Raw genomic sequence first — 126,151 nt, 5'->3', positions numbered from 1 at the left:
ATTAATCAACCAAAGATTCACCACCATGATCATCACCCCACCAATTACTCTTCTCAGGTGAAAACCAGCTTAATATCAGCTACTGTGGTAATCAGAAACATAAAACTACTGCAGCTGCTAGAAGCAGTCAGATGAATCTCAGTCTTCATGCTCTGAAGAAAAAGAGTTTGGTGGGGGGAATGACATTCACAACGCAAACAACATGAGCCTTCCATTTATTTCTATAAGCCCTTGGATTGTGGTTATTCACAGAGCAAAAGATTATCAAGGAATGACAGGACATAAATCCACCCAAGCTAATTTTGTGCTTGTCAGCTTGGTAAAAAAAGGAATGTAGAAAAACAGAAGAAAGTATTTGAATTTTGGATAAGAAAAATCCGTGTGTGTGTGTGTGTGTGTGTGTGTGTGTAAATCTTTAGCACAAATCTCAAGTTACAACATCAAATATTTCCTCTTTTCCCCTTAATATCTACTATCTCATATTGAGCTAATATAGTTCTTATTGTTATCAACTAAGTAAAACCATCTTTGTTACATTTATCAATAGTTTTTAGCTTATACATATCTTAATTGTGCTTGCATTCAATCCTTATATACAATCAATGTCCTGTTATTGCTTTTTTCCCAGGCTTTAATTTCCCTTCAATATTCAAGTTAACATTTGGTATATTATAATAAAAAGGGACGCGGTGGCTCAGTGGGTTAGGACGCTGAGCTTGTCGATCGGAAGGTCGGCAGTTTGGCGGGTCGAATCCCGAGTGCCGTGTAGCAGAGTGAGCGCCTGTTACTCGTCCCAGCTTCTGCCAACCTAGCAGTTCGAAAGCACGTAAAAATGCAAGTAGAAAAATAGGGACCACTACGGTGGGAAGGTAACAGTGTTCCGTGCGCCTTTGGCGTCTAGTCATGCCGGCCACATGACCACGGAGACGTTCTCGGACAAGCGCTGGCTCTTCGGCTTTGAAACGGAGATGAGCACCGGCCCCTAGAGTCGGAAACGACTAGCATGCATGTGCGGGGGAACCTTTACCTTTACCTTTACCTTTATATTACAATATCTAAGCTTTAGGCGACCAGAATTTCCCTTATCTTAACTTCTACATTTTTCCCTTTTTATAAAAAAAATGTAAAATTCTAAATAGACATCTTGTCTATTTGCATATAATCTTATTCCATTTTCTAAAAGTTATCCATTTTTCACCATATTAAACCAAAAGTCTATTAATTTTGTTACACATCTTACCTATTCAATTATAATGTTACTTTATTTTTTAAAAATTATCTATTTTCCACCACATTCGACCCACTAATCAATAGTATAAAATCCCCTCTACTAGATCAAAACCCTAGTTTCTTTCAGTCTTACTCTGCCTTTTTTCCTTTGCCAACTAATCTTCCATGTCAATACTTTTCAATCCTCAAACAGTTCTCCCTCTATTATTATGTGTATTATTTGAAATAAGAAAGACCATTTAATTACAGCTTTTTTGGAAGGACTATCCCAATTATATTCATTTAATCTTCTCCCTATTACTCCAATTTCCCACAATTGTCCTGATAAATTTATCTTCCATTCAATCTGTTCTTCTTCCTTTTCCTCAAATTTCTTCTGATTTATGTAAAAAGTCTTTTCCATTTTCAACTTATATTGTACTTTTGCGGGGGGGGGGGAATATTATTTGTATTTATGGAGAAATGGAACATGGTTTCTTTTTATTTGCAGACATTTCTGATAATATGACTATAGGGTGGGTACAGAGTTAAAGCTCATGCCTAGAGATTTAGGAAATGATATATTAGGTTTATGGTAAACTTTGCTTGGCTTTCCACTAGTCTCAGTATTGATAAAATACATTGTTGTAGGAATCCTAGTGGACTTTAAAGTCTTTGAAGAAATTACAAAGAACATAGAATTTCTCTGCTACCTGTTATAGCACCATAATTGCAGCAACTGAAAAAATATACATTTGTTTTATGAATTCACTTACTAAACTTAATGCAACTCTTAAAGTAGTGGTATCTTCTTTTTTCAGTCTTGTAACAAACATTTTCAAACTTTTCAAAAATAAATGAAAAGAGATGTGTACTTGCAACAAGTTCAAAGTACATATGCTGAATTATTTTCCAAATGTGTGAATCCCCATGTTTACCACTGTGATGTAGAACTGATGGTTCATTCATTCCTCTACTGAATAACAAATATGGAAACACAGAGGTTTGCCAACTCTGAAATTGAGTTACCATTTGCTAACATACAGTATAATACTGTTGCTCCATGTCTTAATTAAAAGCAATTGACTACAAATATGGCAAATGATCTGAAATAATGATCTGAGACCAATTTCCCAAATTGGAATCTTAGCCAAGTAGCTAATGCTCTGTGCTCTGTAAGACAAAATGCAAATATATTTGAATCCTCATGATAAGTGCTCTCTGAGCTTCGTTATTTGCTTCAAATCCTTATTTGAGGAAGCTTAAATTTGCCCTAAACTATTCCAGTGTTTAGGTAGTGTCTCCACTTTAAGCAGATGTTAAACTAATAGTTTTGTTTTGGATACAGACTTTCTAGTTCTGGGAAACTGCTGAGGATCACTTATTGGTTAGTTTAGGCTTTTGGAGACATGTCACCACTGATATGCTTTCTTTGAACTCTTTCTAGCAAGTCCATTTGACTTTGGGCAGTGGAAGAGTCTGATTTTTCTCCAAACAGGTCTTTCCTCCTATACCTGCCAGATCCCTGATGCACCATAACATAAGAGACCTAGATTAACTTATTATCACTGACTAACGGTGGCAACAAGGGAGAACTGTTTGGGAATTGCAGAAAAACACTGTCTTCCTTCATAGCAGAACTCCCCTCTACCTGTTAATTGTTGTTCAGGATGCTTGTTTAAACAGCTTCCAAAATAGTACTAAACCATATCCAAACAGAGACCAGGTATTGATTACTGACAAAAATACAAGTTCACAGCTAGTTTCTACCTACAAAATGCAATGCAACCCCCAACTAGCATCTGTCAGTTGATGATAGAAGAGAGAACTGACTCTTTAACCACAGGTTTAAGATTCCCTCCTAGCCTGTAGTATTCCGCCTCCTCCCCCAGCCTCGAGATCAGCTGGTGGTGGTATATGCAAAGCCTAGAGGAAGTTTTGACAGACAGCTGTATCTACCCATTTTATGATCTCTCAGTACACACCTCCTCTCCAGCCCTAGCCTGAATTAAGAGAAGTTCTCCTGATAGCTGGTGATGTTTAGTGCAGGGCTTTTCAACCTTTTCACCCATTGTACCACTTTTAGGATATGGCAACATCCAAGTACCACCAGTCGCCTAGCAAGGTGTCAAAAACATAATGACCAAAAAAAGGGTTGGGGGAAGTGATGAAGTACAAGTAGTCCTTGACTTTCAACAGTTCGCTTAGTGACTGGAAGTTACAGTGGCACTGAAAAAAGTGCCCCCCAAGCCACAGCCGAGCAAGACACTTGCCTGCCCACCTGGCGGCACTCTTCCTCCTATCCAAGGTTTTCATTGTTGTGAGCATTTCTGTTGAGGATTGGCAGCGGGGGTGGGGTGGGAGTGTTTGGTTTTTAATCCCCCCCCCATCTGCTGGATGGTTGCAGCAGGTTTTGGTCACTTCACATGACCCTGGGACACTGTGACTGTCATAAATATGAATCAGTTGCCAAGCATCTGAATGTAAATCACAAGACCCTGGAGAAGCTGCAACATTCCAGCTGATCGGTGCTTCTTCTAGGCTCAGCAGAAGTGCCAGGATCAGTGCTGCTTTCCAGCTGGAGCCTGGCACTGATCCTGGTGCTTCCGCTGAGCCCTGACAGCCCTGCAGCTCCAGCCATCTCTCACTCAGGCTTGTGCGGTGCTGCCACCGGTTCAGCTCATTCCCCTTCCCCGCTACCACTTTTCTAGGATGGTCATGTACCACCTGCCAGGTGCCAATGTACCACAGGTGGTACCCGTACCACTGGTTGAAAAGCCCTGGTTTAGTGGAAGAGAAGGAAAACAAAGTCAGGAGAATCCAGCAACTCCTATATTTAATATCCTTTGTCCATCATAAATAAGGACATTTCCTAGCAATGTGCCTTGGCAAGATAAAGGCAGAAACTCTTATGCTCAAGGATTGGTGGATCACACTTTAACTCAGCCTTGAGGAAGAGCCCATCATTTCAAGCCACATAAGCACAACTTTGTGAAATATCAGGAACCAAGAGGTCAAAACCACCTCTCCCAGGCCCTTAACGTGATTTATAAAAGTAAAATTATTTTGAGGGGAAAGCAAAGACACATATAAATTACTGTCATACAATAGAATTAGCAATAATTTATATATCATAATGAGTTCTTTGCCCTCATTAATTATAGTCAAAGAAAATGTGAAAACAAAACCTTCCCCCCCCCCTTTAATTAAAGCCCCAAATATAGTGAAAACTGGGGGGAGCGATGGGTGCTACTGAGACCGGCAAAAATTAAAACTCTGGTTCATCAACCAGAAAGGGAGAAAATTCTTTTCAGGTCTAAAGTAGCAAACAGATCTGTTTTTTCCATTGTATAAGTATCTATGCTTCTGGTTGCGGTCCCAAAGGTGTATTTTTTTTCCCTCCATTTCAAGCTGGGCTGAGAGACATTTTCGCACTTTATTAAGCAGCAAGATGTACTGCGGAACAGGTTTACAGCTGAACTGTGGTGGTGTTATAGTCAGCATTTCTCACAGAATGGAATGCAAGCAGCTGCCCAACCATGCTTGCTACTAATAAATAGCAAAATCAGCCCAGCCTTCTGCTGCTCAGTTTCCTGCTAGTATTTAAGAATTATAGGCATGATATTGGAGAAGGTGGCTTTTAAACTGGGTGCATTTTCTGCCTGCAAGAGATGAATCATCATACTTGCTCTCCATTTTCTATAGCTGCTCCGGTTAGGCCGAATAAACAGTGGAATTGCCTAAATGTTATCTTGGAAAATAGTTTTCTGGCATTTTCAAAACTCTGTAACCTTAAATATATATTAGAATTCAAAATATTTTCATCCTTCCTTCTAGGTTTCAGTTTCCCCCATTTGCTCTGGCTGTGAACAGGAAAGATTTATGACATCAATGGAAAATTGTAGATACCTATAAAATACAACTGTTCCCTGGCCAGGGCTGATAAGCCACTATTCTACATTATTTTATTTGATTATTTTTAAAATTATTTTATTAAATTTCCTATTTTTAATTGTATATACATTACAAATATAATAGAAAATAAATAAGTTAATCCTGTGCTTAGTTTAAGTTAAAATTGAAATGTTTCAAAGGAAGCTATAAGGTAATAATAATAAATAAAATTAAAAATACATAAATTAATTTTAATTTCAAACAGTGAAAATAAAATTAATTTATGTATTTTTAATTTTATTTATTATGACATCATTTGAAACACCATGTTTTAATTTTTATTTAAACTAAGCACAGGGTTGACTTGTAGCATTACTCAATGGCTAAGTTAATTGCTTTTTATTAGACCAAGTTCTTGAAAGAAAAATAGAGACCCACTGTAGGAATGTGGAGGGCAGTGATATTTTCCATGACAGTTCTTGTTTCTTATCACTATATGGGAGTGCTTTCCCAGCCCCCTCCCCAGCCCCCCCCCATTTCTAAATGGTGTATTTAATATTAGTTATCCCAAATACGATACATGGATATTTTGTGTGCCGCCTGAATAGATGAGTGATACACAAATGTAATAAATAAAATAAACATATACCAATCAGTCAAGAATAATAAGCCTCAAACCTGCAGATGTTACCAGTTGTATGCAGGTACCGGTAATCATTAATCAGAATAGAACTGGAATGGACCTTAGAGGTCTTCTAATCCAGCCCCCTACTCAAGCAGGAAACCCTATATCATTTCAGACAGGTGGCTCTCTAGTCTTTTCTTAAAAACCTCCAGTGATGAAACGCCTACAATTTCTGAAGGCCAGCTGTTCCACTGGTTAATTGTCCTCACTGTTAGGAAGTTTCTCCTTAATTCCAGGGGGCTTCTCTCCTTGTTTGCTTTCCATCCGTTGTTTCTTGTCTTGCCTTCTGGCGCATTGAAAAATAAGTTGATCCCCCTGTTCTTTGTGGCAGCCCCTCAAATGCTAGAATACTGCTATCATGTCACCCCTAGTCCTTCTTTTCTCTAGGCTGGCCATACCCAATTCCTGCAACCATACTTCATATGTTTTTGTCAGGCATTGGCCTGGCTTGTTTTCTCAACAGGTGAGCCTCTTTGTGACTCGTTTTGCTATAGAATCTCTACCTAATTGTGATTCTATTTACTTTCTGCAATCATAGCAAAAGCATTTAAAAGCTCCTGGCTTTCCTTCGTTGGTTCCAGGAGACAGTGGAATATTTTGCATGGTCACATCCTGAGTACATAATATTAAGAAAAAATGAAGGGAAACATGAGAACCTAAGATGAATGAGCTAGATGCTTGCATCATGTAATGAGCAAGCAGCATGAAATAATGGGATGGATGCGGCCGCGCGAGTTGTGATGGGGGCTCCCCGATACTCCCATGTAACACCTCTGCTCTGCGAGCTGCATTGGCTTCCGGTTGCCCTCCAGGTGAGATTCAAGGTGCTGGTGATGACCTATAAAGCCCTAAATGGCTTGGGTCTGGGATATCTGAGGGAGCATCTGCTGCCGGCATCAAGTTCCCTTCGTCCTGTGCGCTCCCACAGGGAGGGCCTTCTCAGGGTGCCACCGGCAAAGGATTGCCGGAGGGCAACACCCAGGGGGAGGGCCTTCTCTGTGGGCATGCCTGCCCTTTGGAACCAGTTACCCGTAGAGCTCAGGACTGCCCCAGATTTTCGTTCATTCTGCCGGGACCTGAAGACCTGGCTCTTTGAGCTTTCCGGCCAGGACTGAGAACTTTTAATTTTTAACCTATTGTAATTGGCTTTTTTAATTGGAGTTAAGGGTTTTAGATTTTAATCAAGGATAATTTAATTTATTTTAATTTGTTATTAACTTTTGTATTGTTATATTGTTTTAATTGCCTTGTGAACTGCCCTGGGTCCTACGGGAGAAGGGCGGTATATAAGTTTAAATAAATAAATAAATAAATAAATAAATAAATAAATAAATAAATAAATAAATAAATAAAAAGTAAACATACATCAACTCACAAAAATGCTATTAATATTTGGGCAAAAAAACCCCATCACAGCAGTCCTGTTTTTGGAAAGGCTCCATTGATTTCAACACCTGCATGAGGATTAGCATTTCAGCAAATCTAGTAAAATCTCAGCTGTCAGAATATAGCAAGACAGGAATAAATTATTACAAAACAATTGTCATTGGTTTTTTTTTTTACGATTTTGTGACGCTTTTTTGCACTTTACAGGAGAGAAATCATGCTTGGCTTTACTGCATCGCCAGTGATCACACTATAGCAACAAACCTATCTTTGAGCCAAATAGATACAGTTAACTGCACATGAGGTTATGAATACCCTGTTAGAGAAAGATGTAGTAGAATGTTAAACTAAGAATGAAAATACCTGTATGGAAAGTAGAGCCATGGAAAGAGTGAGGTCTTCAAGATTATTCCAGTCTCATTCCAAATTTGTTAAATTTAGCATGTTATGTGAACAAAAAAAACCTAATTATTATTACTATTTTTGGAAGAGAGGCAGTAATAATGATTCAGCTTCTGATTCAACAGTTTGAGGGGTTTCCAAAACTTTGTTTTTTAAAAAAATAGGCAAACAGTATGTTATGTACTGGGCTTTTGGTACCACACCACGTGCGTTGCTGGAGACTTAACGGCTCTCCAGCAACCCAGACAGGACATCTCCAGTCCTGCAATTGGTCAACCTCAGGTGGCAAGCACAGGTTTAATCTGATTGGTTGCTACCATAGGGTTTGGCTATATATTGTGGCAGGGAGCGCCCCAAGTACAGTACAGTTCCAGCTTGAATAAAAGAATGAGTTTCTCTGTACTCAGCTGTGTGTCTTCATTCCTGCTCACCAGAGCCCACAGCTTAACACAGTACACCAAAACAAAATTACAAAAAAAAAACACCAACATGTAGCAAGATCCCATCTGGGTCTGTCACCAGGACCAGAGGTTTAATCTTCCGAGCTTTCGGATTCAAGCTGGAGAGAAGCTCTTTGAAGATGGGCTCCAGCATGAGTCCAAAAGCTCAGAAGACTAAACCACTAGTCCCAGTGACCAACCCAGATTGGATCTTGCTACATTATCCTGGGACACATATATTCACCTTCATTCATGAAAAAAACATATCCAAAATATTTTTTAAAAAATATCCAGAACATTTAAAAGAAAGTTTGTAATCTTTTGCAGAGGTTTTCAAATATCTTCACATTCTTTGAAGTGATCATATTAATCCGTGTTCAAAACAAGGGGCTGATTAAGAAATGGGAGGAACCAAGAAGAATCAAGAAGTTAGAATTCCCCCATGCTGGCTGGGAAATTCTGGAAGTTGAAGTCCACAAGTCTCAAGGTTGCCATGGTCAGATATTTCTGCCCTAAAGCAAATTCTGCATTTGGATTTGTGGTAATACTGATGCCTTAGTATTAGCAAGAGAGTATCCAAAGTCCATTAGAAGTTTTCCAAATAATAACAATGAATTGTTTTAACTGTGAAAAACAACAAAACAGTATTTCAGGCTTGCTACCTATAAAGCTCAGTCACTTTTATATTGTGTGGTTTGCCTGATGCTGTGTTTTTTTTCTGAAGTTTATGATAATGTATTTGTCAAGCCCTTCGGGCTCGACATCACAGAGGGGACCAGGGGAGCACAACCGGCAGCACCCGCCCTGCACTGGAGGCCCAGCCACGCCCGCACCCACCAGCTTTCCGGCGGGCGAACGCCAGACCCGTGGCCACGCCAACAGCTGAGAGGCGGCCGGAGACAACTACAGGCAGCTGCAGGGAGCCCGCGCCGGCACGAACAGCTGGGAGGCGGCCGGAGATGACTGTCGGCGGTCGCGCGGCTCGATCAGCTGGGAGGCGGCCAGGAACAACTGCGGCTAGGAACAACTGCCGGAGGGCGCACGGCCCTTGCGGGACTTCACAGCGATCAGCTGTGAGGCGGCTGGGATCGACCGTCGGCGGCCGCGCGGGACTTACGGAGCCTCAGCCGCCTCAACTGGCGGCAGCGCAGGGCGCTCTACAGCTGCGCTCGGACGATGGGGGCTGCCAAGGGGCTGCGGGAATGGCACGGGACGCTGAGATGGTGGAGGGGAGCACAATGGGGACTTTGGGTTACGGGGGAGGGGGGTGCTGGGCTTACACCTTCCTTCGAGTTGTATGGTCCTCGACAGCAGGGGAAAAGGCAGGGCGTGGGGCGACGGGATAGGGGCGGGGTATTTACGCAGCTCAGGCGGATGCTGGTCTGCGCGGGGAAAGGGTGGGGTTAATGGGTGGGGCTGTTGCCCAATTACCGGCAAAGTGTAAAAGGCGCGTTGGGGGTGAGTAACTCCCAACGCTGACTTTGTATTTGCATGGATCGCTGATTAGTAAAGGTGTCTTGCAGTCAACCGTGCCACGTCATCGTTCTTCGGGTTTGCGTTCTCCGGCGTGGACGGCAGTTTTGACAGTATTCATCCTAATCAGCCTAAAAACAGTAGGATGATACTGTTGTTATGAGACCCAAGCAGCAGAAGTTACAACTCGGTATGGTGCTTTAATTCCCTTTCAGTTCAGCATGTTTGAGGCCATGATCTACCAAAAATTATGTTAACCTTTTTTAGGCATTTCCAAAATGCCTAAAATGATCAAAATTGAACAAAATGTTCGAAAATTGAAACAAGTGATCCCAAGGTGAAAATCAAAATGGCGCACCCTTTCCATGTTATCATACCAAAAGTAGTAAATAGTTTATGGCATGCCCTCAGGCTATTCAACTCTGCCCTCCAACAGGAAGGGCAGTTTGTCACCTGGGTCATTTGTCTCAGGCTTTCTAACAACAGGGCTGATCTTGCTCTTCCAGTAAACACTTCAGAAGTGTATCTTCTAAATCAGGGGTAGGCAGTGCTTTTTTTGTAAAAGAAAAAGGTGCCGGAACTCACACGTCATACAACCCGCCTTGCCTACCCTACAAGGTTCCATCCAAAAAAGGTGCCGGAACTCCGTTCTGAGCGTTCTATGACAAAAAAAGCCCTGGTTACAGTACCCACAATTAGAGGAGCTAATTTCTTATTACCTACTAATGTTAAAGGATGGAGTTCCTCTTGTTGTTTATCCTTTTTTAGGAGCAGAAAGGATTTGTGTTTGGCACCAAACTAAAGGGCAAGACAAAGCTCTCCTGGCTGGCTGGCAAAGGGGTAATGATTGCTGGAAAATATTCTGTGCTCATGCTGGAAATGGAAAGAAAGCTTTAATTGATTGTCATTCTCTCTGGGGACTGCAGATTCACAAGGTTTCCATAGCCATTCCAATGTCATCCTCAACAGAACAGTCATACAAGCCTTGCTTCACTGAAATATTGCAAGAAGATGACATGAACTAAGATTCTATGTGAGCTTGATTGACAGGTTCTACCTTTTTCTATTTTTGCTCTCCTTTCATGCCATGGGTAATTGTGTAACAGATGTTTTGTAGGAAACAAGAATAATATACTCTTCATTCTCTGTTCTTTTGCCTCTTAAAGGCAAAGCCTCCTTTTAATGACACTCAGTGGCTATATGAACACATCCATCTATCGTAGTAACAATACAGTTATTGCTTTTGTCTTGGATTGTTCTTTCCAACATATTAGTCCTGTCAACATTCCTAGTTTTTTGGTGGTCTCAAGCATTAGCCAGGATGAATCCCAATGCTGGTATTTGCTGTGACTGTGCAATCAATGCCCCTCTTTCATTTAGTACTTAGATGGAGATGTCTTAGTACTGCCAACAAAGTTCAGCTGTGCAATCTTTTGTTGCATTTTTTTAATGGTACTGAAGCAGCAGTACATGAGAGTGCTACAGATGAAAAACATCTGGATCTTCCATACAATCCCTTACAAACAAGGCAGGACATTTCTGTTCAACAAAGCCTAAAATGAAGTCGCTTCAATCTCTCCTAGTTCAGAAATCATGCAAGATTTGTGTTACACCTAACATAACTGCATTGTCTTCAATATTATTGTATCCCTGACTGAAAGACACAATTGTCAGTTATCTCTTCCAAATAGAAATAGTTCATTGCTTCAACAAGCCTTAACCATGGGTATCTGTTTCTTATCATTCTCTTTTCAGTCTTTGCAGTTGGGGAGGGGGGGAGTGTCCCTGCTCCATTCACAGAAAACCAGCTTAAGGGAAATCAAGAATCAATGAGGAAAGTAGGAGGGGAGAATATCAAGTCAGGGCAGGCCAAGATAAGCAAATTGTTTAAAAACTCAAAGGATAAGAAATTTCAAGGCTAAAGGACTGCCATGTGGGAAAGTCCAACCGCTAAAAGTTCCAGGGGAAACTTGGAAAATGATTAAAACAAAGCAGAATATTTGCTTATGCTTGGTGTTTGTTGTTTGAGGACTGCATACATTCCAGTCAAGGACTTCCTTGTTTGTGGAATATTCATAACATTCTGATTGCTCATCTAGCCCACCAGTATGAATGTCATCCACAACAAAGGCAACCCAAATGGTGTGAGTAATTGAAGCCAGCATGAGGACAGAAGAAGGAACTAAAGTGAGAGAATATTATTTACTAACAACATCTGTTGAACATATTGTAGCCTTGGTTTACTTTAGGACAATCCTAAATGTTTCAAATAGGAGAGAGGCTGAAAGAAAATGTTGACTATGTTAGGCCCAGCAGTTGACTTTGTTACAGAGTGCTGTTATTCTCTCCTCTCAGCTCCCCTGAGAGATTCATTTTTCAGAGGACAATCTGTAGCTTCATGAGCTAGAAGACAGCAAGAAGTAAACTAATTTTAGAAACACTAGACAGATTAAGGAGCTAATCTTTCAAGGAAAGCATGAGTTTACCCACCTTCAGGATATAAGGAGTTCCTTTTTAATTCTGCATGTAAAATGGAGTCCCTGTCCCCCATTTCAACCAATGAGCAGACAAAACAATTCTTATATAAGAAGCCAAAGTCTAAGAAAATATGAACTTCTGAAGTCCTGTACAGGTAGTCCTCGACTTATGACCATGACTGAACCCATAATTTATGTTACTAAGTGAAACATTTGTTAAGCGAGTTTTGTCCCATTTTACAACTTTCCTTGCCACAGCTGATAGCAGTGTTCCAATATCTCAGGGGCTGCCACAGAGAAGAGGGAGTCAAGCTATTCTCCAAAGCACCTGAAGGCAGGACAAGAAGCAACAGATGGAAACTAACCAAAGAGAGAAGCAACCTAAAACTAAGGAGAAATTTCCTGACAATTAGAACAATTAATCAGTGGAACAATCTGCCTCCAGAAGCTGTGAATGCTCCAACACTGAAAGTTTTTAAGAAGAGACTGGACAGCCATTTGTCTGAAATGGTATAAGATTTCCTGCCTGAACAGGGGGTTGGACTAGATGACCTCCAAGGTCTCTTCCATCATCATCATCATCATCATCATCATCATCATCATCATCATCATCATTATTATTATTATTATTATTATTATTATTATTATTATTATTATTATTATTATTATGAGTCACTGCAGTTATTAAGTTAGCAACATGGTTGTTAAATGAATCTGGCTTCCCCATTGACTTTGCTTGTCAGAAAGTCACAAAAGGTGATCACATGACCTGGAACAATGCAACCGTCATAAATACAAACCAGTTGCCAAGCATCTGAATTTTGATCACATGACCATGGGGATGCTGCAATGGTCATAAGTGTGAAAAATTGGCCTAAGTCACTTTTTCCAGTGCAATTGTAACTTTGAACAGTCACTAAATGAACTGTTGTAGGTCAAGGTCTACCTACAATTGAACTCAGATGGGTTCAAAAACTCATTTCTAAAACCATTCAATATCAAGGAGGCAGTTGATGGAACAGTAATGATCACCATGTGACAATGAATGAAAAGCACTCATTGTAGGCAGCAAAATGTTCTGATTGTTCTTCAGTTGCTGAAAAACCAATCAGAGGAGGAAAAATTTGGAGTAAAATTGCAGCAAAACCAATAGAAGCAAAACATACAGTGATATATTTCCCCCATAACCTGCAATTCCAAGGGAGAGGTAGACTTCTTAATATGTTGTCTTCTGTGGAAAGTGATTTATAAGATGCTTTTGGTAAGATCTATGCAAGCTATGCTTCCTGCCTATTGGCCTATGGAGGGTACGGCTGGACTTGGTTCACTGCCTCAATATAATTTGCTGTTTGTTTTATATTTAATTTTAATTAATTTAATTATGGGACTTGTATGCCGCCCTATCTCCCGAAGGACTCAGGGCGGCTAACAACAATAAAACAACAATAAAAACAATGAATACAAATATTAAAAGAGATTAAATTTTACAAAGCCCCACTAAAAACCAATAAAAATTAAAACAAAATTAAAAACCCCGTCGTCAGTCCAGGTCGGCCAGTTGGAAAAGGTATGTCTTCGGTCTCTTAGACTCCATATGGACCTTGTACATGTCTAATGGGATACCCTAGGTGTTTACCTGGTGCTGACTTTGTGCTCTGATTCAGTTTGTTGAACCTAAACATCCAGCTATATCCAGTAAAGTATAACTCTGCCCAAGAAAGATCACTCTTCTTGAAACATTAAGTACAGTACTAAGAAATGTTGGTATTATTTTGACTTACATTTTGGCTAATAATTTAGGAACTATTTTCTAGGAATTTATTTATTTATTTATTTATTTATTATATTTTTATACCGCCCTTCTCCCGAAGGACTCAGGGCGGTGTACAGGGCGATAAATATAAAAACAAAATACAAAAGTTAAAAAACGATTAAATATTATGCCCAAGTTTAAAACAATAATTAATTAAAACATATTAAAACCCCAACCCTAACCCATCAGACCAGGTCAGATTGCTCAAATAAATAAGTTTTTAGATCGCGCCGGAAGGAGCGAAGGTCGGGGGCCATCCGGAGCTCAACCGGCAAGCGGTTCCACAGGTCTGGCACGCCCACAGAGAACGCTCTCCCCCTGGGGGCCACCAATCGACATTCTTTGATCGGAGGCACCCTGAGGAGGCCCTCTCTGTGGGAGCGAACTGGACGGAGGGAAGTTGATGCCGGCCGCAGGTGTTGCCGTAGGTAATCCGGACCCATGCCATGTAGGGCTTTGTAAGTCATTACCAACACATTGAATCTCACCCGGAGGACAACCGGCAGCCAATGCAGCTCGTGGAGCAAAGGTGAAACATGGGAGTATCGGGAGACTCCCAGCACAACTCGCGCGGCTGCATTCTGCACCAGTTGGAGCCTCCGAGTGGACTTCAATTTGAAGTTAGAAGGGAACAAATCAGTGGTGGGATTCAAATATGTGAACAACCAGTGTTGTTCTGTGTGGATGCTGCTTCCAGAAAGTCCATTCTGGGCTGGGCAACAAAAAATTAACTACCAGTTCTGCTGAAGTGGTGCGAACTGGCTGTATCCCACACTGGAACAAATCAGACATCAATATGAGGTTACTAGATTCATGAGAGAGTACAAACTATGTTACAGCAATCAGCTTCTCAACTGTGATAAATCCCATGTTCAAACCACAAAATATTTCGATATATCTGAATATATTACAATAGTTGCTTGGGGAGAAGACCATTATTTCGATATCTGCTTGTGGATAGCCACAACTACAAACAAAACCTGAACTAAATGAACTATTGCCATTTTTTCATATAGTACTTTTTAAATATCCAAATGCAAATTAAATGGAGACAGTAGTCACTTCAGAAAATTAACTGTTTCCAGAAGTAGACAATATGGAACATTACTCAAAAAATGCCAGTGGTGTCCACAGCAAATGACAAAATACTGATACCAAATAATGACAAAAGCATATTAACAATCATGCAAATACTGTAATTACACATTACAGTTTACCATATTACAAATATTACATATTTGGGTCAGGATATCTCTTACAACTATGTAAACCATGGTATTTGCATGAGGACATCGTCATGTATGTGTCATTATTTGTCTCCGCACTCTCAATGGATAATATTCTGATACGTTGCAAAGTGTTAGCCATTACCCATACATAGAATTGAGACCTTTGAACTATGGTGCTGGAGAAGACTCCTGCGAGTCCCTTGGACTGCAAGGCGATCAAACCGGTCAGTCCTAGAGGAGATCAATCCTGACTGCTCTTTAGAAGGCCAGATCCTGAAGCTAAAACTCAAATACTTTGGCCACCTAATGAGAAGGAAGGACTCACTGGAGAAGAGCCTAATGCTGGGAAAGATTGAGGGCAATAGAAGAAGGGAACGACAGAGAATGAGGTGGCTGGATGGAGTCACTGAAGCAGTAGGCATGAGCTTAAATAGACTCCAGAAGATGGTAGAGGACAGGAAGGCCTGGGGTCGTGGTGGGTCGTACAAAACTTCGCAGCTAACAACAACATACATAGAACCAATGCAATATGATGAAAATTGATATGGTTTTCTGATTCTATAAGTTAAGTAAAATTGAAGTAACCTGGTCATATCTATGGAAGACTGACTATGCATAGAATTATAATCTGCTACATTTACCTGAACTATCAGTCTGAAAATGCACCCTTTTACCTGATGTAGAGACATTGTTAAATAACCTTGGTTCATCACACGAGTCATCAATGAAGTTCCAGATCAAGTTTTATTATATATTTATTATTTTTCTCTCTTGTTTTTTTCACATTATTCTAGATTCAACAAATCTAATGCAACTTTCCTTCTTTGGGAAACAAAAAGGAGTTGGAAGAATCTTCTGACTTGGTTGAAGACTTGGTTTTGATTTGGTAGAAAAGAGCAGCATCTGGAACCAATTCCCCATTCTCATAACCTGAATTTTCTGAATTCTTTCTCACAATATTATTCGGAGGTTCTAATTATTTAACTGGGCAGTGGAAGCCTGACAGATGCTGCTCCAGGCACAGTTTTCAACAAGATTCCTTAGCCTTGCAAACCTTCTTTTCTCTATCCTAGATATGGCCAGTCCATTGACTGACATTGCATTCTTTTATTCTCAGGTTGGAACTTGACTGCTTTAAAACAAGGTTGCAGATGCATAGCTGTTCCAGCAAAGATCCTTCAAAAATAATCTTGGGAGCAATTTCCTAAGCTGCTATTATTTCTGTTTGTAAATCTTCTTCCGATATTGTTGAGACAGTTTTCTTTTTTCCTAAATATGGCACTCCCTTATTGTTACATTTTTTTTCCCTCCTGAAATAGATCTTGCTTACTGAAAGCAATATTCAGTGAAGGGTTTAGTGTGCATGTGTTTTATGGCTGCAATAGAAACTTACTTGCCTCTGAGCTGATCATCATTTTTTTTGAGACATTTGCCACAATCAAGAAAGCCAGGAAGAAGAAAAAATGCGATCGCAAAGCGGGGAGCTTCCTAAAGCGGAAGTTTTCTTCAAATTGCCATAGAGGAAAAAAGGAATTCTGGGAATCTTGGAATGTTTGATATTATTTCTTTCATAGTGCTGTTGTAAGATAACTAATAAAAGCAATCAGGGAAATGGGAAGAGGGGAGTGTAAAATCTCTTTGTGCATTTGTACAGATATTTCCACACCTTCTCCAAAGTAGAGTTATTGTTGCAATATCATATTGCACCATATAGGTTTTAAATGAATTTCTTGTACATAAATAACCTTTAAAGTCAATAGGACAATGCAAACAATGGAGAGGAAATTATAGAAACAGTGGCAACGGGAACATCTTGAAGGTCTTTAATGATTGGGAAATTGAGCTATTAGCAGCAATTAAGGACAATACTCCAACTAGGTCCTTATTGAGTTACAGACCTTTAACACGCCTTGAAAAGTGTAAATAGGAAGAAATTCAAGCAATGTGTACTCCTAGTCAGATAAAGCCAATCTCAATTGAGTTCCATCTGAAAGACTTAATTTCTAAACTATCTCCTAAGTGGCAAGGAAGGATCCAGCAATGTTGAGGATGTGTTAAAGTAACCATGGAAAAGGAAGGAGGACAATTCAAAGGTAGAGGAGCAAGGCAGAAGAAAAATAAATAAATATAGCAATGCAAGTAGCACAGCAATGAAAAGAAAAGGGAAAACAAGGGGAAATGTGGCTTTCCTTCTTAAAGCTACAATAGCAAGAAAGAAATCTAAATGTTAACTGCTTTAAAAAAAACAGAAATATACATTTTCTACAGTAACTGCCTCATTTATAGAATAGAAGGTATGTTTCAAATACTTCTCCAGATTTTTTTTCCCTTCCCTTTTCCCTGGTTTGGACAATTTTATGTTTCTGTGTGCTACTGAGCACAATCAAATAGATAATCCTATCCATTCTGATTGTGGGATGCCAACAGACAAAGCCAAGGAATATTCTAATATAAACTATAAGATATAAAGGAATTCTAGATAGGGTGTTCCCATAAGATGATAGGGACTAGGGAATGAACCAAAGCCTAAGAAGAGGCCAGGCCACACATGAGCAGGAAAAGGATTTTCTTTCTTCATCAAGTGCACAGAGATTACGGTTTGAGCCTAAAGTGAAAAATGAAGCAGAGAAAAGACTGCTGATTTATCTATTGCAAGAAATGCATAGCCTTTATCATTCTTGTCATTTGTGTCTTATACTTGCTCTTTTGAAACAGCAAATATTGTCCTGCACTGGTTGCCTGTGACCATTATTACAACTGCTGAACTTTGGAAGACTTCTGGCATTGCAATACAAGTGGGTTGATTCCTATATTACTTCCCTTTGGGTGGATGTAATCATGAAGGTAACCATAAAATAATGGATATTCACTATGTCTCATTCCTAATTCTTCCTTCTAGCACTAGCAATAGCACAGACCTATATACCACTTCACAGTGCTTTATAGCCCTCTCTAAGAGGTTTACAGAATCAGCATATTGCTCCCCCAACAATCTGGATCCTCACTTTACCAACATGAGAAGATGGAAGGCTGAGTCAACCTTGAGCCAGTGAGACTCGAACTGCCGAACTGCTGGCAGTCAGCAGTCAGCAGAATTAGCCCGCAATGCTGCATTCTAAGCACTGTGCCATCAGCAGTCCATTCAAGTCCTACAATTCCTGCTGGTGATTTTCTCCTTCATGTTTTTCTTGTTCAAAACAATGACTTCTGGTCTGCCATCTAACCCAGACATAAAATAACCAAGGTGGAGGCAAGTCTAAGTCTCAAGAAAAGGATTGGAAGGATACAACGTCCAGTGACTGTGGACTGTGGTCTTCTGTTGTTTGTTTTATTTTATTTTTTATTTTTATTTTAATTCCATTTATATCCCGCCCTTCTCCGAAGACTCAGGGCGGCTTACAAGCTTAGCAGTAGCCTTCATTCTATGTATATGCCTGCTTATTAGGGCTTGCACACACACACCCAAGCGGCATTATTACAAAGTCAGCTTAATTGCCCCCAACAATCTGGGTCCTCATTTTACCTACCTCGGAAGGATGGAAGGCTGAGTCAACCTTGAGCCTGGTTGATTTGATCTATTGATCAAATTTTGAAACTGCCCATGCCCCTCACCGAGGGACTCTTGATTACATACAGATAAAATATTAAAAGAAAAGTGTTATATGAAGGTAACAACCTTTGTTGGTTTTCTAATTCTTGAAAGATAATGAGAGCTAAATGTGGCAATGGAAATGGACACCCAAGGCTCTCATGAGTTTATCCTCTATAGCTGTAAATAATAATAATAATAATAATAATAATAATAATAATAATAATAATAATAACAATAACAACAATAACAATAACAACAATAATAATAAAGTTGGAAGGGACCTTGGAGGTCATCTAGTCCAACCCCCTGCTCAGGCAGGATAAATATGCTATTCACTTCTGCCATATTGGGGAGCTTATTCCATTTAATTTAGGTAACAATAATCTTTCAATCCAGTTAACAATATGGTGTTCATAAATGCATCCTAGATACTCCCATGTAACACCTCTTCTCCGCGAGCTGCATTGGCTTCCGGTTGCCCTCCGGGTGAGATTCAAGGTGCTGGTGATGACCTATAAAGCCCTAAATGGCATGGGCCCGGATTATCTAAGGGAACACCTGCTGCCAGCGTCAATTTCCCATCGTCCTGTGCGCTCCCACAGGGAGGGCCTCCTCAGGGTACCGCCGGTCAAGGATTGCTGACGGGCGATACACAGGGGGAGGGCATTCTCTGTGGGCGCGCCTGCCCTATGGAATCAACTGCCAACGGAACTCCGGACTGCCCCCGACCTTCGTTCATTTCGCCGGGACCTAAAAACCTGGCTCTTTTAGCTATCTGGTCTGGACTGAGAGGTTTAATGTTTTTAAATTGTGATTTAATTTTTGCGGCTAGACTTAATTTAATTTAATTTTAATTTTATATTGGATTGTTTTTAAATTTTGCCTTGTAAACCGCCCTGAGTCCTTTGGGAATAGGGCGGTATATAAACCGAATAAATAAATAAATAAATAAATTCTTATGATGGAACCTATCTTGTTACCAGCATCATCCAATTTTATTTATAACACATGGGAGGGTACCTTTCTTCAAAGTAAAGAATCAAACCAAAACAAATTGGCACCCCCTTCACCCACATCGGAGGAATTCATGTAAATATTAGATAGAAGGGGGTGGGCGGGTGGGAGAGAGAGAGGTAATGGGAAAGACCTCACCAGTGTCTTCCAGTAAATAGATATTGGATCTATCTATCCACGACAGCCATGGAGTAACAAGTTTTCACTTTCTGCCTACTTTCTTCTAACATTTGGGGAGTGGAGAGTGGCATAATATCTGCAATTTGGTACACAAATATTCAACACTTTAATTATTTATATATAAGTATGTATATTGCATTCATATTGCACTAAAATGAGTGGTTGTATATCTTGCTCTGGGGAGGGGAGGAGTGAGAAAAAAAGGGAGTGCATTGTTTTTTCTCCATTGTATTTTTTTACTGGATCTGAAGTTCTCTCTTACCTGTCTTTCTAGGGACATGTAGAAACTCTGCAAGGGAGACCATCAGACTGACAGATGGGTATGGCTATATCCGATGTTATTCACTTGGAATGTAGCTATCTGTCCCCAATTCCTGCCTCAGTGCAGTGTACTGAACTAGTTAAGTCTGGGTGTTAGCAGAGCATGGAATACAGATTATTATGATCAAATCATTTGTATTCCATGATTTTGAACTTTCCTAGATGCATCTGATTGGCCATTATTAGGAAAGGAATGCTGAACTGAATAGGACTAGCAGGCCTGCTCTAATGGTCTTAAGAGAGCGGCCAAAGAAATTGAATGGATGCTTGGACTTATTTTTTTTTCTGATTGTGTCTTCTCCCAAGCGTACTCTCAAGTATGGTAGCAAGTTTTGTTTTTCTGTAAACATCATTTTTCTTCAATACTTCATCAGAGTCTCGATTCGCAGAGCTAATTGCTTGGATACAAGGAGAAAGACTTGAGGGGTGGCAGGCACCAAGGCAGAGACCATTCTAGGTAAATACTGCCATTTTTAATGGAAATGTCACCAGTCTGTTAAGAGCCTTAGAAACTATAGAATGCTTTAAAATGATGTCATGATCTAAGGAGTTTAGTCTAGAAATAGAGAGGCCGTGCCTAGTCAATTACTTGGCAGAATTTTATTCACTACCAGCCTTGTTTCAGCCACTTCACAAAGCATCTCTTGAGAAGGAAAACAAGTTGGTCTTTGTAAATAAAAGTTCATGCAATTGCATAATGAAACCATTTTCTAAATCGGTACTGAATGATTTTTTTTTCAGCGATCAGATTTGATGAGAAGAAATGGGGAAAAGGAGAATCTAATAAAGAGTGTTAAGATGCCCGTTTTCTAGCAAAGATCCTGGATCTAAGACTTCTTGGGTACTTGATTTCATCTTGAAGTTTTCAAATGACAAAAAGAACATCATATCTCCGTATCCTCCTTCTGACTGTGGGTCTACCCATCTCAAATTTTCCATGTCTGTGATACTTTGAAATATATCCTGTAAGCTAGCCATCATCAGCAAGGTCTTATTAAGTTTTGAGCAGGGGATGTGAGAGGAAGCGTGGGGAGGTCTGACTTGAATGCTGCGTGGGTGGCTCTCAAGCTGGAAGGGGAAAGGGGAATGACGATCCTGAAAAAGTTGGCGGAAGCCAGAGCTTTGAATCCAGACTCAGCCTGTATCCTGACTGAGGGGAGATAAGGTGGCAGCGCAGCTCGGGCTGCTTTCCTGGAATACAATCTGCATTTTGACACTCTCTGTTAAGCACTGCCCATCTGTATGTTATTCAGCCAGAGCCTCCAGGGAGAAAGAGGAACTCCAGACTCTGAAAGCCAGTGAGAAAGAAAGCAAAGGCACTCTTCTGAGAAAGAACTGTTGCAAATTGACTTAGCAGTCCCACATCTGGAAGCTGATACTTAAAATAACTGAGGCGCCACTCAAGCAAGTGGGCCAGGAAGGCAATTAAAGCAGAAGCAAGAAGCAAGAAACTGGAAGATCCCTGCTGAATGTAAAGGGAGGAGATGGCTTTGATCTTGGCCTGGACCCTGATTTTTCCTATATTCTCCTTCCTGGGATGTTTCTCCTTAAGCTCAGCTTCGGCGGAGGACAACGCTTTTCATTTTGACACTGAAGAGAGCTCAGCCCACGGTAGCCAAGACAATAGCCTTCTCACAGGGCAGCAGCAAGCTATAGCTTTTGCGAGCTGGTCACATTTTGCTGAGGTACAGTCACTCTCCTGTCTGTTGACCTTTCTCCTCCTTTGTATGCTTTCTCTCATATTTGTTTAAGACTTCAAACGGGTAATACAAATGTCCTCCATTTGAAAGCAGAAGTGTGGGGCTAGGAAGATTGTAAGGCTTTTTAAATGCTGCTAGAAAAGATTCCCTTTCAAATTCCAAAGTGCATCTCCTGGTGCAGTACTGTACTACAAATTCAGGTTAACTCACTTGGCTTTTCATGAAAAAAACAATAACTTGGCCTACCAAACAGTTTCAAGTAAACTATCTTACAGTACCACCTTCCCTTTGAAAGAGAAGTTTGTACTTGTGTTGAGATTGAGATTGAGGCCTCTGGAATTGCAGGAAGATTTGAGGAAAGAGTTATTGGTTTGTCGGGAGAGAGAAAAATAAGTTAAATAACAAAATCTGGTGATTTCACTGTCTTTGACAGTAAGGATTTGTTTAGTTGCATGAATATACAGTTCAACCCATTCATTTCAGTGTGAACACACAGTCCCATGATCCTACACTGATCTGTGTGAGTCAATTGACCTCTAAAAGTTATTATACTGTTTAACTGCAAAATATGTATTCTTATGAGAAAAGAACTATTTTCTTTGTTTTAACTTCAGTATTTCTTGATTGTTATAATATTGCTATTTTTCTCAGCCAAAACCTTTATTAGGGTTGGTATCACCGTGTGATTAACCTTCAAAAATTCCCTTAGAAACAAGGGAATATACCATATCCACTATGGTATAAAAGGATTTTGCACATGAAAAGGATGTGTGTACAGGACTGTATGCTCCTTAAATACAAATTAGGAACACCAATGAAAATAAGGCTTTGTATTAAGGTTCTATGATTATATCACATGGGTCTATTCTATTCTCCCAATTTGGAAGTATAATATTAGAAGTAGTTATACATCCTAGTGAGTAGAATTCAAAACTGTAGTATGGTACAGAACCTTAGCCTATAGACTTTGTGTTACACCTAGAGGAATGTTTGTGTGCAACCTCATCAATACTTCATTTGCTTGTTTGGAAGTTATTGCCACAGAGTTCAGGACTTTTGTCATAACAATTGTTTGCTAAGTGTAAGTTCATAACACTCACATTTTAGAAAATAAATGGCTGAAGACCATCTGCAGCAAAATGTTCTTCTACCTTTATGAAAATAAAGAGTGTACTTTAATGACACAAAATTATAAGTATTTACTCAAGAAGATGTAAAATGTATGAGATAATGATAATGAGTGGGTTTTATTTCCATCTTGGATACTTGTCATTAATTGATTTTGGTTTAAGTGTAATTCACAGCTGAGGTGGGAGGGGAAAACACAACTTGACTTGGGAGGGAGAAACTATATCCTGTAACAATGATATTGTGTAGGAGGCAAATTAAGACAGAGAGGTCATGGGAAAGAAGAGAATTTGGACAATAACCTAGAAAGTCTGCAGAGCTTGGCCCAAAATGAATTCCCAGGATTGAAGCATTGGTTCATTACTATCATACTAAATTTAATAGATACTTGTATAGCAGATTTTTAATTGAACATCTTGGTTTGCAGCTAAGCTTTCTTTGAATCAGTATTTAGCAAAAGAAGAATTTATAAAAAATACTGTATATTATTATTGTCATTGTAGTATTCTTCCACAGTTTGAATTTCTTATTTTCATGAATAAGAAATTATTGTGAAATCCTCAATACTCATATTCAGGGGGGAAAAGACCTCTAAAATCTGACAAGTAGTTGAACAGGAACTCCAACTTAAGATTGTATTAAATAGATGTATTGCTTTAAGTATACACCACCACCACCCTGCCACCAATGCTGGATGCAAATTGCATACATTTGTTAGTATTTGCCAATAGCCATTAAAAATGGAATACCTTGATTTTTATTGAGTAAAATATCTGCTTTGGATATGAGATATTCACAGTATGTAATAGCTCAAATTTATTAGTATGCCTTATCAGAAAAAAATACATTTATTTATTCATTTTTATCTTGCCTTTTTGCTCTAGCAAGCATTCATAAAAGAATGCTCATAAGAAAATATATGGGACAGTGATTCAATCAAAAATCAAAGACCAAAACCTATGCTTAACTTCTTTCCCCCAGGATCAATACATTTACTGCTTGACTGGCTGGGTGAGGTAGATATAGAAAGACCTGAACATCTTAGCTCACAAAAATCCCCTACATGGATGAATAAGATTAATTTGGGTTTCCTATCCCTACACATTTTTACATTGGGTTAGGCTTCACCACAAATGTTTACTTTTAAGGAATTGCAGCCAAGCAAATATTTTTCTGCCAGCACCAGGCACTATTTTAGCTGGAAATTAAATCTGGGTCAAGTTAATATCCACATCTCTGTACAGATAGGCAAGCCCTTATTACTATAGGCAAGGAAGAATAAAGATGCAGTCTAAGCAGAAGGAATTATTATTTCCATAGGAAATTTTAACCATACATGTTTCTCTAGGAAATCCTGTGGAAATTTGCTTCTAATTTGTGCTTTTAATTATTATTAACTAAATACATGCATCCTATTAATGTTTAACATATATATTAATGTCTTCAAAAACCATACTGTGCACAGAAACTTTTCTCCAGTTAATTGGGTTTTTAGATTTATTTATTTTTTACTTATTTAGGTATCTTTAAGTCAGTTTTGACTCTTGGCAATTACACGAAGAAGTCTTTACAGTTTTCTCGGCTACATTTTTGGAAATGTCTTGCCATTGCCTTCTTCCTAAGGCTGAGAGGGACTGATTGGCCCTGCTGGCTTTGTACCTAAGGGAGAACTAGAACTCAAAGTCTTTTGGTTTCAAGTCCAATGCTCTCAATTTAAATGTATTTTTTTATTTTAATTCCATTTATATCCCACCCTTCTCCAAAGACTCAGGGCGGCTTACAAGCTTAGCAGTAGCCTTCATTCTATGTATATATGCCTGCTTATTAGGGCTTTCACACACACCCCAAGCGGCATTATTACAAAGTCAGCTTAATTGCCCCCAACAATCTGGGTCCTCATTTTACCTACCTCGGAAGGATGGAAGGCTGAGTCAACCTTGAGCCTGGTGGGATGCGAACCTGCACTAATTGCAGGCAGCTGGTGTTACTTAAGGAGGCATTAGCCCACTGCTCCACCAAGGCTCTTTATAATACAAATTTTAATATAAATTTTTATAATACAAATTTATAATACAAATTTTATTAGTGACTTTGATTGAATGACTTAGAAAGCATTATGATGCACAATTGTATCCTCAAAGATTACTAGCCCCAATGCAAGGTAATTGTCATTGCTGAATAACAGGTGAGCTCCATCTGAGCATCTGGGGGAGTCCTCCTGAACTGATAACTCCTGCTCAAAAGGAAGGTGGCAACTTTGACCAAGGGGGAGATTGGCATAGCTCCATTTGGTGCACCAGTGCACAGATTGTGTGGCTTCGTAGATCAAGAGGCTGTAGTTACTTTGATACTTGACTACTGCAATGTCCTTTACATGGAACTGCCCTTGAAAACTACTCTGAAGCTTCAGCTGGTCTAGAAAATAGTGCTCAGGGAAGATGCCCCATTATGCCCACATAACATTTCTGCTCAGCAAGCTGCACCAGTTGCTAGTGGGTGCAAAGTTCTAGTTATTACCTATAAAGCCCTACATGGCATGAGCCAGGTTACTTGAGGGACTATTTCCCAAGGTTTCTGCCTGTCATAGAGCTTGCTCTTTAGAATCTAAAATCCATGTGGCTCTCACCCCGATAGCATTCAGTAAGGCCTTGAAGACCTGACTGTTCTTACAGGCCTTGGATTGAGATGGGGTCCTTGTTGGATTCATCTTTCTTATTTTTCTTTGTCTATATATAGTGATGGGATCCCATCTTGTTTTGATTTGTATTGGATTGTTTCTGGATCCTGTCCTCTGGATTATCCTTTGACCCTGATTTGTTCTCTTTCATCCTACTTGTTCTTCACCCCTAATAACCTGGCAAAACTCTTGGATGATCTAGCATCAATGGGTAAATAAAGCTCATTCTACACATTCATGAACTCCATATGATTAGTTTACCAGTAGATTACATCATGATGATGATGATGATGATGATGATGATGATGATGATGATGATGATGATGTTATCCATTCAGTCATGTCCAATTCTTGGCAATTCTATGGGCCAGGTCTTTTCACATCTTCCAATTTTGCACTACTTCTTTGAGTTTTTGAGTGTGCTTTGGCTGGTAAATTATCATTTAGTAGTAAGAATTAATCCTACTATATTAGTTAATAATAGTATTGAACTGGAAACATTAAAGTTGCATCCAAAGCTAACCTTATCAGTCCTGGCTTGTATTAGAGGTGACATTGCTGGACAAATTGCTTAGCATATAAGCATACGCAGAGGAACATGGATATATATACAAAAGAGATACCATTGTAATACCATAATGTACTTTGCATTATTTTGGTGTCATTGGATTCCTATCTCACCAAGGCTCACATCCTAGCAAAGTGGAATTAGAATTTTGTTCACTCTGCATTTTCTTTTTCTTGCTGTCAGTTTTACTTCTCTATCTAGCTGTGATGAACAACTGTTATAGCACCTTCTGTCTATTTTATTTTATTATTTAATTTTATTGATTTATATGGTCACCCATCATGTGGTATACAACTCTGGTGACTAATAATGATGATAAAACCATAGACAGTAAAACAAAAGATCATATATATCTATTCATCTATCCAATCCCAATATTCCAACCTTACTATCCCAACAGCCAGGGAAAAAATAGTTCTTTTTAGCTATCCAAAAAGTTAAGAGAGTGGGGGGAAAGCCAAAAAGCACCTTGGGACAACCATCACCTGGCTGATTGAGAATCTCCATAGACACTTAGCTGTGCACTTTGGGTTGAACACCCTTCGAATGGTGAAGAGTATGAACAGATTTCCAGACAACATTGCAGACTACAGGAACCATTTGCACTTCAATTCGAGATGCAGACATCACAGACTCATTCCCTACAGCCTGTGCCTGTCTTCAACAGTGAAGGGACTCAGGGCAGAAAAAAACATCCCGCAGCCAAGAAGGCTCCACACACATTCACACTACTCAGGTGACCCTGAGGACACAGGGAAACCTCCAAATGGCATCAGTGACACTCTCAAAGAACGCAAATGACCAGCTGTCTGAAGGAATATGAATCCTTCCATCCCACACTATCTAGTTAGAGCTGAAGAAGCTTCTTGGATGAGAAGTGAAATGTCTTCAAAGAAAAACAAGAAAGTCCAGTTGCCTCCTGAAAAAAGTGCCTTTGGGACAACCATGACCTGGATGACTGAGAATCTCCATAGACATGGACCTGATCTCAAGAAGAAGGTGATCCACTGGGGAGGGGCTGCTACAGAAAAGGCATGCTTTCTATGTCCCACTAAAGGCAACATTTAAATCCAATCTGGTGGATTGGGCAGAAATTCTCAGGGAGAGCCAGTCCCAAAATAACCTGGCTCTGTGCCATGTAGACTTTAAAGGGGATAACCGGTACCTTGAATTACATCCCAAAAGAAACTGGAAACCAGTGCAGCCTGCCCAACAATGGTTTTACATTGACAAACTGAGAGATATCCAGTATTGCAGCAAGCTGGTGTGTTCTGGATCAGTGGTGTTCAAAGTCAGTCCCATGTAGAGCAATAATCCAGCCAAGAAATAACCAAGGGATTAGTGACTATAAACAAAGCCTCCTGGTTCACCAGTTAGCACCTAAGATCTATTTGTGCAAAACACACACACACACACACACACACACATCAGCCACAGCTGCTATCTGCTCCTTGAACAAGTGCCACAAATTTCCTCTTGTGCACCAGCTCTGTCCTCTTGTGCTGGTGAATTGGATGGACTGGGATCGAAGGGAAGAGTAGGGAAATGTATGGTAGCAGCAGCAGGGAGAACTCTGACTTGTAGACTGTTTTGTACAAATATTTATCCCCCTGAATTCAGGGGAGTTCAGATGTGGATGGGGTGAGGTTCTCAAAGGGTAGGCATGAGGATAAGTATAAAGTGGCAAGGCTTTGTACAATTGCACCCACCATCTGCTTGTGAAGGCAAAATAGAAATGAAGGCAAAATAGAAATGAGTGTGAATATCTGTCTCCACACTCATTTCTATTTTGCCTTCACTTGGTCCAATCTACTAGAAATTTTATAAATTTAACCCTGGCCTATCTTCAAACTGTCATGCTTTTTTGATGGAAAAGCTGGTTGCTAGAAATAGGGAGAGGGCAAGCTTCTAAGGGTAAATGAAAGGTAAACTAAATCCAGTAAAACAGAAGGGAAACCAAACAAAATCAGCTAAACAGGATGGTAAAGCTATATGAATGGGTTTAATTATAAATCAAAATTCATTTGGGTGTATATTAATTCCAAACAGGTACATTGTTTTTCTTATTTAAAAAAAATTCCATGTGAATCGAGTCTTTTTTTTTTCAGGTCCTGAAATAAGAATAAGCCTCCCAATTATGTTCTTGATTTTTTTCCTAGTTCAAACACTGTTCCTCTCCTAAATAGATATTGACCATTAGTCAGGCTCAGTGGTACCAGATCTTAGAAAAAAGTGGTTTATGAGAGTCACATAATCAGTTCACAGAATGTTCCAAGCTGGAATGTAGCATCTGAAAAAAAGGGGGAAAACCCCACTAGAATAATGAAACATGGTGGAGTGAAGAAAGCATGCTGAAACACATATACTGGCTGTTATGACATTTAATTCTGCCACACAAATACTCTGCAGAATTCTTCCTACATATTCTTTGGATGTAGACAACCTACAGTGGAAATGTAATTAGACATGACATGCTAGAAGTAATGTTCAAAGTATTTCCCTTAGCTCGGTTTTATTGGTTTTTTTATAGTGCTGAAACAGCAGCCTTGTCCTGTATGACAAAAGGCCTGCAAAAAAGTTAAAGATTAAGAAACTTGCCTTTTAATATTCATCAGTTTTATATGTTCCCACCCTTTGTGTCTTTTCAGTGTGGGAATTGTTAATTAAAGGTAAATAGTGAAGGAAAACACTTTAAATGTGCTTTATTGGGGGTGGGGCTACAAAATTGAGCAAATCTGAAAGATAATGAAATAACATCAGTATATGGGAAGGGCAAAACTTCTAGAAGTAAGTAGATGAGCTGCTCTGATACTACTGATTTACTATATATGATTCAACCAAAAGTACCCATGATATTTTTGTACCTCCTCTACATCTCACTTGAGTGAGGTCCAGGGCTTGATAGAAGCTATTATTGATAGACAGCCTATTATTGATAGACAGGCTTGATAGACAGCCTATTATTGATCACTTCAGAGGGGCTACTTTGAGTATACTACCTATAGGTTGCTCACAGGACTCAAGAGTGTCACTGCAAGTCTTAAGTTGCAAAACTGATCATAGCAGGACTTTGGATATGAGCCAAGACATGGGAACTAAGATTTGCTCCAGGAGCACAGGATTAAATAGATTAAGGAAAGCAAGAATTGAAGAGCAAGGAAAAGCGGTGTCCAGATTGAATCAAAAGAAATTAAAGGACATAAAATTCAGGAAGACCAGGTTGCTCAGCTACAGGTGAAACTCAAAAAATTAGAATATCGTGCAAAAGTTCATTTATTTCAGTAATGCAACTTAAAAGGGGAAACTAATATAAGAGATAGACTCATTACATGCAAAGCAAGATAGTTCAAGCCGTGATTTTTCATAATTGTGATGATTATGGCATACAGCTCATGAAAACCCCAAATCCACAATTTCAGAAAATTAGAATATTGTGAAAAGGTGTAATATTCTAGGCTCAAAGTGTCCCACTCTAATCAGATAATTAAGCCATAACACCTGCAAAGTGTTCCTGAGCCTTTAAATGGTCTCTCAGTCTGGTTCAGTAGGAATCACAATCATGGGGAAGACTGCTGACCTGACAGTTGTGCAGAAAACCATCATTGACACCCTCCATAAGGAGGGAAAGCCTCAAAAGGTAATTGTAAAAGAAGTTGGATGTTCCCAAAGTGCTGTATCAAAGCACATTAATAGAAAGTTATGTGGAAGGGAAAAGTGTGGAAGAAAAAGGTGCACAAGCAGCAGGGATGACCACAGCCTGGAGAGCATTGTCAGGAAAAGGCCATTCAAAAGTGTTGGGGACTTTCACAAGGAGTGGACTGAGGCTGGAATCAGTGCGTCAAGAGCCACCACACACAGACGGATCCTGGACATGGGCTTCAAATATCGTATTCCTCTTGTCAAGCCGCTCCTGAACAACAGACAACGTCAGAAGCGTCTTACCTGGGCTAAAGAAAAACAGACCTGGTCTGTTGCTCAGTGGTCTAAAGTCCTCTTTTCTGATGAGAGCAACTTTTGCATCTCATTTGGAAAACAAGGACCCAGAGTCTGGAGGAAGAATAGAGAGGCACACACTGCAAGATGCTTGAAATCCAGTGTGAAGTTTCCACAGTCTGTATTGATTTGGGGAGCCATGTCATCTGCTGGTGTTGGTCCACTGTGCTTCATTAAGTCCAGGGTCAACACAGCCATCTACCAGGAGATTTTGGAGCACTTCATGCTTCCTTCCACAGACGAGCTTTATGGGGATGCTGACTTCATTTTCGAGCAGGACTTGGCACCTGCCCACACTGCCAAAAGCACCAAAACCTGGTTCAATGACCATGGGATTACTGTGTTTGATTGGCCAGCAAACTCGCCTGACCTGTACCCCATAGAGAATCTATGGGGCATTGCCAAGAGAAAGATGAGAGACATGAAACCGAACAATGCAGAAGAGCTGAAGGCCGCTATTGAAGCATCCTGGGCTTCTATAACACCTCAGCGGTGCCACAGGCTGATAGCTTCCATGCCACGCCGCATTAAGGCAGTAATTGCTGCAAAAGGGGCCCAAACCAAGTACTGAGTACATATACATGCTTATACTTTTCAGAGGTCCGATATTGTTCTATGTACACTCCTTGTTTTATTGATTGCATGTAATATTCTATTTTACTGAGATTGTGGATTTGGGGTTTTCATGAGCTGTACGCCATAATCATCACAATTATGACAAATCACAGCTTGAACTATCTTGCTTTGCATGTAATGAGTCTATCTCATATATTAGTTTCCCCTTTTAAGTTGCATTACTGAAATAAATGAACTTTTGCACGATATTCTACTTTTTCGAGTTTCACCTGTACAACAAGAAATCCCATTATTTTTCTTCCTCTCTAGATGAAATTGATTCTGATTTTGGATTTCAAAGGGAGAGAAAGCTTTTTAATATAGGTGGATATAATATAAGGGATATTATTAATTAAGGGATCATCACAGATAAGAATTAATTGGTGGATGAAGCATAATATAACAAACATTTAGTGGAACAAATATAACATTATATTAACACAAAACTACACTCATGCTTAACTCTCTGGAAGGACTCATTTATGTTCTATTGTAGCTAGTATACAAAACATGGCTATGCTATCTGTGATCATTAATTCTAGATCAATTAATATGAGATTGTGATGATTATCCTTAGTCCCACTTAAATATCACATTCTGATTGTATATAGCCTGAATATCTCTATAAAAGAGGCAGTTTAGCAGGACATCACCCACAGTTTCAATGGGGTAATCCCATTCCACTGAACTCTTTAATCAACTTTTCTTCTATCTTTTATAACTATAAGTTTTCTCAGAGGCACTGCTCTAGGGTAACAAAAAGGCATATATGACTAGAATATATTGATTACTCTTTTTCGGTACTATTGACAGAACTAGTAGTGCTGCTCAAATGACAACTGGTTTTGCAGCAGCCCTGCATGAAAACCATGAGTTGTATGTCACCAATGCATGTCAGTGGTATACTTGTAGATCACTTGACATCTGTACAGAACATCTACCATGACTTTGGCACTAGAGTGAAACCAATTTTTTGGTGGCACTTTAAAGACTAGTCCATTTATTTGCATATAAACTTTCATGGATTACAATGTATAGAATGTATTGAGTGAGACCTTCTGAAATTATTTCAATACAAAAATAATTCAAGTTGCCATGAATTACTGGCATTAGTTTTCTAAGTCACTCTTAGTCATTTTCTAAGAAATGACTTTGTATGGATTGGAAATTACAGATGTTTGAGATTGTAGTTTGTCAAAGTTTTAAGTGGAAATCAACTTCTAAAATTCAAGCTGCCATCCTTAAACTTCTTAAATTATGGGAAACTGAGAAGAAAAGGAAATTAGCAAGCCCATCTGCATGACCTAAACAGCTTTATCCCATAATTATAATTGCATTTTTATTGGGCTCTTTCATACAAATATGTGCAATGCTAATGTTACTTATCTGACTGACATGTAAATAGCAAACACTGGTAACATTAATCCTTAATATTATTTATACATTCTCAAATAGCTGAATTGCATTAAATATCTGTATTAGAAATAATTTTGAATCAAATATTCCTCTGATTTTGTTTTGGCAATAAAAATATTTAAAATGTTGCCCTGAGAATGACTGCTACTGAAATCTTCTATTGCTATTCTATTGTTTCCCAAATTTGTGTTGTTTTGTAATAATTATCTGTCTCAATCCAATTATCCCCCTTATAAACTATCAAAGATTACAAAATGAATATGATGACTTTGCAGTGTTACAGTATGTGTTTAATCACATTCATCATATGGGAAGCACAAGAATGCTAATTTACAAAGCTATACTAGCCAATTATGAAGTTAAAAATAAATTATTTAAGTCAATTCTTTATTCTGCATTATATATCTGATACCATACAGCAGATATGTCAAACACAAGGCCCGGGGGCCAGATCCGGCCCGCAAAGTGGTTTCATGCGGCCCGGGAAGCCATCTTGGAAACAGTGAGGGAACGGCGCCCACTGTCTTGGCCCTGGCTCAGAGACCCTCCTTCTGCCAGAGACCCTCAGATCTGTCCCACTCCTGCCCAGGCCCCCATAGGCACCCTTGATGCGAACGATGTAGAGCTGGCCACACCCACCCAGTAGACCTTACGCACTCTAGCCATGCCCACCCAGTAGGCCACGCCCACCCAGGCCATACCCACCCGGCCCCCTGAGGGCAACCACAATGCTGATGCGGCCCTCAATGAAATTGAGTTTGACACCCCTGCCATACAGTAATGATCAGAAGGCTTCTGAGTCCCAAAGATGCTTTTCAAAAAGCAACTGGATTTTCTTGCTCCAGTTATTACCAAGTTACCAAGAAAGTCCCGTTGCTTTTTGAAAAGCACCTCTGGGACAACCATGACCTGGATGATTGAGAAGCTCCATAAATGCTTCTGAGGTTTCTCAGTGCTTTTATTAATAGTTTTTAAAAGTGGTCTTTTTCAACCATGCTGATAGCAGCCCATCAAGAGGACTACACTGCATATTGCCCAATAACTATGCACAAATACATGTGGACAAATATTTGATTTGTTTATATGAGATATTAATACAAATACTTTTTACTTCAATTTTAATAACAGATGGTAAAAAGATAATTGATTGGTATTCTCTCAGTTGAAATATTGAATAGGGACACTTATCCACTTGCATTTAACTACAGTACATATATGCCCCAACTTCTTTCTTACATTATATCTTCGTGGTACTGACTATATCTCATCGCCAGTTCATATTTCATGCAATCTTAAGTTGCCTTTAGCTGTTTAAAGTTGTGTTTTTGGGGGAGGGGGGAAAGATATTACAATGGTAGCTTGCCAAACTTCAGTTTCTCTGTGCTTGTTATTTTGCTCTGCTGATTATGATGCTTTCAAATTATCTTTGAAGATGAAGACTCACTGCATTTATTAAAGACATTCAAAATTAACAAAAATCAAGAACATACATAAAGTGCATATACAGTACTGTATAGAGACATATTTAGACTCAACAAAACAATCAAATTTTGTCAGACTGACAAAGTGCATGAAATAATTGGCTGAAGTGTCCTTTGAGCTTGAGGCTCACAAGGAGTGGTATGATTCAGCCGGTTTGCACCAGTCTGGCGGAACTGGTAGCTAATTTTTTGTTGCCCAGGCCCAGAATGGACTTCCAGAAGCGGCATCCACACAGACAACTGGTTGTTCACATATTTGAATCCCACCACTGCTCACAAGCATATGTACAATGGAGAGCATCTGAAGGCTACAGATTGGGACAATAATAATAATAATAATAATAATAATAATAATAATAATAATAATAATAATAATAATAATAATAATAATAATAATAATAATAATAATAATAATAATAATAATTTTATTTGTATACCGCCCTTCTCCCGAAAGACTCAGGGCGGTGAACAGGGCAGACATATAAAAAATACAAAAATACAAAAGTTAAAAAGAATTAAACATATGCCCAGGCTAAAAACAGTAAATACATATATTAAAATAACAATAAAACCCAACCCATCCCCCATCAGGCCAAGCCAGCTTGTTCAAATAAATGTGTCTTCAGATCGCGACGGAAGGAGCGAAGATCGGGCGCCATCCGGAGCTCAACCGGCAACCGATTCCATAGCTCCGGGGTGCCCACAGAGAAGGACCTACCCCTGGGGGCCACCAACCGACATTCTCTGATCGGTGGCACCCTGAGGAGGCCCTCTCTGTGGGAGCGCACAGGGCAGAGGGAAGTCAATGCCGGCAGCAGGTGCTCCATAAGGTACTCCGGACCCATGCCATGTAGGGCCTTAAACACCATTACCAGTACCTTGAATCTCACCCGGAAGACAACTGGTAACCAATGCAGCTCACGGAGCAGAGGTGTAACATGGGAGTATCAGGAGACTCCCAACACAACTCTCACGGCTGCATTCTTTACCAGTTGGAGCCTCCGAGTGGTCCTCAAGGGCAGCCCCATGTAGAGAGCGTTGCAGTAGTCCAGGCGAGAGGTCACGAGCGCATGAGTGACCGTACATAGGGCATCCCGGTCTAGATAGGGCCGCAACTGGTGGACCAGGCGAACCTGGGCGAAGGCCCCCCTAGTCACGGCCACCATGTGATCTTCCAAAGTAAGCCGTGAATCTAGGAGGACTCCCAAGTTGCGAGCCCTATCTACGGGGGGTAATAGTTCACCCCCCATGGAAAGAGATGGAATATTCTGAATATCCCAGGATGCCGATATGCACAGCCACTCAGTCTTGTTGGGGTTGAGCTGAAGTCTGTTCCTCCCCATCCAGACCCGAACCGCCTCCAGGCAATGGGACATAACATCGAGGGCATCACTGGGGTGGTTTGGGGTCGAAATAAAAAGCTGGGTATCATCGGCATACTGATGATACCCAACTCCAAAACCACGAATGATCTCACCCAGCAGTTTCATGTAGATGTTAAACAGGAGAGGCGAGAGGACCGACCCCTGAGGAACTCCACAAACGAGAGACCTCGAGGTCGACCTCTGCCCCCCTGCCAACACCGACTGCGAACGTCCCAGGAGATAGGAGGAGAACCACTGCAAAACTGTGCCTCCCACTCCCAATCCCCTGAGACACCGCAGCAGGATACCATGGTCGATGGTATCGAACGCCGCTGAGAGGTCTAATAGGACTAGGACAGAGGAATGTCCCCTGTCCCGAGCCCTCCAGAGATCATTCACCAGAGCGACCAATGCCGTCTCCGTGCTGTACCCGGGCCTGAAACCCGATTGGTACGGGTCTAGATAATCCGCTTCATCCAGGACCAGAGGGAGCTGATGTACCACCACACTCTCAACAACTTTCGCAAGAAAGCGAAGGTTGGAGACGGGACGAAAGTTATTCAACACAGCTGGGTCCAAGGCAGGCTTCTTGAGGAGAGGTCTCACCACCGCCTCTTTCAAGACGGCGGGGAAACTACCCTCACTCAAAGAGGCAGATATAACCGCCTGGAAGCAGCCCCATGTCCCCTCCCGAGCCGCATAAACCAGCCAGGAAGGGCACGGGTCCAATAAACATGTGGTGGAGCTCAGCCTCCCCATAATCCTGTCCACTTCCTCCGGAGTCACAAAATCAAACTCCTCCAAGGTAATATCGACAAGACCGCCCGTGTCCTGATCGTCAGACTCTGCCCAGTCAGAGTCCAGACTGGTCCGAATCCGAGCAATTTTGTCCGACAGATGTTGGCTAAACTCCTCGGCACGACCCTGCAAGGGTTCCTCCCTCACCTCCTGATTAAGGAGGGAGCGGGTCACCCTAAACAGGGCGGCCGGGCGATTATCTGCGGACGCGATAAGGGTAGCGAAGTGATTAGACCTCGCCGCCCTTATCGCAGCGAGATAAGACCTAATGTAGGTTCTTAGTCGCAATCGGTCGTATTCGGATCGGCTGGATCTCCAACAGCTCTCTAGGCCCCGTCTCCGACGCTTCATCTCCCGAAGCTCCGCGGAAAACCATGGAGCTCGATGGGATCTGCACCGGGTCACTGGAGACTTTGTGAGTATTTTGAAAAATTCTCTGTTGGAAAGGCTGCTAGTGTAGAGACCTCATCAAGTAAACTAAACCAAATAGACTACAGCATGGCTTAGCACAATGTATGAATCTAGATTTATACAGTGACAGAAAATAATGGGGGATTAAAAACAGGCTGGGGAACATGGAATAGAATAGGAAGCAAAACAATAGAACTGAAAGAGAAGGAGCTAAAAATTCAGGAGACAAATAAACTATGTAGGCACAATTCAGTTGGCATTTATCTATGAGAATTGAAAAAGAAGCTAAGGTAGCATCCAGTCGCCCTTAGATCTCAAAATGCTAAACCTGGGAGATCACCAGGAAATCCTATAAATGTAGGTTAGATGGGAAATTAAAAAAGGACCATCTTGGGTAAAAATAATGGAAAATCACGTCCATATTATTGCAAGATTGTGACCATGAAGTCATCAGAGTCAAATTTAGCTCAAACTAGACTCTCCTTTTTACAGACTAATGACTAGAGAATTTAGTGGTGCATGGAAGGCAAGGAAATACTGGAGATTTGTTTAATGAAAAAGATACCAATCAGTCCAAACATAATCCAGGAGTTATTGCTGGATTATTGATTTCAATTGAAAATAAAAGGGCAGAGCAAATACCAAGGTACTCAGATGAATATTCTGCCATCAGACTACTCATCATTTTAAAAAAGAAAAGCTTTCCTAGGTTGTATATATTCATTTAAACCCATTTTTTTCTGATTATGGTTTATATACAGGTTTATAGTAGTTTTAACTATGCACATTTCTGTAAGGAGGACCTATCTGTTTATTTCACTTCACATCACAGCTAGTTTAGCTTAGTCAAACTGCCCTGCTACCATGTTTTTTAATCTTGTAAATTGTGAGAAAACAATTCTGAGAACAGATACAACTGCTTTAAAGACATGCTTGTGTTAATTCCAAATCCAAAATGCTGCACAGCCGTAATGAATAACAGATGTCACAAAGATTATCACTATGGTACACTAGATAGTACAGTACTGTTTTTATACACTTTTAAGCTCTAGAATTGTTTTAGGGCAGCAGTGATTTCTCTGCTAGGTTGCTTACAGAAAGCAATTGTGTCTTTTTTTACTTTGTGAGAGAGAACGCCTTCAAGTAAAAAATTTGTTAGTCCTGCTGTAAATGGAAAATGGGAGTGTGCAGTTTTATAGAGAATGCCAAACTGAAATGTTTATACTGGAATCAACCCCATCTCTAATTTCAACTTCGTTGTTGAATAGTATTGTGCTTTCCATCTGTATCAGGAAAGAGGTAACCATGTGGAAAAATCTTCATCCGTACAAATTAGGTTTAGCCGCACTAGTAAATTAAATATTTTATTTACTTTAAAACACATTATCATTCTCTCCATTCCTCCTCCCCCCTCTCAATTTAATAGTTGTTTAATTTCATTTAATGTTGGGGTGTAATTGGTGGTGAAAACACAGGCAGCAATCAAAGATCTGTAATTAATTAGTCTGAATAAATCAGGCAGCATAGAAGAACTCCAGAGAAAGGCCCAGAGTCAGCATTTGGGTGAAATAAACACCTCACTGATTACATGATGTCATAAATATGGTGTTGGCATTTTGATAGAACTTTGTGTTGGGGAGGTTTGCTAGAGCTTAGCAAATAGCCCTACAGCAGAGGTCTCAAACTGCCAGCCCGCAGGCTGGTTGCAGCATACGAAGGCTGCACCCATCCCAGCTCTGGCAATGCAAAAAAAAGTCGCAATACATTGCGACACATCACATGACCCGGCGAGTTTGACACCCATGCCCTACAGCTTTGCCTTACAAAGGGGCAATTTGCCTCAACTGCAGGGAATCCTCCACTGGTTTTCCCTTCACTCCTGGGCTCCTTAAACATATCAAAGTCTTTGCCTCCCTTCCAACCCTACACCTCCTAAACCAGGGGGGGGACATAACTAGCAATGCATTCACAGGGAGCATAAGAGGAAGAGGACTTACGTGTCTTTGGAATGCCAAGAACTAGGTGCTAAATCCAATAAACGGTTGGCAACTTGTTCTTGTGTTCCAAATATGCATAGGTCCTATTCCTTCTACATTCCTTATGAATACATTGCTATTCATCTAGCATATAGCTCTGGAAGGTTTGAAAAAGATCTTTGAACCCAGAGTTGCTGGGAGGCCAGCATTACAAGTTACAGGACCGAACTGTTCTATAGAGCAGCTTTAAAGCTTGCAAAATCAGGCATAAGAAATTCCAGCCCAGATTTCAATTCATTCATTAGCGATGGTAAAAATGCTGGCCAAGTATTTTATCTGGATGGTGATTGGCTTGGGCTTTGGTTGGTGGGTACCCCGCCCTCTTATGCTGAGAAAGCGGGCCCTAATCACGTTCTTCTAAGGGCAGTTCCCTTTCCTTGACTGATCCTCTCAGCCTTTTAGCTCATTTTCCCCACTTTCCCCCTCTAAGGTTTCACCATCTGTCAAGCATAAATAAGACCCAAGGAGAGTAGACTGCCATTGCTTCTAAGAAAAATTATATGTTCTGTGCACTTAATACAATTTGATCAACACTGGACTCTAAAACTGAACAGCATTGATATGTATGATATATTACTTGCATAGACTGGCTCTCTAATAGGTGAATATTTCAAATTAAAACAAAAAGGAGATAGCTGTGAGGCTTAAATGCACACATTAAATGTGCATGGGACTTGGCATTATTTTCTGAAGAAAGGGGGAGTCATGTTCTATATATGCTCAAATAAACCATTTCCTGTTCCATGCATGGAGGGAAATCTGCTGGCTTCTCTTTCACAGGAAATGAAGTCTCTTGGCTGCTCCCACCACCTGCACTCTGGATATACATATGGATGCAAATCTTTTTCAGGCACAAAACCTCTTTTTTTCCCCTTCACTTTTCTTTTGCATTTACATCAGTGGAATGATGAGGCAAGAGCTATACAAGGTTGAAAAGTAGGCAACTGAGGACACAGTGAAAGGATTGCCATGGCAACAGGTAACAGCCCAGAACAGCTGTGGGGTTGCTGTTAAACATACCAATAAGAAAACAACAGGAAAACAAAACAGATAGAATGACTAGCTTAATAAAAGCTGGGCTGGCTGCCCTTGCAGAATGCAGACAGCCCAGTAGAGTGGAATAAAATGGCTATGATCAGGGGCAATGATCAGAGAGGAGCAGTGGTGGGATTCAGCCAGTTCATACCAGTTCAGCAGAACCGGTAGCTAATTTTTTATTGCCCAGGCCCAGAACGGACTTCCAGAAGCGGCATCCACACAGAGAACCGGTTGTTCACATATTTGAACCCCACCACTGGAGAGGAGGGGCCTTCCACCATGGTACACAGAAGCCAATTGAAACTGAGTAGTTTATGTACAGGGAAGTGAAGTGCTAGCGACAATCCAGACAGCACTGCTTGAGCAGATACAAACTGGAAAACACCATTTTTGACATGGAACAGATAAACATGGGTAAAATTTGTCTTATGGTGGGTTAGAGACAAGTTGAGGAGGACATTAATAGCTGAAGATTTTTTTTTTGGATACTTGGATACCTTTGTAACAGTATTAGTCATTTTAACATCTCCGTTTTGTGTGGAAGAGCACTATGGTTTCCTAAAGCAAAACCAACTAAAAGTATTGTGGCGCATTCAAGAATAGCAGATTTATTACAGCATAAGCACAGCCACATCTTCAGATGGATGGGATGCAGTCTTGAGAAAGGGATCCTTGTGAAGTCGATGGCATATACATAATATAAATGAAATTTAAAATTTGAAGGTTCTTAGGATGAGACACTAAAAGAAAAAAGGAGTGAGAGTTAACAGTTATAGATAGTATCCACTAATAAATTTGTGATGTAGACACTTGTTTTAAATAGCTAATAGTAGAATACATTAAGAAAACTTGACCTCTGTTTAATCCATAAGAAACTATTCATCGTCCTGATAAATTCAGCCTCAATTATTTTTCAATTAAATCAGACTTCATAATATCTTAGAGCTGGCCATCATGAGATCTGGGAGAGAGTACCAAAATGTTCCTCTGCTGAAAAATGTCTGCCAATATCAAATTTCTGACCATTTCTTATTTGGTGTAGAAGCTGACCAATGCAATACAATGCATGCCAGTCAATGCAAAATATAGCAGGTTGTAGCTGAGATATGATTGTCATGTATGTTTCTCTGAAGTTATAAGTGATTCTGGATTTTGTAAAGGATTGGCCTTTAGATTAATCACATCAGCCTATGGATATCTCCATGGAAGATAAATTTTGCATGCCAGCCTATGAATATCTCCATGGAAAGCAAATCTGCATAAGAATAAAGCTTCATTTATATAAATCCAATGAAATCTGTTTAACACTGAGTATGGGGGGAGCTTTCTAAACAAAGATTATGGGTCCTAGCAGTCTTTGGTGATAATAATGATATGAAGAGTTCTATAAAGAAATTATTACTTTTCCTGTGGCGATAAACTTCTATTCTTACAATTTTACTTTGTCTGAAGACCGAAGTTCAAAATGTTAAATATATTTCATCAAGCATGAAAACATCCAATTTAGACTAAATAGTAACCTGTAAATCATAAATGTCTATAGCGATTCTCAGTCAACCAAGTCATAGTTGCTCCAAAAGTGCTTTTTCACAAGGCAACTGGACTTTCTTTTTTGTCTTTGAAGATGTTTCACTTCTCATCCAAGAAGCTTCTTCAGCTCTTCAGCAAGAAGCTGAAGAAGCTTCTTGGATAAGAAGCAAAACATCTTCTAAGACAAAAAAGAAAGCCCAGTTGCCTCATGAAAAAGCAGCTTTGGGACTGTAAATCAAAAGTAAACAGAACTGTGAGGGGAAAAAGTGTTAATACTTCATTATGCACAATTTTGGTCTTTCTTGTGTCTAATATTCCCAACGATGCACAAGCTACATTGGCTAGTTGAAAAACATGGCCTCCGTTAATTTATAGTTCAATCTTGAGTGACTGTTCTTTTATAAATGTTCTTATTCTCTCTTTTCTTGGGTGTTGTGAGGAACTCTTTTCACTCTACACCTGTAGAATATATATGTACAAATATTTATACTTTTATATTTATTTTACAAATATTATTTATAGTTGTATATCTGAGCAGGGAGCTGGACTAGAAGACCTCCAAGGTCCCTTCCAGATCTATTCTATTCTATTCTATTCTATTCTATTCTATTCTATTCTATTCTATTCTACCCTACCCTACCCTACCCTACCCTACCCTACCCTACCCTACCCTACCCTACCCTACCCTACTCTATTCTATTCTATTCTATTCTATTCTATTCTATTCTATTTACACCTGTATATTGCACAGGTCAGAAAGAAGGCTGAGAAAATATCTACAAACCCCTCATATCCTGGACATAAACTATTTCATCTCCTCCCCTCAGGACACCATTAGAGAACATTGTATGCCAAAGCAACTGGACGCAGGAACAGTTTTTTCTCCCCCATGCCATCACTCTGATAAATACCTAATTACCACAGTACTGTCTTATATCGAAGGATATTTCCCCATGTAGTATGGCTGTATTACCATTATCCTTCTCATCTTTGTTGTACTACCTTCTCTTATTGGTATCATTATTGTGATTATATTACTTTGTTTTATGTACACTGAAGGCTTATGCACTGGAGACAAGTTCTTTGTATGTTCAATCACACTTGGGCAATAAAGAATATTATGTTCTGTTCTGTTCTATTCTGTTCCCTTCCATTGCGTTCCATTCCGTTCCGTTCTGTCCCGTCCTGTCCCGTCCCATCCTCTCCAGTCCCATCCGTCCCATCCCATCCCATTCCATTCTCTAGATCATTATGAGTTTGTCTTAGAAAAAAATGCAGCAATAGTTATGTTAGTTGGAAGACATATCTGTGATGAGATTTGATTTTAAGAAAACCTAGTAATAAACAGCCGATGAATTAAATAGCAGGACAGTCTTTTTGAAACAGTAAGAACATAATACCATATAAGCACCGAACTCAGCTATTAGTAGATTTGTTTATGATTCGTTCTGGCATAGCTTGAAATACAATTTTACATCTCCAGCATTTCTTATGCCTGTGAGGCTTACTGTTTCCCTGTTTAAATGGATTATTAGACTAGGTTAAACTAATACAATTATATAGCTTTTACTTTAATATCCAGATCACATTACAAAGGAACTGTCCAATAAATGATTAAGGAATGCAACCATTTCTATATAAATATAAGAAATTCTGCATTCAAATTCTGCATTTTCGTTCCATCAATTTCGGTTTTCAGCATCTCCTTAATATAGCATACAGTACCTACATTGTTTTACCTTTATTGGATTCACATAATTAAGCCATGATACAGTAGATTTGGTGTTATTAATGTGATGTGTGAACCCAGCAGATTGTGTCTTTCTTATTTAACTAACACATTGTGGTTAAAAAAAAACTTGATCCAGTCTTGCCTCTCAATGATATACAAAGCACAGGGCTTTCTAAAGTAATGAGCATTAGTTTGGAAACCAGAAGAATATAAAAAGATTTTGCTTCAGAATATCATATTAAAATTAAATTAAAATTTATCTGTAACTTAACTCCTTATCTTGGAGGTCAAAATTGTAATACCATTACTCTCCTGCTTTTTCCTCAAGCACAGTAGAAAACAAACTTCAGACTTACAGTGTTTGCTGTATTTTGTTTTTATGAAACCATTAAGTCTACTAATCAGAAACTAACTGCAGAAAGTAACAGTCCAAAGTGCAGACACAACTTTGGAATTAAATGACAAGGTACCTCAGAATGTTTAATCAACCCAAACATTCCTTTGAATACTGGAGCTGAGATCATAGCTTTAATATAAAAAAAATCACAGCTAGTTTCCTCTTAAACTCTTTTAATTTCTGCCAGCTGACCTTAAAAAAAATCAAATCCTATAGTTCTTATTATTGTTAAATGAAAATAATAAACTTTTGCTAACTCAATTTACATTCCAAAGTACAGTACTATACTTCCCTCCACTGATATAGTATGAATGGCAGTGTACAAAGTGCCTATCCAAAGAGAAAATAGAATACATGATGAAAGAGAGTCCCTTGATTGCTTTGGGTTAAACCTATTTCAGAAGACCATACCTGCTTCCATTTGAGTGGTTATAATTTGTCGGCAAGTTATGCATGTTTAGTATCCTCAAATCCAGTACTAGGAGAATAACACTTTTAATGTTGACTGAGTGCCAGATGTTTTGAACAGGATCCTCAGTCCAGCAGCCTATCTGCCTTCTACAGAAACCAAGATCTTATCCACTGGCAATGCTTCGACTGGGCCCACCCATTTTAATTCTTAAGTAAAGTCTCAACAATGTTGGGTTGGGGGGGGATTAACATACCTTGGTTGTTAACACAGTTAATAGTTAAAATAGCTAGTTAAAAGTAGCCAACAAGACTGGCTTTTTAAACAATGCTGGCAGGAATTCTTTTTTAAAAAAATGTGGAAGGAGTTTGCTCAGATCCATTTGTGACCTTCCCTACAGCCTCTCTCCAGGAATATTCTTAGTGCCAGTGCAAAAAAAATAAAATACCCTTGGTTCTGCTTTATGACACCTTATGGAAGTCTCTCCACCATTTGTTGTTAGTTGCGAAGTCATGTCCGACCCATTGCGAGCCCATGGACAACGTTCTTCCAGGCTTTCCTGTCCTCTACCATCTTCTGGAGTCCATTTAGGCTCACACCTACTGCTTCAGTGACTCCATCCAGCCACCTCATTCTTTGTCATCCCCTTCTTCTATTGCCCTCAATCTTTCCCAGCATTAGGCTCTTCTCCAGTGAGTCCTTCCTTCTCATTAGATGGCCAAAGAATTTGAGTTTCAACTTCAGGATCTGACCTTCTAAAGAGCAGCCAGGGTTGATCTCCTCTAGGACTAACCAGTTTAATCGCCTTGCAGTCCAAGGGACTCGCGGGAGTCTTCTCCAGCACCATAGATCAAAGGTTTCAATTCTTTGGCGCTCAGCCTTTCTTATGGTCCAACTTTCACAGCCATACATTGCAACTGGGAAGACCATAGCCTTGACTATACAGGCTTTTGTTGGCAGGGTGATGTCTCTGCTTTTTAGTGTGCTTTCTAGATTTGCCATGGCTTTCCTCCCCAGGAGCAAGCATCTTTTAATTTCTTGGCTGCAGTCCCCATCTGCAGTGATCTTGGAGCCCAGGAAAATAAAATCTGCCACTACCTCCATTTCTTCCCCATCTATCTATCTATTTGCCAGGACATAAAAGAGCTCTCCACCATACACATAAGAAATTCTTCTGGTCCTGAAAGATCTTCCAAAGCTATGGACTGGCACAAAAGACCAAAAAAAACACATTACATTAAAAGCAGGGTCAATTGGTAGTAGTCTGATCTTCCTTCCTCCAAAGTTGCAAAAGGCTCTCTTTGATTCTTTTTAATTATTCCACATTGCTGCTGTGGTATGCCACCACTCTTCCCTCAAAGGAGTTTGGAGAAATGCATGCAATCATAATGCACAAAGAATCTTAGCTTGCAACTAGAAAAAAAATAATTAACATCCCATCCCCTTCTATGGCATCACTGCCTTCCAGCAATGGAAACTGATCTTTTAAAAGCTGCCTGCTTGCTGTACATAAATTTACACCGTGAGAAAGCAAATCATACTATGGCTGTATATTCCTCATCACTACTTTTGCACTTACAACATATCATCCATCCACAGTCTATTAGTATTACTAATCATCAAATCCATATATCATAATTTCCGTTTTGTCTGTTTCATGCAAAAAGCCTATTGAACTTGCCTCCAGAAAGTGAACTGGCTTACATGCACTGAAGGCCTGTCCTGTTTTCCGCTAACTGGGAAGGTATTACAAGTAATTCTCATTTAGTGACCACAGTTGGGACCAGCAACGTAGTTAAGTGAACCAGTTGCTAAAATGAAACCACAACAGTGTTCATGATTGTACTTCAACTTTCTTTTGCTTAACGGATCTGTCAGATCATAAATGCAAGGATTGGCCACAAAATTACTTTTTCATCACCATCATAAGAGCAAACAATAATTGAACAGGGGAGTCGCTAAATAAAGACTAGCTGTATTCAGGTTGTAGGGAAACCCCAGAAGATATCTGCCCTGCCTTGATGTTTAAAATCTGCAACATATAAAGAATTATTAGCACCATTCAAGGGATGAGCTTGCTTAAACTAATTATCTCCAAAGTTTGGCAATAAGTAGTAATTGCGTACAAACTGGAACATTCCCAAAGCCTTTCGTTTTACCTGAGGGAGTTGTGGGCTCTTTTGGTTTGGAGTAGTTTGGATTGGGTTTTCTTTTTCTTTTCTTTTTTATAGGCTATGCCAGGGGTAGGCAACCTTGGCTCTTTCATGACTCGTGGACTTCAACTCCCAGACTTCCTGAGCCAGCATGGCTCAGCTTGGAAAACTCTCCCTTTCCCCTCAGCATACCTGGCTCAGGAATTCTGGGAGTTGAAGTCCACGAGTCATAAAAGAGCCAAGGTTGCCTACCCCTGAGCTATGCTAAAAAGACTAAGAGAGGAGTAGCGGGGGGAGGCAAAACAAATAGCTATGGTTGTTCATATTCAACTCCTGGAGAGTGTTGGACTGTGTTGGATGTGGCAACTGACAGATCTGAATGGAAATCAGAGTGAGTTTTGCAGTTAGACCACAAGTACAGTAGATCTCTACTGATCACTCCCATGTCAACAGCTGGATGAGGGGAAGTCTTCACTGAGGCCGTTTGCCTTCTAATTCCTCATCATATTAGCCCCTTCACCTGAAAAAGACCAGAGACTTCATGCTCTGTGCTTTCACCATAACATTTAACAATCAGCTCAATCTTATTTAGGGATGGGTACAGGTAGTCCTCAGCTCATGACCACAAACGAGTGCAACATTTATGTTGCTAAGCAAGCCATTTGTTAAGTGAGTTTTGTCCCATTTTACAACTATTCTTGCCACAGTTGTTAAGTGAATCACTGCAGTTGTTAGGTTAATAACAGAGTTGTTAAGGAATCTGGGTTTCCCATTGACTTTGCTTGTCAGAAGGTTGCAAAAGGTGATCACATCACTTCAAGATACTGCAAATGTCATAAATATGAACCAATTGCCAAGCATCTGAATTTTAATCACATGACCATGGAGATGCTGCAATGATCATAGGTGTGAAAAATGGTCCTAAGTCACTTTATTCAGTGCCATTGTAACTCTGAAAGGTCACTAAATGGACTGTTGTAAGTCGAGTATTTGAAATTTCCTTTCCTTTGTACAAATCCTTTAATATCATTCTGAAATGGGTCAAGGATATTTGCCACAAAACAAATTATTACTCTTGCAAATTACAGGTCATTCTGTCACCAAAGGAAAAACAAAGTTAATGTTCATTTTAAAAAAACCTCATGATCTTAAAAGCTTCTTGCTATTATTTGAAACTCTCTGACATTTGGTATTTTTGCTTCTGCAGCTACAGTTCAAATCCCAAACATGGATCAGATGATATCTGCATGCTTCTAATAATGAATATATTTTTAACAAAAGCTCCTTGCAATATGAAAGCACAACCTTCTTCCATTTGAGCTCCAGATTAACAGATTTTTGATCTGCTAATTGATCTGTTAATGGCACTGAAGTCACCCCAATGATTTTTATCTATCTGCTGTTTTACTGTGAGGCAGAAATAACGTGAGGAAAACTTTAAATAGAAACAATTAACACATAATAAACTACACATTTTTCCTCTCTTACTGTATTGGAGAATGCAGTGTGTAACTAAACTAAAGTTCAAAGGATTTGTGTGTGTTTTTTTACAGAACGATAAGGAATTTTTGAACTGCCTTTAAGGAGGAAACGCTCTTAAGTTTTTGATTTTGTTTGATAGGACCAAAGAAAGAGCATGTAAGAAGTCAGGACTATTACCATAAAAGTAGATATGCAGCGTGAGGATTTTCTTTTCATAACCATCCACTTCCAACTTTATAGAAAGCAGATGTTCGCTGTCTTTTTCTGAACATGCTCCATTATTAACAATTCTAAACCCAGTGCAAGAAAATGGTGGCAAATAAAGTATCAGCACAGAAAAACATTTAGACCAGGTTTGCATTTTGTTATTTACAGTATCTGGGTTCCTATAATCCATTAAAAACTACAAACTGTGATTTGTTTATTTGATTTATAGTCCTTTGCCTTCAAGAATTCAAAAAGACTTGAGTGATTATATCTTTTCATTTTATGTGAACAACTATGTAAGTTTGGCTGGCAAAAGTGGGTCCAACATTACCTGTTGAGTTTGCATCACACAAGATGGATTTTAATTTGGCTCTCCAATGCTGTAACTTTTTATAAATCAACAAATTCATTTCCACAATAGTACATTTTCAGCCTACACAATAAATAAATCCAGGCCTAGGTTGGGTTTGCCAATAACAGCATGTCATAAACTAGGCAGCAACCTTATCAAGTTGATACCCAAAAGACAGGTTACGGTTTTAATTTGCAGAATTCCCAAATAACAGGGCAAGATATTGCATTTCTCAAAATGAAAGATTTTCTGGAGCTTCGTGAGAAAAGTTGAAATACATTTAATTTTGTAATGGAATATAAAAGAATTTTAATAGTTTAAAGGCATTTCTCATTTACCAGAGACAACTTTCCTTTACAATGCATTCAAGAATATAGAGGCATTTTGAATGGTTTCTTTAAAAAAAAACTAGCACAGTAAATATGCTACTATCAGAGAAATGATAAATCTTCAGCAATACTCAAGTTGTTTTCCTTTGAATCTCAGCATGGAAACCCTTCTTGAATTTCTAGTGTAACATAGCTTATTTTATTATCAGATATCCATTGTAACCATTAAAAAGTGCAAGTTTCCATTTGTGTGTCCCAAAGCTACTTTTTCCAAAAGGCAACTGGATTTCTTGGTTTATTCCAGGGGTGTCAAACTTGCAATGTCACGTGATGTGTCGCGACGTGTTGTGACTTTTTTTCAATTGCCAGCAATGGGTTGGGCGCGGTTTCACCATGACGCATCGGCCCACGGGCCAGCAGTTTGACGGGGTGTCTTTGAAAACATTTCGCTTCTCTTTCAAGAAGCTTCTTCAGCTCCATTTGTGTTTTTATTGGAAAAGCAGGGAATTAAAAAATGAGTTATTCATGCAGTGGTGATGTCTTCTTCATGAAATCATCACTAGCAGGTACAGTACAGTAGGAAGATGTTCATAGCTAATAACATATGCAGTGGCATCTTTTAAAAAATTGCAACCTTACATATTTTTCCACAAAAGTAATTTCCACTATTTTCAGTACTACCTGTAAATTGCATATACAATGATTATCCAAAACTACTTTGAAATAGTAGGTAAAAAAATCCAGATCAAAGGATATAAGTTGCTTTACAAAAATTGCATCCTGCCAATCAGCCTTGTTTTTAGGTTTTCTCAAGCTTCAATTGCACTCTTCTCAATTGGACCGAAATAAGAATATTCATAAACATGAGAAGTCAGCAAGTTGGTTCAATTAACATAACTCCATTCATAGGAATTCCCAGTGCTTTTTTTGTAAAAGAAAAAGGTGCCGGAACTCACACATGTCATACAACCTGCCTTGCCTACCCTACAAGGTTCCATCCAAAAAAGGTGCTAGAACTCTGTTCTGGGTGTTCTATGAGGAAAAAAGCCCTGGGAATTCCTAAATGGCTTCATAAATGTTCTCCTCTTAATAATTCAAAATTCTAGGCTATACATGTTTGCTTGTGCAACATTGTACAAAATTTTAAGTACAATACCATTTAATATATAAAGTACTTGCCAATTCAGACATTCCCAGCTTCATTTGAAGTCATTTTATTTCTGTTTTGACTATGACATTTCCTTTCATTTTATAGACTGGGTGCTTATCTTTTATTTCTCAGCTCCACAAAATATAACAATACCTGATGTAAGATAAGCTAAAAAGGAAGAGGAAGTAATTGTACTTATTGTCTGAATAAGGCACTTCATTATTTATAAAGGAAGACAACATTCATAACTTAGCTATTCTGGAGCTACAGATGCCTTTGCCTAAAAAAAACACACAAAAAACAAAATGCAGGTGTCAAAACAATTTCAAGGCTTAATCATGTTTAGTAACAGGACTGGCCTTTTCTTCTTTGGGTTGGGAAAAAAATTCTCCCCTGGGCTTGAACTCTCCATAGCAAATAAGAATGCTAATGCTGAAGAAAGAATTGAAGTAAGGACTATTTCAGCCCACCTACTGTTTTAAAAAGTTGAATTATAGGCCAGTGGGCAAAGCAAGCCTGTTACTTTTGCCCACGGAAGAAAAAAAAAGTAGCTTGCCAGTTTGACTACTACCTGTACTTACATAAGCCTTCTAATCAATTCTTTTTGCACCAAGGAATATTAAATTACTTAAATCACACAATTTGCCAAATATTCTGATAATACTAGAGGCAACAAATGGAACAACAATTCTGTGTTCTCCCAAGAAAGGAGAAGGGGGGAGAGTATCAGCTGTAGTCAAATAGTTAGGACTGGAGGATAAATGGAGGCAGACAAAATTTGGGATTGTATTTATTTCCTTTATACTGATATAAACTTCACAGCAATCTTCTGAATTCACTTGCTCATTTCTTAGTGTCCAAAGATTCATCAAAAAGTAGGCTGACATTGAAATAAGTGCCTATTAGCCTATTTTTAAAAGCTTATTTCATCTGTTTTATTGGCCATTGCATAAGAGATTGCTTCCCTTTATAACCACTGGAAAAAAATAATTTAAAAAGTAGTGGCAGATCAGTCCCATCTGTGATACCTTGCTGCCAATCTGCTAAAATTGCCTTAATAAATGTGTGCCTTAATGGGTGTATACAGCCTATATTTAGATTAGCTCTTTATCCCTGACTTATCACCTTTTCTGCATGCTTGTCCAATGTGTCTTATTTAGATATATGGATTCGGAAGAACTGTATTATCAGGCTTCAAACAAGGTCATTTTGAAGGTTTGTTGTCTAAAATGTCTAATAATAAAAAATTGCTGTTAAGATTGTAGCTGATACATCTTGAAAATGCCAGAGCTAAGAAAAATATTAGAGCTACAAATCTGAGCTGTAGCAGCTGCATTTGTTTTTCTTGATCTTATTCTTATTTTTAAAATTGTAGGGATTTTTTTTATCTTGAGTTATAGCTACATGTTAGCTAGGCACTATATAGGTTACAAAAAAAAACCTGGGAAAATATAGCCAATTACATGTTTTCCCCCCCCCCTTGGATTTTTCTTGCAGAAATGCCAAGAAGGGTTTTTTCACACCATTTCAGGCCACTGCAGCCCCTGCAACTGCAATAACAATGCCTACAAGTGTCTTGATGGATCTGGTGTTTGTGTGGTAGGTAATCTCTCTTGCTTTGCAATGTCTGTAAATGCCTTTATGATCCTCATAAGTGGTCATTATTATAACTCCTGTCCCAAGAAATCAGATATTTTCTGATTTTTGTAAGCTTGCTTTTCTGTCCTCTAGGTTTTTCCAAGAGATTTAGTTTGTTTGTTGAATTTTTAATGCTGCCCGCATTAAAGAGCCTTGGTGGAACAGTGGGCTAATGCCTCCTTAAGTAACACCAGCTGCCTGCAATTAGTGCAGGTTCGCATCCCACCAGGCTCAAGGTTGACTCAGCCTTCCATCCTTCCGAGGTAGGTAAAATGAGGACCCAGATTGTTGGGGGCAATAAGCTGACTTTGTAAAAATGCCGCTTGGGGTGTGTGTGTGAAAGCCCTAATAAGCAGGCATATAGATAGAATGAAGGCTACTGCTAAGCTTGTAAGCCGCCCTGAGTCTTCGGAGAAGGACGGGATATAAATGGAATTAAAATAAAATAAAAAAAATAAATCTCACTACCGAATGATTCTGGCTGGCTAGGAGGTTGCCTTGGGCTTTGTTTCACTGCTGAAATGCTGGTTCACATATGAATGATTGCTTTTTGAAGACCACAAGCCCACCATGAATGACTTATTGTGCATCCTCTATGCGTACATCACATGTCAGAACCCAATGTGCAATGATGACATTTGTATAATTATCATCTCTACAAGGTGCATTTGGTGCCATCACATTTTGCTGTAGACACCCATGGATTGCACTCCAGAATTTTTGTATTGGACAAAATGTCTCCACAGCTTAAACCAAATTTTCAAAGCAGCTAACAAGAGACCCAAATAAGAATATAATGATAATTTCATAATCCAGTGTTTTTACAAGCTTTGAATTCAGACACCTTAATGTATGCAAACGTGCAGGCCCAAAGAAATCTGAAGCCAGATTTCTGAAGCAATAAAACAACCAAAGTGTCTTGTCAAATCATTCCATAGAAAATAACCAGAATGCTAACAAAAAGGTTTTGAATAACTTTGTATTCAAAAAGGTTTTGAATAATTTTCTATGCTATTGAGCACCCTTACTTCTAGCTCTGTGAAGCTGGCAGATATAGGAATAAAGAAAGTACTTGGGTTTTTGGAATTAGATTTATTGGTAGTGGGATAACACAACAGAATCTTGAAAGCCTATCAAACTAACAATTCCACACGACTTAGAGCTAGTGTACCTAAGGTAGAATTGCTCTGAATTGCCTTATCACCCTTCCTTTCTCTGCTGACTCTGGAATACTCTTCTGCAATAACCTTATTTCATTCCTTAAGTGAAAAAGCAACATGCCCAAGGTCTATTAGGTATTCCAACATACTTTATTTATTTATTTATTTATTTATTTATTTATTTATTTATTTATTTATTTATTTTATTACATTTATATACTGCCCTTTCCCGAAGGACTCAGGGCGGTTTACAGGGTAATTAAAAACCAAAATACAAAAGTTAAAAAACCAAGTTTTAAAAAAAAATTAAATTTATCCCTGTATAAATAAAACCCCAGTTAAAATAAAATTAATCCTCAGCCTGGGCCAGAGAGCTCGAAGAGCCAGGTCTTCAGTTCCCCGCGGAATGAACGGAGGTCGGGGGCAGTCCTCAGCTCCACTGGCAGCTGGTTCCACAGGGCAGGCGCACCCACTGAGAAGGCCCTATCCCTGGGTGTTACCCGCCGGCAATCTCTTACCGGTGGCACCCTGAGAAGACCCTCCCTGTGGGAGCGCACTGGACTTTAAGCTATAATTTATGCTACCATACATAGGTACATTAAAAATTAAATTAAAATACTAATTCAATCCAAACTAAAACGAAAAGAAAAAAAGAACATAAAAGTTTATTATGTTAAGAAGGCCTTTCCACATTAAGTGTGAACTGAACTGTGGAGTCCTTGGAGCATTCTGATGTTTGTTTGTTTTTTTGTTTGCAGAGTTTCATTACCCAACTAGATAACAACATCATAAGTGTGAACTGTATGGTTATATTCCTCTCTTACACTCTAAACATTCTATAACATTTGATTACTACTAAAGTAAATGGTAGTTATTTTAGGGATCAAAACTGGAATCAAAAATTAGGTATCCCTGAAGCTCTGGATTGCCTCTAGAATTATTCCAGGTTTGGTCAAGGTTGAACTTTGGCAGCTTAGTGACATATCTTGGGGATCAGAAACAGGTATTCTGACTGGCCAGCAAATTTGGGAAAGGTTTAGTTAGTTTTGTGAAAAGTTGAGTTGGTTCAGTTTATTTAGTTATAACTGTTAAGGAATTTGTTGTGCAGAGGTCTCCTTGTGCTACCAAAGAGTTGCACAGACAAGAAAGGGTACTGAGAGCAGCAAGAGTCACACAAGAGTACACTGAGTTGTAAAAGCAAAAAAGTAGTTTACTTTTGAGGTGGTGTAAAAACAAAAATGCACAGTCAAAAATAAATAGTCCAGGTCATAAACAATAGCAACAGTCCAAGGAGTAATCCAAACTACAAAGTCTTCTTACCGCTCCAGAGGTCAATACACAGTTCAGGTTACAACAGTAGTAAACCAACAGCAGAGCAAAAACAGCAATAGTAGAGATCAGTGAATTCAGAGAGAGAGAAGCTACGTTCCTAGCTTCCTCTTATGGCCATGAGAACACTTACACACCCATTGGCCAATTAACTTCTTAAAGTCATAGCATTATGGTTAATATATTTTCAACCCAACATTGTAGGCTAACACCATATGCCTAACATTAACTTTGGCAATTTCAGTGCTTGTTAAAAATTCAAGGCATTGCTTAGCTAAGTCACAATTTTGCCATTTACTAGGCAACTACCACCATCATTTCCTTTTTCCAGATAGGCAAACTCTTATTGTTTGCAAAGTAAGCTTAAATTTTTCAGGAAAAAAAAGTCCAGCTACTTCCTTTAGGATTAAAAAAAAGGCAAATGTAAATATTCCCCCAGGATCTAAACCAGCACTGTTATGGATTTTAAAAGACTTATAAGGAATGAGACAATTGTTTACATCAACTTATCCTTAGAGGGTTTTTTAATCATTTTTATGGTCTCTGTAAAAAGGTTTATGGCTTCATTTCCTCTGCTTCTTTAAGCAGCACTTAGCAGTGAACCTGATCGTAACCTTAACCTTTATAGCCCCTATTAAAAAAGTCTGGGTTGATATTCAGTGGCCACATAAGCAGTGGGCACCAGACCCTTGCCAACCACTCATGCTTCAAAAAGTCTGCAAATTGGAAACAGAAGAATTAAGAATTGTGCAATATAAGCTGTAGAGACTTGTTTGCTATTCAGAAATAACACATTTTATATATGTATTGCAGGTAAAAGCTGGGCTGGAGCAAGATGTGTCCAGGCAAGAACTGTGAAATAACATTTAAATATCTAAAAACAGAGAAAGCATCATCCTTAAAGAAAATAAACCATGTCTGCTAAAATGCTTGCAGATTTTCTGTAATAGACCCCTTCATGTAGGTGCACACAGAGAGATGCTCAGTCTAAACCAATGGCAGCAGGGTATGTCTAGTTCTTTACTGGCACAACGCAGGGGTAAAATATATCTTTGCAAGATGCTGAAAAAATATTTGTATCTCCACTCAAGTCAGGAGCAAACACTCCAAACACCATTAATAAGAATGGTTCCTGTCTTGTAACAAACCCTTCATACACAAGTGATTTTTTTAAAAAAAAATGGAACAGTCAAGCTAACTTGAAATTGCTCTCAAACAATTTTGATTGTATATTCAAAATAGAGTACAGTGTATAACTCCTAATATTTCTCTTTCATCCTGCTTAGAAACACTTTGGAAGGGAACAACATAAAAATACCATAAACGAAGCTTGCTTCATTGGCAAAAGTGGCATGGATTAGAGAAATCAGCCATCTCTGGATTCAGAACAAACTGCTATATTGAAATGCTCAGTATATTTCCATATTTTCTCTTGTAAATTGTCCTTGCACCAAATTCCCAAAATTGGGAGGCAGGAACATTTCTAAAAGAAAAAGTGGGGGGGGGAATGGTCCTCACACATTTAGGTTTAAAGATCACATGTAGGCAATATTTGCCCAGAGGCTGACATTCAAAACTGCACTCTTTTCTGTGTACTTAAAAATTCTTTCTGTTTACGGAGAAAAGGATAAGAAAAGGGTGTTCTGCCTTTTCAACAAACAAGAATGCAAAATGACAAACAATAACTGCGCAGAAGCCACCAAGAAATCTTTTTTACAACAGAACTAAATGAAACCATCTTCTTGGATGGATTGAAATATGGGAGATTGCAGCCTTTCTTTCTATTTCTATGCAGTCATTTTCTAAAGTAACCTGGCATACATCAGTATGTCAAAGAACCCAAGCCTCTGAATTTTGAATAAAGTGAAGCAGCAGCAGTTTTTTTCCTTCACATCTAATCTGTGGTCTTCTTCAAGACCCTTTCTTCAATCATTAACACTTAAGAACTGGAACCATTCCTTATACCCGTATGGATGCTCTTGGAAATGAATTGGTAATTACAGCTTAGCCAGCATGTTCATCAGTAAACTGATTCCAAGCAGGCATCAAGAAATGAATTCTTTAATATAGATCTCACTGTGACCAATGATGATCAGGGTGGTGGTGGAATGGCTTATAGAACAAGAAAAAATGGCACCAAGCAGCTCTGAGCAGGCTGCAGAAATATGCCTTCCAAAATTATATCTTGCAAACTATTTGGTTAGTGCTTTGTTAGCAAGCCTGACATGTTCAGCTTCAGAAATACAATTCTAAAATCTTATTTTTATAAGTCAATAAACACCTGATCACCACATCAACACTGGGTTTCTTACACTGATTGCCAAGAGTGTTCACTTCAATAATTTCTGAGTAGTCTGAATAAGTAATTCGGATGTGTTCCTTCTCTCTCTTTCTCATATTACAGGACTGCCAAAGAAACACAACTGGAGACCACTGTGACCGATGTCCAGAAGGCTACCTGGGTGATGTGACCAGAGGGGCACCCAGCTTCTGCCAACCTTGCCCTTGTCCCTTGCCTCTGGTGGCCAAGTAGGCAAACTAATATTTATTTTCAAATGATGTTAGTTATTACAGCCATCGCTCCTGCTGCTGGAATAAAATATCCACATCCAAACTTTATTGAGTTTTAATCTGCCTAAAAAAAATTACATTAGTGTATGTTGCCTGATGTTGCAGACATTATATTTTAGCTTTTTTTCCCTTTTATTTGTGATCTAACTTGTGTGTGAGACTCTTTGGGTTAGTTTTGACTCCTGAAGTGGTTTGCCATTGCTTGTTTCTTAGGACTGAGGGAGAATGACTGGCCCAAAGTCACCAGTTGGTTTTGTGTCTAAGGCTGCACTAGAAACTCACAGTCTCTTGGTTTCTAGCCTGATGCCTTAACCACTGCACCAAACTGGAGGGAACAAATTTATAGTACAAGTGTTCCTTGAAAAAGAAGTATCTATTTCTTTCAAGGATCTAGTTTAATTTCCTGGTTTGAGAACCGTAGCAGCAAATTTGGGTGCAGATGCTTTCAGGCAAATATGTCTCAAATCTTCAGACAAGGCTTTTCAACTATATTACAGATCATGACAGCAATCCAAATTAATAGAAATGTTAATGACGTTTACATATGTAAAATATATGTGATATATTCAGCCGAAGTATTCAGTCTTCTGAAGGAAATTCATAAGAGCCTATTATGAGGAGTGAATGGAAACCCCATACTTATAGTCATTGTTTCAGAGATATTTTGTTATCAGATTCCTCAATGGCTTCAGCAGTGTTATAGCTTCTAATGAACTTGAAAAGTTCTTAGAAATTCAGGGATGTATTCAGAGATGGATCTGCCTTCAAAGTAGCCCATGTTGAACTGTATAACACAATCAAACATCAGGAATTGACCACAGGAAATGTTTTATGATTTTTTTTGTATTGTGTCATAAAATGCTTTATGGTAATTTTTGTCATAAAATGTTTTATAGCATTTCCCTAATTCCAATTCCATGGGAGTTATGGGTTCTCGATTGGGGCACATTCTATAAGTTAGACCATTTAAGATAACCTGGTTCAAAAAATTTTCCTCTATGCTGCACCATTTCACCCAGTTAAAGGTTACAGATACAATGTCAAGTTTCTGACGTATGGGCTTTTCAAGTGACTCCGAGGCATTGTTTACCTTAAAAGTCCTTTATTAGCCTAATACACCGGCAAATACTTGCTCGAAGGAAGCTGGAATCTGAAATCTTTGCCCCTTGCACAATATATTAAAACACAATTCTTCACCTTTCTAATTTTGTCATTAATCATATTCTCCAATTAATTTAAAGAATCAGTTTCCCTTCCATTAGAAAATCGCCAAGGTCTTATCTTCTCTAGTTAGAGATGGCCTTGAAAGGTGCAATCCTACTTGTCCCCCCTCCCAACCTTAAACTAAATCTCTTAAAGCAATACACAAGTTTAACATATGAAATGGCTACTTCTTCATCTCTTGTCAAGCAATAACATTCGATGTTAGCAGCGTTGACACACAAGACTTTTACTAATATAACTAAGATAACATAGAATTCATGGTCATTTTTCTGGCACAAACCCTGAATAGTTCTGTGATCCTAATAAATTGTCACTTCTTATCCTTACAATTTCCATTTCAGTAGCAGCCCAATTTCATACAATTTTTGTAACCTTTAAGCTGACAGACTGCACGGATGGACTATTAGTCTTGCTTCCAAGGCATTTATTACTTTTTTCTTCCATGAATTCATACATACTGCTTACATTGCAAAAATACATTGTGGAAGACAGATGTTGAAACTGTAAAAGATCAAGTAAAAAATATCCTTGCCTACTTCTTTCCCATTGGTAGATATATTGTGGTGCAATTAACTATACTGTATGATTAAAAAAAAAGGTTTCACAGTTTGCAGTGCTCTATGCCTAATGTGGATAATGGGTTAGTAACATTTTGGATCTGTTCCAATGGGTGGAGATAAGGCCATTTGGTTTGTCTCTTAGATTTAAAGGTTTTGTAACATGGGCAAAAGATGAACACACAAAAGAAAATATTGGTACAACAAGGGAAATGAATACAAGTCTATGGAAAACACTTACATTTACTCAGCTAGATTTATGAGAATGCCTTTAGATGAAAGGAATTCTTTCTTAGAGTGTGTCCTACATATTCGTAGGAGGTCACCCTCTGAGGAGCTGTGATGGTAAAAGGTATAGTATCTCCAAATCTATGAGATGCCTCTCCTCACCCAATACACATGGACTGTTGAAAATACCCTTGTAAAAAAACATTCATGGCAAACTGAATTGGCCTTGAAGAGAAACATGGAGAACATTTAGTCAGGAACTGTGATCCAGCAAACCAGAATTTTTTATTCACCGACCAGAGCTCAGAGACATATAGCTAGCATACTGACATAGTAGGAAGGCATAAATAATGTCACACAAATGGGTTTACCTAAAACAGTCCAGTTTCACACTTGTAATTTCCACCATGTCTGCCTTTTTCAGTGTCTTTTCTTTGCAACGTAGAGAGCCAAAGGTATATAAACTCAAGCTCTACATTTCCTTATGGCTGTTCAGCAAAATGCAAAGCTTCATGGGAGTCCAGTATATAATATACTGTATAATGTACAGGTAGCCTTTGACTTACAACAGTTCATTTAGTGACTGTTCAAAGTTACAATTGCACTGAAAAAAGTGAATTATGACCATTTTTCACAGTTACAACCTTTGCAGCATTTGCATGATCATGTGATAAAAATTCAGATGCTTGGCAACTGGCTCATATTTATGACCATTGCTGTGTCCTAAGGTCATGTGATCACCTTTTGCAACCTTCTGACAAGCAAAGCCAATGGCGAAACTAGATTCGCTAAACTGTCGGGTATTACTAATTTATCAGCTGCACTGATACACGTAACAAAACTGTAGCAAGAAAGGTCATAAAATGGGGCAAAAGTCACTTAAAAAATGTCTCACTTAACAACAAATGTTGGGCTCAATTGTGATTGTAAGTCGAGGACTACCTGTATTACTGATTGCACGCCACAAAATCATGTCATTTCTTTAAAGTGATTTCATCGCTTTAGGGGAACCAACTTTGATCACAGTGCAACATAAGAGTTTTACTGAAAAATGGGCAAGATCCTGAAAGTTCCAATCGATTTTATTATTGGTACAATTTTAAGGAAGCACAGAAACTCTATGAGAGGAGCTTGAGTTTCTGAAAATGCTCCTTTGCCAGAAGCCTTTCATCGGTTAAGGAAATTGGTTCAATTCAACCCATTTAGAACAAGTGTTGAATCATGCTCTAAATGTGACACCTCTTATTAAATGTAATATACTGTCTTCTGTGACCTGAGATTTTTTTTGGGGGGAACGATGTGGGAAAGGGGACAGGTTTCCTTCTTTTTAGGGATATCTTTTTAATAGTGTGAGTTGCTAGAGCTATCATTCTCTCCGATCATCTTTCAGTCCTGTCCCTAAACTTTAAAACACTGAATGGAAAAATGCTCGCTAATCTCTAGTGTACACATGCAGGTAATTTCATGGAGATAAATGTTAATACACTATATGGTAAAATCCTAATATACTACATATAGCATCTTTTAAATTCACTCTGAGGAACTTACATGTTATGATAGGTATGTTTTTCTAGTATGCTTAACCAAAAAGGACATCAATCTTTTGGCTTTTCAATCAATGGAGTTCTTATGTTGCTTTTCTTTAAAAGAATGCAAATGACCAGCTGTCTACAAGGAATATAAATCCTTTCATTCCCCACCATCCAGTCAGAGCTGAAGAAGCTTCTTGGATGGGAAGCAAAACCTCTTCAAAGAAAAACAAAAAAGTCCAGTTGCCACTTGAAAAAAAGCACCTTTGGGACAACCATGACCTGGATGACTGAGAATCTCCATACAAACTTTTCTTTAAAAAATTATCCAGTGCATATATTTACATTGTAAACTGTCTTAGGTTAAGCATCCACACTTTCACTACCTACCATACACAGAAACGCACACATATTTAGTTTCTTTTTGGAACCCAACTTATTCTTGTTTGGGGAAAATATATCTTTCACAAAGGAATGGCTCTCTGTGTAGATTTTTTACCTCAGAAAGGCAGACACTTACAGGCTCCATTGAATGAAGCCACAAAGATTTCTTCAACTTGGACTCAACTTCAGCATGCTCTTGGCGACAATATAGAAATGGATTGCTATTGCCTTCAAATTTTTTTTCAACTTCCTAGTTTAGTCTACAGCTGTGGTAGTTTCTCATCCTAGGACAGGGGTGTCAAACTGCTGGCCCGCAGGCTGGTTGCATCTTACGGAGGCCACACCCACCCCAGCTCCGGCAATGGAAAAAAAGTCACGATATGTTGCAACACATCACGTGACGAGGCAAGTTTGACATCCGTGTCTTAGGACTAATCTGGCCTGATCTGCTTAGCTTTACGAGATCATCCAAAATTAACTAAATGTTGTCACCTGCTGAGGCTTTTAACCCAAAGCAGACTTTTCCCCATTCAGCATTGTTATTTATTCTGATTTCTGACAGGCGTCTTTCCATTTTCTGCAAATTCTCTATAGAAAATACTTTCCTATTCAACACACATGCATTTATGCACCCCTCCACCCCACCAGAGATCTAAACCAGAATTTATTCTACTATCTATATGTATCAGAGGTCATTTTATTTTTTCTTAGAAAATAAACTTCTGAATTGCAAAATATCCTGCCATCATCTTTAGGATTTCCATTTATTTACAACCCCATTTCACATCTCCATCAAGGCAAGGAATGTTTCCTAACTCATCTTTCCATCATTGTCATGAAAATTTTGCCAAATAAATGCAACTGATTTAAAATCTGGTTTACGTCTAATTGATCCTATCAAGAGCCATATTCAAAGCTACTGTTCTGTGTGCCCCTTTCAAACAAAAGAAACATTCTCCAATTAATAGTTTAAACAAAGGACACATCCATTTTTCCCTGCCCTTAGAGTGGTTAGGATTTGTGGTACACATTCTCAAAGTATTATTGTCATTATTATTTTCACTTTATTCACTTTTTCCTTTTACATTAAAAATGTGTTATTACAGGAATGTAATTCCTTAAAAGTTATGGAAAATAAAGTCTTGCTTTGCTGTTTTGCAACGAAGAAACTAGCTGTATGAGTAACAGAATAGGGATTTATAAAGTCTGACCAAAAATGTATCAAGTTCTTTAAACTGGCAGCTTCATTATTTACACAGTTGTTCTTGGAACTCATCTGTAGGGATTATGGTGGATTTTCTGAGCAGGCATGGGGGGTATGGAAGATTATCTCCATTCATATCAGATAGCTTGGGAACTTGCAGAAGAATCCTGGGACAACTGAACACCAGTTATTTCAAATGTCAGCATATGTGATTAATTTTTTTAATTCCCTAGAATTTTTTTTAAAACTCTTACAAAAAATACAGAAATATGCCTAGCTTATTGTTATGATGTCCGGATCTGGAGTTCCTTTCAATATATAAGGAATTAACTCTGTGTAAAATAGGTAGAGGAGAAAAATGCTCCAGGGATGAAACACAGTTGAAATGATGTCATTAAAATGTTAACAGAAGGCAATGTGGGAGTACTATTTTTCATGGCAATCTCAAACAAAAGTCTCTCTGACCTTATAAACATCTCCAAACAAGGGAAGTAAATGCACTTATAGTAACTCTAGAGAATAGTGGCTTAGACATGCAGATGAAATAGAACAGAAGCCAAAATCTTTGGATCATTTTTTTTTTGTATTTCAAAAAAAAACCCACAGTTCTTTATTTGCATTTGATTAGCTACTCAACAATCTCATCCAAATTCTCTGGAAGTTATGGGCTCCATACAGCCAATCCTGCTGGTGTTAGAAAAACTCACTTCTGGCCCCCTGATCTAAAGGGAGTTGTTTGAGATTACCACCCACCTGTTACAGCACCTATGTTCTATATTTTGGATAGCTAGGTAACCTGGGAAGAAACTAGATTAATAAATCCTTGCTCTGGGAGAAAAATATATTTATATTATTTCTGTAACCAGCATTGTCTACTCAGTGAGTCTGACAAAATAGACTTTGGCCCATAAAGTTTATGCTACAGGAAATATATATAAGAAACTGCCTTGTGATTTGGGTTTTGGAATCCAGAATTCCCCAGGAGGAGATAGAATTGCCAAATATTACTGAGCAGGCAAAGCATGTGATTCTTTAATGAATGACAGCATCTGTAACAAATGTACTGTATCTTTTGGTTACTAAACAGCATAGTTACTTGAATAGTTCTTCTTAGTTTGTAAGTTGTAATAGGCCAACTTTCAAAAGCTGAGTAATATTTGAAAAAAGATGCACTACACGAAGAAATAAAATATCTAAAATAATGTGAATTAAAGTATATTATTATATTATCAGGGTAGTGTGCAAAGAATTTCCAAACCAGACAATTAAAAAAGGTAGTATTGTAATAATGCTTATCATAAAGTTTCCCAACTAGTTTCCCAATTTTCCTTATAATGGCAGAGAATTTTGGAAGCTGCAGTCCAAATATATTGATAATTTTCCAGATTGAGGAAAGCTAGTTTATAGCATTCAAATATAATTGATGTGATGCATTAGTTCTCTACCCAAAATAAAAGAATGCTAAAATCACACTGAGTTAACTTATTCTTGTGCATTATAGAAAAATCAGATGTTGCCCTTCATTTGCTTTTCTCTGGATTTCTCTAACACATTCAAAATTTCAGAGATCCAATATTTGTGCATTCCAAGACAGCAGCTGTGGCAAGGACTGATGCGGCTGAAAAAATTAATCTCTGCTCTCTTTTCTTTCCTGGGGAAAAATAGAGTAGAAAAAAGTGTTGATTTCCCAGCCATATTTGCTCCTTCCCACTTCCCTTTTCAACACTTTTATTTATTTGCCCACTGAAGAGTTCTTACAGCCTGGAAGCTTGCATTACTTTACCTTTGCTCTAATAAAAGAACTTATCTCAAATAGATTTCAGTTAAAAGAAATTTTTCAGATTGTAGGTTGAGTTAATTTTTCTTTCTTTTTTAATAATCTTATAAAGGCTCCATAGCAGGCAATTGCCTACGGTTTGAATCTAATTAACTTCAATGGAATCTGAATGAATTATGTTGTAAGGGTCTAAGAGGATCGTGTATATAAGTTATACACCACTTGGCATTTTTGGCAGCAATAATTCTCCCTCAAAGCAGCCAAGGACTGAAATGAAGGAAATGAGAGACCCTGAACATATGTGTTCATACTGAAACCAGTTGGGAACAAATATAATTTCTCTTTGTTCCTCTCCTATTGACAACCAGCATAAATAACAGCCACTTCATTTATTAATTATATTATTTGGAAACTAGTATTCCCACTTTGAAGTCATTTAAAACTGACTAGTGAGGTCATTACTTATCTTAACTTCTTGTGACCTCAATTTTATCTCCTAGGAGTGGCTAAACCTTAGATCACAATGAGGTATTCGCAGGGCTTTTTTTGTCATAGAACGGTCAGTACGGAGTTCCGGCACCTTTTTTGGATGGAACCTTGTAGGGTAGGCAAGGCGGGTTGTATGACATGTGTGAGTTCCAGCACCTTTTTCTTTTACAAAAAAAGCGCTGGGTATTCTAGCATTCAGCGATAAAGGTACAAAAGTTTTCAGTGTAAACCTATTGAGGTTCTGTGTTATACAGATGGCATTCATAAGTGTGTGAGTAATCATTTCTAATAATGACTTTTTAATATACATTTAGTTTTGGAGTCTCCTGTTACAGAAAAAATGGAGTGGTGCGCTGTAAATGCAAAGAACATTATGCAGGGTCAAACTGTGAAAGGTAAGGATATATTTTAAGAATTATAAATCTCAATGTTGATTATGACAATATATATATGATTTAACAGGTAAAATTTCTTCTCATCCCTGCACTTAAATGGAGGGGAGAAAATCAGTAAGTGTTCTTATACTACAATAATAAAAGGGGAAAAAAGGTGGACCTCATATGTTGTGGTACATGTAATTTAGCTGACCAGACTAACTGAAAGTAAACTGAGGGGGTTTATAACATCAGCATCTCAACAAATGCTTGCCCTGTAGAACTCCTTGAGGAATAATATTAACTAATTTTATCATTAGCAATGCAGTCGCTTTGCTTCTCTAGTCCTAGCTCCAACTGACTCCTCACATTCATATGCAACTCACAAGTGTACAAAGTACCCATCACACTTTGGGTGCATAAAGATCCCCCATCTGTATTGAGGGGAGGAAAGGAAGAGAAGCATAGAATAGGATATTGTGAATCAAATGGAAACTCAAATGAATGGGAAGAACAACCTATAATGGGGCTGCACTTGCATTATCACTTTTTTAAAACAAAACGTTAAGGGACATAGGGAGCAGGCTGCTGACAGCATGAGGTTGTCATATGAGCATTAAGAATTATGTAAGAATGAGCTGCATTTCAGTTTGATTTCCCACTGAAAGGGCAAGCAGGACCCAATGGCCCCAGGAAACAATGTTTTTTTTAAAAAAAACTCTTTTCAAATCTCTTCAACACCTGCGTCAAAAAATTGAAGAATATATCAAGCAGATGAACCATGAAAATTATATTACAGCATGACCTTTTGGCATAATTTTTTTAAGAATTTATTTTCCTCACTAATCTGCTCTTTCAAAGATATCAGCAGCTGGAAAGGTTGCTAGTAATATTTAATAAAAGGCATTGGTGTTAAATAAGTGTAGGGCAGCATTGCAAATTTCAACGTTGGAACTCATCAGAGCAATAGATCAGACTTTTGGGTGTCAGAAATACTCCAGGTTTCTACCTTGTTGTTGTTGATTTATCCCTCCAGAATGCCACCAAGGGTAGGCAACCTTGGCTCTTTTATGATTCGTGGACTTCAACTCCCAGAATTCCTGAGCCAGCGTGGCTGGCTCAGGAATTCTGGGAGTTGAAGTCCACAAGTCATAAAAGAGCCAAGGTTGCCTACCCCTGCACCAGGCCAAAGGATCTGAAAGACATGCATATTAATAATTGCTGGGTTTGTATTTTCACTCCAGATGTGCTCCTGGTTATTATGGAAACCCTTTGGTGATTGGCAGTTCTTGCAAAAAATGTGATTGCAGTGGCAATTCGGATCCTAACTTGATCGTTGAGGATTGTGATGAAGTGACAGGCCAGTGTCGCAACTGCATGCGTAATACCACAGGGTTCAATTGTGAACTCTGTGCTCCTGGTTATTATGGGGATGCTAGAATAGCCAAAAAATGCACAGGTACTACATTTCATAAAATATGTGATTTGTTCCATGGATTTGCATGAAAAGTGGACCCTCTGTTGACTATTTATTTATATTTCATAGTTCTAAACCACCCATCTCCCTCAGAAATATTTTACTTTTGGTGAGTTTATAGCAAAGAACAGGTTTTATGGATATGTAAAATAAAGTTGGGAATATAAAGATAAAAATAAACAGAACAGAAATGCTCAAGCAGGAAACCCTATACTATTTCATATAAATGGTTGTTCAATCTCTTCTTAAAAAGCTTCAGTGTTGGAGGAACATTGCTAAGGAACATTGCCACTAAGCTCAGACCTTTCATTTAAATATCATATAGCTTATAACTAGAGGTATACTTCGTAGTGCTCTGAAAATTATTTCAGAGGGAATCTTGCTTCTTTGTGCCTTTACAGTAAGACAGATTAATATATTGACATTATTATCCATAAAGGGTATCTGTGTGCTTTGCAGCAATGCATTAATCAAGCAGTGTACACTTCATATCACAGTAAAAACCAAGCCAGTCTAGGGACTAACCTAATTTTAGAAGTATAATAAGACAAAAGTGCCAAAAAGTTTTAATGTATTCCAAAAACGAACCCTTTAGAAGCCCAACATTTAAAAATTGCACACGCTATTCTGTTTTTTTTAATCTTGAAAGTAGTAAATAATTTTACCTTTCAAGCAGAATAAGGTTTTAAAAGGACCTTTATATTATATTGATGCTAACAGTCTGTTAATTGAGATAATACATACAAATGTTTGAGAACTTTGTCCCACTTCTCTATAGGAGTTAGGTAGATTCAGTTCTCATCTGTAGTATTTTAAACATGCCAACATTATAGAGAAATATAACCAGTTTTATTCTTAGAATTCAGAGATTAAAAGGTAGATATGAAAAATAATGCAAGAAGTTTTTATCAGCGTTATAGTGTTAAGGCATAGAAATTGTAAATTGGCAAGCATCTAATGGGAAATCACAGATATTCTATTAACATGATTGTGCAAATGAGTCCATTACCAAAATAGCATTATTTTGTAAATGTAAGAGCGTAGACATTCAAAATTGCAAGAGTGTTACTTTTTGTATGTCAGAAATTTCCTCAGAGCTGTTATGCTGCAAACTTTCTGAGTTGTTTCACATATAAATTATTTAGGTCGTAATTAAAAAAATATTTATTGTTCAATTGCAATAATTGCTTCTAGAATTATTTTCTGATTTATGGCATACTTTTCCCCCAAACCTGTGGGTCCATTTCTTGCTTTATAGAAAAACAACTATTATCAAATGTCACAATGCCAAATGCCTCATGTCTTAAAATAACAGGATTTGTAAAGTAATACATAAATGCAGCATTAAATTCACTGAGATCTCGGCAGAACCATATAGCCATGTTCAACATAGACACGTAAAAAGGATGTACATACAATGAACCTCTTTGATCAAGCAAAAGTAAAGGCTAATAAACATAATCATCCAGATAACGAAAGGATGAAGAGCCAGTTTGGTATAGTGGCTAAGGCACTAGGTTAGAAAGTGGGAGACCTTGATTTTTAGTCCCACCTTAGGCACAGAGACAACTGAATGACCTTCGGTCAGTCCCCCTCTCCCAGTCCTAAGAAGGAGACAGTGACAGAAACCACTTCACCAAAAAATCTCGTCAAGAAAACTGCAGGGTCTAGTCCAGGCAGTGTTCTGTACCAGCCTGCTACCGGCCTTGCAGAAAAGGCAACCCCTTTACAGACGGCAAGAGGCTGGAATGACGTCTGCCAAATTTATTACTACAAAAAACAAACAAGACACGTACCAAGATACAGGAGCTTTGAAACACTATCTGAGCGGTTGCTTTCAGCAAACCAGCCCTCCCCACACAAGTCCTTTATAAAGAGTTCAGGGCGTGGCTTCTCTATCCCTCCTTCCGAGAAGCCCCATTGCCTTCCTCTGTTTACTCCTACTTGACTGCCTCCTGCGTCGGGCGTCCTTGAACAGGGCCAGCTGTGGGTCATCTTCATCCACGCTGTCAGGCTCACACAGCTGGGTCTCCACCAGGTGAGAGGGGCCTGGCTGGGGGCTCTGCGGAGCCTCAAAGCCATCATCAGCAAGTTCTTCAACACCCCCCTCCTCCCCCTCATCTGAGTCATCCAACCCAACTGCCGAACCCACAGGCTGACCCTGAATCACAACAGGCAGTTACCAGAAGTTAACACTGACTACAACACCTCCTCCCTGCCCCCCGCCCCCCAGGATTCTAATAGAGATAGTATAGAGTAAGATACTGAATCTGTATACTAAAATAAGATTTAAACTATACTATATTGTGATTAATGCTTGTCCAAACATTTTTTATCTTGATCAACTATCAGTCAGCTATTTTTTTTCTAAGCCTACTATTGGCTTTGGATTATATCATTTGAGGAAAGGGAAAGCATATCTTGTCCTCATAATATAAAATCCTAGAGGTAGCTTTGCTTCTAATGCCAAATTATTCATCAAATTCAGACTTAGGACATTGAATGGCTTTCCTCCTGTCCGGTTTTTCTAATGCAAGAACCTGAACTAACATTCCAGGATCATAAGTATGATGTTACAATTTGGGGGTGATTATGTAACATCTGTTTTTAATTCACCATTTTAAGCCCCTTTCCCCCCCCTGTACAAAATTGTATGAGATTAACAGCATAAAGAGTCTTGACATCTGTAACCAGTCATTGTATCTGAACTTAGAGTAGGTACGCTGCTGCAGCTGAATGAATAAGCTCCAGAATGTTCATACATGATGCAAGGGGTCAGGATATAAAAACATCACCTTTCTGATAAGTCCACGCAGTGCCTTTTTAAAGGATGGAAGGCAAGAGATTCCCAAGCCACAGCCAAAGTATAACTCAGTATTTTAGATGATCAGATGGATCAGTATTTTTCATATGAGTATGAAAAAATATTCATTCAAATATAATGTCAAGAGTTATTTCACATGTCTGCCTACGTGCCTGATTCTCGGGCAACTGACCTCAATTGACAAAAACAACAGAGAGAAAAAATCGTATGGTCAAGAGCTTTGGACAGCAATTGAGATGGCTATAGACTGAGAGTAATGTGGAACAAAATGATTGAGGAAAGAATCACCAGGGAGAGGAAAATAAAATGAAGGGAGTTTGAGAAAATAGATAGAGTTATTAAGAAATGAAGATTCAAATGTACACTGTAGAACCTCCGGCTGGATAAATAGCATGTAAAAGATGTCTCAACTCACCGAAGGGGTGATGGCATGGGAAGTATTCAGAAGGGACCCTCCCTAGTTTTACAGAGAGTAAAAAGAAAGGAGGGGAGAATTACTTTCAGTCTTGCAAGATTCTATTAATGTAACACACACACACACACACACACACATACACAAACACACAAAGGAAGAGCTAGTACTTCTTATCTAGACCAGAGGTCCCCAGGGAGCACCAGGGTCCGTGGACTGAGGTTTTTCTGTGGACCGGAGGGGATGTGGTTTCATGTACTGCCTACGTCTCACGGATGGAGCTTTTTGGTTGTTTGCGCAGACCAGCTTATGGCATGCCCCAGCCCAGTCCCGGTCCACGGACTGGGGGTTGGGGACCCCTGATCTAAACTACCTCAGAGAGCTCACAATATCCCAGTATGGAATAATTATTTACTTGCATGCTTACAGTCTTAAAAACAGCTGCACGGTAATAAACTGACCTGTCTTTTCCCAGCATGCAACTGTGGAGGAGCACCTTGCGACCGTCGAACAGGACAATGCCTCGGAGAACCTCCCATGCCTCCTCCGGTCACAGATTGCCCAGATATCAGTAAGAAGAGCAGGGATGTGGTCTTTTGCGACACTCAGTCCTTCTTCCCCATGTTTACATCTCCAAATTATACATACTTGGGGTTCATTTGGGCCAGCTCTAGTTTATGGAATGATAGAGGTAAAAGAGGTAGACCTTAGAACAGATAATCGTTGACTTACAGTACGACTACAATTGAGCCAAAAGTTTCTGTTGCTAAGCAAGAGAGTTGTTAGGTGAATTTTGCCCCAGTTGTTAAGTGCATCACTGCAGTTGTTGAATTAGTAATACAGTTGTTAAATGAATCTGGTTTTCCCATTGACTTTGCTTGTCAGAAGGTTGAAAAAGAGATCACATGATCTCGGGACACTGCAATTGTCATAAATATGAGTCAGTTTCCACGGCCCTGAATTTTGATCACATGACCATGGGGATGCTGCAAGAGTCGTAAGTGTGAAAAATGGTCATAAGTCACTATTTTCAGTGCCGTTGTAACTTCAAACGGTCACTAAATGAACTGCTGTAACTCAAGGAGTACCTGTACATTAAAGTTTGGCATGGGAAATTACCTGAAGTAAGACTAGGCAGCCTGTAGTTCTCAGGTCTCTGGGAGAGCCTTCTGTTTAGCCAGATGCCTGAACAAGAGGCAAGAACATGTTAGGAAAAGGAAGTAAAAGAGAAGGATGGAAAAGAAGGTTTAGCCCATAAACTTTAGCTCTGACCATTCACGCCTTGTCTCAACTCCAAGATGTGACTCCCAAGAAATTATTTTATTTATTATTTATTTATTATATTTTTATACCGCCCTTCTCCCGAAGGACTCAGGGCGGTGTACAGGGCAATAAATATAAAAACGAAATACAAAAGTTAAAAAACAATTAAATATTATGCCCAGATTTAAAACAGTAATTAAAAAACATATTAAAACCCCAACCCTAACCCATCAAACCAGGTCAGATTGCTCGAAAAGATAAGTTTTTAGATCGCGACGGAAGGAGCGGAGGTCGGGGGCCATCCGGAGCTCAACCGGCAAGCGGTTCCACAGGTCTGGCACGCCCACAGAGAACGCCCTCCCCCTGGGGGCCACCAATCGGCATTCTTTGATCGGAGGCACCCTGAAGGAATGATGTTCCTCTCTTTTTTAAAAAAAAAATGACCCTTTCCACAATGATTCATCTGAAGAAGAATCTTCAGATTCAACCTAGGAAAGACTTTTCAAAGAGCAGACAACCTGGGGGAAAAACAGGATGAAAGGCTTCTACACCAGAGGTCCAATCTGCCTTGGAATCACTTAGATAACCTTAGTCCCACTGGAATCTAAGACAGTTATTCTGCATATTTCAATGTTCAGTTTTTGTAGCCAACTTTTGAACAAAATAACTGAAAAGCTAAGTCAAGTGCACTTTCTAAATGTAATGTGTCCTATTATTTTGAAGGGACATTTGGCACTAGCACTGATGGTGTTACGTAATTTGGATAATGAAACGTCTGCAAGAAAACAAGCAAGCTCAGAGAGTACCAAAGGACCCCTCATGTCAACCCTGAGCTACAAATATCAATAGATTTGTCCATTTTCTTTTCCAGTGATGGCCACCCCTCAATATATTTAGGAATAAAGAACTGGATTTTATTGGGGGGATACTTTTGGGTTTGGGCCATAAATTAATAAAGTAACTAGGTAAAAATTCCGAATTTAGTCTTGATTTCTAGCTAACTTCAGGCCCAGATCTTTCTTTTGTGAAATTAAACAATGGATAGGTTATTAAACAGGGACTGACACCTTTTCTTCTGTGTATCTCTGTTATTAAATCTGGTATTCACAGAGATAAAGTGTTTCAGAAATAAAATCTGTATAGTATCCCATTAAAAATAAATCCATTTATATTTGGAAAATTGTTGATTACTAGCCCTAGGAGTTTTGTTTTTCTTTTCTTTTTTTGTATTCTGGAATAGTTGGTTTCTTTTGCTTTTAATTAATTCTTCCACAGGTGTTAATTTTTCTCTTGCTGTCCTGCAAAATGGCATTTCCTATAGCTTCCTAATTATATGCTGTACTTGTTAGGTAAGGCCAGGGCTTTTTTTGTCATAGAACGCTCAGAACGGAGTTCCGGCACCTTTTTTGGATGGAAACTTGTAGGGTAGGCAAGGCATGTGTGAGTTCCGGCACCTTTTTCTTTTACAAAAAAAGCACTGGGTAAGGCAGTAGGTGTTTCACTTTAGGAACACTGTATACTAAGGTTATTGTTTTTCTGTGAATATAAAGCAATCTAGAAGTGTGAAAAGATTTGGGTACAACATTATATACTTTTGATATAAGGGTTTTATCAGTTCAATATTAGAGGTAATAACTGTACAACAAGAATCTGAATATCTTACTGTTAATTCCTTGTACTGTACATCCTTTTGGCAGATTTTTTCTTAAATGGGGAAAACAAGCAGGAACATTCTTTTAAAAAGCAGAAAAGACACTTGAGTTTGCAGGGTTCTAACAAAAATGTGTATGCCTTTTCAACTGTCTGCATTTTCATTTATTGCTAGGCTGTGACAAATGCATTTGGGACTTGACTGATGATATCAGCCTGGCAGTCCAATCCATTGAGGAAAGCAAAGAAATTCTGCTAAGCATCTCCACTGGAGTTGCAGCTCACAAACACTTGCATGACCTCAATGCCACTACTGTTATCCTCAAGGTACCTAATTTCTTCATTCTTCAATCTCTTCGGAAGAAATTGTTTGCAGAAACAGCTTCCATTCAGAGTTAAAGTAAGCAGGAGTGGGTAAAGGTAAAGGTAAAGGTTCCCCCGCACATGCGTGCTAGTCGTTTCCAACTCTAGGGGCCGGTGCTCATCTCCGTTTCAAAGCCGAAGAGCCAGCGCTTGTCCAAGGACGTCTCCGTGGTCATGTGGCCGGCATGACTAGATGCCAAAGGCGCGCGGAACGCTGTTACCTTCCCACCGTAGTGGTCCCTATTTTTCTACTTGCATTTTTACGTGCTTTCGAACTGCTAGGTTGGCAGAAGCTGGGACGAGTAACAGGCGCTCACTCTGCTACGCGGCACTCGGGATTCGACCCGCCAAACTGCTGATCTTCTGATCGACAAGCTCAGCGTCCTAAGAAAAAAGAAGAAACAAAAGCTGGGCCACTACAAAGAGAAAAATAATTCTGTTCCATTTTAAATTTGCTCCTTCCTCAGCTACTATTTGCCATGAAAAATAGAACACATGACAACATATGATATCAGCAGTTGGATACATAACAGGGTGCCATAGGGAAGATGGTCAGGAGCTAATTTCCATTGCCACAGAAACTAATATCAGAAATAACGAGTACAAATTAAAACTACCAAGAATCATTTAACTATAAGAAAAAGTCCCTGACAATAAGATCTGTACAGCACCTTAATGTGAGTTCTCTCTTACAGTTTTTAAGAAGAGACTGGACAGTCACCTTTCATGACTATAATGGCTAAATATATTTTCCTACACATCTCAGAGGATTAGATTAAATGACCTTTGGGGTCCCTTCCAATTCCACAATTCTATAATAGTGATAGTCTGCAGAAATTTCAAGCTCAGCAAGTTTATATGTTATTAACTTCACAATGAAATAATACATGATATGCGTACCTTGGTCACTCCAGATTTATTACCACTGAGGCAACTTCAATTTCAGCTTGCACAACCTACTGACACAGTTCTTTGATATACTTAGTTCATACATTCATTTAGTTTGTATAAGTGGAAATTTAGATACATACAGTAGAGATGAGATAGAGATAGCTGAGAAAGAGAGATAAATATAAAGAGATACAGAGGTCACACACGCACTGGAGTTGAATATAGTGAATGGACAGTGTCAGTCAAGAATAAAAGAGATTTTGGTTGGTTAATTCCCATTATAGCTGGTTCCTGTAAGCCTTTAGTTGTCACTTTTTGCCTAAACTATTTTGCTAGGGTGCAGTAAGGTATTAACAGAATAACAGAGTTGAAAGGGACCATGGAGTTTTTCTAGTCCAGGGGTCCCCAACTTCCGGTCCATGGACCAGTATCAGGCTGCGACATGCCAGCAACTGGTCCGCACAAACAAGCAAAGCCCCATCCGCAGGATGCAGGCAACACAAAACCATGCCCCCTCCAGTCTGTGGAAAAACCTCTCTCCATGGAACCAGTCCGTCCAATTTCTTCTTAAAAGGTGAACTAGAGAGAAAGGGGAAAAGAGATAATCTATGGATTCCTCCCTTTGAAAGAAATGAAGGGGGAAGTGAATATACAACTGCAGAGTAATTCTTGCCTCCAAACAGCTATTGGAAAGTTGTATGGGAAAAGGTGGCTTCTCAATGGTTGGGTTGTGTGTTTTTTTTAATGATCAAAAAATGAGATCATTTTTAAAATAACTTACATGAAGGGCATTTTCCAGGAATTACTGTAAGCAAGAGGAATGCATTCCTTTGATTCTGTTGGGGCTCTCAATGACTTTTAATGTCATTGCTTGTAAGATTCTTTTATGTTAATGGATTGAAGCTGAAGACAAGATGCTAGGCAGGAAAGGGCAGAGCTTCTGTCCTTCCTGGAGATCTAGTCTCAGAAGTGGTGTTAATATTGTAATGCTTGTTTAGCACCTTGGCTGGTGGCTAAAGCAAGGAGGGATGGGGGGGAATTAACATTTTGGGGACTGAGGATGAAAGCCTCTCAATGGGTGACATGGAAGAAGCTGCACTCCACAAAATGGATGGGGTGAAAAAAATTTCAACTAGATTTTTTAAATCAAAACAAACAAAAGGCATTAAAATTAGATAACATAATCACTCTCTGTGTATTTTTCACATGACGATATGAACTGTGGTGATTTCTTGAAGCAATTCTTTGCCTGTGGTTGTCCCAAAGGTCTTGTATTACACTATTATTGAACAACAACATGAAAACATTGAAGAAGGTCATTTGAAGTTTGGGGTTTAGAGTCACCACTCACTTTTTGGTCTCCTTGCTTTCTTCTTCAGAGAGAGATGTTATAATTTGTTTCAAAATGGTGATGGAATTAATGTGGACTAACCACTGAAAGTCAATCTTGCTAAGATAGATGTTCTAATGATTACTTGAAGATTCATCCTCTATTGAGCAGAATGGCATTTCTCTTGAAAGCAGAGAAGATTCTTCTGAGTTTGGTTTCCACCTTGGATGCCCAGGTTCTGAGCCTTCTCCAGCAATGCTAGGCTGAGGCTGAGCTATGTAGACCCATACCTGGGAAAGATCTGATCAGAGTGATGTATATCTCACAGAATAGCAGAATGTAGGATGTGGACAGCACCTTAAAAGTCATCTAGAATGCAACTCACTGCTTTTGTTCCACCATATCTCGATTGCTGTTCTGCTCTATACTGTATACAGTGGTCTTTGAAAAGCAAATAAAAATACTGCAGCAGATTGGCTAGCAGAGACAGTATATAGAAAATATGACTCCCATTTCTTGAATCAGCTATACCGTACTCTCTGTTTCTAGTTGCTACTTGACCTTTAAAGCCCTGAACATCTTAGAACCAGAATATATATGCAACCTTTCATATATGCAACCTTCCCCCTATTTTGATATTATTTTGGAGAAACCTTTTATGTCTTAACAATTCCTGAAACTCCTCAGAATTAGGTAGAGTACCATTAGGCAATTTTGATGACACATGAAATTGTTCAATATTCCTGCATGAAAGGTCCAACTCATTTTCTCATTAATAGCTTTCTGAAAGTTGGTACTAAAACTTAAAATATTAGTATGTATTGTCCAGTTGAAATAGTTTGATTGTGGTCCATTCTCTTTCTATAAAACCTAGTGTAAATTGGAGTGTTAATGTATTGATTTTTATCATAAACATCCTTGATTTCTTGAAATAAACTGGGAAATCAATGCTCAAAGTAAATCAAAGAAATAAAAAATAATGGGAAGTATAAAAATGGAGGGAAAAGAATAGAAGGAAGAAGAAGAAATAGAATTTCCTCTAAATGGATCTGTATTTACTTCCCTAAAGTGTTTTAAAAGATTGGCAAGAGCAAGATGATAGGTCATATTCTCAGTATAAATCTGATTTTGCATTTTAAACAGCTAGACCATGTTCTTATCCATAGATCATGGTCAAAAGAAAAAGAGGTAAATATCATTATCTGAATTGCCTATGGCCACTTGATACTTATCAAAACCACATCTGTTAAAAGGGGAAAGCAATTGTCTTCCATCATATCTAAGGAAAAGTTAAGAGATTCTGGACTTAAGGAGCAAAGAACTACACAATAGAGTTTCATCAATTAATATAACATACATATCTCTAAAGATAGGTGTCAAATCAGCTTCATGAATAGATTTTATGCTTATTTCTGCCTCTGAGTGTGTGCCCATTTGTGTATAGTTTTAGAAAAGAAAAGAAAACTAATACAAACTAATATAAATCAGACGGGGGGAAATTAATAGAAAGATGCAAGGAAATAAAAAAAGGTTTTGCTTGTTGACTCCTTGTACAGTGCCCGTGACAGAGGCTCCTCTGCAATATTCACTGGTGTGGCATGCACAGATATGCAAACTAATAGGTGGTGTGGAAAAAGAAAACCAGAACCAGAACAGGAATGTGAAGCCCCATGTAGAGACTTTTTCCAATTAAAATTCAATAAAGCACTAAATAAACATCAGTTAATGATAACATAATTCTCATAACTTCTACCTTATGCCTGAAATCCATTCCAGTCTTCTGATTCTAACATTCAGAACTTCATGACTACATTCTTGTGATGAAGCTCATTAATACATGTATTCCTAAGGTTATTGGTTTGTAAGTACCATGAAAAAATGAAGACATTTTTTAACAAAGATGCTTGTATCATTGTTATATTCAGGCAAAATTCTCTGAGAAGAACAATCATTCTGCTCTTCAGAGAACCCAGGTTGATAATGCTGTAAATGAAATGACAGAATTTCTCAAGAAAATGGATGCCCTTGATGAAAAGGTTTGCTTATTATGTTCATTTCCATCTTAGTAAAATAAAATAAAATGTAATGGTATACTCCATTTCAAAATAATTAAAATGATAATAGCTAGGCAATATTTTTATTAGAACTAAACTAAGCATGAGTTAAAACTTAAGCAAAAACAGGTTAAATAACAAAGCTCATATTTTTTTCAAGTAACCATGATTGGCTCCTTTTTAACATTCTTCAGCAGATCCTATATCTTTCTGTATATATATTGGGCAAAATTTTGAAAAACATGAAAAGTGTAATGTCGTAATGTCATATATTGCCTACTCTTGACTTTCTTTCATTTCCAACAATCTTAGTGCTAATTGTTTCTATTGCATGAGAAAACAAATGTTTTATTTTCATTTCTATATAAGCTGTGGTATCAAAGTGGTTAGAATGCCCACAGTTGAGAGTTCGATCCTGACTAGCTCAAGGTTGACTCACTCTTCCATCTTTCTGCAGTCAGTAAAATGAGGATTCAGATAGTTGGGGGCAATATGGTGTTATTTGTAAACCACTCAGAGAGTGCTGTAAGATACTATGGAGTGGTCTAAGTCTAAGTGCTATTGCTGTTTTTTTTAAAAAAAAACCAATGTGTAAAGCTGTATTTTGTTGTACTGTATGTTGATGTTTTGAAGGCTATGCTCTTCTAGTAAATTTTTGTTTGGAAAATGTTGACCGTTAGACTAAAAACAAAAGATTTGTCAAACCAATAATTTTTTAAAACAATTCTCTTAAAATCAGGCTCCAATTGGAAATTTCAGATAATTTGGGGGGGGAAAGACCATGTTGACACATCTGTTTTAGAATTTGCATTATAGTTTTTGCATGTTCCAGCAACTGTGATCAATGGAGGGTACAACAACTGCAGAAAAGAGTTCGGATTCTATATAGGCAACCTCAAGACTTCAATTTGTCCATTTCCATGATACAAGATACCAGGGACAATGTACAAAACAATGTTTATACAATTATATTTGGCAGAAAACTCACCTATATAATAGACTAGAGGACCAACTCTCAGGTAAGTGTAATGAGGACTGTGGCCTTAAATGAGAGTCAGTTAGAATTTAAGCAAATAGGAAATGGAGTAAAATCATAGGATGACACAAGACTGTTTTGCAAAAACTACCTATCACTTTATGACAAATGGTGACTTTTTTTCTTGCAGCACTATCAAATGTTACATAGATCTTCATGTCAGAAGCCATATCTGGTTACATTGTACAGTCTTTTTCATGCTGTAGATTTAAATGTAAAATAATATGTGATATTCATGCTCCAAACATCTGATTTCCCATAGAAAAATCAAGAATCAAGCAAAGGTCAGCAGCTGCAGAAGGAAACAATGGAGACCATTAAGCGTGCTTCTATTCTTGTACAGGAGCTTGGAAATATTGTAGATAAGATTCAAGGTAAACTGGGATCATTCCTAATTCATATGAATAATAGGGTACATTAGTGGAACTGGCAATGGAGAAAGGTAATTATGGAAACATTTATAAACTGACCAAAATTATCATAAAACAAGAGAACCAGAATTAAAATTCAGTTTTTATGATTATAGTCTTTGCTAATCAAATTATTTGATGCATACCCTCCCAATTTCCCCTCCAAAAAAAACAACTGTTAAAAAAATTGTTAAAAAAATTTCCATACCAGGAGATCAGATTTGTATGGCAGCTTTCAACTTTTTCCACTCCTCTTTGTAGTACATATTTAGAACAATGTTATGTGTTCCTTGAGAATGCAAGCTAACTTTAACAGAGAGATAAAGAAACATACCCAGATACTTTCTAAAACCCTTGAGCAATTAGTTTTGAAATGTGGGAGCAAGCTTATTCATGGGACATTTCTATGTTGAAAAAAAAAGTCAATTATCCGTACAAACCACATGGGGACATTGTCACAATACTTTAGGAACTTGGAAATGACTCTTCCTCCCTATACTGGAACAAAGGCTAAGTAAGAGCAGCAGGACCATAATCGCAATGCACTTTGAAGGGTTCCTATATATGGTAGATTCTCGTCAGTAGAGCCACCAGAATGTTAGCATTGCTTGGTGTTCAAACAAATAAAATTTCCAAGACCTTTAGATCAGCCTTGGCAACTTTAAGATGTATACATTTCAACTGCCAGAATTCCCCAGCCAACATGTGAGTTTTTGCCAAGTCATGACCTAAAGTGTAGGATCTCTGGTCTACTCAGAGTGGTGCTCCGGTTCAAGCAAAGTGTTCTGTTCCAGCCTACGACCGGCCCTGTTTGTGTGTCAGGGACAACCCCTTTTTCCTTTAAACAATCTATAGGCTGGGGGGAAAAACCAACCCAAATTTATTTACAGTTCCAAATAATAAAGTCTTTCAAACAAAAAAGAAGCAGAATATTTTCTTCAACCAAAAATACATGATTCAAAACATCCAACAAGAGTCAAACAGATTAGCAAGAACAGACCAGGAGTCTCTTTGAATGTCTCCAAACACTTGCCTTCAGCAGCCCACACCTTTATTATCAGTCCCAAGGCATGGCTTCTCAATGCCTTCTCTTTTCACTGAGTTGTCTCATTGATTTTCTCTGGTCTGCTCTGCTGGATTGCCTTCTGCTTCTAGAGTCTCTGAACAGATTCAGCTGTGACTCCTCTGAGTCCAACACCTCCTCCTCACACAGCTGAGCCTCATGAGGAACACGATTGGAGGGGCCAGGCTGAGAGTCCTGCAGTGCATCAGAGCCTCCCTCCGACACTAAAGGCTCTCCAAACCCATCCTCCTCCTCCTCCTCAGATTCCTCAGACTCAGCTGCTGGGAGCACAGGCTGACACTGAATCACAACACAAAGGGAGAAAAAATATATGTAGCAAAATGGTGAATAATTTGAAAGAACATAACTAGAAAGGGCAGCAGCAGCTTCATCAGTAAAATATACCACAAAAATTCTCTTGAATCATCTGCCTCTCCTTTATGTACAGAAATTGGCAGCAAGGCAGAATACTATGGTGTTGAGCATGATCTGAGGCCTGAAGATATTGCTCAGAAGGTCAAAGCAGCAGAGGAGATGCTGAAGGACATCAGACTTCGCAGACCGTTCACCTTCCAGAGGCAACTTGCTGATGAAGAGTCTGAAGCAGCTCAAGACCGTGAGTTCTTCTGTGGATTTGGGCCCTCAGCAACTCTTCTTTGATTTATCTCATCAGATGGGCAGATTCAACTTAGAGAAGTTGATCTTGAGATACTCAGGCCCTAAAATACTGTATGTAGGGCTTTAAAGGTGATAACCTTTAAAACTTTATGCAGTATAAACCTGTTATGATGCTACCATTCACCAGAAAATCATCCTGGCATTGTTTCTTTACCTTGAATATTCTATGTGATAATTTATTTATTTATTTTTTAATTCCATTTATATCCCGCCCTTCTCCGAAGACTCAGGGCGGCTTACAAGCTTAGCAGTAGCCTTCATTCTATGTATATGCCTGCTTATTAGGGCTTTCACACATACCCCAAGCAGCATTATTACTGTACAAAGTCAGCTTAATTGCCCCCAACAATCTGGGTCCTCATTTTACCTACCTCGGAAGGATGGAAGGCTGAGTCAACCTTGAGCCTGGTGGGATGCGAACCTGCACTAATTTCAGTATCAGAATATCTAGAGATACTTCAGTAAGCAAAATAAAAAAAAATTATGGCAGGGATACATAAGTCTTCCTTCAGATAGCACAGCACTTTTGTGCTAAATCACATGCTGAAGAGCTGGAAATATAGTTTGCAGTTCCCTAGCATTTTCATGGCTTATTTCTGAACTCTTCAACAAGAGTTCTTCAACTCTTTTATCCTTCTAAGCTATCTTTCCTGTCCATGGCATTGGCATCACTTGTGATTGGACATCATTTCAGTAGGCAGAAGAGGCATCTGACTTCTGATTTTGCTGCAGAGTATTGCAACAATAGTTTTGCAGCATGAATACTAAAGCTTTTAGTTTCCATTGGAGGGAACTCTTGCCCCTGCTGGTTCCTCAGCAAATCACCCTAGCAATTTGCTTCTCTTTTAAGATGCAGCTTTACAGCTCCTTCACACATGTTTATTTAAAAAGCAGGCAGTACATCAGGTAAAAACAAGGGCTGTTCTGCTTTTAGGATGCTAATTTCTGAGCTCTCCAATCAGTCAGCTGGAGGGGGTGTTGAACTACCTCAAGCCCTGCTCTGTGTGAGTTGAGGTCAGCAGCAGTAAGGATAATCACGGAGTAGTTTAAAAGCATTGTTTGAGTCTGGGAATTGAAGACTGGCAGCGTAGAAGTGCACAAGGTCATTAAAAAGCAAGAGCTGTAAAGTGTACTACAAAGACTAAGAAAAAATGGAATTTAAGCACAATAATCACTTGCCTCTTCTCTTAGTATTAAGGAAAGCTGAAAGCTGGGAACAGAAACATAATGAAACCAGATATTTGATTCCTGACATATTGGATCAGCTTGGGGAACACAACACCAAGCTCACAGACTTGCAAGAGGCCTTGCACCAAGTTATTGATGACATCAGAGAAACTGCCACTACAAATAACGAAAGCATTGCTAAGCTCCAAGTGTATGAGGTACCATGCAGTCTAGATTTTCAGAATTATTGTATTTTATCATTTTTAACAGTGTAAAATATTGACCGTAATCTGTCAAAACAATCTTATTTATTATATGATCTATGATGTATGTACAGCTAAAGAAATAAAATCAGATACTGGATGTATGCACCATACCTAATGGCTGGGAGCCATCCAGACTTCAATATAAGATGGGCGGCTATGTAAAAGTTTTATCAATAAACAGGTAAATGAATAATAGCCATAATCACATAGACTGAGCTTCAAAAAGGAAATGTGCTCATTTCCTTGTCCACAGTTGGGGAATGTGCTTATCACAACAGTAATTTTATACTTTATGGATAAGATCCAACCAGTTTTAAAGAATATCCACATGTATATCTTGTACTATGTGCATTCTTCTCATATAAGAATGAAAAGACAATTCGAATTTCTTGTACTTTCCAGAGAGCTAGGAGGAAGGGTGTTGGGACAGTGATAAAGATAAAAAGTACCTTGAATTCTGTCTCTGTCAACACTAAGATGGAACTTCCTTCTATATTGCAAGTTCTTCTCTTTATAGAGAAGTATCATACAATATTTATCTCAGAATATTCACCATCAAAATGTTCTAACATTAGAATATTATTCAAAGACCTGTGCAATGTAAATTAAAGATGTTTAGAGCACAGTGGAGCATATTCAGTACTATGCTTTTGTCTGCAACTTCTCAAAGCAGATGCATTTTTTCCAGGGATCACATAGCAGACTAAGGTTTGCAGACTGATACCACATTTGCAGTTCCCTGTGCACCTCTGAAGCATCTTTAAGAGACAGTATCCAATGCACTGCATGGTCCTTATTAATAAATATTCATGTTTTAGTAACGTACATTATATTTGCTCTGTTTCCAAATATCAGTAAAGCATATTTTAATTTTGCTGTGGATTCAAAAGATCTAATTAATTACTCAAAGCAATACAATAATGATTCGAATACTGTATATCCAACATATCTAATAAATTATTGCTTTTTTCTTACAGAAGCAACAAGAAATATTGGAGGAAGAGAGTGACACTCTTAACAATACTCTGAGAATGGCCACAGAAATTTTAAATGTTTCACATGGAATCATCTTTGAAGTGAATGAAGCAATACAGGTGATTTTCTTTTTAAATAAACCATAAAAATCTACTGTCTACCAAGTCCACAGAGTTTACATCTTTAGCTTTTAACACAATCTTCAGAATGCAGTATTACATTAGCATCAACTTCAGCAAGACCTAGCAGATACTATGATTTAAAATAACCAGGTTTTAAGAAAAACAGGGTTGAGGTGATACACAATGAGCACTTAACCACTGTTCAGATTGCATCCCATACACACCAGATTAGGAATAAGTCCCTCCTGAAGTAGTATAAAGAACTTCATTATAAATGCAATTTATTTTACTGGTCACATTTGAATGGGAAGTTCAAGAAGATAGGTTTAACCCCACTGGGTAGACAAGACCATGAAACTAATTCCACAGAATGGCTGAAAAAGAGAAAGAGAGAGAGGGAGGGAGGGAGGGAGGAAGGAAGGAAGGAAGGAAGGAAGGAAGGAAGGAAGGAAGGAAGGAAGGAAGGAAGGGAGGAAGGGAGGAAGGGAGGGAGAAAGGAAGGAAGGAAGGAAGGAAGGAAGGAAGGAAGGAAGGAAGGAAGGAAGGAAGGAAGGAAGGAAGGAAGGAAGGAAGGAAGGAAGGAAGGAAGGAAGGAGGCTTTATTGAGATTAACTATTGTAACAGAATCTTGGAGGTCTGAGTGAGTTATACTTTCTCATCTTCCAGTGGATTAGAGACGTGTCTGTGTTGCTAAGCAAGATGGTTTTTAAGTGAGTAGTGCCTGATTTTACAAATTTTTTTGCCATGTTTATTAAGCAAATTGCTGTTGTTAAGTGAATCACAAAGTCATTCAATAAATCCAGCTTTTCCCCATTGACTTTGTTACCAGATCTTGGCTGGGAAATCACAAATAGCAATCACATAACCTCAGGACACTGCAACCATCATAATTAGATGCTAGTTGCCAAGTGCCTGAATTTTGCTCATGCGACTGTGGGGAAGTGTGAGGACACTTTTTTTCAGTGCCTTTGTAACTTCAAGTGGTTGTTGAATGAATGGTGGTTAAATTAAGGGACTGCCTATGCTTACATAGGAAGAGCAAAAGCAAAGGGGAGAGTCCACAACAAAATCAGGAGTGATTGCCTGAATCCATAGCATCATTCATCCAGTTGGAGGCAATGGAAGAGAGAAATCTTTATTGTGATCCTGGATCATGGTTACCAGGCTGAAGTTTGGATAGCCACAAGTAAGCATAGTAATCAGTTCAGTGTTAATCAATAGTTATTGACAAAGAAAGACTGCTAGGTACAGGCTTAAATGCTGTAATAGGAAGTGTGTCCTCTGTACCATCTAGCTAGGATTAACAGGAGTAAGAGCAGCTGGGTAAAGAAATGGTTAGCAGAAGATAGATAATGGAGGAAGAGTGATAAGGAGAGGAATTACCCAGTGTTCAGGTAGAGAAAAGTATCTGGCTCTTTCTCCAGCCCCTGAAAGAAAGAATAGCTTTTAACATGAATTTTCATTATCGTGCCTTGTTCCTCTTAGTTTCTCTCATTTTTACAGTATATGGCAGGGATCTTCAAACTTGGCCCTTTTATGACTTGTGGACTTCAACTCCCAGAATTCGTCAGCCAGCGTGCCTAGCTGAGGAATTCTGGGAGTTGAAGTCCTCAAGTCATAAAAGGGCCAAGTTTGAAGAGCCCTGGCATATGGTTTTGCTATTTTATTGGGTGCTTTGAATGCTGTTTTTATTGTATGCCACCCAGAGCGGGTTGAGTAGGGCATCTCTATAATTTTGACAAATAAATAAACAAACTCATTCAACTTGTGTCTGGGTTATATATTTTGGGCTGAAGTTGGAGTTACATAACTGAATGTTTCCTTTATTCAACTCCTGCTTAATGAACAGTGAAGAAAATAAAGGCCTATCCCAAATAGGTTTTTTATTCCAGCTGTATAATTTGCTGCAGTTAAGTTTTTCACTATAGAAAAGTGTTCCGTTAAATGATCCCCAATTTGAAAGGATGCACTCTGTCATCCCAATGAGAATCCATTTATCACTTTATCACTATCTACCTAATTTTTACAAGTTATAGAAAAACCATCGCTACTTTTTCTTCACTCTTCTTGTTTGGACAGAATGCATCCAGGTTTTATGCAGAAATAGATGGCGCTAAAGTGCAGCTACAGAACAAACAGGCCAACTACTCAAGGTTTGATGAAGATTTGGTTGAAAAAGCCATGAAATATGCACAGGGCCTTCAAGACCTTGCAGATAAACTGGAGAGGTAACTTTCAAGTGTATTAGGCAAAACTGTCTTTCTGCAATAAATTGGCACAATCTGAATAATTGGAAATCTCACTAAAGTCCCACTAAGCTCAGAGAGACAGAATTAAGTGTGTGATTAACTGTTCTATTGAAATCGGTGGGTCTTAAAATGCTGGACATTGACTTAATAATACCAACCATTATTAAAGGATATGAGAATTATGAAGCAAATTTCATATCAAGAGCATTTAACGTTACAATATAAATGCTATGTTGTCCCTGATATGGTGCTTTAGGAAACCATGTAAAGTCTTTTATTAACCCGGTTGGTGTGTCATTGAATGATTATCTTTTTCAACACTAACTACAGTAGTAAATTGAGGACTAAAGTAAAACCTAAACAAAGCATTCTTTATCTCACAATTTATGTGTCTTGATATTATGTCATACCAGTTCTCAATATATGACTGAATTTAAATTGTGTGTACATAGTGTTGAGATCCTTTATTGCAGAATAGTTGAGTGGGGATGCTGACTGACTGATGAACTACCCTGGAGAAGATCTTGCATGTCATGATTGATCGTGCCGGTGAGGGAGAGTTAGACATATAGACATAGAGAAAAATTATATATTGATAAATAAAACTACTGTAAGGTTGTTTTCAAGTCAAGTTTGACTTCTGGTGGTTTGCATACAGTTCTGTAGGCATGATATGGAAGTGGTTTGCCCTTGCCTTCTTCCAGAATGTTTGTTGGCTTCTCATCCTAGCTTATAGCCATGACATTGCTGATGGTCCTCCATTCAAGCATTACAGTAATCAGGACCAACTCTGTTTAGCTGTCTAGATCAATCAAGGCTGCTTGCCTCCTAGATGAGCATCACAGTGGTATAATAAGGATAACAATAGCTTCCAAGGGCAGTACTGGCAGATATATAATGATCTTGAACAATATGTAATGCATTTTATTCCCTCCCTTTCCCCCTCTCTTTTCTCTGTTACAGGACCTTTCATGGTATTGACACAAATGGATTAGTACAGAAAGCCCTAAATGCTTCCAATGTACATGAAAATATAATTAATTATATTAATGAAGCCAATCAAATGTCTGCCTTGGCATTAAATACTACAGAACGAGTCAGTGATGTAAGTTACTAGGTATCTGGACTGTGTCCTTGAGATCAAGTAAAATCTGTATCCTATGAAAATCCCCATATCTATCTGCAGTTATGCCATTACAATCTCATCTTCAGGAACAGAAATTTGTAGGAATTTGGGGGACTGAAGTTCAACACATCCAGATAGCATCCAGTTCAGCAAAACTGTGCAAAAATAAGATGCTATGATGCACAATGCTTTTATTTCAATATGAGTGAGGGCCATGCTATCTTGAAAGGGATGCTTTGCTTTTATGGAAATAGGAGAAAAGTGCCTCCTTGAACATTTTCATAATGTAAATGTGTCTAACAATTGAAATATGAAGAAGCCATATTGCTTTGTTTGGCTGCATCCATATTTATGAGGCAAATCAAAACCATCCTGACTCTGTGCAAGCACAATGCTACACATCTGCTAGGTTCTTTGCTATGTTGAAGTAATGCAACCCTCCATGAGATAATGTTTCTCCAGGAGGTCAGTGATTGTCTATTAGGAGGCATTAGCTGATGCTTCATATCTTGCTTCTGGGTTTCCTGAAGATTTTTTTAGGGGGGAGCGGGCAGAGAGGGTGTTGCTCTATTCTTAATGGAGTTTGAACAAAAAAGCATTTCTCTAAGTCCCAGTTGTGTGCCTAAGGCTCTGTAAACATACAGTATAACTAGAAAGTACATGGGTTATGTTATGATGCCCAACAGTAAATAAAATTCCTCTAAGGAGTACATATCATTAATAGGTTGTGAGCCTATAAAATTGGCAGCTATATAAATGTTTTAATCAATCAGTCAAAAATCATGTGCCCTTCTTTTCTTTTCTTTTTTGCTAGTATAGGGATGCATTTATCACTAAGTGTTACCAATTTTCTTTCTGCTGCCTCCTTTTTCCTCAAGGACAAAATCTGGAGGATTAAAGTACTTTTTACAATAGAATGGAAGGAAGCACTCAGGACTGCAGAATAAGGCAGTAATCTAGTAAAAAGCTACTGTATTTTGACTCTTTCTTCAAGAAGAATGCATTTTATATTTGTGGAAAGGCAAATCAGCACTGTGATGTTGTGAGCAATATTCATCAGCCCTTTCCTTAATGCCAATATGAAATCCATTGCAAACACTCAAGCAGTATGTTTCATCCCATCCACTGGATGAAAGTGATTGCCTCATAAATAGAAGATGCAACTAATTGTGCTTCCAGACAGATATCTTTTAATACTACCAATCAATAGACATGTGCAGCCGCTCCATCTTTTTCTCAAAAGATTATTTATGGACGAGATAAAAGTAGAAAGAGGAAATAGAACAATAGAGGATTATAAATGAAAACTTTATCTGAATTTCCCATAAATTCCATGACTGGGATAGGTTTATTATATATTAATACAAATGTTTACTTTCAGGATGTCTAATGTTCTCTCTCTCTCTCTCTCTCTCTCTCTCTCTCTCTCTCTCTCTCTCTCTCTCTCTCTCTCTCTCTCTCTCTCTCATATAAAATTATAGGCTGCTGTTGGAATTGACACTCAGATAACCTACCACAAAAACAAAAGCACGATGCTTCTTGGTGAAGCCAGAAAACAGCAAGGAAATGCCAATGCTAGTAAATATAATCCTTTCTCTTAATTCATATGTCTCTCTTACACTAGAAAAGCTTTATAATAGAGAGCATCCCAAAGAAGAAAAATGTTGACATAAACAATTTAATCATGATCCCCTACAGCGGGTTCTGCAATTTTAAAATCTTGAATATATCAAGCCCAACAAAGACTGCTCTAATAAACATACATTATTTTCTCCAAGTTACATCTTTTTATTCTTTATAAATAACACTAAGAAATATAAACTATGATCGGGCCAAATGAAAGATTTACAGTATGTCTATAGTACTTCTGCAGCAGTAGAAAACAATGGTGCTTGCTGGAAGCACAATCAAATGCTTTCAGATTTGCAAACTACAGTCACTTTTAAAACAGAATTTTGAAAAACATTTCAGATTGTTTAACGAAGAGCCAAGACCTCTTTTTCAGAGGAGGTCATCAAAAAAATCGTATTATCTAAAACTTAGTGTAGACCATCAAATAAGTCTCAGTGTTATAATGTGATGATTAGAATCTTTTAGAGTGATGTCTTTCTGATTTATTATTATTATTAGATAAATGCCTTTACCTCTCATAGCTGAAAGCTTTCTTATATTTTGTTTCTTCTACTTTACAGATGTCTTTAATGTTGAAGAAACAGGCAGAGAGATTAATGAAACACTGGACAAGAAGAACGATGTTAAAGGCCGTTTCATGAAAGTCCTCAAAAAAATGCATACATCAGAGCAAGGTCAGGAAATAAACTGTACAAAATTGTAATCAAATGATTCTGATTAAAGAATAAATCTATGCAAGGGACCCTCTTAAGTGATTTTGAGGTAGAAAGTAAATCAAATCTTACTTGGCTGATAATCATCAACACTTGAATTGACTATTTGGTTGAGCTTTGAAGGTGATTTGAAAGAACTTTTTTCACATGTGTGAGAGAATAGCACCTCTCTAATATTCATTAAAGCAGCTCAATTTATTTCAGCTTTCCACAGAAGCCTGAAAATAAAAGCCATTATTGCTTTAAAAATCACATCGGCTATAATTAATTGATTCCTTAAAATAGTGACATTGTTTCTTTCACGTTGATGGGGAAACCAGAGAAAAAAAACACGGGCCACTTGAATGAACAAAGAGGTTGTATTCCTGTAAGTTCCTAATCACACAGATTGTCAGAAACTTTATTTCAGTCATTGACTAATAAAAATAGATTCAGTAAAGCAATGTTAATCCCTAACATTAATGCCGGGTGGCAACCATTTGTCAGCAAAACTTTACATAATAAAGCAGAACTTTGCTAACTTTGGAGAGATAGATTTATCCTGATTGTCTAACAAATAATGCAAATAAAAATTATCAGTGCCCGAGAAATTTAGACAAAAAAAGAATAATCAACTGGGGGCAAATGACCCTGTAGAACTGACAATACAATACAGAACATGGGCTGCTGTTTCCAAGGCACCTGTCACAGAAGTTTCCAGCCAGTTTTGAAAAGAATACCACCCTAATACCACCCTAATACCATCCATCTAGAACACAGGTGTCAAACTCGCCATGTCACGTGACGTGTCGCGACATATCACAACTCTTTTTTTCATTGCCAGGAATGGGGTGGGCACTGCTTCAGTATGATGAAACCGGCCCGCGGGCTGGCAGTTTGACACCCCTGATATAGAATGTTCTTGATAATTACTATTAAAGTACTCACCTAGGATTAATAGCTATTTATTACATTTAAAGAACTAATTGAAAAAGTTCTACAAAGTATAGAATAAATAGATTTACCATCACTCGTGCCTGCTATATGCATCCAGTGACACATACTAATTCTTCCAAAAATCTATGTTATGGTAAACCAGTTTCCTACAATTCATTGTAAATAAACTACCGGTATTTACATATTTAGTACATTAGAAGTGTTTAGTGTTTACTTAGTGAAGAAAGGCACTAATGAATGCACTTGAATTGGAAGTCACCTGGTTTTATAAAAAAAACATGATCATTATTTTCTCATCACAGAGCTTTTTGTTTACAGATCACACAAAGCAGCTTGAGCAGTTGCAAGCTATTGCTACTCAAGCTAAAGAAACAGCTGCAATCATAACCTCCACCACAGATCCAATGGCTGAGAATGTGACAAAATGGTCAAAAGATCTGCGCAACTTTAAACCTGAAAGAGCAGCTTATGAACGTGCCACAGTCACAACTAGGGATACAGGTACTGTGAAGGGAAATGTAATTGAAACATTTCTTGAAATGTACAGCATCTGCTTTCTGTTTCAAGGATACTGATTTTGGATTGCGTAAAATTGAATTGCAAGAATAGTTGTCAAAGAAAGAGAGGAACATGGTAATGTAGTTAGGGCAAATGTAGGTCTCATGTCAAACCATTCTCCCAATTCATCAGGAATTATTGTTCAAGGACTGTGGTCAGTAACAAGCTAGGGACTGTGATTAGCTTTGCTCAAGACCGCGCAGTATGGATGCTCTGGCTTGGCAGATCAAATTCAGCCTCTGAGTTAGGGGGTCCCAATCCTTATTATTATTGGAAATTCTGTTTTATATAAAGCACCAGAGAGCAAACAAAGAGTACAGTCACCATGTGCCTTACTGCTCAACTACATAACTGTAAAAGGAAAAAGGAAACTCTACTTAGAACAAAAAAAGCATATACCATAGATCCAAACTTGTAAATACTGCCATCTACTGGCTGAATACTACTGTAGTTGTTGCATAGAAATACATTCCAACAATGAATTCCAACAATTATAATGGTTTGAGCTGAGATCCCCTATGTTTTCCCCATACATAATAAAAATAAATATAATTCATCAGTCAGTCATTATCCCTCCTCCCTCTTTAACATTACAATAGTCCATTCAGACCCTTTTCAATCATCAAATCCATTAATCACCATTTCACTTTTTTCCATTTTCCTACAAAATATCCAAAAATGGTTTACAGTCCTTTATAAAAGTATTTAGTGTTTTATCTCTGACCTATCTTAGATTTCCTTAACAGCCTTGAATTTTACATTTTAAAAAAGAGACAGCATTTAATAAAACTTTGTTTCTTCCGTACTTCAAAATACCGTTGACTGAAGTTAATTTAATTTAGCTACTCCACAAGTAACTAACATTGGAAATTGTTCTGTAGACACCTAATTATACTGGGAAAAGTGATAACATTTGAACTGGATTTCTAAGATATAACATGGGTTGTGGTTAAAGTAGTTACTTTAGTACGTCTGTACATAAAGTAGAAAAATCATTTGTATGTATCTGTGCCAGCAGATTCCTCCATTGCTGAGGAATTAGTGTGTATGCATCCCTTAAACCAGGGCTTCCCTACAGGTGATTTGCATACCACCTGTGGTACTTTGCCATGTGGAAGGTGGTACAGGACTGCTAGCCAAGTGTAGCAGGGGAGGGGAATGAGCCTAAGTGAGCCAAGCCTGAGGGAGAGGCAGCTGCAACTTGGCAGCAGAAGTCCCATGAACTGGCAGGGCTCCAGCTGATTGGCTCCAGCTGATTGGCGCTTCCAGAAGCAGCTCGGAGCTGGAGGTGAACTGAAGAAAAAGCGGGGGAAGAGACGAGAGGCTATAGAACAGGGGTGTCAAACTGCCAGATGCATCATCTGGAAGCCACGCCCACCCCATTGCCGGCAATGGCAAAATAGTCCCAATATGTCTCACGACGTCACGTGACATCGTGAGTTTGACATGTCTGCTATAGAAGAACGTGGTTTGGGTGGGGGAAGGGAAAAAAAGACAACAGGAAAGGTTTAATCCCTTTAAACAAATGTAATTAGTTTTACCCCCTTTAACTGAGTCTGTCTATGGCTTTTAGAAAGTTTTCTTTCAAGGTAATTTAATTTAGCTTAATTTAAAGCTAAAACTTTTTGCAATTGCTGGAGCCTTTCAGTCTAGATTGCAACATTGTGACACGTGACACTCCTGAGGCAGCTTAAAGAGGGAAAAAAGTGGAGTTTGTGTTTATTTTATTTTCTTGCTTTGCACTTGATTCCTGTATTTTTAAGGGTACAGGGAAGGGATGGGGGGTGCATTCTTACTACACTGTTGAAGAGCTCAGAAGGGAGAGAGGAAGAAGGGCCAAACAGCTAGCTCAGGAGTCTACAAACTTAGCAACTTTAATACCTGTGGACTGCAACTCTCAGAATTCCTGAACCAGCCATGAAGGGCTGAAGAATTCTGGAAGCTGAAGTCCACAAGTCTTAAAAATGCCAAGTTTGAAGACTCCTGAGCTAGCTGGTAGTGGTGCATATTAATAAACAGGGATAAATTCATCATACATTTGTCATTGCAAAGGGAAGGGGATTCAGCAAAGGAACAGCCACCGAAGAAATTAAAACTGGTACTTTTTTTTCTTTTTTTCTACAGTTTGTAATGTTTTATTAGATTATAGAATAAAATACAAAAAGAAAAAAGAAAATAGTAGGACACAGTGAGGAGGAAAAAGGGGGGAAAAGTGAGGGGGAGAAGGAAAAGAGAACATACTTCCTCTGTTGCAGTAGAAGGAAGCATTAACATTGAACCTCAACTTTTTAAACTAGCCATTTCTATAACAACAAATGAATCTAATCAGTAAAACCCAAAATCCCCCCCCCCCTTTTTTTAGTCATCCTGTTTTTGACACCTTGCTAAGCACTGGTGGTACTCAAATATTGTCTGTGAAAAGATTGAAAAGCCCTGCCTTAAAAAATCCAGTGGGTGGGCTATGCATGGTTGGTTAACTTCCAGGGAATTCAAGAGCTATTTCTCTTTCACTGGGGATCTTGACATTTAAAAAGGGATGTTCTTAAAGTAAACATTTAATAGGCTAGAATTGTGAATTATTTGAAAACAAAGGTTCCACGCACTATCACATGAACTTTTCCCCCCAATTTAATTGAACAATGCACTAACTCATATCTTTCTAAAAATGTACTATCATAAAAAATACAGAGATTGATCCACACTGATCTCCTTTGATGCAAGCCCTTGTCTTCTCTGTGTTGTTTGCTAATTAACAACTCTGTCATTGTTATTAATTATCATAATCTCTTAGCCTGTAATACCAAAACCAAGCAGCTGTCTTGTTTTGTTTTGAATAACAGTGAGGAGTCTCACAGAACTTGTCCCACAGCTTCTAGATAAGCTGCGTATAGTAGAAGAGAAAAGGGCTGCAAACAATGTGTCAGCCAGCATCCAGAGAGTCCGAGAACTCATTGCACAGACCAGGAGTGTGGCTAACAAGGTAAAGATGCTGCAAGAGAAACTGGGATGACTGGAACCAGCAAGAGGGGAAACAAGGAGCCTGGAAGCAGACAAGACAAGTGCCACCAGCTGCTCAGCAAGAGAAATGGGCTGCAAGCAGTCCTTTACATGAGAAGGGAGTGAGAAAGAAATGGAGGGCTTAAACCTTGGGATTTGCAGATTGTGAAGTTGACCTCCTTAATTAGTAATGCTGCTGTTATAGAATTATGTGTAGTCAAGCCAAGCCCTTGAGTTTCCATAGAGATGTTTCCAACATAGCTAGAGTTCCTAGAGAGAGATTTATTGCAGTGTGGCCCTTCTGAAAACTGAGTCAGAGACTTTGATACAGTACTTATAGCAAGGAGCCTAATGCCTTCTCTGAATCTCTCTTAGTTTCAGCTTTGATGTTAAATCATATATTGCCAATGGGCATTAGAGCAAAAGGTTAACTATGAAGTTACTATTCTAGTCTAAGTGGTAGAATAGTTGATATACTGCTGTTAAAGAAGTCCTGAAGCCCAACACAAATAATGTACAAATCAACCTTTCATATTTGACAATTCTTTTAGAAGATCATTTTAAATCTGCACATGGAAAATTATCATAGTTTACTTTAGTATTTAAGGATATAAATATCCCATATGAGGTTCCAGACAATCACAAGAGGATTCTGCTTGCTATAAATATAAATGAATACCAGTAAATAAATGGATATTTTATTCATGAAAGTGGTCTCAGTTTCATTAACATTTTTCACTAATGAATCTGAGTTATCGATATGTATACAAAACAAGGTATTATTTTATCCACAGGACAATTGTATCAATAGAATACTATCCTGGGCAACTCTGAATCTAACTCATTGAATGTATGTTATATTTTAACACAACTCATAATTTATTAATCTTTACAAATAATGTTAACATTCCACCAATTAAATAGCTCATTAAAATAAAAGTATCATTTCTTCCCAAAGGATGTCTTCCAAGATACATCTAACCTTTCACTTACATATTTCAACTTACAGGTTCAAGTCTCAATGACATTTGAAGGTCTCTCAGCAGTGGAAGTCAATCCTCAAATGAATGTAGAAGACTTAAAGGCTTTCACATCTTTAACTTTGTACATGAAGTTTTCTGAAGAAAATCCACATAGAAAAAAGCCTCAAGATCAGTTTGTTCTGTATTTAGGAAGCAAAAATGTATGTTAACCTGCTAGATGTATGGTGATTTCACATATATTACACTGGGGCTTTTTTATTATTATTAAAATGAAAAAAGGTGCCACTGAGTCAGACCCAGTCCCTCAGAATTTTATTGAAAAATTTCCACTGGCCTGTTCCCAACAATAATCTGTGGCTTTTTAATCCTGTCCAGCCACTTTATCTGTTCTCATCTATTTCTTCTACTTCCCTCAGTCTTGCCAAACATTCTATATACTCGTAGGTAGGTCAGTCCATGGATAAGCCAACCCTTGAATTTTTAACAAATTGCCAAAAACAATATACCATCCATAGGTAAGCTGACCCTGAAAAGTTTCCTTTGTTTTAATTTCCACAATTGCCTTGTCCGTGGGTAATTTGGTTAAAATATTTGAGGCTTGGCTTATCTGCAGATGGGTTTATGTATGCTTGCATATAAACCCATCCCACAGATAAGCCAAACCCAACTTTTCACATGTATTTTGGGACCTAAAAGTTTTGGCTTATCCACAAGTTTATATGGTAGTCATTTTTTAGTCTACCACTTGCTTACATCTAAGGACCAAAATATGCTAGTCACTGCTTGCTCATCATCTCAAGGATCAATCTATATTAGTAGGTCTCTTTGGTTAAGTAGCCTCCAGTTCCATAATCAAAAGATACCAGTTCATATATTAACTTTGGGGGGGACCCCACTCTTTCATCTTTGTTTTTATAGAAATATCTTTACCCTTTATGGTTTCATTTGTCATTACCTTCCTCTCTAAAATAAATATCTTTATTCTCCAGCATTATGACCATCTTCATATATTTTTCCAGTTGCATTCATAGGTGCCATGTCAAATTTTAAAAAAGGCAGTTCTGACATCTGAGCTTGGTTGTTTTCCTGAAGACATTTCATTATCAGAGCAGATAACATCTTCAATACTAGAAGGAGTGGGGTTTGCACTCTGTTTATACACAGTAACTTTCCCTATCAGTATTGGTGGATGTGTGGTTTTCTCCTTGATTAGAATATTGTTTAATTGGTGTTAATTCTTGTTTTGTCTGGATGTTCATTTTTGCTCCCTTTTTAGCTTTTTTATTGTCTCTTTTCGATGCTGTATAAATGTGGTGTGTGTGAGAGTAACACTAGGAGCATCGGCCAGAGAAACAATTGAGCAGTAAAGCATTACTTTATCAAGGAACTATCAATCCAGATTTAAAAAAAAATCAAACAGTAATCAACAGCCTAATGAAGGAGCTATCAAGAAGAAAACCATACCCCCACCAACACTAACAGAGCAAGCTCTGACAGATCAAACCTTACTCTTTCTGGCAGTGAAGAGGTTATCTAATGAAATGTCTGCAGAAAATAAAACCAAACTCAAAGAGCACCAAGGACTCCACTTTGAAGCCTTAGAATCCATGAGCTTCAGACAACTATTTATGTGATCCTCTCAGGTACCCTTTAATAACAACTCTTGGAAATGTATGAAAATGGTAGTAGAAACTCTCAGGTAGATTTTAATATAGATTAGAAGTAAAAGAAAAAAAACATATTTTCCACAAAATCATAGGGAAAAATCTTGGGTCCATCTTTTTATCCCTTTCCTGCCCATTTTGGCCCTTTACCCCAAATGAAAAAATAAGCGCAGTGCCTGGCTGCTAAAAGCTGGCTTTTACAAAAAAAAAATATCTCTGACACTGAGATATGTAACTTGATTAGATCAATATATTTTTGTCAAGGCTTTTCTGAGTTCAGCTTCTCTTTCTCTCCACTAGATCATACTTTTCAAGGTGCTATGTTAACCATTTCTCAGAAAGATTACAAATCTGCAAACCAGGGTGGTCCTTGTATTGCCTAAGTTTTCCAATGCGAGGCAGAACTATGCTAATTTGCTTTTTATTTCTCTTGTAACTTTCACAACTATGTTTTGTTCATTCTTTCTCTAGACAAAAAATTATGTGGGTCTTGCAATTAAGAATAGGAACCTGGTCTACGTTTATAATTTGGGTGCTGGTGATGTGAATATACCTCTAGATTCCAAGCCAATCAGCTCTTGGCCTGCACATTTCAATCTGGTTAAAATAGAGAGGTAATGTGATTACATCTGTTACTTTTATTAAGTATAGATCACAGGTGTCAAACTTGATTGTGTCATGTGATGTATTGTGATGTATCTCGACGGGTTTTGCCTTTGTGGAGCCAGGGTGGGCATGGCCTGCATGTGACACATCCAGCCCGCAGGCTGCCAATTTGACACCCGTAGTGTCAAATTGGCAGCCTGCCAATTTGTGTCTACTACTAGTGTCAGGACAATGTAGACACTAGTAGTAGACACAATGTAGATTACTAGTAGTGTTAATTGTACTTATTAGCAACCCGGCAAAATAGCTATCTTTACTTATTGTAATTAGTATTTGCTGCTGAATTATCATTGCTGCTTAATTATCCTTGTTGATTGCTTAAACAAAAGAAAGGGAAAAAATATTTTTCTTTAAAACCCCTACCATTTTTAAATGATCACTATATATGCTAAAAAGTTCTAAAAGGAAGATTATACAAATCCATGATAGATAAATAAAATCAGCAATTCTTCCATTATTCTCCATCAAGGTATTCCAGACCGTATCCTAAATAATCTTTCTATCAAAACCATAGAAAGAATTCATCTCTGAGGATACTAATAATGTCAGGCAAAGTTTCATGGAAAAGAAATTATTTTCCATTGCTGACTGTCTCCTGAAAAACATAGATGCAGAAATTGATAATCATTCAATCAAGCAATTTCATTTTTGACTCTACTGTTCTTCAATAGGATTGGCAAGCACGGCAAAGTGTTTTTGACAATCCCTAGCCTTACCAGCACAGCTGAGGAAAAGTTTATCAATAAAGGAGAGGCTCCAGGTGATGCTTCTTTATTGAATCTGGATGCTAAAAATACTGTTTTCTATGTGGGAGGAGTGCCTCCAGATTTTAAGGTAAGAACAAGAATGGCTCTGCACATTGTCTCTGGGAATACTCAGTCTTTTTCAAGGTTGAATTAAAGATGAAACCTACATCATGAAACCTCTTGCAAAAAATGAGGCAGCTTTAAAAGACAAATATTTGATGCTAATATTTCCCAATGGATGGCATGACAAGGCAGTTTAGAACTGATTTCAGTTTAGCAACAGATTTGTGTAACCCCTTTACATGTTTTTTACTGAGATAAAGGAGAGTCTTATTGCATCCATGCCATATGCTAACAATCTGGACAAAATCTTTTTTTATTGAAAAGTTTTATAAAAATTACAACCCACCCTAGACCCCCCCCACTTCCCCCCACTTCCCAGAGCTGATTACAGGGTTACAGTTATATAATAATCATAATCTAACTAACATTAACCAACTATATAAATAACCAAATACATAATATGCTTTAATTCCCTATAACATAAATACAAGCAAACTAAAAATATCCAAATTATTAAACAATACTAATACTAAATATAATAATAACAATCTAAAATTTACTCATAAGTTAAATGGAACTTTTTAGTCCCATATTTATTCTGGATATAATCTATCCATCTTCTCCAAACCGAAATGTATCTTTCTTGTGAATGATCCTTCAAATAAGCAGAAATCTTAGCCATTTCTGCTAAGTTTGACACTTTAAGCGTCCATTCTTCTATGGAAGGCAAACAATCCTTCTTCCAATATTGCCCTACCAATAACCTTGCAGCTGTTATCAAATTCAACATTAAATTAATTTCTTTAGTATCACAATCTGTAATAACACCCAATAAAAATAACTGTGGAGTGAACTTTATCTTTCTCTTAAAAATCTTTTGAATGTTCCACCAAATTTTAATCCAAAAAGCTTTTATATTTCTACAAGTCCACCATATATGAAAATAATCTGGACAAAATCTTCTGTTGTTCATGATAGCAGCATATACTGAAAGTGAAAGGAAAAAGCAAGTGTCTAGCTTTAATTCACTGTGCAAGTGGCTTACTACAGGCAATCCTTGATCTATAATCATTTATTTAGTGATCATTCAAAGTTATAACAGCACTGGAAAAGTGACTTAAAAATGGTCCTCACACTTAAAACCATCGTAGCATCCCCATGGTCATGTAATCAAAATTCAGGCGCTTGGCAACCAGCGTATATTTACAATAGTTGCCGTGTCCCAGTGTCATCTGATTGCCATTTGTGACCTTCCCAATCAGCTTCCACCAAGCAAAGTCAATGAGGGAAGCCAAATTCGCTTAATGACTGCATGATTTGCTTCACAACTGCAGTGATTTTACTTTAAAATTGGGCATAACCATTTTGCTTAGCAATGGAAATTCTGGTCCCAACTGTAGTCATAAATCAAGGACTACCTGTAATCCCCAGGATTGAAGCCAGAGTGGTGATTAAGATTTTAGCTTTGGACCAAACATAGACCTCACTGGATGAAAGGGGGTAATCTTTGTCTTTCAATCTCATCACATTTTGTCATAAGTAAAAACTAGTAAAATCCCCCATTTATTCTGCTTTGAATGTGAACAGGAAAGGTGGGATATAATACTAATATTTATAATATAATAATAATTTCCAGTTCTAGAGTGTAAGGTAATTGTTCAAGGTTGATAAGAGCCCAGTGGATTCCAGAAGAAAAACTTCAACTTGGTGCATTGCAAAATGCTCAGGGATGTAAGAAGGGGGATAAAAATGATTATATGTGTGTGTGTGTTGTGTGTGTGTGTGTATATATGTATATGTATATGTGTTTGTGTGTGTGTATGTGTGTGTGTCTGTCTGTGCATGTCTGTGTCTGTATGTGTCTCTCTGTGTATGTTAGTTATATACTGCAGGTACACACAAAATGTGTGTATGTGTGTCAGAGTTGAGAGAGCACTAAATCAGTGTTGCAAGTAATGAGGAAATGATTAGTAACTGATAGCAAGAAACATAGGCATTATCAGTTTAGTCTAGATATGAATGGATAGAGTTTAAATAATTGAACAGGCAGAAGAAGAAATTGCAAAATATGCTTTTGACCACTAAAATAAAGAATAAGCCTTTGAAGCTTATGAGATTGATCTGAACTATGTGTTTTTCTTTTTAAAGCTCCCTCCAAGCTTGGACTTGCCTGGCTTTATTGGCTGCCTGGAGCTTGCTACACTGAATAATGATGTCATTAGTCTGTATAATTTCAAAAACATATATAACATTACCAAATCAGTACCTTGTATCAGGTAAGGTGAACTTGATCTGTCTTGGGTAATCATTTCCAAAAGCAAGATTTACCAAATGGTCAGACAGGTCCAAAGCATTTTGTGATTTTGGAGTCCCCAAAGTACCTGGACACAAGAGGTCATACTGATAATCCATGTTTTTGAACTTGGCAGCTAGGTTCAGCTAGGTGGTAATGCATCCAAAACACTGGCTGATCTCAACCATACAATCAAAAGCCATTTCCCTATCACAATTAACAAATATTAATTCAACAAAAGGTAGATGTCTGCACCAACCAATCAAAACTAATACATGCCCTGTTTTGGTGGGCAGGGCTGTACAATGTTTAATTCTTAACCAATAACTTCAAATGTTTCAGATGTAAATATGTAAAATAAGGTGAAAAGAAAGTGAGAAGCTGCACAGGTGCATAAAGAAGTATATGTGTGTGAGACCCATTGCACATTGGTCTGATTGGTTGCCACTTTCCTCAAGATATTCTGATTGGCTTATATCCTACCTGGGCTCACATAACTCCTGACCAATAAATTTAGACTTTTATGGGAATGGGATCATTCTTTACACTATAAAAAAAATCCAAGGAGCAGAAAATAAGTTAATGTTTGCTTTTTTACTGGTGGACTTTGAGTTTTATTGCTTTTGTTTGGCTGCTGGTTTTTGAAAACTTTGTTTTCCTCCTGGGCTAGGTTTATTAGCTTTATTTATATTTTTGAGGTTGCAATCATGTATGTTTTCCTAACTCTGAAAAATATTGAAAGGAGCATTATACTGAGGAGATTTTAGAAAAGAGCATTACATATGATTGAAAGCAAGAACCAAATGACTAAAAATAAATGTATTCATAGTTGCATGTGTATGTGTACATAATACATACATATTTTTTATTTATTTATTTTATTTTAATCCCATTTATATCCCGCCCTTCTCTGAAGACTCAGGGCGGCTTACAATTTAAAGCACAAATCAATGTGCTTAGCAATAGCCTTCATTCTATGTATATGCCTGCTTATTAGGGCTTTCGGGGGGGGCCAAGCGGCATTATTACAAAGTCAGCTTATTGCCCCCAACAATCTGGGTCCTCATTTTACCTACCTCGGAAGGATGGAAGGCTGAGTCAACCTTGAGCCTGGCGGAACTCGAACCTGCGCTAATTGCAGGCAGCTGGTGTTACTTAAGGAGGCATTAGCCCACTGCTCCACCAAGGCTCCATACATGGAACTTTTAATCGAGAAGATAAAAACTAACACAGACTGATAAAAAAGTAGGAGGGGAGTAAAAGAAAGAAATCAAAGAAAAAGCAAATAGTGCAAGAAAAGAAAAAAAAGTTTAAGGAAAATGGGGGGAAAATAAAAAAGATGTAAAGAAGGGGCTTCTGATATTCTTCACAGCAGTTATACAAATATATTGTAACCTCTCTCTCTCTCTCTCTCTCTCTCTAAAGTTATATCATATTACTCTTCTCTCTATAACTACCATATCAAATCATCAAACCCATAAATCACAAGTTCATTTTTTTCACTTTTTCACAAAAAGTCCAGATGAGGGTTGAAAGGGCTTTTATGTTATTTATTCTGTTTTCGTAAGCATGCATACAAATATTGGTATGTACTTAATAACACATTTGTTGTTGTTTTTTAACATGGAGTTTAAAAATATCTGTTTTGGCATAGGTTAAGTCTCTGCCATGCTTAATGAACCTGTTTTGCTTTTAAATCTCCCCTCTCTCTTTCCCCAATCACATGTAATAATTCTGGTAATTAGCCTCTATCAGGAACAAATCTTAAACATTTACATCTTTATAAATAAAAATATCAATAACTATTTTGTTGGTGTAAAACAGCTGTTTCTATAACAATCTGTGGAGATCTTTGGATGGTTATTAAAAATACTTTCTAATCCTTTTTTTCTAAGATAAAATGTTACTGATTTATTTATATCCTGCCTTTATTATTTTTTATAAAAACTCAGGGTGACAAACATATATAGTACTCCTATGTTTTGTGATATAAGACCTACAGTAAGGCATACAAATGTTTTGGTGTTTTTTTAAAAAAACTACATAGTTATATTGATTTTCAAATATTTGAAGAACTGTACTTAACTGGTTGAACAAACGTATTTTCCTTTAACTCCTGAGTGTAGTATTCAAAGCAGCAACTTCAAATTATTAGCATTTGAATTCCATATGAAGGAAGACCTTTCTGAAAATATAAGGTGCTGGACAATAGAAGTTGTAAACATAACAAAGGTTGATGGTTTATATACAGTTGATAGCCATTTAACAGAAATTATGAAATAATGGATTTCTTGAGCAAATGGTCATTTGGACTAGATCAGGGGTAGGCAACTTTGGCTCTTTTATGGCTCAGGAATTCTGGGAGTTGAAGTCCACGAGTCATAAAAGAGCCAAGGTTGCCTACCCCTGGACTAGATCATCATTTTTGCCTTTCCCAACATTATAATTCTTTGCTTCTAGGAATTGTGAATGTTATTAAAATTGGAAAATGCTGTGACTCTATAAAATAATCACAGGGGCAGATTACCATGCATCTGTATTTCTTGCTTAATCATATAAACAGATGGCATTGAAAGGCACCATTCTTATCCAACTTCTACCACTTGGTGTGGTGATTTAATTCCCTTTCAATTCAGCATGTTTGAGGCCATGATCTACCAAAAATTATGTTAACCTTTTTTAGGCATTTCCAAAATGCCTAAAATGATCAAAATTGAACAAAATGATCGAAAATTGAAAAAAGTGATCCCAAGGTGAAAATCAAAATGGCGCACCCTTTCCATTTTATCATACCAAAAGGAGTAAATAGTTTATGGCATGACCTCGGGCTATTCAACTCTGCCCTCCAACAGGAAGGGCAGTTTGTCATCTGGGTCATTTGTCTCAGGCTTTCTAACAACAGAGCTGATCTTGCTCTTCCAGTAAACACTTCAGAGTGTATCTTCTAAATCAGGGGTAGGCAATCTTGGCTCGTTTATGACTGATGGACTTCAACTCCCAGAATTCCTGAGCCAGCATGAGTCATCAAAGAGCCAAGGTTGCCTATCCCTGTTCTAAAACATACAAACAATGAATGCCAGACTAGATAAATGCCATTCAGGCCAAATTATTTCAGTTTGGTCCATCAAGTCTGGTTTTTATGTGAGGTCTCCAGAGTGGAAGATGTAATCCAGTTTCCTAATTTTTCTTTATGTCTTTTTTTATTCTTCATGTTAGAGATAAACTGGCCTTTACCCAGAGTCGAGTTGTAAACTATTTCTTTGATGGTTCTGGTTATGCTTTGGCAAAGAATATTGAGAGCAGAGGGAAGTTTGGCCTTGTGACTCGTTTTGATATAGAAGTCCGAACACCAAGTGATAATGGTCTTCTCCTTCTGATGGTTAATGGAGTAAGTAAAAAAGGGAAAAGAAAGAACACATTTTATGAGTTCTTATGTTGTTGATTTATATCTGCTCAGATATAGTAAGAAGTAAATTATTTAAATTCTGTTTCTGACGAAGATCCAATTGATTATTTGAAGTTATTTGGATATACTGCTTTAGATTATTGCTTGTATTTGAATTTTGCTGGTTGATTGCAAATTGCTTCAAGGACTATTGTAATGGGAAGCAGTATGATAATTAATTAGCCTTCATAGATTTACCTACTGAGGAAGAGTATGAAATAGAATATACATTTTTAACGCCTAAAAAAGTCCAATCTCTTCTGAAAAATCTAATTTTGTGGTTATGCAGAGTATGTTTTTCAGCCTGGAGATGCAAAATGGATACCTGTATCTGCAGTATGATTTTGGTTTCAGTAATGGCCCTGTGATTCTAGAAGATTCTATGAAGAAGGCTCTGATTAATGATGCAAAGTTCCATGAGGTGAATTACCTAATTATTTACATTTCTGTCTAGCTTGTCCAGCCACTACAAAACATGCAGATTCCCAAATAATGAATTTAAATGCCTGTTAAGGGCAGTAGGCATGTAGAAGGTGAACCTCAGGATACACCATCAATGTTAGCTTGAAGGGTTAATATGTATAATTTTCCCAGTGCAAAAGAAGACAACAAATACTTGTCCATAAAAGAACACTTGAATAAAGGTTCTAAAAAGGGCTTTTTCCCCTTTTCAATTCACAAGGAATAACTACCAATAGTATTTGAACTATTGCCCCAGTCCTACCCCCAACTTTGACATGTCTGCTGCCTTGCATGTTGGGAGGAAGAAGCCTGTGGTTTAAGCACTAAAGTGTGTTATTTTATTTATATCCCATCTTTATTATTTTTACAAATATATTTTACATATATGCACATGCACAGAAACCCATACTTTGATTGCTATGAATTGCAGCAGACAGATCTTCTAATGTAAATGGCTTCAATCTTTTTTTTTTTCTTCTGTTGAATCGAACCTGACTCTCACTGTCTCACTTTTCTTGGAAAGATTTTCAGAAATGGTTTGCCATTGCCCCTTCCCTAGGAGGGAGGGAGGGAAGGACTCTGTGTGTGTGTGTGTGTGTGTGTGTGTGTGTGTGTGTGTGACTAGAGAGAGAGAGATTGTAGTTCTGACCTTGAGAAAGAGGTGAAACAGATAAAATAATTCATCTCTGAGAAAATAGAAATACTAAGAAGGTTTTGGACAGCCTTTCAAGATTCTGTTATTATATTTTATAAGAATAAAATAATATTCCTGGAATCCTCTACTTCTTGACCTGACCTACTCTGAACAGCTGACAGTAATGGAGCTTTTAAGACTGTCTTTGTTGTTCCTTCCCATTGTTTCAGTGTTATGATTTGACCTGGACCTACCTGCAAAACACATAAGAAATTTCCCCTCAAAATGTGTTTTCCTCTACCCACCATCTCTCTCTACAAATTGTTCTGACTTTACAGACTTCTCATGAAGTATTGTAAGGCATCAGTAAGGCCAGAGATAGAGAGGTATAATGGTTAAAGCATTTGACTTCAGACAGGAACATCAAGGTTCTAGATGAGCCTCAGACTCAAAAGCTCCCAGGGTGAATTGGGCCAGTCACTCTCCCTCAGTGCAACTTACGGTAGCTCGGTTGCTAGATGCTGTTAGGACAGGGGTCTTCAAACTTGGCCCTTTTATGACTTGTGCACTTCAAATCCTAGAATTCCTCAGCCAGGAGTAGAAGTCCACAAGTCATAAAAGAGCCAAGTTTGAAGACCCCTGAGTTAGGAAAATAAACACAGAAGAATGCACACTGCTTTTTGCTCCTGAATGAAAGATATATTATAAATTGAGTAATTCACTGGATTCTATGCTGTTTTACCTTTATTTTTCTTCATTTCAGATATCTGTCATATATCATAATTCCAAGAAAATGATCCTGGTAGTGGATAGGAGACATATAAAAAGTATGGAAAATGAAAAGAGAAGCATGCCATTTAGTGATGTCTATATAGGAGGAGCTCCTACCGAGATTTTAAAATCTAGGTTGGTTTATAATCGTTCAAAAGGGTGGTTTTTTTAATTTATATATTGATGTTCATTTATAAATTAAATAAAGCATATAAGGATGTGAATTTAAAATACAGCTATAGAAGGTAGAATTATTTGTGTATCATTGTATTATGCTGTAATGGAGGCAAAGCAGATGACAAGTTATTAGAGAGCATCAGTTTAGTGTCCTGAATAATATACACTATAGTCACTTGGTGTTGTGATTCAGGGTCAGCCTGTGGGTCCGGCAGCCGGGTCGGATGACTCGGATGACTCAGACGAGGGGGAGGAGGAGGGTGTTGAAGACGAACTTGCTGATGATGGCTTGGAGGCTTCGCAGAGCCCCCAGCCAGGCCCCTCTTCTCAGCTGCGCGAGCCCGACAGTGCGGATGATGATGACCCACAGCTGGCCCTGTTCAAGGACGCCCGACGCAGGAGGCAGTCAAGCAGGAGCAAGCAGAGAAAGGCTGTGGGACTCCTCGGAAGGAGGCACAGGGAGGCCACGCCCTGAACTCTAATAAAGGGAGTGTTTGGGGAAGGGCTGGTTGCTGAAAGCAACCGCTCCGTTTGAGGATCAAAGTTCCGATATCTTGTTTCATGTTCTGTTGTTTGTTTGTGAATTAAACTTGGCAGACGTTTTCCAGCCTCAGACGTTTTCCAGCCTCTGCCGTTTGTACAGGGGTTGCCTTTCTGCAAGGCCGGTAGCAGGCTGGTACAGAACACTTGGGGTAACTATAGTCGGGTGTCTTGGGGTGATTTTGGTTTAGATTTTGGATTAAACAGTGCTACAAAAATTGGCAGCTGTTAGAGATACCCTTCCATCGACTGGGCATCCTCCACTACCTTCAATTCCCAGAATTCTAAGTGGTGGCCATGCTGGCTGGAGAATTTTGGCAACTGAGGTCAACCCATTTGGAGGGCACCTAGGTTAAGAAAAGATACTTCAGCATCTAGCCAAGTGGGGGCCATTTAATGTGTAGTCTATTATACATTCATTTTATGCAATCACCATTCCTCCAATGGAGACAGTATTTCCTGATCTGTTGTATACTGCTTGTTTTCAATTTTTGTCCTTTTTTAATCTATACTTGCCAGTGGGGAAAAACATCTCAGATCCTTCAAAAAATTTCAGATCCAGAAATAAATCCACTTGCCAGCTTTGTCTGCATGATATAAAAATGCCCAACTACAGTTTCTCTGGAAGAAGGCAATGCATCATTATAACAGATGCAGCCATGATTTCTGCATTCATGACAGGGCTCTGCACAAAGTTTGGACACATTGCAAGAAATGATCATGATGTAATGTTGTAAACTGCCAGAGAGTGAAGCTTCCCACCAATAGCAGTAGATAAAGTTGTCCATTGTCTAGAATCCTTCAGAGCATCATCAGAAGATGGTTGTGAAGCAGCGGCACTTTGGCCTTTATTCAGTGATCTGCCACTGCTGGTTCACAACAGTAACATATGGAAATACTTATTACTTCTCTTAATTGCTTTATTGTGAGGTGTTGTCCTGCTCTCTCAATTAATTGGACAGCTGTAGGCATGGTTCTCCTCCAATGAACCATTTCAAGGTTACCTGTATTTCTCAGGCTGAATCTAATGGAGAAAGAGAATCTCCTCAGATGTTATTCTTTTCCCGTCTAACAGTACAGTCTACTGTTTTACTTTGCATTGGAGTTATTTAGAATCCACTAGCCATGACCTTTGACTCTCAACAAACATCTGTCATGCCTTCACAGTGGTGTCAGCTCACACCTGGCTATCAGTACACCCTTCAGGGGTTGTATGAAAGGCTTCCAGTTCCAAAAGAAGGACTTCAACTTGTTGGAAGAACCAGGCACCCTGGGTATTGGTTATGGCTGTCCTGAAGAATCACTTGTAAGTATGGAATTGTTCTTTTAAATTCCTCTGTTTTATGGGTTGGTTTTCTGTGGCTTTCAAATGCATATAGTCTTATTTCGGGATCCTTTTTGTGTTTTTTTGTGAATATGTTTGTTTTCTTTCACCAATTTGTATAAAAAGGTAATATTTCTGAGAGCAGTTTTTTCTCTTAATACAATATTATTCCTTTTAAATAAAATAATGGGAAGTGGTATATGCTACAGAATGCAGAATACATCTCTGAAAGAAAAGCAGTGTAATAGATTTTATACAGTCAGATGTTTTGACACTTTAATAAATATTTATGTCTTGTCTTCTTTCACTCCACAGTGAAAGCTTATTTTTAATATGCATACTGTATTTCAGGTATAGTCTCTAACAGTTAACTACAACGGGATGAAAAAAAAATAATTTAGTCTCACCATCTTCTGTGACCAAAAGGCCCACAAAGCAATTTCAAAGAAGAAGAAGAAGAATGTAGGGGCGGTGTAATGTTTCCAAAGTTCTATAATCAAATTCTCACTCTTGTCAGTAGAAGTAGTTTTTACAAATAGGCATTTAAGAATAGTTGACCTAGATTCAGAGATAGATATTAGGATCTTGATGGCACTGAGCTGTACATGTCTCAACTATCCAATCTACCAAGACTTTTTCATTTGAAATTCCTGTAGGTGACATTGACAGTAGACTAGATAAATATTAATATTAGTAATAATATTACCCCCAGTTATGGCACCAACAGAAATAGTAATAGTACTATTATTATTCATCATAGAGTGGTCATCATAGGCCCCTCCATCTTTTAGAGGGCTAAGGAGTCAGCTAGACCAAAGGTCCCCAACCTTTTGGGCATCAGGGACTGATTCCATGGAGAAAGGTTTTTCACAGACCTGAGAGTGCATGGTTTTGTGTGCTGCTTGCATCCCAAGGATGGGGCTTTGCTTCTTTGTGCGGACCAGTTGCTGGCATGCTGCAACCCAGTAGTGGCCCACAGGGGTTGGGGACCCCTGAGCTAGATTATATTCTTCTTCCTTATTAGCTGTGTGCCATGAGATTGGAAATGGATTTAAGGTCCTCCTGAAGCTGCTTGATTTTCCAGTCGAGCTATTATCTTCTTTGGAAGGAGTAAAGAAACCTAAGGTGTATGTCCTCAAAATTTGTGTGCCATGAGATTCCAAGTGTCCTTATTCAATAGGACACATTGAGGCACAATTTCAAAAGCACTATTATTGTAGAAGCTAATTTCTTTCCAGCAGCATTTATGTCTGAGTCCCACTGAAAGGAATAATTATAGAGCAGCAGTGTTTGGTGAACTCTGGAAGAGGTTGTCAAGAGTATCTCTGTTACAGTGTGATAAAGAGTTCACACACACTGCTCTGTGATGATCACGTCAACATCAGAATCACTGGGCATTTTGGAATGTGATAACTGACTTCTTGGATTCTTCCTGCTATTGTTATTTTCACCTTTTGCTCTCTATTCTCCCTATATGTTCGCTTTGTTTACTTGATGAACAGATGTCCCGCAAAGCATATTTTAATGGCGAAAGCTATATCGCATCCAGCCAGAAAATCTCTCCTTTTCATGCATTTGAAGGCGGCTTTAATTTCCGAACTTTACAGCCTAACGGACTGTTGTTTTATTGTGTTGAAGATGTAAGTCTAGGGGTTTTTTTCCACATATTTTAAAAGTATTTTTTAAAAAATAAATATGTTTTGTTTTTAAAGAAAAAAGGTGCTGTTAAAGACATGGTTAAATCCAGAAAATATATTAAGGGATATAATGGATTAAATCCCATAAACTCCAATCTGGTAAATTTAACCAGAGACATCCCTGAGATAAACTGTGACTAATATGATGATTAGGTTTCATAGGACCTACTCATAATTAAAACTTTCACTGGGTTGGGGACAAAGAATTTAAACCTCCCTACTGAGAATATAGTGAAATGGGAAATAGTAAAAAATTATGTGCCTTCAAGTCTATGTTGCCTCTTAGTGACCACTAAGAAGGTAGATCTTCTCCAGCACATAATATTGATATAGATGATGATATAGATGATTTGGGATGATGACAATAATAATTATAAATGTGTGTGTGGATTCAGACACATAGGCATATGCACATACATTCAAATTCATCCATATACCCATTTACTTGTACTGTATGATACAAGGCGTTTTCCACAGTGTTTAGGACAATTAGATGATAATCAAACCTTCAATTAATTTAATGTAAAAAATGCATCCTTTCATGGCAAAGGATGAGGTTACCTGAGGGACCTCTTTTTCCAATTTCATCTGTCAATCCCATCAGATCTAGCAGAAAAGGCATGTTACATGTTCTGACACCTAGGAAGCTTCTTCAGGTAGGCCCTAGGCCAGGGGTAGGCAACCCTGGCTCTTTTATGACTCGTGGACTTCAACTCCCAGAATTCTGGGAGTTGAAGTCCACGAGTCATAAAAGAGCCAAGGTTGCCTACCTCTGCCCTAGGCAGTGAGCCTTTTCTGCTGTGGCACCCATGATGTGGAATCTTCTCCCCCTTGAAGTGAGGTTGGCCACATCTCTTCTGATCTTCTGAGGGTCCCTTAAAATCTGGTTATGCCAATAGACCTGGAGCTCGTAGGACACAGGTGAACTAGTGAGTTGGCCCCATTATTATTCACATCCCTTCATCCGCTGCTACTTTGTTTTGCTGTTTTTAAAGTCTTTCTAATGGTTTTAATATTAATAATGGTAATTTAGGTATTTATTGACTGTTTAGCTTTGTTGTATATCACCCAGAATAGCTTGTTTAGCAAGATGGGTGAAATTGGATGAATTAAAAAAAATGTAAAAATGTAAAAAAAAAAGTTAAATGCAAAAAAAAAAATCTTCCATTCCCAGCAATAAGAACATGTCCTTTTCTTCTTTTCAGTCAGAAGTGTTCTCTATTTCCATGGAAAAAGGAAATGTGGTATTAAATGCAAAAGGAGTCAAAGTTCAGACAGCAGACAAATCCTTTAATGATGGAAAGGCCCATTTTGTCATGACAACTATCTCACCTGAAAAGTAAAGTTGTAAAATATGTTTCTTCTGACTCACACCTAATCATACATAGATATCATTATTCTGCATTTGTTGGAATATCAAGTGCAACTTTATTATTATCAGAATAAGTTAAGAAAATTAGGGGGGGGAGAACTTTTGTTCTTGTGTCCAATACTTGTTGGACACTTGATCTTCATACAAGAATATTATTAAGCTTTCTTTAACACTCAATAAGTACTCCTGGTGTACAAGTATACGAGTAAAGGCTGCCTGTATCATTAGACCCAAACTAAATGTCTGTAGCAATCCTGCCATGACACACATAGCATTTATGTGGATCCGCAACCATGGGCAAAATTGAGAATTTGAACTTTAGGGGAACAAGTTGGGACAAGGCAGAGGTTTCCTTCATGCACTAGTCCCACATCTCTGGAAAATTAAAGTTATTAATTTTGAATTCCTGCACCTCTTTATCAAAAATGTTTGTAAGGCATCTTGGCTAAAACCTATTAAACTAAATTATATATTACCAGAAGCAGGTCAAAGCTGAGAAACAGATTAGGGAACACTCTCCTATGTGGATGCTGCCACCTAGTGAGTCATTCATCAAATTCAACATTCAAGAAATAACAGCTAGCAATGAGACATTTTCTCACTTGTCAACAAGTTCCTTTAAAGATTTCCTCATGAGATCTATGTTCTCTGCAGGTTTGAACTTTTGGTAGATGAAAAAAGACAAAGCAAAAATAATCCAGCAAAGGATACAACCGAGAGAAAGCCTGTAAGCACCAAGAAATTCTACTTTGGGGGTTCACCCCTCAGTACACAATTAGCAAACTTTACTGGCTGCATAAGCAACGCCTATTTCACAAGGTACCGTAAGTACATTTTGACTTCTTTGGGTCCTTTGCTTGAGCCAGGATATTGCTGCCTGAAGTGGGGAGGGGGTTACTTCCTTTTTTTAAATTAATATTTTTCTGTACTGCACTGTAAGTGATTATTAGTTCTTCTTTTAAAGGAAAGTTTTTCTTTTATTGGGAAAAAAACAATGAACTCACTATGAGGTAATAGCTTAATTTATTAAAAGCGCCCCAAAGGTCATATAACAACAAACAGGTTTTGGAGTTCTCCAAAATCCTTCATTAAGAGAGTTTTATAAAACATCATGAGGGAGGAGATGAGAAACAGATAGTTTCTAATATATATTGAGTCAAAACCTTAAGATGTTAAAAAAATATATAACTTTGCCTAGAAGTAAACCTATTAAAAATAATTGGTTGCCCCTGTGATTTATGTGTGAACGGAATTAGGCTTTATCAGTATTAAGCAGCTTTTATGTTGCACTTTGGACAAATGAGAATATGAAACAAATTATGTTGATCCTGATTGTCTGACTATCTATTTATCTAGCTGCAGTTTTCCAGCTTTGCTCCAAGGCTTATGCAAAATATATGTTTCTTGTCATTAAAAATTAGTCATCATGAAAACCACAGCAGATTTAATTCATTATGAAATACGAGATTAATTTTAAGCAAAAATGCTAAGTTTAAGCCAAATTGGCTATCATCACTTCAACTTACATTTCAGATAAGCAAAATTTCTAAAAACACGAGAAAAATCCAGCTGGATCACACCAAAACCCATTTATCCAAAATGCTGTGTCATCCAGTGGTCATCTGAAAATACAATATTATGGGTAGGAGGTCAATAGCCTATTTCTCCTTGCAAAACCTGAATGTTTCATTGAATGTCATAGTTTTAACTGCTCTCTTTTAAAAAGTCACTTTAGTTACAACAGAACAGTATCTGGGACCTCTCTGAGAGTTATTACTGCCTATGAGCTAATGCAGCGTTTCCCAACCTTAGGAACTTGAAGATGCGTGGACTTCAACTCCCAGAATTCCCCAGCCAGCTATGCTGGCTGGGGAATTCTGGGAGTTGAAGTCCACGCATCTTCAAGTTCCTAAGGTTGGGAAACGCTGAGCTAATGCACTCTTATCAATGATACTGCTAAAGTGTAAAGATCCACTCAATTGACAACGCAAGAAATATTTTTCTGATGACAGTAGAAGATCTATCAGTCTCAATATATATGCAAAGTCAAAATTAGTTTAATAATAACCTTCTCTTTTAAATAGATTAGATCGAGATATTGAGGTGGAAGACTTCCAACGCTATCCTGAGAAAGTTCATGCCTCTCTTTACGGATGTCCAGTGGAATCCCCTCCAGCTGCCCTTTTTCATAAAAAAAGAAAAAATTCCTCCAAAGCCAAGGAAAGCCACAGCAAAAGGGTGAGTGAGCGTCCACATCTGCCTTACAGCTTTCTAGACAGGAACTAATGCTAGACAATAGCAAACTTCTTTGAGCCAGTTGTGCAGATTCTAAAACTTTTTTAATTGAATTACACTTCAGGGTAAATTTATCTTGTTTAAAAGTTATAATTTTTAACAAATGGGCCAGTATTAAAAAAGAAAAAGAACTGCAGTACACTGCAGTCTTACTAATATAGTCCACATTACTTTGATTTAATACATTTCCCATATACTTTACTTCATTATTAATGGCATTTACAATCCTGCTTTTACCTATGAACAAGCATTTAAAAAGTATATAAATTTCATTTTAATGAATTTATCAAGTACAGGTGAAACTCGAAAAATTAGAATATCGTGCAAAAGTTCATTTATTTTAGTAATGCAACTTAAAAGGGGAAACTAATATATGAGATAGACTCATTACATGCAAAGCAAGATAGTTCAAGCCGTGATTTGTCATAATTGTGATGATTATGGCATACAGCTCATGAAAACCCCAAATCCACAATCTCAGAAAATTAGAATATTACATGCAATCAATAAAACAAGGAGTGTACATAGAACAATATCGGACCTCTGAAAAGTATAAACATGTATATGTACTCAGTACTTGGTTTGGGCCCCTTTTGCAGCAATTACTGCCTCAATGCGGCGTGGCATGGAAGCTATCAGCCTGTGGCACCGCTGAGGTGTTATGGAAGCCCAGGATGCTTCAATAGCAGCCTTCAGCTCTTCTGCATTGTTCGGTCTCATGTCTCTCATCTTTCTCTTGGCAATGCCCCATAGATTCTCAATGGGGTTCAGGTCAGGCGAGTTTGCTGGCCAATCAAGCACAGTAATCCCACGGTCATTGAACCAGGTTTTGGTGCTTTTGGCAGTGTGGGCAGGTGTCAAGTCCTGCTGGAAAATGAAGTCAGTGTCCCCATAAAGCTTGTCTGTGGAAGGAAGCATGAAGTGCTCCAAAATCTCCTGGTAGATGGCTGCGTTGACCCTGGACTTAATGAAGCACAGTGGACCAACACCAACAGATGACATGGCTCCCCAAATGAATACAGACTGTGGAAACTTCACACTGGACTTCAAGCATCTTGCAGGGGGTGCCTCTCCACTCTTCCTCCAGTCTCTGGGTCCTTGGTTTCCAAATGAGATGCAAAAGTTGCTCTCATCAAAAAAGAGGACTTTGGACCACTGAGCAACAGACCAGGTCTGTTTTTCTTTAGCCCAGGTAAGACGCTTCTGACGTTGTTTGTTGTTCAGGAGCGGCTTGACAAGAGGAATACGACATTTGAAGCCCATGTCCAGGATCTGTCTATGTGTGGTAGCTCTTGATGCACTGACTCCAGCCTCAGTCCACTCCTTGTGAAAGTCCCCAACACTTTTGAATGGCCTTTTCCTGACAATCCTCTCCAGGCTGCGGTCATCCCTGTTGCTTGTGCACCTTTTTCTTCCACACTTTTCCCTTCCACATAACTTTCTATTAATGTGCTTTGATACAGCACTTTGAGAACATCCAACTTCTTTTGCAATTACCTTTTGAGGCTTTCTCTCCTTATGGAGGGTGTCAATGATGGTTTTCTGCACAACTGTCAGGTCAGCAGTCTTCCCCATGATTGTGATTCCTACTGAACCAGACTGAGAGACCATTTAAAGGCTCAGGAACCCTTTGCAGGTGTTATGGTTTAATTAGCTGATTAGAGTGGGACACTTTGAGCCTAGAATATTACATCTTTTCACAATATTCTAATTTTCTGAGATTGTTGATTTGGGGTTTTCATGAGCTGTAAGCCATAATCATCACAATTATGACAAATCACAGCTTGAACTATCTTGCTTTGCATGTAATGAGTCTATCTCATATTTTAGTTTCCCCTTTTAATAATAATAATAATAATAAGTTGGAAGGAACCTTGGAGGTCATCTAGTCCAACCCCCTGCTCAGGCAGGAAACCCTATACCATTTCAGGCAAATGGCTGTCCAGTCTCTTCTTAAAAACTTCCAGTGTTGGAGCATTCACCACTTCTGGAGGCAGGTCGTTCCACTGGTTAATTGTTCTAAATGTCAGGAAGTTTCTTCTTAGTTCTAGGTTGCTTCTCTCCTTGACTAGTTTCCATCCGTTGCTTCTTGTCCTGCTTTCAGGTGCTTTGGAGAATAGCTTGACTAAGATGCATTACTGAAATAAATGAACGTTTGCACGATATTCTAATTTTTCGAGTTTCACCTGTAGTTAAGGCTAGGTACTTGGGGAAGTAATGGACTCCATTTTACCTACTGTTTTCCCTTTGGGTTGCTTGTTGGTGAATTTCTATGTATGTATATGATGGGAAGCCCAAGATCAGCAGCTTACATTCTGCTCTGAGCTGCATGATCTGGCAAGAAAGCAAAGACTGGAGCAGTTGGCAGCATTCAAAGCCAAGGCCCAACTGTCTCTCCCCCAGGAATTCCATGGGGATTAATCTTCTAGAGGGCTTTTCTCCAAATTCAACCCATTTTCAAACTTGGTCTTTCTTTTCTTTTCTTTTCTTTTTTGCCAGCTTCTACCACACCACATTTAGCCCTGTTATTTTCAGTTGGCGGGGTGGCTTATCAGCAGGTTCTCCTGCTGATGGAGCCAGAGTTCTGAATCTTTTTCCAACATTCCATCAGGTTGGAACAAATCATATAAAGATGGTAGTAATGGGGAAAAAACTTCACCTATCAAAGATTAAATGTGGCCTGTTTGAGGAGTTCTTAAATTATACCTTTGCTCTGTTTTGGCACCTGCCTGTGCAGTTTTGATATTACTCACAGCTAATTCACCCAAATAGCATGACAGTGGAGATCAGATCTCGGCCACATGTACTGAAAAAGAACATATAGAAATGTATGCAGAATGAAAGCTGCCTGTCCAGCAGCACTTTACTGATTACATTTACTTATTTGTTTGTTTGTTTATTAGGCTGAAAAAAATAAAAAAGGAACATCCCCTTTCTCATCTACTACGAATAAAAGAGAACAAGAACTGAGAAATCAGAGGGACCCACACTGCCACTTCTCCGATAATCCGAAAGCAACTGAACAGGCCTATCTCTTTGGTGGGACAGCAAATAGCCGGCAAGAGTTTGATTACTTACCAGAGGATTTCTATGAAAGGTACAGTAATCACAATGTAATGTACTTATAAAATATGAAATAACGATTCATATATTTGCAAATTATTAAATTAATTTATGTTGCCTGACTCCAAAACAATTCTGGATAGCTCACGATGTAAACAATACAAAATACAATATAACACATAAAAGATTACTATCCTCCTATCTATCTATCTATCTATCTATCTATCTATCTATCTATCCACATACATACACATATATATACATAAACACACATTGATACATCATCATTTTACCCGTTGTCTATTCACTGCAGGATGAAAGCCTCTTGCATGTATACATACATATATACAAGAATGTTTCTAACAAGGAGACCACATCCATCCTACTGCAAAGCCAGATATTCAAGGCTTTCTGGAATACCATCATAATGGGGGCCACACAAATTTGTGAAAGATGTCATTCTAGAGCAGAGGTCCCCAATCATTAGGGCACCAGGGACTGGTTCCATGGAGAAAGGTTTTTCCATGGACCAGAGAGTGCATGGTTTTGTGTGCTGCCTGCATCCCACAGCTGGAGCTTTGCTTGTTTGTGTGGACTGGTTGCTGGCATGCTGCAGCCCGGTACTAGACCAGGGGTTGGGGCCTTGGTGGAGCAGTGGGCTAATGCCTCCTTAAGTAACACCAGCTGCCTGCAATTAGTGCAGGTTCACAATCCCACCAGGCTCAAGGTTGACTCAGCCTTCCATCCTTCCGAGGTAGGTAAAATGAGGACCCAGATTGTTGGGGGCAATAAGCTGACTTTGTAATAATGCCGCTTTGGGGGGGGGGGGAAAGCCCTAATAAGCAGGCATATACATAGAATGAAGGCTATTGCTAAGCACATTGGTTTGTGCTTAAATTGTAAGCCGCCCTGAGTCTTCGGAGAAGGGCAGGATATAAATGGGATTAAAAAAAAAATAGAGGACTGGTGTTGCAACATAAAAGGCACAGTACCTGGTTCCTGACAGAAAGTGTTATGTAATTAAGAAGAACCAGAGCAAGCCAACTTTGTCAGCATTTACAAGATGAGCAAAAACTGTTGAAGATACCCTGGTCCCTCCAGTAACCAGACCCTATGCTACGTAGGGCTTTATAGGCAATAATCAGTACCTTGAATTGCTCTCAGAAGCACACTGGCAACCAATGCAGCTCACAAATCAGTGGTCCAATATGAGCATACCAAGACATACCCATCACTCTCCACTCCACAGTTTCCAAGTGGTCTTCAGGGATAAATCCATATAAAACATAGAGCAGTAGTAAAATCATAAGGTGCCAAGAACATGACTGACTATATGAAGGTCTCCTGATCCAGGAAAGGGACAACTGATGCAAATAATGAATCTGTTTAAAGGCCTACTTGGCAACAGCTGCCACCTGCTCTTTAAGCAGCCACTGTGAATCCAACACAACCTCAGATTACACACACCAATGTTGAATGGGGAAGATGCATGGAGGAAGGGTTATAGCCACCCCCACTCAGTCTTGGTAGGATTGAGTAGAACTGGTTTCACCCCATACAGACCCACAGAGCATACAAGCATAGGAAAAAAGATCTCCACAGCATCACTTGGCTGACTCAGGTCAAGAATACAGTATATAGATAATCCTCAACTTATGACCATTCATTTAGCAACTATTTGAAGCTACAGCAGCCCTGAAATAAGTGACTTATGACTGGTCATCACACTTACAACCATAGCTGTATCTTTGCAGTCACATGAAAAAAAATTTGGCCACTTGGCATCTGGCATGTATTTACAATGATTGCAACATCCCAGGATCACACAATCACCATTTGTAACCTTTCCAGGGGGCTTTCAACAAGTGAAGTCCACGGGGAAAGCCAGATTCACTTAATGACCATCTAATTCACTCAACCATGATGATTCATTTAACTACAGAGCAAAAATGTTCTAAAATTGTGTATGACTCATTTAATGACTTAATGATATGTAGCAACAGAAGCTCCAGTCCCCACTGTTGGTCACATTTCGGGGATTACCTGAAACTGGATATATCAGTTATCACAAATAAAAGCTCTGCTTATTGTTGACATTACAAATTGTTTTCTGGAAGCAGCATTTCATTTCTTCTTCAGCTTGGGAATGGAAATCAATCTCTCTTTCACAGAAAAATGCCATTTTTTGTTTACCAGATCTCAGTTCTCCATTAGTCTAAAGACTCGTTCATCCCATGGAATGATTTTCTACATTGCTGATCAAGCAGAGGAACATTTCATGGCCCTATTTATTGCCCATGGACGACTTATTTATATGTTCAATAGAGATCACCAGAAATTAAGAATTCGAACCCAAGAGAAGTACAATGATGGGCAGTGGCATAACGTAAGTTGAAATTGAATGATGCAGGTAGAATCTTGATAAGCTTGCAAAAAGTTTAGTTTATCCCAAAATAAGTATATTTATAAATTGGTACTTAATTGAAGTTTTAATGCAATAAAACATTGCACCTTCCAAAGATCAGGAATAAAACAGGTCATCTTCCATATGCAGTTTCTCTATCAAAATGTTATAGAGAAAAATAATTAACTTTATCCAAATCCTTTTGCATACTTCTGGAGAAAGTATTTTAATTTTTGTCATATCTTTATCTTTTAAAATATTGAAAAGTACACCAATAGTAATGCAACAATAAAGATAAAAATAAGGAATAAACACCAACAAAAGCTAAAGAGTAACAACTCACAATGAAAATACAATCCAATATAAACCTGTGTCTATGCTGCATATCTGTTCAGAAATAAGTGTCTTACACACTGCACTGAGAGAACCAGCTTGCTATTTTTATTACTTTACTAAATGGCAAATGTTTCCTTTTCACACTAAATTAAAAAAAACAATGGAAATACTAGGAAAATCTCAACAGCCTTTTCTATTTAAATTGAAAAATGTGCGCAGGATAGAAGACTAGCTCTCACAATATTCTCTGAGCAAATTACAATGGCATATTTTCCATTATCCTTAACATAAACATGTTGTTGTGGTTGTTTTTTTTAAAAAGGTAATGTTTGTTCGAGAGAAGAATATTGGTCGTTTGATTATTGATGGCCTCAGAGTACTAGAAGACAGTCTTCCTTATTCTGATAACACATGGCCAGTTACTACTCCTTTCTACATAGGGGGTGTGGCACCAGGAAAAGCTGCAAAAAATATCCAGGTAAATACATTTTTTCTACAATAAACGTCTCTCTTTGTGCATGTATTTGTGAGACAGTTAATAGAATCTTAGTTGGAAGGAGGCATAGAGATCATCTACCTCAACAATCCCTCATTAGTTCAGGTCACAAGAGCATCTCTTGATAGATGAACATCCGTCCTGTTTGAAGCCCAGTAAATAACTCACTGCCATGCATGTGGCAGCCTGTTCCACTGGCTGACAACTTGTATAGTCAGAAAGTTCTTCCTGAACTTCCTTCATCGTAGTTTTAACTTTTGATTCTGCTCTTAGACAGAGACTCCTTAACTTACGATCACATTTGGGACCAGAATTTCCATTGCTAAGTGAGGCAGTGGTTAAGTGAGTTACACCCGATTTTACAAGCTTTTTGCCAGTTGTTAAATGAACCATTGCAGTTAAGTGAACAATGCAGTCATTAAGCAAATCCAGCTTTCCCTATTGACTTTGCTTGTCAGATATCATCTGCGAAGGTTGCCCATGATGATCTTATGACCATAGGATGCTACAGGAATCACAAATACGTGATGGTTGCCAAGTGCCTGAATTTTGATCATCTGACTGTGGGGATGTTGCAATGGTTGTAAGTGTGTGGACTGATCACAAAAAGTAACATTTTTCAGTACCATTGTAACTTCAAACAGTCACTAAACAAACGTTTGCAGTGACTGCAGTGTTTCTCAACCTTTTTAATTTTAAAATGTGTGGACTTCAACTTTCAGAATTTTCCAGCCAGCATGTTAGGTGGGAATTTCTGGGAGTTGAAGTCCACATGTCTTAAAGTTAACATGGTTAAGAAATACTGCAATAGAGAATCTGTTGATTAGCCTGCTATTATTAAGCCTTCTTCACCTTGCTTCTGTCTTGGCTTCCTTTTTTTTATATAGAAACACATGGCTATATAAAAAAAATTAAAAATGAAAGTTTTTATCTGTTTCAATTCTGTTTGTTTCCCTAGATTAACTCTGTGTACAGTTTTAGTGGTTGTCTTGGCAGTCTACAGCTCAACGGAAAGCCAGTCACTTCTCCTTCACAGACCTTCAGTGTAACACCTTGTTTTGAAGGACCATCAGAAGAAGGAACCTATTTTTCATCAGAAGGGGGCTACATTATACTTGGTAGGGAGTTGTTTTTGTGGTATTAGTGGTGGTTATTAAACCTTTAGATTAATGCCTATGGTTAGTGATGCAAAGAGATGGGAAAATGTATACTTAGAGTTAACCAATTAGTTATTTTTAAATTATTCAGGATGTTCTGTTATATTCCTGGCATAGAGCAGACTAATTTTCCAAACACCTTTGCATTACATCAAAGGCAGAAATTCTTATATAGTGTAAACAGTATTATCTTTCTGCTTGTTTTCTGATCTAGTTGAGACCAGAATATAAGTTCTCAAAACCTAATGCTCTCCATATGTATAAAGACAATTAAACCCCAGAATGCCAATTAAAATATTGGCTGGAATTCTGGGTTATAGTTTCCAATATTTGGGTGGACAGCATTACATTAGGGGAGAAATTAACACAATACTATAATTTTACCTTAGCTCAAGTAGAGGAGATGCAAATTATCACTAAACGTTATTAAGTATACAGTGGCTTGTTGGATGAAACCATATCAAGGCTATGAGAATTATACTGGGCATTGCCTCATTAACACAAGTTAACCATCAGCAGATTTCAAGTTGAGAATCTGCTAAGTATATGAAAGCAAGAAGTATACAGCTTATCTAAGTGAAGCTACCTGAAATAAGAAATTTAGCGTACAGTATTAAAGAATTGCTTAGAGTCACTGAAATTTACAAAACACTTTCAAATTTTCAGACTTAAAAGAGAGGAACAGGATCTTTAGTTATTGCTTCATCTTCTACAGTGTGTGAGTAAGTTCACAGTTAACTTTAAATAAAACTTTTTGTGACTTTTCCTTGCAGATGAATCATTTAGCTTGGGCCTGAAATTCGAAGTTGTTTTTGAAGTCCGCCCTCGGAGCAATTCTGGAATATTAATGCATGCACATAATGTAAATGGAGAGTTCCTGAACATACATATGAAACAGGGACAGGTATGAGGAAGGACCAACCACTCCTCCCCTATTTTTACAGTATATTCTGATCTTTCAAAACCAGAGGCTCCACTTTTTTGTCAAGCACCCCGTGCTCCTTATTTTTAATATCAGCAAGTTCCAATTTCTGAAGTAATATTAAAGTGGTATCATTTTTACAGCATGTTCCAAAAATATTTCTGCTCGATTTAAACATGTGTGGATAGCTGAGGGTTTTTAAAACTAAGTGGAACTAGGGGGGGGACCCATAGAATCCCCAAGAGCAAATAAATAAATCTTTTTATGATAAATAGAAGCTTAGGGAAATGCCCTCCCTTTTAAAGATTTTATAACGTAATGTATTAGTGCTCACTGATTCTGAGAATCAGCAAGCGCCCTATTGCACTTAAAAATAAATGTTGCAAATAACTGTTTTGAAAGCTATAGTAGTGCACTTAATATTAGCTTAATAGAGCACATTCACACTTTATTTTTACCTGTTCCTGACCTGCCCTACTGTTATCTTAACTCTAATCAGTCTTTGGGGGGGGAAACCTGTCTGGATTAAGAAACTCATACCCCCAGGGGGTGCGAACACCCCTGACTGGGAACTCCTGCTCTATAACATACCGTTCAAGTATTGACAACATAATCATAATCCTACCTATCCAACAATAACTCATTGAATCTGATAGGCCCTTCTCCATACTCAAATTGCATGTATAATTTGCACCATAAGAGTAAGAAATAAATCAGCCTTCCTTATCTGAGCACCAAAGCACAGGGGAAGAATATTAATAGAATATTATTTCTATTATAAGCCTTGAGGGTGGTGAAAAACATTTTGTTTTAATTTTTTAAGATAACATGTTAGATAATATTAAGATTCTAAAGTTGAACTCCATCACTTCACCAGGTTATTGTGAAGCTAAACAATGGCATTAAAGATTTCTCAACTTCAGTTACACCAAAGCAAAGTCTCTGTGATGGCAGATGGCACAGAATTGCAGGTGAGTCAACACCACAAGTTTTGTAATCAAGGTGATTATGAACTATTTCTTTAGTTCAAACTATCTAAGACAGGGGTCCCCAACCTGTGGTCCATGGACCGGTACTGGGCCACGGCATGCCAATGACTGGTCCGCACAAACAAGGAAAACCCCATGCGTAATATGCAGGCAGCGCACAAAACCACGCCCCCTCCAGTCCACGGAAACACCTCTCTCCACATAACCGATCCCTGGTTTCCAAAAGGTTGGGGACCTCTGATCTAAGATATTGAAGAAGCCTTAGCCAGGGCATAGTAGACAAGTAGGTACAGTATTTTCAAAACTTTTTAATCTGGTGGCTTGGGATATGAAAATTTATTATCCTCTTCTGTTTTGCATAATAGTTATTAGAGACGCTAATGTGGTACAACTAGATGTTGATTCAGAAGTGAATCATGTAGTGGGACCATTAAACCCAAGAGCAATTGATCACAGAGAGCCCGTATTTGTTGGAGGAGCACCAGGTAAGATTAATTATTATCACTTTATTTTTAAGTTAAGACAATGAACTGTTTAACGTGTTTGTTTGAATTTATTAGCCATCCAATTCCAAATAACTCTTTAAAGTGAAAAATATTCTATAAAAGTGTTCTTCATTCATACTGACGTTCAAAACAGTACCCAAAATTATTGCTTTGTTTTAAGGGCTATATAACTTCCAACAGAAAACATGGGCATTATTGAGAACTTGGTGTTTAATGCAGCATTTCTTTGATAAAGCAGGGTACTTTGTAAACATGTATTGTAAGAACATTTATTTCTTATGTCCAAAAAGAATGTTGCTATCAGGGGTGTTAACTACTTAGTGCTCTAGTCATTTAAAATCTTTATGATTTAGATTTTGAATTATCTTTATGATTAATTTCCCACATGTACTGGATGCATGTAAAGATATGTCTATGTGCCTTGAATATCTATTAATACTACTAAATAATTAAATATGCTAATAGAATCTTTGGCATAATTCATCACAAGGGAAAATCAGAAGCCAAAGATTTTATAAACAATAAAACCCGCAAATCTGCTACCTACCAAATCTGCTACGAGCCGTGGTGGCACAGTGGTTAGAATATAGTACTGTATTGCAGGCTAACTCTACCTACTGCCAGGAGTTCAATCCTGACTGGGTCAGGGTTGACTCAGCTTTTCATCCTTCCAAGGTTGGTAAAATGAGGACCCAGATTGTTGGGGATAAGATGCCGACTCTGTAAAGGGTGCTTTAAAGCAGTATGAAGCAGTATATAAGTCTAAGTGCTAAAAGTGCTAAGTGCTATTTTAAAAGCCTTTCAATGATTTTCAGGCCAACAGTATCTACTAATCAGTGTGTCTGTGTCTGTCTTTGTGTGTGTGTGTGTGTGTGTTCCTTGGAGCCAATTGTGACTCCAGGCAATTGCCTGAGCAAGTGCCTGCAATTTTCTTGGCAAGATTTCAGAAGTGGCTTGCCATTCTGATATTAAACTGTTAACTTGAATTAAACTTCCAAATCAAAGGCTCACACAGCTCTAGCATCAATTTTCAGCACATTTCCTCCCACCCTGACTCTGGAAAAATGAGCATATTTACAAAACATTTGGCTCCAGCCATTCACTCTTTCTGTTTCCCAAGAATGCCTATAAAATCAATGGGTTTGAAAATACAGATAGTGTTCGACTTATGACTTCAATTTATGTTGCTAAGCAAGACAGTAAAGTGAATTTTGCCTCATTTTATGACCTTTTTTGCCACAGTGGTTAAACCAATCACTACAGTTGTTAAGTTAGTAACACAGTTGTTAAGTGAATCTGGCATCCCAACTGACTTTGTCAGAAGGTCGCAAAAGATGATCACATGACCCCAGGACACTGCAACTGACATAAATTACATGACAGTTGCCAAGCGTACGAATTCTGATCATGTGACCATAGGGATGCTGCAACAGCCGTAAGTGTGAAAATAATCATGCCGCTTTTTCAGTGCTGCTGTAACTTCAAATGGTCATTAAACAAATGGTTGTAAGTCGAGGACTACCTGTAAAGCCAATTTTGGAAGACGGTGGCTTTGTGATATTTTTATTTTAAAATAAACAATCAGTTGAAAATTAAATATGGCAGAGCAACTGGAAAGCGCTTTAAGAAACATTTCCATCCTTTTGAGTAGGAGTTTCCTGATCTTGAGTTTTCTGTGACGTTTCTGGAGAAGGAGACTACTTCTTTCTGTCACATCCTCTTTCTAATGTCTTTTTCCAAATCCAATCTATAACCTTCTTTTCTTTCAATTAACTTTAGAATGTCTAATACTTTTTAAATAAAAGTTAGAATTTATTAAAAATAAAAAACAATAGAAAACAGAAGTGCTACTAAGCTGAGTGTAGAACAGAAGCGGTACTAAGTGTGTGTTAAAAGTTTCATATTTTGGTTAAAACCATTTCCAGCATAAACTTGCATTTTTAGATGCTGTAATGTCACTTGTGAACAATTTGTTGCTAATAGTGTTTTTAATTTCTTCACAGAAGCTTTCCTGACATTCAGCCTGACCACACATAATTCGTTTACTGGATGCATCCGTAATTTTATGATTGATGAAAGGCCAGTGATTTTCAGTAAGGCAGCTTTGGTCAGTGGCGCTGTGAGTATCAACATATGTCCTGCTCTGTGAAAGACCGATACTACAAAACTAAAGGATATACGCAGCACTGAAGAAGCAGCAAAAGCTGTGCGGAGTTCAACTTTCAATATCAGAAGAATTAAAATATATCACTCATTTTAAATACATGATACAGCATAAAGCTTGCAATCATTAGGAGAGCTTTGTACACTTTTTCTTTTAAAAAAATGCAGATTCCTAACCTCAGTGGTGGGATTCAGCTAGTTTGTACCACTTCGGCAGAACCGGTAGCTAATTTTTTGTTGCCCAGGCCCAGAACAGACTTCCAGAAGCAGCATCCACACAGAGAACCGGTTGTTCACGTATTTGAATCCCACCACTGCCTAACCTGTATTAGAAAAGAAACATCTCTGCAGTATTCTAACGGGGGGGGGGGGGGGGTGAAAGTGACCAACCCAGTGAGCAGAAATATAATTCCACTACAGTACAGTAATGATCACAGGCATGCCTGACTCTGCATTTGCCAACATTTCAGGAGCAAATGACTCAGTAGCTGTGGGTTTCAGCTTCAATCCACTAGAAATCATTTCATCCCATTAGAAGTTTGATAATCTTCTGTTGGAATGTCCAGGTGCTGTGTCTTGGGATAAGTTAATTTTGTTCATGGTGTGCTTTGCTTCATGTATCTTACAGAATAAACTATATAACAGACATGTTTCACTAAAACAGTATCTCCAGAGTTTCCTTTTCCTATATTTTTTTGTTCCATTATGGTAAAGTGGTATGGGTTTTGTTCAATTTCTAAAACCCACTGAAACCCTACACATTTTAAAACTGTTATAATCTGCTTCTACACATAATTGATCCATTAACAAAAATATTTTATGCAGCTTTTATTTGTCTATATATCTATTTATATTACACAATACTAACTTTAGTGGTAATTATAAGAAAATCAGATTTTCACCCTATGAAGAAGTTATTGTAAGAAATGAAGTTATATACCAGTATTCATAAAAGTAATTTTAGAGAGAAAGGTGATATTTAACTATAGTAACTTTGATTTTAACATTTTTCTCAAATAATATTCAATCTTGACAATAGATACCGTATTTTCTGGCATATAAGATGACTTTTTAACCCATGAAAATCTTCTCAAAAGTCAGGGGTCGTCTTATACGCCGGGTGCTGAAACTTTAGGGACAGGGCTGGCTGGAAAACCTGGAGCGGATCTCCCATTTGGTCTGTGCAGGGAAAGCGGGACCAATTGGAGAAGAAGCTGCAGTCTGTGATTTTTTACAGGCTGGGGTCTGGGCGTCTTTCCTTCTAAAGTTGAAGAGCAGCTGCAGTCTATCCCAACTTGAAAGGCAGGTGGGGAATGCAGCAGCCAGAGCAGCTGCTTAGCTCTAAGGACACATTTGACTCAGGAACTGGGCAGGCTGGCTGGAAAACCTGGAGCGGATCTCCCATTTGGGAAAGCTTTAGATTGAATTAGGAAAAGTTTAATCCACTTGCACTGTTTTATGTTTACATGTTTGATGACAAACAGCCTTATGTTTATAAGTGACAGTTTTCCTATTAAGTACCTGCATGTCATAAGCATTTGAATTAAAATTACCATATTAAAATTTTATTTGGTGTGCGTTGGAAGAGGGGTAGTCTTATACGGCGAGTATAGCCCAAACCCTATAATTTAACAGGAAATGTAGGGGGTCGTCTTATACGCCCAGTCATCTTATACGCCGGAAAATACGGTATATGAATTGCACATGCTTTTAAAACTAATTAAAATGTTCAAAATTACAAATTGCAGACCTACAATCCAAATTTATAGCATTCATTTGTTCATTTTTCTACAGTGATATTAGAAGCAATGGCAGTTGACATAAAACATTTTTTAAATAAAATTAAACAATATGAAAGAAACAAAATGTTGTTTTATAAAAAAAATTCTGGTGTAGACTTGTTCATAATGCTTAACATTAAACAAAAAACCCTGATTATTATAGGAATTAGTCCTCCCAAACATGAATTCAGATTGTTAATAAATACAGGTATATGTCTAATCCAGGGGTAGGCAACCTTGGCTCTTTTATAACTCGTGGACTTCAACTCCCAGAATTCCTGAGCCAGCTGGCTCAGGAATTCTGGGAGTTGAAGTCCACAAGTCATAAAAGAGCCAAGGTTGCCTACCCCTGGTCTAATCTCTTCCAGTTACAAACTTCTTTCCACACATAACAGACTTATCCTCTGTTAATAATCTAATAAAGGTGATTGAGACAGAATATAGGATGTGTGTATACACAGAGATAGATACTAGGGACAAGCGAGCTTCCACCAAAATGTATCTTTGGATGGGATTACATTTCCTAAAATTATCTGCATGTAGAACTAATACAGAACAGATACATTTATACTTAAGAGCATTAGTACTTTTATACTATCACTATTTTTACTCCCCAGTATTTCCAAGCATAAGGCTAACAGCTTCTGTTCTGTTAGCTTGCAGAGACCACAAGTCATTCAGTGATTGCCTCCAGAAGACTAATACAATAATCAGCCCTTATTGCTTAAATTACTGCAGATCAATGTATAATAAAAATAATAACAATCCCAAACTTACAGAAAACAAATCTCACACACCATCCAACTTATATTTTACTGTAGTTCATATGTAAATTTGTTTTATAAAAAAACCCCTCTTGGAATAGTTTATATCATGATATTGAAAGAAAAATCCTCATCAGGGTCCAGTCCAAGCTGGGAATAAACAAAATGGAGACTGCTTTAGAAAGAAGATTGGAGTTTATTGAAAAGCAGAACCACAAGACATGAGGCTCTGGAGCAGCTGAACACACGTTGCTGGGATTTTTTTTGCACTGCAGGAGCTGGGGTGGGTGCGGCCTCCGCATGAAGCAACCAGCCCACAGGCCGCCAGTTTGACACCCCTGTCCTAAGTGATACTTAAGCTCCGGGCAAAGAACCAATGAGGCAAACATTTTCCCCAATGGGAAAATGAACATGATCTGCAGCATAGAGGTAAAATATATTAGCTCCACTTTCAGATAAACTGGTATCAAAATAGGGGTGAAATTACTTTGCTCTTGAATACCAACAACATTAAGTGAAAATTGGGATCCAGAGCAAAGTCTGAGCTGATGCAAACATCTGATACAAACCGATTATGAATCACTTGCCTCTCCCCCTCCCCAGATGCCCATGAGCAAAAATACTGCAAAAACACTAGGCAAAACACTAGGCAAAAACCCTAACCCTTATAAAAATAATAAACTATTACTAGATAAAATATC

At 38.3% G+C, this 126,151-nt stretch overlaps 1 protein-coding gene across 1 annotated transcript; it reads left to right on the top strand.

Moving 5' to 3' along the window:
- Positions 1-21,590: 21,590 nt before the first annotated feature.
- Positions 21,591-123,656, top strand: LAMA4 (laminin subunit alpha 4). The gene is made up of 38 exons (XM_081346628.1): positions 21,591-21,800; positions 50,579-50,680; positions 55,613-55,737; positions 63,486-63,566; positions 64,790-65,004; positions 68,734-68,829; positions 71,347-71,498; positions 75,681-75,791; positions 77,108-77,219; positions 78,767-78,934; positions 80,188-80,381; positions 81,407-81,523; positions 83,606-83,754; positions 84,739-84,880; positions 86,383-86,479; positions 87,094-87,207; positions 88,501-88,683; positions 91,581-91,720; positions 92,747-92,920; positions 94,856-94,998; positions 95,722-95,884; positions 98,008-98,135; positions 101,369-101,540; positions 101,887-102,018; positions 103,457-103,599; positions 105,349-105,487; positions 107,008-107,145; positions 108,408-108,541; positions 109,229-109,393; positions 110,659-110,812; positions 113,773-113,966; positions 116,129-116,318; positions 116,995-117,150; positions 118,127-118,286; positions 119,099-119,229; positions 120,125-120,218; positions 120,602-120,721; positions 122,746-123,656. Exons 1-38 carry the CDS (start codon positions 21,600-21,602, stop codon positions 122,889-122,891), a joined length of 5,475 nt encoding a protein of 1,824 aa, XP_081202754.1. The 5' UTR covers positions 21,591-21,599; the 3' UTR covers positions 122,892-123,656.
- The last annotated feature ends 2,495 nt before the right edge of the window (positions 123,657-126,151 follow it).

The sequence above is a fragment of the Vipera berus genome (genome assembly GCF_964194415.1).
Source record: "Vipera berus genome assembly, chromosome: 1".
Taxonomy (NCBI): Eukaryota; Metazoa; Chordata; class Lepidosauria; order Squamata; family Viperidae; genus Vipera; species Vipera berus.
The sequence above is the reverse complement of the archived record's forward strand: the minus strand, read 5'-3'. Positions and strand labels throughout refer to the sequence as shown.

Excerpts from the sequence above, each read along its gene's own strand:
- LAMA4 (XM_081346628.1), top strand. The coding sequence starts at position 21,600 with ATGGCTTTGATCTTGGCCTGGACCCTGATTTTTCCTATATTCTCCTTC. Across the intron at positions 75,792-77,107 it reads TGGATGCCCTTGATGAAAAG|AAAAATCAAGAATCAAGCAA; the intron begins GTTTGCTTATTA and ends GATTTCCCATAG. Across the intron at positions 116,319-116,994 it reads ATGATGGGCAGTGGCATAAC|GTAATGTTTGTTCGAGAGAA; the intron begins GTAAGTTGAAAT and ends TTTTTTAAAAAG.